Source organism: Pleurodeles waltl, chromosome 7, assembly GCF_031143425.1.
Source record: "Pleurodeles waltl isolate 20211129_DDA chromosome 7, aPleWal1.hap1.20221129, whole genome shotgun sequence".
In the NCBI taxonomy this organism is placed as follows: Eukaryota; Metazoa; Chordata; class Amphibia; order Caudata; family Salamandridae; genus Pleurodeles; species Pleurodeles waltl.
Genome location: NC_090446.1, coordinates 1118688095 through 1118832273, shown reverse-complemented (window position 1 = coordinate 1118832273; position 144179 = coordinate 1118688095). Strand labels below are relative to the sequence as shown.

General features: G+C 46.8%; 1 long non-coding RNA gene across 1 annotated transcript; it reads left to right on the top strand.

The window, feature by feature from the left end:
• The first annotated feature begins 40118 nt into the window (after nt 1-40118).
• On the top strand, nt 40119-110907 carry LOC138247364 (uncharacterized). Its single transcript, XR_011194470.1, has 4 exons — nt 40119-40265; nt 107355-107455; nt 108218-108316; nt 110416-110907. It is a non-coding gene; the product is annotated as an uncharacterized lncRNA (long non-coding RNA).
• Nucleotides 110908-144179: the final 33272 nt, after the last annotated feature.

Here is a 144179-nt window from a genome sequence, read left to right as displayed (position 1 = left end):
CATTAAGACTCGGGTGGACGAACATGACTTCCGTCTTGATCAGCTGGAGGCGCGTACTTCCGGGCTGGAGGATACGCAGCGAGGGGAGAGTGAGCAGCTGCTGCGCATGGAGAGGGTGCTGGAGGTCATCGGGGCTAAAAATGAAGATTTGGAGGCCCGGTCGCGCCGGAATAACCTCAGGCTGATAGGACTTCCCGAATCCACAGACATGGGCAGAATGGAGGATTTTGTTGAGGGAATGCTGTCCGACATCTTCCCCGGTCAGTTGTCCCGCTTGCTGGTAGTGGAGAGGGCACACAGATCGCTGGGCCCCGGGCCCCCACCTGGGACCCCCCCACGCCCTATCATCATCCGACTCCTAAATTATCGGGACCGAGACACGATTCTGAGACTGGCCAGGAAGTGCTGCCCGGTGGTTTATAAAGACACTGAACTGAACTTCTTTCCGGACTACACCCCTAGCGTGCAGGCGGCACGAAGGGCGCTTTTGCCGGTAAAGCGCTCTCTGGCCCAAACGGCTGCTAGGTTTTCGCTCATATACCCGGCGAAGCTAAAGGTGCAACATGGCGGGTCCCTCCAATTCTTTACGGACCCGAAGCAGGCAGCGAGATATGCGAAGTCTCTCCCTAGGACGTCTGAGGCGGCGCCTGTGGAGGACCGTGCTGCTGAGCGGGAGTCGCTGAGTGACAATGACGCGGATGCCTTCTAGCTGAGAATGAGCCGCTGTATTGCTATGGAATAATTTTGTGCTGCTCGTCCTGAGGACACTCCTATTGAGTTGGGCCCCCTGCCGGCCCTCCCTGCCGTTAGTAGGTGGGTTGGGCGGTTAGCTTCCGCCCTCTGGATGAGTCCCCACTATTGACATGTTTGGGTAACTGTGGTTTCTGGGGGGAGGGATATGCATTTGACCCGTTTAGGGGGTCGGTGTGGGTGGGGGGTGGGGGGGTTCTTGGGTCTGTTGAACTACGTGATTCTCGGTTTCTCTTTTTGCTTTCTGTGGATGAGGGAGTCTGGCCGGGATGGAGGAGCGATAGAATTCTGCTGTATGTCTGCTGGAGAGTGGGGATGACACCGATGAGAGCGTCTTTGATTCGTTGTTTAACATGGAATGTGCGTGGCTTGAATGACAGACGAAAGGTGCGCCTTATGTCGGCCTCTGTTAAGAGGCAGAATATAGATATATGCATGTTACAGGAGACGCACCTGGTGGAGAATACCTTGCATTACTTAAAGACGGGATGGATTGGGGAGTGCCATGGCTCTGTGTACTCGCGTTATGCTAGAGGTATAGCGATTTTGATATGGAAAGGGTTACAGTGGCGCACTCGTAAGGTGATTGTTGACCCAATGGGACGGTATGTACTGCTTAGTGGGGTGCTGATGGATAGGCCGTGCCGCCTTGCGTCGGTGTATGGACCCAATACAGATGACCCTGAGTTCTTCAGTGAGGTCTGGCGATTGATTGAGTCTCTGGGGGGAGGAGCTGTGATATGGGGAGGAGACTTCAATGTGACCCTTGATCCTATCCTTGATAGAGAAAGTGCGGCTCGGGTGCAGCGTTCTGCTGCTGCTCTCGTCTTGTCCGCAGTTATGGAGGATTCGTCGTTAGTGGATTTGTGGCGGATGCGACACCCTGCGGTCCGGGAGGGCACTTGTGTAAATTATGTGCATAATAGTTGGTCGCGCCTTGATCGCTGGATAGGCTCACGCGATGTGGCTTTATGGACCCGCTCAGTTGACCATTTGGTTCGTACACTGTCGGACCACTCCCCGGTTCGGGTGGAGCTGGAGATACCTGGTGGGCCCGCTCAGACTTATGTTTGGAGACTGTCACTAGAGGCGCTTAGAGATGAGGTGTTCCGTGAGGAGCTGCGCCGAGATATTAACCTTTATTTCTAACTGAATGCGGGTTCGGTGAAATCTGCTGGCACATTGTGGGAAGCCTTTAAGGTGGTCGTGCGCGGGACATGTATTTCAAAGCAACACGGTGTATTACGCACGCTGCGGCAGGAGCTGGCTGACTTGGAGGGCCAGATTGCGGATCTGGAGGACCGGCTGGTGTCGGACTGTTCGTGAGTTACATTGGCGGCCTTGCGGACTGCGGTCTCGGCATACGAGGAGGCGAATTACACTTCTTAGGGAAATTTGCACGTGCCAGGCGCTATGGAGAGGGCGACAGAGCTGGGTGCACCTTGGCGAGTTTACTCCGCAGGCCATGGGCTAGCAGCTACGTGGCTGAGATGGATGATCCGAGTGGAGAACGAGTGATGGGTACGTCTGAGGTTTTGAAGGTCTTCACTGCATTTTTTCAGGATCTGTATTCTGCCCCCTCTGCGATTGCCATGGAGGTGATTCAGAGATACTTCTCGGACATTAGTCTTCTCTGGTTTGACAGGGCGCATAGGGAATATTTGGATGTCCCCTTCACTATAGAAGAGGTAAAGGCTGTGATTCGGAGCCTTCCCGGAGACAAGGCCCCTGGGTTGGATGGGTTGACACCGGCGTTTTACAAAGAATATGCTGACATCTTGGCGCCCTATCTGCTTGAGATGTATGATGAGGCCCTACAAGAGGGAGCCCTCCCTGCCTCTCTGCGCGAGGCGCTTATTGTCACGATCCTTAAGCCTGGTAAGACTGCAGCTAGCTGTGATTCATATCGACCTCTATCGATGATTAATAATGATAACAAGATATTGGCTAAAATGATAGCGGCTCGGCTGCAGTCTCTTATGACGAGACTGGTGCTGCCGGATCAGTCAGGGTTCATTCCAGGGTGGTCCACCGCGCACAACCTACGAACATTCTTTGCCATTGCTGGTTCAATTTCTGCTTATGATGTGGCTGCGGCGATGTTTCTAGATGCTACTAAAGCGTTCGACTCATTGCTGTAGCAATATCTGTTTGCGCTTCTGGAAAGGGTGGGAATGAGCAGACGTTTTGTGAACTGGATACGTTTGCTATATTCGCAGCCAGTGGCCCGCTTGCGGGTGAACGGCTGTGTGTCGGAGCCTTTTGTGGTGGCGCTTGGAACTAGGCAGGGATGCCCCCTGTCGCCATTGCTTTTTGCAATTGCAATGGAGCCTCTGGCGGCCTTTTTGAGACAACACCACAGTGAGAGGGGGCTGCCGTTCCGACAGAGAGTGATTCTGATTTCCATGTATGCTGACGATGTGGCACTGTATGTGCGCGACCCTGCACGCAACTCAGATGTGCTGTTAGATGAGATTGTCAGGTTTGGAGGTATTTCCGGAGTGGCGATAAACTGGACCAAGTCGGTTGTGTTACCTCTGTTGTCTGGAACGGCGGAGTGTTGATCCCGTTATCCTATTGTGTGGGCGGACGAGCCTGTAAAATACTTAGGCCTTTGGCTGAGCTGTGATGTTGAGACGCTCTGGCTGGCCAATTATGGTAAAGCCATGGCTTGGCTAGAAGACAGAATTACAGCATGGCATTCATTACCATTATCTCTGACCAGGCGAATTGCGATGGCAAAGATGATTGTATTGCCAAAAATTTTGCATCTGTTCATTAACCTCCCGCTGGTGCTTACGGTTGGTTTCTTGCAGCGCCTTCGCTCTGTGTTGATTCGACTGGTATGGGCGTGGGGTCAACCTCGCATAGCCTGGAAAACACTAGTGCTGCCATTCGAGATGGGAGGACTCGCGGCCCCGGATATGGAGCTATATTATTATTGCGCGCAGGCCCTGTTTGCGTACTATTGGATCAAGCCGATCTGTTATTTTCCGCACCTAGCTCCTGAAAGCGACGCGGTGTGGCCTGATGGACTTGAACGAGTGTTGGGTTGTCTGGACAGAGCTCGGCCTCGAGGCATAGATACAGTGGCTTCTACGGTCCGGGCCTGGTCGAACATACTGAAACGTTCTGGAATGAATGTACCGTTTGCGCCGTCTATGCATGTGGCTGCTGCAGGGGATGAGGTGATGTTCCGAGACTCGCAGCTCCGGAGTTTCCTACAGGCTTTTGATTTGACAACTTTGGGTGATTGGTTTATTGAAGATAGACTGATGTCCCCCGAGGAGGTCCTGGGCGATAGACCTGCCACTGCGCTTTATCGCTTCTACGTTTTATGGATATGTGCCATGCTGCGCGCCCGCTTCCCCGGCTCTCCTGCGACCGCCGCGCCCTGCCGCGCCCTGGAGGCTCTGTGGAGTGCGCGGTCTCCTAGGAGGCTCATCACAAAGTTGTATGGCTGTGTACAGGAGCGGGGGGCGGGTCTGTCGGCGAGGGTGAGGTGGGCAGAGGATGTAGGGGAGATCATTACAGAGGATGCCTGGAGAGCGTGTTGTGCGCATATGAAGGAGCTGTCACCCAACTACAGGCTACGCCTTATACATTTTAAGTTTTTGCACCGTCTATATTACACCCCTCGAAGCCTATGTGCTATGGGGCTGGGGGCGGATGACATCTGTATGGGATGCCGGGCCCCTGATGCTGATTTTCTACACTTGGCGTGGGCTTGTCCGGAAGTGTATGCTTACTGGAGGACGGTTTTCTGTGCGCTCTCTGGGATAATTGGTCAGGAGATTTCTCCGTCTCCCTTGATGGCGCTGCTGGGTGAAATGAGTGGAGTGCAGACTGCGATGAGACGCCTGGCTGGCATGATGTTGCTGCTGGCTAAGCGCAGGGTGGCAATTTGTTGGGGCCGGGCTCGCTCTCCTCGGGCCTCGGATTGGCTGCGAGATGCTGCGTTCTGCCAGGAGCAATTAACGAACTACTGGGAGCTGATGCCGGCTGGCTCTAGGCCGCTGGATATCTGGGCACCTCTGCGATTATACCGTGAATCTGAATCTGTCTGAGGGGTCTGCTGTGGACGGGAATCTTGAGGTGTTGAGGGCTGTCCCCGTTTCTACAGGCTGCAGTCAGATGGAACGGCTGTTGAGAAAACTACTTGCCCCTCCTGGCTCTTTCTCCCTGTCCTTCTCTTTACTTTGTTGAGATTTTTGTTTCTCTCTCTCTGCCTATATGTTTAGAGCCCGGCCCTTGGGCTTGACGACCTGCTGAATTCTCTTGGCAGGGGACTGCTTCATACATATATTGGACACTTCTATTGGAGCTAACTCAGCTTGAACATTAAGAACTCTTGAGATTCGAGCCATGAAGAATACTTGAAGTGCTGAGAATCCACTATTGTTTAACTGTTTTTGAGATACAATTGTAAGGGCAGAGGGAAGAACTTTATATTTTTGTTGTATGTTGTTTATATAAAATGATAAATAAATATTTAAAAAAAACAAAAAAAAACATTGCGTTTGGTGTATACTTTATAGTTATGGCTTGCATGGCATACGCACCATGACAGTGAATATAGTTCTGCCCCTATAAAACATTATTCAGCACAACAGTACTAAAAAACACTCATTCATACATTTACTACTATAGTGTGAAGGTCAAATTATAGTTTATTACCATATGCAACAAAAATTACAAGAAAAAACACATTTTACTGCCCCACAGACTGTATATTATAATTACTTACACACGAAAACAACTCTCCTAATATTCGGGATATCTCTTGAGTCTGATTTTACCTTGCTGCACTAATTTAACCTTATGCATCCTTATTTTGGTTAAATATGTTTTTCAAAGAGAAGCACATGACAAAATATCATGGCATAAACCATACATGCAGATGTGCAACATATAATATGTTGTTTATTACCAGGAGAGGCTCACCTGACTGGGGCTGGGCGAGGGCGCAGAGGGGGGCGTGGAGAAAATTAATTAATAAATAAATAAATCACTTACCAGCTTTGCTCCCGTGCCGCTCCTCCCCCCATCGCTGCTGCAGCCACAGGCTCCCAGCTTTCCCTACACCAATCCTGACGCTGCTCAGAGCAGCGTCAGGATTGGCTGGGAGCGCCCAGCCAGGGCGCTGGCGCTCCCAGGCAGACTTGGAGCCTATGCAGGCTCTCTCCAGCCCAGCAACTGTGTTGCTGGGCTGGAGAGAGCCCTGTGCGCATGTGTGTTTGTCCCGCCTGAGACGGCTGGACAAACACACATGCGCTCTGAGGGGAGTGCACAGTGCACTCCCCTCAGCTCGTCACCCCCAATGCCCCACCCCTTTCACATGGAAAGGATAATAAACATGGTTTATTATCCTTTCCATGTAAAAGGATTTGCAGCGGTTGCTGCTGGCGGGGGGGTTAACGCTCCTCCCCCCCCATACAGAGGAGCTGCACCTGTTTATTACCATTGTTAATGGAGGTGAGGGGCTCATGTATCACCCAAGTCTTTGGCTCACGTGAGCCAAGGCCCCTACCCACACAACAATGGTTCTGGCTTAAACACGAAACCACTAGAATTCACCAGCCATGATGTGCAGTGCGCACAACTCATGCCATCACTCTCCTTGACTCCCATGTTTTACTTTTGGTGAAAAGTATTTTTCCAAAAAATATGTTCTGTTTGTGGGTCTTTTACAGGATTCGCAGTACCTTGACACCTAAAATGGTGCCTGGGGTTCACAGACCACACAGCTTTTGTGGACTGTAGGTTGCACTATAGGAGTAATGGTTTTGGGCATCCCAAAAAGGATCCGTGAACACTAAGACACCTTTCTTTCTTTTTTTTTTTATTCAGCCATGGAGGACTCTTGGAGGAGTGCCACCACTAATGCTTAGGGTCAGGTTGTGCGCATTCTGCCACCTCATGCAGCATTTTAAAAAATCAATGGCTGTGAGAGAGATGTTTCTCTTGCAGCCAGCCAATCAGAACACTCCAAGGAGAAAAGACACCCTCATTCAATTGGATTCCTTTATTTTCTTTTATTTTGGATTTGCAGGTACCTTCATATCTGCAAATCTATCACAATTAAAACGGCCAAGAATCGAAAGGTTTTGACCCTTTAAAGCCCAGTGTCTAACTTTATTAAGTGCTTATATCTAAACAATTACTGGATAAATTTATACCAATCCAATGAAAGCACGCTTTCTGAGTAAAGTATTACTTTCTTGCCAGTTTTGGTATAAATCCCTTTACTTGCTTTGGCAGCGGGTGAGGGTGAAATTTACTAAGGTGCTAAAACAGGAAAACACATCTTTATTCACTCCCACCGTATCTTTTTGTGCCCTTGCATGGAGCTGGATGATCCTTTGGTGTAGATCAGTCAATGAGGTTAAATGTTATAAACCAGTCAAAAAATGCCTTTTCAAATGAAAGTGAGGCTGAGCCATACTACACAGTTGTAGTGGCCTGCAGCAGAGAGTCACCGGGTGGAGTTTGTCCACCAACAGTCGGGACCTTGGGCCTCTAGGAGGGGACCGGGCACAGAGGATAGCCACAGTCAAGGCCCTGTGGCCAAACCCAACTGCCCACAGCCAAAGGAGGTTGGAAATCAAGTACACATTAAGAGCAATGAAATTCGCTAAAACAAAAATCAGAGTTAAAAGCAGAGTAGCTTGCACCGTCCACCATGCTGAAAATGTCAAATAACAATGGTACAGAAAGAAACAGCTATGAAGAGAACTACATGGCGGGTGGTGTGAGTCAGGTGTGTGTTGTGAAAGTTAGAAGCCGTTAATGGCAAATTCCCTTGGTTTTGCACATTTGAGCCAGCACCATAACTTGGTTTACCCTTCCCATTAAATGCAGGTCAAATATTTTAAAAAGAAAGACATAGGTGTGTTTGTGGAGTTCAGCTGAAAGGAATAAGTAGTGATATGGCCATGTGGAAGGACCATACTTTAAAAAAAAATCAATTCCTTTACATACAGAGCATAAGTGAAACAAGGACAGATCTCTTGTAACTGAAAGTAGCCATTAAACTGCAGCCTTTGCTCTTCGGAAACAAAAAAGTTTGGTCTCCGTTATTGGGATTTGGGGTGGGCGACCGGGCAGAGGCGACGGATTTTCAAACATTCTTGTAGATGAGACATGGAAATAGATGCATGGAATTAGATAGATAAAAAGAGGCGCTGAATGTCAAAGGCTCGAGGAGGCACAGAAAAGGGAGAAGCTGCAAACCTGCGACTCTAGGAGATGCACATACCATATCACATGTGAGTGGACACACAGTGGTAGGCATAGACCAGCGAGAGGTGTACAAAGGAGGCACGACCCACGCCATGAAACTGGAGGTAGGAAACAAAGGAAAGCACTGACTCACTGGCAGAGACACCGATAAATAAGGACACTGTAAACCCCTCCAAAGCTCAGAATGGTGAGCGATGCCAGCAGTTGACACACGTATAGTAGGCAAGGTTACTCAGGGAGAGCACAGACCAGTGCTTCATTTGTACATAAAAACATGCAGGTGCCAAAAGCTGTCATTTGAAACACGCGATTGTTGCAAATAAATGTGCACTCACAGAATACTGAGGCAGCGTAATCCTGAAGGCATCTCCGGCCTCTGTAATCCATTTACAGCCACTCCCTGCCCCTTCAGCTCACAACTGCAGCCTTCACCCTTTATGACGCTTGTTCGATTTTCTCTTCCCCTGTCTTTCCCATATGTCTTTTGCTCACAGTAAATGCTTGAGGCAGAAAAATAAATGCCCCGCACCGGAAACCACCGGCTCAAATTGAGCACTGGTACAGACACAGTGAGGCATTCACCAACCAAGAGACACATGGGCACGCGGAGCACAGGAGACAGAAGAAACAGGGGTGACTGAGACTCCGTCCTGCTGGAAACCTCATGGCTACGTGGGCACGCACTCTCCCGATAGCATACATTTCTACCACATCACAACTACGCCCTACAAGTACAAAGTAACTTAAAACAGCACACTTGCCTGGTATGGCGCGGAGTAGGCAATTCAATGCCTGTGCATTCAGTCACGGAACGGAAATTCCCGCGGTCTTGACATTAACTGTAAATCTTTTTCTCTGCTTCTGGTGTCAGCGCCTATACAATTTCCCTTAAAACAATGCAAAATATAAGCATTTTCGCTTATGAAACCTTTCAGAAACGTAGCAGAAGCATATCTCAAAAAAGCAACGAAAATACCCCAGTATTCAAACACGCATGCTATTTCACAACAATGCTGTGTATTTAGTAATATGAACAGTCAACACAGTGTAGAAGAGACGCAGCAAACAGCCAGAGGAACATCCTTTTTGGGCCAGGTCCTCTCTGCCTCGTGAACATTGTGTGACGCGGGCTGGTCAGCTGAGGCGTGCAGGGGCAAAAAGCGGAGGCCTGGTCTTTTAAGATATTGCCCCACCAGGGTTGTGCTAGTCTGGTATTTGCTGTGCTCTGACTCCTAAGGAACTTAAACTTCACCTGCAGAAGTACATTGTTGGATATAACACCAAAAATAACAATATAGTGCTGCTTTTGTTTAATGAGTCGGTAATTATTTACGAATACATGTTACATTGTTTAGATACTCTGGGCCAAGTTTACTAAAATGTGGGCAGCGCAGCACTGAATGAAATGGTAAAAAAAAAGTGCAGTGCCATGATTGTTGAGTCATGGGCCCTGGGCCCACATGATAAGTAAATAATGTACACTGACACATGATTGGGGTACTGATAACTGGCCTCGGGCACGTGGCCGTCTTCTTTTATTTAAAGGGTCACCTGACTGGTGATGCCTGTGATGGATGGGTGTGTGGGTAAGTGTAGAAGACAGCCCTCACAGAGTGGCTGGTGGAAACACTAGAATGTGTCCAGCAGGACACTACGGGCCAGATGTAGCAACTTTGCAAATTGCGACTTGCAATTTGCGAGTCCGAGCGACTCGCAAATTGCAACTCGCAATTTGCAATGCAGAACGGTGTCTCAGACACCGTCTGCGAGTCGCTATGGGGTTGCAAAGACCCATCTCATTAATATTAATGAGGTGGGTCGCAAATTGCGGCCCCATAGCGACTATGGGCACTCACGGATATGGAGGCCTGCTGTAGTCAGCAGACCTCCATGTTCGTGACTGCTTTTAAATAAAGCAGTTTTTTTTTTTTCAAGTGTAGCCCGTTTTCCTTAAAGGAAAACGAGCTGCACTTAAAAAAAAAAACCGAAACCTTTTGTTTCGGAATATTTTCAGGGCAGGGAGTGGTCCCTTGGACCACTACTTGCCCTAAAAAAATAATTTGGGGTCCAGTCACAAAGGGGAAGGGGTCCCATAGGGACCCCTTCCCGTTTGCGAGTGGGTTACCATCCACTTCAAGTGGATGGTAACTGCGACTCCATTTGCGACCGCGTTGCATACCACTCCGAGTCGCAAATAGGAAGGGAACACCCCTTCCTATTTGCGACTCTGAAATGCATTTTGCGAGTCGGTCCCGACTCGCAAAATGCATTTCTGCATAGCAAACCCAGATTTGCGACTCACAAACGGCGATTTTCGCCGTTTGCGACTCGCTAACCGTTTGCTACATCTGGCCCTACGTTCCTCCCAAACTTTATTAAAAAGAAAACAAATCCAACTTGTGTGAAATATCACAAAAATTCTGTAGACACTACTTAGTCTCTCAGCCTCGAGAGACAGTCTGCAGGACGGCAGTGGACAGGTGCAGCTGGGAACACCAGCAGGACACTACAGTATTCATATGTTGATAATATCACTGGTGGGACGTGTGCAAAAAATGCATTATAGTGCAACCTTAAAGGTTAGGCCATGGTGTAAAGACGAGCAGGCTGGGCACTGCCTGACATTTGTACTCTGTAGTGTATTTAATTTGATGTACTCTGGGACCTTCGCAGTCCTAGGTGGACTCTAGACAGGAATTACATAACGGGATTGGAGGTGTTAAGGTGCAGTTATAAAACTGATGATGCAATGCAAGCAGATCGTGATTGTATGTTGGAGAATAAGGATGTCCATGTGTGGATTATTCAAATCAAAGCTGCTCTCCCTGAGAGTTTGCAAAAGTGCAGCAAACTGCTCGCACATGCAAGATGGAAATCGATCTGAGATTGGTGTATGTGGAGTCAACCCTACTCCAGCTTATACACAGCCATCAAAATAGCTGAAGGCTCTGCAGAGGAGCACATTCAAAAAGCCCACCAAAACCCGTTGGCAAGGCCAAAAGAAGAGACAGTGCTCTGCGCCATAACACAGAGCTATCATCAATACAAAGCAAACACTAAAGGTGGTGACAACCAAGTACGAAAACAGAAACTTACTTAACGGCAAAGGCTAGTGATGTGATCTCGAAATCAGGCGTGATGACCAAGCTCAAGCAACAGGGTTTTGTGTGGTGAGGTTGCCAGGCCCGCTTTGCAAGAAGAATGCTGCCTGAACAGCACGTGCTCTCAATGGCAACAGAACGGAGTGCAAAGTATGACATGGCTACATTCCTGAAGCCACCATCTTTGTTTGAGACCGTGAAAAAACAGGACATTGGTGCCAGGTGGACTGCATGAATCAAGACATTCATTGACTTCATAGATTCGCTAGGAGAAGATGAAAATAAGAAAATCATTAAATATTTAAAAAACCTTGCTGGTGATGGAGTGAAAGAATTCTCACAAGCTGATGCAACACCATACCAAAAGATAAAAGGAGTGTTGGATGCCAAGTTCAATCCAAAGCCGAGAGGTAAGTCTTCAACCAAGCATGACAACAAGCTGGTGAAATGATGGATGAATTTGTTGAGAGTCTTGATGCACTTCTCAAACACTGTAAGTTCTGTGACTTCAATGATGAGGAAGCCATGCACCTCAGAGTAACTGATGGCTGCCTTTCAAGTTCCTTCAGAAGGCGCATTGTGAGAGAGCCAATCAGTTTAGAGAAAATGCTAATGGATGCAAGGGCAAATGAGTGAGCAGATTGACAAGCTGCTCGTATGGAAGCAGGAACAGCGAGTAATGAATCAGTGTTGAAATTGAAAAGAAAGCAAAGGCACAAAATAGATGCACACAAGTCAACATCTCTGAATAAGAAAAAGTTATGCTTCCAGTTTGGGTTTTCATTTCCCCCTGAAGGTAAGTGTTGAGCCTCTGGACAGTCTTACAGTAGGCTGCGGCAAAAAAAACTGAAACTTTGTCTGCATGTGATGGAGAAGCCAAATGCGTCACAGAAAGATTATTGTTGCTACCAAACCAGATAAAAACATGCTCATCCTTAAAGACCTCATTACAATGCAATCTTGAAAGACAAGTGTTCAGCCCTTTACTAATTAGACTGAATTACAAAATCTCAAAAATTTACAGGATGAGCTATCCATCACCCAAGAGGGAATCGTATTGAGAGGCTTGAGAATGTTCATACCTGTTCATACCAGAGAGCCTGAGACAACAAGTTATTGAGCTAGCACATGAAGGACATTCTGGCATTGTAGCCACAAAAAGAGTCCTAAGACAAGGAATTTGGTTCCCTCGCTTAGATGAATGAGTTGAGAGAGAGCTAAAAGCATGTCATCTTTGTAACTGTTTATCCTGGAAGGTGGCGCAGCACCCATTAACGATTTCTGATTTTGCAGTACATGCCTGGGAGAGAGTTGCAGTTGATTTCTTTGAGCCTCTAGAAAATGGACATCATCTCAAGTTTTCCTTTGGTGGAAGACTTATCATCGACAACCCATGATAAGTTAATCAAGCAGCTTGATGACATCTTTGCAGCATGGGGCAGCCCGCTATTCTCAATTCTAATAGTAGCCTGCATTTCAATAGCAAATAATTCAAGGAGTTTCTTGGTCGACCCAATGTTACACACCAAAAAAGTTCTGTCAGGGGTATTGTCGCAGTCTCTTACCTTAAGAGATGATATAGAACAAATCCCTTCTCCTGACCGTACTCACCATTTAGGCTAGAGAGGTACAATTAGTAGTTTGAACAAAAGAGAGGAGATGAACCCTTGAGGGTTGATACGATTGCCCACTGCCAAGTTGTCGACCTGCGAGTGAGCCCATAAGGTATGTTCTTCCCCTGGTTGCTATGCTTGCTTTTCACTGTCATTCAACCCAACCCTACCCCCATTATTCCCTAAATACTGCCACAAAAAGAGTCCTAAGACAAGGAATTTGGTCCCCTCGCTTAAATGAATGAGTTGAGAGAGAGCAAAAAGCATATCATCTTTGTAACTGTTTATCCTGGAAGATGGCGCACAGATCGGAATCGGGTAAGTAACTTTATGATGAGGAGTGCTGCTTTTGCTATCTTTAGCAGGCACAGTAGGACATTGAACTGAAGTGTGGAGGGTAGGTATGTTTTTGGACGGCATGCATGATGTGCCGATTCTCTCTTAAAGGACTGCTGTAGCATGGCTGCAAGGCTGCACTCAGGAGCTACTTCTAGTGGCAGCAGTAGACAAACAACTGCAGAGGTTTTGGTCACAGACTATTGCGGCCATGTCCGAGAGTTCTGTATGACGTGTCTGCCTGCTCTCAGCACGCAGCTTCACAGCAGGAGTTCCTTTATGTCTTCCTCACACAGCTCTTACAGCTGCTTGAGAACTCGGTACACCTGGCATGACTCAGTATTGATGGCACATGTGCAGTATTTGATAGATGTGAGATAATAAACTACATGTGCAGTATTTGATACATGTGAGACTACGGATTGTAATGATCTGTGGTGAATATATAACAATAAACCTTAACACATCATGAAACATAACACGTCATAAAAAAACAAGTGTGCAAGAGGTCTTGATTGCGCGCCTATTTTTACAGAAACCCATCCGCCTTCTGTTGTTACAGACACCAGGGGCCAGTTTGTGTGATGGCGTGAACTACAGTGGGGCGATTGGGGCATTTGGGGCAGAGTCTTAACAGTACACTTTTCTAGCCCCAAGCTAATGGTGTTGATGAATGATTTATGGTTACCCTCGAGAGGGTAATTCAGCAAGCATCGATGGAGGAAATCAATCATAATCAAGCCCTGTGTCCAGCCCCTCCTACCTATCCATCAACTCCTCACTCTGCAGCTGATGAGAGCCCTGCCACCTTGCTATTTGGGAGAGCCATCAGAACCAAGCTACCACAATAGATATCAGACTGATCGATGAATGCCAATGATGTTCGTGTCACAGATACTTCTCCAAAGCAAAACATGAAAACATATGCTGATCAGCACTGATGTGCCCAGGAAACAGACTTTGCAAAAGAGACTTGGCTCTGGTCAAACAAAAATGATGGCAGAAAACAAGCATTTCATTTGCTGTTGACCCTTTGAGAGTTGTATCGTGCAAGGGACACATGGTGACACTGCATCGTCCTGGAAAATCCATCACACGGGACTTGTCGCACTTTAAACACTTACCTCAATGTCAGCCAGCTCCGAAGATCACAAGCGAGGTAACCCCACCTGAACTTCCAGACCACACATCTGAACCTATGGCACTGATGTACAATGACGATATAGCTCAGCTACCTCATACCACCCTATTTGGCAGACCAGTGAGAGCTCCTCGGCAGCTCATTGAGGAAATATGATGCTAAGGTTGCTTGTACTTTTGATTTAGCAGAGGGGGAGAGGGAGTGTAGTTAATATCATGCGAGCTAGGGCAATCACAGTCCTGGGTGGACTCTAGACAGAAATTACGTAATGGAATGAGAGGTATTAAGGTGTGGTTATAAAGGTTATGATGCAATGCGAGCAAAGCGCAATAGTGTCTCAGAGAATAAAGACATCTGTTACAAAGCTCCGTGTGTGGGGTATTCATTTACATGCTGCCGGGCTGGGGAGAACGCTACATACTCCACGTGCAAAACCCAGTATGCATTGCTCGTTGACACAGCGCCCCCTGCTTGCCCCCCCATATCATCAGGATTCTGAACATCTGTGATCACGATGTTACCTTCCTGGAGGCCTGCACCTGTGGCAGGCTCTATTTTAATTACTCTCACATCTGATTTTCTCAGATTACACCAAAGCCATCCAGCTGTAATGCAAATCCTTCAATGATGTGAAACAAGCTCAGAACGATGTCCTTACAAAATATGTTGCTTTTCCCTGTACGTCTGCAGGTCATTCATGACTCCCACTCTTATTTGTTTGATACACCGGAAGCAGCTTAGGAGTGGGCCACTGAACAAAGAGCTCTGCGAAGATATGAACCCTCAGGAGACACATCCCGGTTGGACTCATATCTCTCAGGCTTGGTCTCCACCCAATCACAGCCACAAAATGGACCCAAATCCAAGGGCAAGCGATGATGGCGCAGAAGAACCCCAACATTCTCTGAACTTGAACCAGCCATGTCCCAGCTGGAAGATGACAATCCGGTTTCTCCTATGTTGCCCTCCAGGGAGCTCGGGACAGTAGATATTGCGGTCTCTGTGTTGAACAGACCCTCTGCTGAACACAACCTAACCCCTTGGACATGTTGCTTTTGACTGCTCATCTACCATTGATCCAGGGTGCTCTAGTCACAATATGGCTTTTATTTTCAGATGCTGCTTGAGAGAAGGTTTTCCTTGATTACCCGCTATGTTTCTTGTTTATGTTTGTGGGAAATGTTAGACAACAGATGCTTTGGGGATAGAAGTGTTGGGTAGGGGTGGTTACTGATTTGCCTTTTCTGCTTTGTTTGCTCCCATTGATGCCCAATCTTTCCCACTGCCTCTCAGATGTTCAACTCGCCCAGTCCCTTACACACCTAGGCCACACACATACCGCCATGATCCCGGGGGTACCTCGGATCACTTTCCAGTACTCCTTTGGGTCGGAACCCCACAGTGTCATAAACAACACATATGGAGACTAAGCGCGGAGTTTTAGTACAATGAGAAATTACTAGTGTAACATTTCCCTGAGCTGAAGACATTGTGATCATGTTTGCAGACTACTATAGACATCTTTATGCCCATCGGCCAAGGCCTCCCCCAAATTTGCCCATCCATTGTTATCCGAAGTCCCTCTTCCATGTCTGACACGAGTCCAACAACAAATCCTTGAAGAACCAATAACCAAGAATGAGGTCTTAGCAGCCATCGGGGACCTAAAAACAAAGAGAATTCCAGGCCCATGCGGCCTTTAAATATTACTCTAAATTGTGAGATGTTGTGACCCTCATCATCTTAGGTTTTATTTAGAAGCCATAACATGGGTCTCCTTCCTTCCGGAGATTGATTTGGCCACTATTGTAGTCATCACCTAGACAGGACATTCAATCCGACAACGGCTGTTCTATTGGCCCATCTCTTTAGTTAATGTGGATTTTAAAATATATGTTAAGATTCTAATGACCAGGCTCCTGTTGGTGCTTGGGTCTCTGATCCACCCGGATAAATATGACGCCATGCCAGGCTGTAGTACCAGAGATTTTATCTGGCAGTTGCAGGAGGGGGAGCTACAGGAGGCAACAGCCCTGTTGCTTGTTGAAAAAGCATCTGATACTGTCAACTGGGACTATCTTGGATCTGTGCTGTGTCTGATGTGTTTTGGCTCCTGATTCCATATAATGGTGGCCTTTTTCCATTCTCATCCAAGGGCCCAGGTCATTGTCAGTGGAATACTGTCCCCTGAATTCCCTGTTGGACGTGGTGCCTGTCAGGGATGTCCCCTATCACGCTCCTCTTCATCCTTCTCAGCGAGCCCTTGGCTTGCTTGATCCACTGTGACACCCAGATGCAGGGTTGGAGCTGTTGTGGTGCCACGAGGACAAGATTGCATTGTATGCAGGTGATGTCCCCCTGTTGCTAGCGGATCTGGCAAACTCTGGCCTCAAGATTCTTTCCCTCTTCAAGGGGGCTTCGGGTCTTTGAGTCAACAGGAAGAAGTCACTACTTGTCCCTTTGCAAGCGGATAATGTGTTAGTCGACTGGTGATCTGACATTCCCATCTGTCATCTCAGTTTCAAGTACATAGGGGTATATAGCTCTGCTTTGCCAGACTTACATTACCAGACCTTACACATGTGCTTTACCTCACCCCCCTCCTAAAGGGGACCAGAATTAGACTTTTTGCTAGGCAAAACATTCCACTTAATGTGCTAGACAGGGTAGCGCTGATAAAAATGATGACTTTACCCCATTTTCTTTTTTTTTTGCAGTCCTTTCCACTCCAGATTCCTAAAGCATGGTTTACAAAAGTTGCTGCATTATTTTGGTCCTTTCTTTGGAGGGGCCATTCCCACTCACACCAGTCAGGCCAAATGTCACCGCTTGGTATATGATTGAGGCATCAGCGTGGTAGATATTCGTCTATATTATTGGGCCTCACAACTATAACTTATAAATGACTAGATGACAGGTAGCTGTCCAGGCTTATCAGCTGGAACACTCTAATCTTAGTTTTTGACAGGGCCATGCACCATTTGTCCGTCCGCCCAATTCCTCTTGCCCTTCTGGAGGCTACCAGGGTGGTCTTTCTGAGGTGTAGATGTGCACTTATGGTCCATGGGTTGGGAGGGACGTTTGACCTTGCAGACCCCCCATTTGGAGGGCACTTTGACTGGAGCAGGTGACATGTCTAGAGGGGTTTCGCTTCTGAGATTTTGTCAGAATCACTGTCCTGGATGATGTGTGGCGGGGATCTAATATGTACTCCTTCACTGACCTCCAAGAATAGCTCACTCTTTCCCACACTCAATTTCACAAATACTTACAGATGCATCATGCACTGAGCCACTACAGCGCTCGCCTACATGAAGTGCCAGAGTTTAGCCCTCGAGGTTTCTTTGTTGATGGGTAAGTTAGGCAGAGAGGGGTATCTCCCAGCTCAGTGGCATAGCAAAACGCGAGGGTCCCCACTGCAAAGTACCTGGAAGGCCCCTTCCCCCTGTAGCCAATCAAGGGTACTCTGCTGAGGGGGCCCCCTGGAGCTCAGGCTCCCCCCCACACATGGGCTGCGGCGGCCTTTGTTACACCACTGACCCAGCTATACCGAGCCCACGTACGCAACTTCCTGGAGACATTAGCCTCACTAAAATGGAAATGAAAGGGTTGGGTGGGAGAGCTGAAGGAAGTTGAGGGGCAGGAGGCCTGCATGACTCCCTAGGGTGCTGGTGATCTCTTCATGGCTCCGTCTTGTCCATTTACACTACCTCCAACAAACCTACATGACTCTCCATCAACTAGGGCACACCGGAATCCTGTCTGACCCTAGATGTGCTTGTTGTCAATCCTGTACCACTGACTTCTACCACATGGTCTGAGAGTGCCCTGTGACCAAACAGTGTTGTTGGACACATGTAGGTACAGTCCTTTTGGTAGTTCTCGATATTCCTGTTGCATTTACCCCCAAGCTCGCCCTGTTAGGGATACTGGATGACTTTGGGGATACTAGAAGGGAGAGGGCTCTTGTGGGATTGGCGACTCTGGTGGCCAGGAGAGACATTGCACAAACCCTGGAATTAGCCACACCCGCTGACCCTGAAAGTGTGGCGTGAGGGGATGGATTGGCGTGCTAAACAAGAGGAACCGGTCTATGTGGCTCAGGGTTGCCCACAGAAATTTACAAAGTTCTGGGGGAAATGGTGTGATTATTATGGACTGTCAAATTCCGCATTTGGATCGATGCCCTGACTTGTTGCCTGAACACTGTCCTTGGGAGCGATTGGGGAAGGGATGAGGGGCATGGAAGCATGAAAGTGGAGCAATTTTTAATGCATTTATTAGTAAATACAACCAAACAGAACACTCACCAACATGGCAATCACAAGACATAATTGACACATTATATTGACAAACTTAGTAGCAATATAATGTCATTAGTCTGTCCAGCAACCCCTCCACCCATCAGGTAACCCCCACGAGGAGAGGACCAATGGGCAACTCCACAAGCAATGGGGTGACAGGTCTCAGTCTCGAGCGTTGTAGTTCATGGCGGTAAGCATCTAAAGAGTAAGAACAAAACACAAAACAGGGGGCGAGGGAACTATAGGTAAAAGAGGGAAAAAGAGTGGGGGGTCTAAGCAGCAGCTACATCTCCCCCACACAAGGGGAGCAGTATCTCCCACCCTGTGGGGGGGGCATCGACTATTCCAGGACAAGAGCTATGCGCTAGCGGCCTTGTACCTCCTTACGGCCTAGACTCAAGAAACAATCGCTGGGGGGCCCAGATGTCTTGATGACTGGAATTTATCAGCACTCCTAATAGACCATTAATTGTTCCTGGCAGTGCGCAGCGTCATTCAGCCATTCTCTGCAACGGGGTGTCTGTTTTCTCCCCCAGTACATCTCCACCCTACGCTTAGCCAGCAGCAACAGCAGCCCCACCAGCTTCCCATGATCTGGAGGTACCTCCTTAACATATCCCAGTAGACCAACCTTGGGGGAACGCGGCACCACACATCTGACCATATCCCCTATCGCCCCCAGCACCTCCGTCCAGTAAGCATTCAGCACCTGCAGCTCCACGGCAGGTGTAGAAAATCTGCTTCAGGAGCATCTTTTACATCTAGCATCCATTCGAACGCCCATTCCCCTCAGTCTACTCAGTGTATAGTAAAAGCGATGCAAGAAATTAAAGTGGATAAGGTGCAGCCTGTAATCTGGGGAAAGTTCATGCATTTCCACACAGCAGTACCGCCACACCTCGTCTGAAAGGGCCTCACTGATGTCTGCCTCCCAATGAGTTCTGGACCTAGACTTAACAGGGGCGGCAGTCGTCTGCATGCAGACATGGAGGCCTGTAATGAGTCGACGCAGAGACGGCGCTCTGTACATAAGCTTAAGTGCGCGGCACACCAGGGGCATCGCAGGGAAGCAGGGGTACCCCACTCGCAAAATAGCTTTGATTCTAAGGAAGAATAAACAATATAGCCCTGTATCATGCGTATCGTCAAGCGCTGCCTCTGCCGAGATAAATGACCGCCTCTGAAACCAAGACCCCAAGTTAGTCATATTCAAGACACGCAAGCATTCACAAAACTGCCTTTCCTCAGAAATCCGCAGGGCCACGATGTCCCGTACAGGCATCAAAGGCGCAAAAGGCTCCCCAACCTCCTCCCGTCTCTGGAGCACCTTCCGAGCCCGCACCGTGCACGCCACAGTACCGAACCTTCCCGACCTAGGCCCATGTGGTCCCCCAATCACCCCAGCCAGCCCCCTAGGGCAGAGTGAATCATATTCCGGCGCCAGATGCAGTAAGTATCTTATAGGGTGTAACTAGAAATGTGCACAATGCGCCTGTGTGCAATTATAGTAAAGTTCCAGATCCCGGTCCACCAGGCCGCCCGTTTCAAATAGCAACGTCAACTGTTCCCATGAGAGCCTGGGCTGTCTACCTGCCCAGACAAGAGCTATGAGTAACGATCTGAGTCTTTTCAAGAAGATAGATGTGAGTATGAGGGGTATGTTAACGAATAGATAAAGAAACTTAGGCAAAATCACCATCTTGGCTATGACCATGCGACCCGTCAGTGAAAACGTCAAGGAGCGCCAGACCAAAACCTTATCTCCCAGCCACGTAATGGCCTTACCATAATTATCAGACAACAGCTCATCCGTCTCCCTACTAAGCCATATGCCTAAATAACGCACAGGTCCATCAGCCCAACAAACGGGGTATATCGAATGGCATCTTAGCATTGCAGCTGACAGAGAGAACACTACTGACTTCGACCAGTTAATCGTAATCCCAGAAATCCAGCCAAACTGGACTATCTCGGCTATCAACGTATCAAGGTTTAACTGCGGGTCACGAACATAGAACGCAACATCATCTGTGTGAGAAAACAGGGCTGATTGCAGAGGCCCCATAACTTTTTGCCCCCATTTTCCTCTTTTTGCTGGTGTTTTCCTGACTTTGTTGGTGCCCTGGGTACTGCTAACCAGTCCCAGGGCCTGTGCTCTGTGTAAAATGGATATGCAAATTAGGCTAATTATAATTGGCTAAGTTAACCTACCTATAAGTCCCTAGTATATGGTAGGGCATGTAGGTTTAGGGACCACAGCATAGGTGGTGCACACCTAGGTGCACTGCTGAGGTGCCCAGTGTCATTTTAAAAGCAAGCCTGCCTTGCTGGCTGCTTTTAAATTAAAGTTATATGCAAATTCGACTTTGGAATTAAAGGTACTTCCAAAGTCTTAAACTACCTTATTTTTACATATAAGTCACCCCTAAGGTGTGCCCTATGTGCCCCTAGGGCTGGGTGCCATGTAACTAGAAGCAGGGACTTTATAAAAATAGATTTATAAGCCCTGGTGAGGTAAAAACAGCCAAATTCGTTTTTCCCTCATTTAAGTAAATGGCCTTCATAGGCTAGAATGGGCAGACTTTATTTTAAATTTTAAAGTCTCCTTAAATGTTACATACCAAGAATTTGGTATCAAATTAATTGTTGTAATAAATCCCACAACTTCCAGTTGTGGGATTTAATATAACTTGTTCAGGTAAAAAGTTTAGACTTTATCTAAAAAGTTGCCAATTTCAGCTCTGCATTGCTTTTGCTGCTGTGCTCTGATTGGCCAGCCTGCAGCAGCTTCTGCCAGGCTACCTTGATGAGGTGTGAAGTGGCCTGACTTCACACAAAGGAATGTGCTTGGGGGAGAGAAATCTCCCCTCAGCAGATGGTGAGGCAGGAAGGGGGAGGGCTGCCAAACTGGTCTTCAAAGGCAGAGAAGGACATTTGCAGCACCCAGCAACACCCCCACATCCTGCAACCCCAGACAATTAGGTGCCCCCTTGATTAGATTAGGAGAGGGCAGGAGAGGGGTGTGTTTATGATTTTTAGCCACACCAGTGGGGGAGCTCAGCCAGATGTAACCTCCAAAAATCAGATTCATCCATGTTGGATTTTTAGAGACTGTTGCCTTCTGGGATGGATTTTTGCCACACTTCCCAGGAAGTGGTCATCACAGGGGGACGACCCTGTCCCTGATTGGAGAACCAGGGCCCCCCTGCTTTTCACCCAGGAGCAAGGATAAAACTGGCAGACCTGCACCCACGCCTCAGATCCCCACCAAATTTCAAGAAGAAAGAACTTAAGGAGAAGAAGGACTGCCCTGCTGGACCCCCTGGCCTGTACATGGAACCTGCACTCAGAAGGACTGCATCAGCTGCACACTTGGGCTTCACCACAAGAAGGACTTTGCCTGGCTTCAACTGGTTCAAGGAGGGACTCCCTGTTTGCTACAGGTGAAAAATTGCTAACCAGAGTCCCCTGCACCAACTCCTGAAGAAAGCGACCAGCTGACCACTGTCCAGTGGCCAAAAAGGAGTTTGCGCCAGGTGCATTCTGGGAGTTGAAGTCCGCAGCCCCCAAGGACCATCACAGAACTTCTGGACCCTTGGGGTGAGCTGTGGACCCCAAAAGAACCTTAAAAGAACATCTGGGTGAAGCCCCAGAAGTTTGGAAAAGATTTGCGAATTTTTGGAAAAAAGCTCCAGAGAGGGACCGACCCGCCGCGGAAATTCTAGCCGGCTTGCCTCAACCGCGACCCGGCCTGACTTCGTGGTTCGTCCCGGTAAAGAAAAACATCCAAAAAAGAGACTAAGTCCGAACGTAAAAAGTTGACCGGGACCTCCCAGCCATCGTATCCGAGAAGGGCTCCATGGACGTCGGATCAAGATCCAGGTTTACCCCGGTCGAAGGATTTTCATCTCGAAAAAACGACTAAGTCCGAAGGTAAAAGTCTCCACCGAGGAAACCCACATCGCGTATCCGGACAAGGGCTCCAGGAGGTCGGATTCAACTGGCAGGTTCGTCCCGGTGAAGAAAAACTTCAAAATAAAGACTAAGTCAGAAGGTAACTTTTTAACCGAGGCCTCCCGCGACCTGTAGCCGAGCAGGGCTCCATCGCGGTCAGCCTGAAAGTTTGACTTTGCCCCGGTCGAGGTGCAACCAGATGACCCGATTGGCGCTTTTTGTTTCTAAGCGCTAGAAAAGTAATAATTCTTTAAAAATTCATATCTCCGGTTCCCCTGAACCGATTTTAATCGTTTTTGTGTCATTTTAAAGCTAAAAATATAAACTATTTTTATAAATTGGTTTTGGATTTTTAAACTGTTTCCTGTGTTTTATTTAATTACTGTTTTGTGATATTTGAATGCTTTACACTTTGTCTCCTAAGTTAAGCCTTGACGCTCGTTGCCAAGCTACCAAGGGTTGAGCTGGGATTAATTTACTGAGACCTAACTGTACCTAGGTGGTGGTTAGTGGCTTGTTGCTAGGTGTAGGTACCTATCTGCCCTACCAATAACCCATTTTCCAACATAATTGGAAGCATTGACGGGATCCTGTACTTGTGTTCAATATCACGTTACAGTTTTAGGTAAAACAAATTAAAAATCCTTTAAATTGTCCTAGTGCAAAAATTGTTTTTAATTTTTAATTTGGATTAATTTCAATTATTGAATTTTTGTAATTTTTCTATATTCTTGTTTCCAATTTTTGCAAAAAGTTTTTGTTGACACAAAACTAGGGAACCATGGAGCTTGATCTGGCTAGCCTACCCACACTGACAGTAGTCCAGCTTAGGGGGTTGTGTATTGAAAGAGGGTTGCCTGCAACCACTGATCTCAGGAAGCAAATCCTGATCACATCCCTGACAGCATGGGCTGAGGCCCAAGAGGTAGTGTCAGAAGAAGCTCCAGAGGAGGGAGAAAGAAGGGAGGATGCAAGCTCTAACCACTCAGGGGAGGGAAGGCATCTGAGCCTAAGTGAGGATGAGGAAGAACGGTCCTCAGTAAACACAGTCACTAGGGGCAGATCCAAAGCTAGTGGTGGGAAGGGGGTCCTTTCAGGAGGAGAGAACCCATCCATCAGAGAAAGAGAGCTGGAGGCCCAGCTAGCATACATAGCTTTGGAAGCAGAGAAGCTGGCCCTAGAAAAGAAAAAGTGGGCATACAAAGAAAAAAGAGATGGAAGCAGCGATAAAGAAGCTGAGGTGTCCATGGGTGGGGGAGTTTGCCCCAGGTTACCCAAGGGGGTAGTTCCTGCTTATGTAGAGGGGGATGACATAGATAAGTGGCTGGGGGCCTTTGAGAGGGCACTCCAAATGAGAAGGGTTAGGCCTCAATACTGGGGTTCCCTTTTGTGGGAGTTGGTCCCCAACTCAGGGAGGGATAGGCTTCTGACCTTAAGGGGGGAGGAGGCAGATTCATACCCTAGTATGAAGAGGTGCTTAGCCAAGAAGTTTGGTCTGACCCCAGAGCAATATAGAATGAAGTTCAGGGACACCCAGAAGGTCAGTACCCAGTCTTGGGTTGACTTTGTGGACATTTCACTAAAGGCACTAGAGGGCTGGATTATTGGCAACAAAGTAAATACTTATGAGGGGTTATACAATCTGATCATGAGAGAGCACATCTTGACCAATTGTATCCAAGAAAGGTTACGCCAGCATCTAGTGGACTCTAAGCAGACCAACCCTAGAGAGCTAGGGGAGGCAGCTGATGAGTGGTTGAGAACCAGGGTGGTTGTCAAGTCCCAGGGGGGAGACTCCAAGAAGGGGGGGACAGGTCCCCAAAAACCTAAGGAGGGAGGTGGTAAGCCCACCACAGAGACTCCCTCTGTACCCCAGAACCCTAAGAAGGAGGAGAGTAAATCCCACTCTGACCAGCAGAGACAGTTAGACCCAGGGTTAAAAAAGCTCTTGGACAGTAGGGCTTGCTTTGACTGTCAGCAGACAGGTCACTTCAGAGGAGATGCAGCCTGTCCAAAGAAGGTGGTTAGCACTGGGCTGTCCAGTGTAGCCATAGAGGAGGATTCCTCAGATGATGAAGTCCTCCTAGCATTGAGCTGGGAGACAGGACCAGATGGTAAGCTGGTGATCCCTGAGGGTGGGAGTAGGCACTTCCACCACATTCAAGTGAATGGGATCCCTACCACTGGCCTGAGAGACACCTGTGCCAGTCACACTATAGTGAGTGACCGGTTAGTGACCCCAGACATGTATGTCCCAGGAAAGACAAAGAAAGTCAGGATAGCCACAGGGGAGGTCACCTCCAAACCTATAGCCATAGTGCCCCTAGAGAGGGAGGGTATCCTTGACTGGATTAGGGTGGTAGTCAGTGCTGACCTTCCCCTAGATTGTATCCTGGGCAATGACCTCCCAGAGGTGAGTCTGGTCACAGATGGGGTGGTCGCCCAGGGCGCCCCCCCAACCCAAAGTCCTGGGGAGTCAGTCCCTACAGTTAGGAGACAGGGGTCCCCAAGAAAAGGAAAGAAGAAAAGGAAGGGTAGGCCACTCTTAAAGAGAGTTCCAGGGAGCCAAGGGCCTTCTGCCCCAGTAAGGGGGGAGCCCAGAGTTGGCACTGGTGAGGCCTCACCTGACCCCAAGGAAGTCCTGAGTAGTCAGGCAGCTGTCCAGATGCAAGGTGTTGCCCCTGCACTGACAGAAGGGAGAGTGGAAGGAGGGTGTCTGCCACAGGAGGTGGTAGCCCCCCACTCTAGACAGCAAGAGGGGTGCCAGGATCCCAAAGTTGCCCCTAAAGCAGCTCAACCACCTGTCAGTGGAGAGCTTAGGGTGTGGTTCTGGGTACTGAGAGCTGTCAGTAGCCTCTGCTGGGTGCTAGCCTTCCTGGCAGCAATGTACTTGGCCTGGGAGGCAGACCCCAGGGCCAATAGCAAAGTAGGCCCCCTGACCCTATTGGTCATGGTGGGGTTGCTCAAGTATTGGGTGACCTCTTTGGGTAAGCTAGGTGTTGCCCTAGCAAAGTTTGGAGTAGGGGAGGTGGGCACCTCACTACCCAAGTTGGCAGAGAGAAAGGAGGAAGACCCCCCTAGAGGAAAGTTTCAGTTTGAGTTGGGTCCTTTTACTGTTGGGATGGCTTCACTACCCATAGGGAGTGACCCTGACAGGAGGATATAAGGCAGAGTAGGCCCTGCAAAGGGACAGCCAGTTTTCTTCACTGTCTTCCTCGCCTAACAAGCCAGGAAGACTCTCCCAGGGTTGGGCTGAGTCTCCTGGGCGTGTGGGCTGGGGGGGGGTTGTGTGAGAAAACAGGGCTGATTGCAGAGGCCCCTTAACTTTTTGCCCCCATTTTCCTCTTTTTGCTGGTATTTTCCTGACTTTGTTGGTGCCCTGGGTACTGCTAACCAGTCCCAGGGCCTGTGCTCTGTGTAAAATGGATATGCAAATTAGGCTAATTATAATTGGCTAAGTTAACCTACCTATAAGTCCCTAGTATATGGTAGGGCATGTAGGTTTAGGGACCACAGCATAGGTGGTGCACACCTAGGTGCACTGCTGAGGTGCCCAGTGTCATTTTAAAAGCAAGCCTGCCTTGCTGGCTGCTTTTAAATTAAAGTTATATGCAAATTCGACTTTGGAATTAAAGGTACTTCCAAAGTCTTAAACTACCTTATTTTTACATATAAGTCACCCCTAAGGTGTGCCCTATGTGCCCCTAGGGCTGGGTGCCAAGTAACTATAAGCAGGGACTTTATAAAAATAGATTTATAAGCCCTGGTGAGGTAAAAACAGCCAAATTCGTTTTTCCCTCATTGAAGTAAATGGCCTTCATTGGCTAGAATGGGCAGACTTTATTTTAAATTTTAAAGTCTCCTTAAATGTTACATACCAAGAATTTGGTATCAAATTAATTGTTGTAATAAATCCCACAACTTCCAGTTGTTGGATTTAATATAACTTGTTCAGGTAAAAAGTTTAGACTTTACCTAATAAGTTGCCAATTTCAGCTCTGCATTGTTTTTGCTGCTGTGCTCTGATTGGCCAGCCTGCAGCAGCTTCTGCCAGGCTACCTTGAGGAGGTGTGAAGTGGCCTGACTTCACACAAAGCAATGTGCTTGGGGGAGAGAAATCTCCCCTCAGCAGATGGTGAGGCAGGAAGGGGGAGGGCTGCCAAACTGGTCTTCAAAGGCAGAGAAGGACATTTGCAGCACCCAGCAACACCCCCACATCCTGCAACCCCAGACAATTAGGTGCCCCCTTGATTAGATTAGGAGAGGGCAGGAGAGGGGTGTGTTTATGATTTTTAGCCACACCAGTGGGTGGGCTCAGCCAGATGTAACCTCCAAAAATCAGATTCATCCATGTTGGATTTTTAGAGACTGTTGCCTTCTGGGATGGATTTTTGCCACACTTCCCAGGAAGTGGTCATCACAGGGGGACGACCCTGTCCCTGATTGGAGAACCAGGGCCCCCCTGCTTTTCACCCAGGAGCAAGGATAAAACTGGCAGACCTGCACCCACGCCTCAGATCCCCACCAAATTTCAAGAAGAAAGAACTTAAGGAGAAGAAGGACTGCCCTGCTGGACCCCTGGCCTGCACCTGGAACCTGCACTCAGAAGGACTGCACCAGCTGCACACTTGGGCTTCACCACAAGAAGGACTTTGCCTGGCTTCAACTGGTTCAAGGAGGGACTCCCTGTTTGCTACAGGTGAAAAATTGCTAACCAGAGTCCCCTGCACCAACTCCTGAAGAAAGCGACCAGCTGACCACTGTCCAGTGGCCAAAAAGGAGTTTGCGCCAGGTGCATTCTGGGAGTTGAAGTCCGCAGCCCCCAAGGACCATCACAGAACTTCTGGACCCTTGGGGTGAGCTGTGGACCCCAAAAGAACCTTAAAAGAACATCTGGGTGAAGCCCCAGAAGTTTGGAAAAGATTTGAGAATTTTTGGAAAAAAGCTCCAGAGAGGGACCGACCTGCCGCGGAAATTCTAGCCGGCTTGCCTCAACCGCAACCCGGTCTGACTTTGTGGTTCGTCCCGGTAAAGAAAAACATCCAAAAAAGAGACTAAGTCCGAACGTAAAAAGTTGACCGGGACCTCCCAGCCATCGTATCCGAGAAGGGCTCCATGGACGTCGGATCAAGATCCAGGTTTACCCCGGTCGAAGGATTTTCATCTCGAAAAAACGACTAAGTCCGAAGGTAAAAGTCTCCACAGAGGAAACCCACATCGCGTATCCGGACAAGGGCTCCAGGAGGTCGGATTCAACTGGCAGGTTCGTCCCGGTGAAGAAAAACTTCAAAATAAAGACTAAGTCAGAAGGTAACTTTTTAACCGAGGCCTCCCGCGACCTGTAGCCGAGCAGGGCTCCATCGCGGTCGGCCTGAAAGTTTGACTTTGCCCCGGTCGAGGTGCAACCAGATGACCCGATTAGCGCTTTTTGTTTCTAAGCGCTAGAAAAGTAATAATTCTTTAAAAATTCATATCTCCGGTTCCCCTGAACCGATTTTAATCGTTTTTGTGTCATTTTAAAGATAAAAATATAAACTATTTTTATAAATTGGTTTTGGATTTTTAAACTGTTTCCTGTGTTTTATTTAATTACTGTTTTGTGATATTTGAATGCTTTACACTTTGTCTCCTAAGTTAAGCCTTGACGCTCGTTGCCAAGCTACCAAGGGTTGAGCTGGGATTAATTTACTGAGACCTAACTGTACCTAGGTGGTGGTTAGTGGTCTTGTTGCTAGGTGTAGGTACCTACCTGCCCTACCAATAACCCATTTTCCAACAATCTGAATACATATAAACCAGTAATGGGCGCTGTCTGAAGGCAGGCCCCTGTGATTATGGTGTTGCTGTAGACGTAACGCTAGCGGCTCCATCGCCACTGCAAATAGCAGCGGCAAGAGAGGGCACCCTTGTTGAGTACCTCTAGCAATCGGAAAGGGATCCAAGACTATTCCATTAATTCACAATCTGGCTATTGGAGCCGAATACAACAAGCAAACCAATTTAATTAATGAACCTAGGACTGAGCCACACTCTAGCCAGCAGTCCGAATATGTAAGACCATGAAAGGGAGTCAAACGCCTTAATGGTGTCCAAGAACACCGCGGCTGCGCACTCATAGGGCTCTACCATGCGGGATACCGCAAAAAACGTGCGGAGGTTATACAAGGTCGAGTGGCCTGGCATAGATCCAGACTGATCCGGCAGCGCCAAAGAAGGGAGCAGAGGCTGCAGCCCTGAACGCAATGAGTTTCGCCAGGACCTTATTATCTATATTGATTAACAATAATGGCCTGTAGGAGTCACAGCTATATGGATTTTTCCCTGGTTTCAAGATTGTCACGATGAAGGCTTCATGCAACTAGGCCGGGAGCATACCGCCCTCAAGCGCCTCCGCATAATTCTCTAGCAAATGCAGTGCTAAAAGATCTGCGTATTCCTTATAGAAAGCCGACGGCAGGCCATTCAATCCCAGGGCCTTATCACCCGGCAGACTGCAAATAGCCTGAATAACATCTTTGACCGAAAAGGGAGCGTCCAGATATTGCCTGTGTGAGTTCTCAAGCCAAAGAAGGTTAATATCCTCAAAATATTCAGCATACACCGCATTGTGCCTTTCCAACCGTTCAGCATACAAATCGTAGTAAAAATCAGACAAGACCCACCTGTTACCCTCCATGCCAGTATGGTGTACTCAAGCCGCATCTACCAAATCAACAATAAAATTCCCTGTCCACGGCCAATGAAGCATTGCAGCCAGCGTTTTACCCAGCCTCTCGCCCTCACCGTATCTCCTTGCCTTAGCTTCTTTTCCCAGAGAGCAAACCTCGCGGGTTGCCGCCTCCTCATATTGCGACAACTTCTCTCTGAGGTCAGCCAGGACGGTGCTGGATCCCTCCATACAAATTTGTTTCTCCAGATCAGCCTGCTTAGCCTCTAAATCCACTAATTCACGTAGAAGAGCTCTCAACACGCCATGCTGCTTGGCGAGGCAAATCCCACAAATAACTACCTTGAATGCCTCCCACAGAGTGCCCGCTGAAGACACCAACCCCTGATTGACCGTGAAATATTCCACTATAGTGGTACAAATCTCCTCCCTAAAGACTTGATCTCTTAATGTGCCATGGGGTACCCTCCACAAAAATCCATGGCAAGGGCCCCCAGGGATGTGCAATTCCAATATAACCAGAGAATGGTCTGACAAGGTGCGGGGCATGTGTTTGATAGACTCCAGAGTTCTACATCTCTGGTACCGAGCCACCAATCAATACAGGACCAGCTATTATGCACAGTGTTTAGGCATGTACCTTCCCTGTCCACACCATGTTTCATCCTCCATAGATCCACCAAGGCACCCTCATCCATAATAAGGGACAGGGCCCTCGGTGCCGCCACATGCTGCGGCCCAGCCCGGCTCTCTTGATCTGCCTCAAAGTCCAGCACAACGTTAAAATCTCCAGCACATTACAGGGACCCAGAGCCCAAGGAGCTGATCAGTCGCCACACCTCCCCGAAGAACACTGGATCATCAACATTGGGACCGTAAACTGATACCAGATGAAACTGCCTATCCTGTAATATACCTTGCCGCAAACAGCATCTCCTCCATAACCATGTATTTGCCTTCAAAATCTATCTCTGTGCTACTGGCTGTCAGCTGTGGGCAGTTATGTGCATTTCTTGTAAGACAGTGATATGTGTTCACCTATGTCACTGGTAGGAATAAATCATATGGTTTCACCTGATGGTGGCCATTTTCAGAATATCCCAGGAAAATTATAGTGTATGTATGTAGTTATTTTAGTGGGTGTGCTGTAATGGTACGTCTGTGTTCCAACCCACATCTTCCCCTCAAGCTGAACCCCCATAGCCTCCGGCAATGGTCACCTCCCATGTGTTATTAGTGTCATGATGGTATAGCTCCTCAGTATGTCATCTCAAAACTGATACCCCAACTCCCTTTCTTTGGTTGGGACAGATTGTATTCCACAACCATATATAAACTATAACATTAACTAAATAGTTCATTCTATCTGAAATCTGGATTCCTTGTGAGAAGAAGCAGTGTATTAATTGCGAGTTTGAACCAAGTCCGCATGTAATTATGACATGTGCCCTCTCCCCTTTGCGACAAGGAGGGCCTTAGCTCCCTGACCTAGTTCCCTGGTGGAGAATTTGCAAGAGTCATGGTGCTGTGCCAGGATACCACATTACCTATTCAGATGTCACTGGAGTGAGATCAGGGCCAATTCATAGTTCTGATGGGATGTTCTCCAAGACAAATGCTAACTCCTGTTCAGGCGAAATGGTCTTGGTCTGGAAGACGCCATGGACGGGCTGTGGCAAAATTCTAGCTCAGCCGCAGCCATGGCCCATTCTTGTACTGTCTGTTCACTAGAGGGCTTGCTCTTGGGTGGTTTGCGAGACCATCTACTTGGGCACAGTCGACTCCAGCCCCTTTATTGCCATGCTGAACGGGATGGCGGGGACACTCTCTTTGACTCTAGTCAGTCAGGACTGCTCCACAAGTACAGGGTCGGCTGGCAGTACAAGAGGTCGCAGTGTCAGTACTATGTAGGTCGCGATCGCTGCCCAGCTGCCACCTCATGAGAAACTCTCTTCCCGATGGCATGCAGAACTATCACCCAAGGTGCAGAGCAAGAGCTGTCAAGGTGGTGCCAGTAGGGCTTGCAAGGCGGAGCTCCTTTACTCTGCGTCTGATCCGGTTGCCTTTTTGGCCACGCCCCTAAATGCAGAAGTACTGTTGCCCTGCTTTTTTCTTGTTTTCAATTCTTCTTCTCCAGTCTGATTGTGTCCTGGATGTGCATGTGCTGATAGCCATCGGAGGTGGTGACCAGCTTGCCATATAGGCAGGGGTGCTGGTTGTGATGGCTGTTTAGAAAATGCTGCTGCTTTTGAAGAATGGCTTGAATGTTGGGGCAAGCCTTGGATCGCCTGCCGTTTGGCAGTGTATTTCTCTTCTTCTCCGAATTCTAGTCAGTACAGTTGCCTTTGTGGAGGCCTCTGTCAAGGATGTTGTCTGTTTATTGGTTCTCTTTCCATTCTTCTTGCTGGCTGCCTTTAAGCCAAGGGACTGGCTGGTTTGTTCATGTTTGTTCCTTAACGTCACTTTTATGCATTTTTTTCTGGTCCTTTTGGGTTGAGTCTGCTAAGCTAGTCCTTCCTCCTCATATTTGGGATATTGTGCTCCTGTTCTGCTTGACTTTCAAGCTGGGATGAATTGAATTTCCAAGTGATGAGTCACCGGAAGTGAGGAGCTTGTCAGCCAGCTAAGCAGGGGTACCTTTGCGAAGGCTGTGGAGATCATGCAGCTATTTTGGACCTCCTCGGCCACTCTTCAGTACACACCTGGACCTGCAAACATTAGAAGAGTGAAGGCTACCTTGTTCCCCAGAGGACTGCCTTGTTGCTTGAGCCCTGCCTTGTTCCCCAGAGGAGTGCCCTGCTACTTGAGGTCTGCCATGTTCCCCAGAGGACTATCCTTCTGCTTGAGGCCTCCTTTGCCCATCCCACCTCCACTAGAGGACTGCGTGAGGCCTGTCCTGTTCTCTGAGAAGGAAGACTGGACCTTCTGCCTTCATCCTAGGGTACTAGAGTGACTACAGGGGATAGGCAGCAGACCTCCTGTTCTGAGCTACAGAGGCCTTAATGCAACTGCCCACCTGACCTTCTGCACTTGACACGTCTCGAGCTGCAACTGGACCTGCGTGAGCCCTGCTGGTCCCTGCTTGATTGAGTCCTTGATCCCCAAGTGGTGCCTCCCCAGGTCCTGGACCCTTGGCTGGCATCCAATGGGGCTCCACTTCAAGAAAAGGAGAAATCCTGAAGTTTTGGGCTCTTCATGACCGTGGGCCTGTTCATGTCAAACTCCGCTGCCTGTGAAGACCACAAGCATGAAGCTCTGGTTAGCCGACTCTTCTCGCTATAGTGATTGCCAGCGATGATAGGCAATGTAAGATCTGCTCTTTACATTACAGCAACGACAGCTGCAATGACTGCCAATGCAAAGCTCGATCAACAACCATCCGTGATGCCTGACTGGACCGTGGCTCTATCGCGATGACCATTCGTCACACTCTTGATGTTCCTTGCTGCCTCATCGGCTGAGAATAGAACTCTACATGCTGGACCTTGAAAATATAACTTTTTCAGTGGGACTAAACTGGTCCCTGTATCCATCTCGTACTCCATCGCAGTCGGCCTGAACTTTTGACTTTTTCCCGGTCTAGCCCGAGCAAATGACCATGAGTGGTGTTTTGTGCTTTTAGGTGCTATGTCTAGCTAAATCTTTGGAATTGCATATCTCTGGTTCTACTGAATGGATTTTTGTTGTTTTGGAATTGTTTTATTTATTAACAGTTACTCAACTTTTCTAAATTTGTTTGGGTTTTTTCTTGTGTTGTGTTTTCACATTACTGCTTGTGTGCTGAATAAATATTTTACACTTTGCCTTTAAGTTAAGCCTGAATAGTTTGAGCCAAGCTACCAGAGGGTTAGTCACTGGTTAATTTAGGGACTTTTGTGGTTCACTCTGATAATGATTATGGTTGTTGTTTGAGTTTGGTTTCCACCCTTCCTTAAAGCAACAACCTGATTTCGTACAATAATCTAATGAGATTAAATTAGATATCTCTTATATCTGAATATTTCCATCTGGAAATGTGGCCACCGTTATGAAGAGTGTCTTATTATAGTTCTATTTCCATATATTTCTCAACTCTTTTTCTTATTTCCCCTCCCTTATTCTTCATTATCACCCCACCCCCTCTATTCCTCCTTTTCTTCTTTGCTATCATTAATTTTCAGTGTTTCTCATTTTGCTACCAAAAATAATTAATAGTGAAACAGATTTTGGCTGAATTTCTTCTTTACCTTATTTGAGCCAGGGAGTAAAAACGTGAATACCGGAAGGGCATTATTATTTGTTTTAAACGATTAAATAAGGGAAGGTTTTAGATATGCACTAAACCACCAAAAAGTTTAATAAAGAATTTCAACATGATTACCATGATGTATTGTATTGTGTTTTGTTAGTTTGTTATATGTATCTTCTGTATTATTCACAGCCTTGAGAAAGGGAGTTTCTCTCGAAACTCATGACGGTCGTGTGTTTTTGGATCATGAATTGAAATGCGATTGATGAGAAGCTGTACCTCCTTCCAGGAAGCTTTAATTATTATAATACCAGTGGGGATTAGCTTGGAGGGACAGGTGCTGGGCTATTGATCCCTCTACCCCTATTGTTGTTTCAGCGCACTAGAATGATATAGGCAAGCGACCTTGGGCGTGTTGTATCGGAATTCCCACAGTCTATCTTCCAGATTTCTCTTTATTGTAATGTAAGATCCTGACTTAAGGTGGGGATAGTGGCCACCCATTTAAAAAAATCTCTTACATTAGATAAATCCAACATGAATCATTTCTCAACAAGAAGGACAGAGCTCTTCTTGATCTGCAAATTCCCACACTAGACTTTAGTTCAACCTTGTTACCATCAAAAACATTTCTCCCCGATTTGGGTCTCCTCGGTTAATAGTCTGCACTCCAGGGGAGTCCTGAGTTCTAGTAACACAACATCTCCTGGAAAAGAAAAGGCATTTACGATTTTCAGTCCTCAAGTGCTCATAATATCTGAGCGTTGTTTTATAGGCTGCCATCAAACTCTTGCTGGTGAGTTATACATCTACGCCCATATTTATGGACTTTTGACACAGGGCAGTGCAGCAAGTCATCTTGCTGCGCTGTCTGACATCAAAGGGAAAGGGCAGGAATGTGCCATATTTAGACAATAGGGTGCATTCCTGTTCTTTCCCACTGTGCTGGTGCCGTTTTGGCATCCGAGTGTTAATACAGACACCCTTGCACCATGGTGCTTTGTATGCAGGATTGTTTTTTTGCAGGATGTGGTATCTTCCTGAACAAAACAATCCTGGGAGTCATTTTCTTCTTTCTATGTGTGTTGCTCAATGCGACACACTGAAAGAGGATAAACAAAGGGAGGTGTAAGGATTTGGTGTAACCCCAGGTTTACAAGCTCTTGTATATCTGGAGATGCGTCAAAATCCATTGTTGCATGGGAACACCCAGAGCAATGCCCATGGGACGCCTATCTTGCGCAGAGTGAGGGGATGCAGCGATTTGCACTGCCTTGCCTTACTCCATATCTATGAGGCTGTTCAGTGCCACACAAAGGTACTTTGCGTGGTCTCATAGATATGAGTTTAAGGTTTGTGTCATTGTTCATTCACAAAAAGTGAGACAAAAGTGGCTCAAGGGGCTCATAAATATGCCCCCAGTGAGCATTTCTTACATGGAACAGGCCAAGCGTTGAGAGTGTGACGGTTGACACTTTCCTATGAAACTGCAAAACTTGGTTCAATGCCTGTTGAAATAGGGATGGGTCTGAGGTCTGGACAACCAAAGGAAGAAAAGGGAAATGGATTGGCTGTTGATGGAAAGTACTTTTTTGAGGGTGCTAAAAGAAAACGTTCGTTCAGCAATGTAAATTCTGTATGCATAACACTATTTTTAATTACATGTAACACTTGAGCTAACAGGTTTCAAAATTATTCTGTTTGTGAACGTCTAAATACATTTTTTGTATTATTTACCCCATGTTCTTCTTTTGTCCATACTTGGTTATTAACTTGAAACATACAACAATAATACTGATTCTTTCATTATACAGGATGTCGATCTTGCAGCTGTATTTGCTGCAGTGTTAAGACTTCCTTTTGATATATACGCATTGGAAACAATCCTTTATTGTTTATAACAGTGGGTTTGTTCAATATATACAACAAACTCAAAGCTTGTTTGCTCAGCATAGCTTGAGAAAGCACTGCTTGGCCCTGTCCGACTGCATTATGTGTGCCTTGCCCCCCCCCCCCAGCCACATCTGGCCTTTTTAGGGTTTACCTACATAGAGCCTGCCCTGTGCTTGTGAAATCTATTGTATTCAATCTTAAAAAGAGCTAACATCTTGCTGTTGCTTTTCATTGGTTCCTGTCTTGCCACTTACTTTTCCTCCATTTCTATTAGCTGTAGCATATTTCCTGCATTTACCCATGTTTGTTCCTCTTATCAGTTTCGCAAGGCCTAAGTTCCGTTTCATCCACTTTGGTGGAACTTCTTTTAAGCATGGCAGCATCCCTGCTGTCCCTACAAGATCTACATTGTTGCTTTGAAGCAACAGCGCTGCCCAAGTGCTGTGGGGTCAGTGCGATGTGCTGGTCTCAGTGGAGACCTTGTGATCGCAGTTCTGCCTGCTTTCTGGGAAGCCAACACTCCCATCGCAATGGAACTCACCAGTTCCCTCCGGGGCAGTGCGCCCTTACCAGAGTCCCCGGGGCCGATGCAGGGACCCACTCTAATGCTAAAGCCACATCAGATGTCGGTGCTTGTTGTTTGCATTATCGCCTCCACTTTTGTTGTTGCCCACATACAAATATAAATAAAAAATAACATCCTTAAAAGGGCTGCTGTGGATTTCAGCTAAGAGAAGAAGCTACTTGCTGACCTGTGAATACAAACAATTCAGTTAGCATCTGTTTTTGAGATTAATTGTCATTGAAGTTTTGGGGAGACACTGCTCTAGCAATCATGCAGTAAGAACCTTAGCCTCATGGATTGCAAACTCGGCTGAGCAGAGATTTCTACTTCCAATTAATGCTTCTGTTTAAAATTTAGGAAAAAAAAAAATCTAGCTATGGGTCTATCAAAACAGTGCAGTTGGTACCTATAAAGAAAAGGCATAAAATGCATAACAGTTGCGTTTCATCATATCTACCTATCCACGGTATGGGTCAGCAAGCAGAATCAGTCTTCGTTCTCAGGTCATCAGTCAATCAGCAAAGCATCAGGTTCTCAGTCAGAGAGTATAAGCCCAATGAGAGAATGAATCTTGAATCTCTCCAAAGTCTCTCCTTCTCCCAAAATCTGAATAAGTCTCTCTCCCTCTGGTCTTGAATTCTCAAATTTGCCGTCTTTTCCCTCTGTGGCGTTGTTAGATCAAAGTCACCGAAACTATCCCCTAATTCCCTATTGGTCAGTTAATCGTACGTTTATAATCTACCCAATAATATTTCTGTACCAAATCTACGAATTCTAATATTTCGCTCTTCACATGAAGTTGATTGGTTCACTTTACGATGTCCTCATCATCCGGCTCGTCAGGTAACAATATTGTTGCATCTTCAGCTCCAGTCAGTGTCTTCATTGTTTGCGTCCTGGGAAAGTACATCTCACACACATTACACACTATTTGTTACATTACCGGGAACATCATCTCCTGTTAGTTGGTTCTACGAAAAGCTTCTGTTAAGCACTGTTACCAAGACAATGGACATTTGACAGTTTAGTTCACTCTGTCAGCATTTTTATTAAAAGCTAAGAAATACAGCTTCTGCATGAGGCCTGGCAAACCTAGTCCAAGACACTATCTAAGTTAAGGCCTACAATTAATAAAGCTAACACCTGCGTCATAACCCTTAATATGACATATTACTACATTAGTTTAGTAAATTTTTAATATTTCAAAAGTATTAATCATCAATTAGTACATTTCGTGAACAATGGTGGCCATTCTCCGAGGTCACATTTCCAAACGCGTGCATTATTGTTCTACGCTCTTCATTTTCTACGAAATTCATTTATTCAAAATACATAAACATTCATTAGTAATTTCTAGTTAAGACACCTGCTTCAGCATCAGCCCTCCACAATCAGAAGAATGAAATGATTTGCATGTAATCGATCCGCGTCTTTCATCAATCTTTATTGGTGTAGTACCTTACATAGCAGAGTTGCTGGTGATCCTGCCAGATAGGTTAAGCCCAGTATTCATAGCTGGCAAAGAGCGCATGCGCCTGTGAGCCAAACGTCCCAGTTAACACATACCATCCTGCTCAGCCAACATATATCACAGCGGAAATTTTTAATGGAAAATGTGAGTATTAATAAACTGCTTGGTGTATACTGGTAATGCAGAACAGACCGACCTAATGTTGAACACTAGCATCATAGCCATTTATAATGGCTACCTCATTTTTCTGCCTCATTTTTCTCCATACAGCTCTTAAAGCACTGTCTAAGGTGCTTTTCCACCTTAAAATGAATAAAAGAGCAAAGACATTCAGCAGGTAAATCTGTCCCAACACCTTGTTTCCCTTCTTGTTTTGATACTCGGAAAGGGCAAAGCATGCAATCATTACAGAATTTCATCAGCAATCGTTTTAGAATTTCACTGGGCTCCCTTTATTCGATGTGTGTTACATAAGTTTTGTACTTTCTTATGTATGTCATAAAAGTTTGTTTCTCATTTGAATTTTCACACAGGAGAAGTAAACCAGATTGTCATCATCATTGGAGCTTTTTAAATAGATTTTGTTGTACTCTGCATATTACTGTTCCTAAAGACTTCAAATGTTGGCCAAAGCACAACCGTAAAGGGACTATGATTTGACCACGATCAGTCAACTGAGTCGCAACGGGGACCCGGGTTACAATCCAAGGGCCGCATTTAAGAAATGTGGTGCTGCATCCGGTGCAGCACCACTTTTCATGCGCCGCACTACCGCCACCATTTGGGCACCATAATTAACATATGGTGCCCCAAGGTGGTAGTTAAAGAACTAGCATCAAACTCTTTGATGCTAGTTTGGCGCTTTGCAGGATTAGCGCCAACAATTTTGATGCTATTTCTGCCAAGCATATTGAGGCCCATCGAAAACAATTGTGTGCCTCCTTTTATCGCCTGCTCTGTATGTTAAAAATGCTTCTAGAAATGGCTCTAATAAATATTATAGAGTTCACTGCACCATTTTTACAGGCTCCCTAACGGGGGATTGCCCACTGCATTCATTATGCTTGGCGAAGGCATAATGTGGCGCAAGGGGTTGCAAAGTGGTGCAATCCTTGCATTGCGCCACTTTGTAATTATGGCGCTATGTTTTTGCCATAATATTGCCACATTAGCATACAAAAAGACTCTAATGTGGCAATATATGGCTAGGCCCTTCTTAAATTCGGACCCAAGTGTCATGTTTTACGAGTTGAGAATTTAGCCGGTAGGCCATATCTTCTTTATTGACTTGAAAAGGTTTAAGCACAGATACTGAAGATCTGAAATTCTAAAGCTTTGCTGTTTACCTTTAGTTATCTTGCTTTGACTGCACACATTTACAGTGTCTGGCTGCACGCATTTGCAGCATAGTTTCCAGAGTTTTATCATCACTAAAACGTGCATAGAGCTGTAAAATGTTCACAGAAGAGGTCGATGGCAGCGATAAAACCCTCTTTCCTCTCCTGAAAAAGGCTGACCGGAGCCATTTGCAAAGCCCCGAATGTTCATCGGGGGAGACGGCAATATCTGTTGGCACCAGGAATTTTCGGAGATCATCTCGAAAATGAGTGCTTTCTAATTAAATTAGCACTCGATTGAAATGGTCTGCATTGGTGCACTCGGCTACAGTGAGCGCGTGGCGAATACTTTGCTCAGTCTATTTAACTGGAGCTTGAGGTATGGGGAAGCATATACCTGAGCGCTTAGGGAAGAAAGGTGGTTTGTTCCCTTTTTTATTTACCTGCATTTCTCCCGCATTTCAGTTTTTAGGCAATTGTGGGTGTGAAGTAAAATACCTTTAGAAAACCCTAAAAGCGATTCACCAAAATAGCAGGTTTAGCGTAAGTGATCCTCAAAGATATTAAGGGTTGACCCCTTGTCCCACCAATATTCGTTCACTGGCAACCTTCTATTTTTTACTGGAGCCCTGTACAAAGCGCAAAAAGTGGAACATATCGACAGTAATCTGAAACCAGTTTACCTCTTGATGCTGCTGCTCAGCGAGCCGTAACAGCAAGCAGCACCAGAGGTACCTACCATGTCTACCTGAATTATATTACCACCGGTTACTGCACAGTAAATTGGCTTCCTCAATAAACGAGTCAGAACGTTTTTATGGAGTTTCAGTAACTTATATTGCACAACTGCTGCGCAACACTTACATACCTTTCAACTACTCTCAGACAACGCTCACCCTGCACACTCACCTATCATTTACTCTGCACACTCACCCTGACATTGCACTGGCAGTCACATACTGCTCACCCACACCTCACACAGTGCCGACTCTCCACTCACACACCATTGACATACCTCTCACCCAGCACTCACATTCCTCTCACCCTCCCCCCACACCTCTCACCCTGAACTCTAACCTCTCATCCAGCACTATTGACAATCCGTTCACCCTATACTTGCACACCTCTTGCCTTGTAACATCTCTCACCCTGTGCACTCGCACAGTTCTCAAGCTGCACTGAACACACATCAGCCACCATGCATTAAGGCACTTTCACCTGCACTCGGGCACTTATCAATCTTCAGCCATAAACCACTCACCCCGCACAGAGAGCACTCACGCCATTCTGGCGGCAGCTCCTCAGCTTTGGCGGAGGAGCATCCCCCCCGCCATCATCAGCAGCTGCAAAACTTAAAAAATAAAACAATAATAAACTATTTTTATTGGCATTGGCATGATGAGCACAATAGGGAGTACACAGCACTCCCCTCAGTGCACAGGTGTGTTTGGCTGGCTGTCTCGGGCCGACCAAACACACATGTGCACTGAGCTCTCTCTAACCCGGCACTGCCGGGTTGGAGACAGCAGGCAGAGGCTCCCAATCTGCCTCGGAGTGGCAAACCAGGGCGCTCCTCATCACAGCAGGTGCCGGCCAATCCTCATGCTGCCTCTGCTTGCTGTGATGAGGACTGAGGAGCAGCGCGGCGGAGACGAAGAGTAAGGTACGTTTTAAAAAAAAAGTGATTTTTTGTGTTTGTTGTTTCCTCCTCCCCCGCCACGCGCTGCCCTGCCCCTTTTCCAGGCTGCGAGCCACGACTGCGCTATTCTCCCTGCACTAGTACACTGCTCCCAAACCTCAGAACTTATTATTAATCTCGTAAGGAAAACCTAAAGCATTTACCAATGCTTGTTGGTCCCAGGTTCCACCGTTATGCCTCTTTTGCCACATTAGGCCACTGTTTTTCTCTTTTTGCCTCGCTTTCCGCTCCTTTTTGCCCTACTTTTCCTCTCCCTTTCCACTCTTCACTCTCTCTTTGGCTTTCTTCTGTCTCTTTTTCGGACAGTATTACCATATATAAAAACTACAAAATAATGAATTAATACTGTTAAAAAGTGCCTAATTGTGCCGCATAATTTGGCTTTTCATACTACACAATTCAGTAAACCTTGCCGCATAATTTGTTTCTCCCCCGCTGCTGAATAGTGGCACTGAACATTATACCACATCATATCAACTTGCAATTGGGTCTGATTAAAAGGCTCGTTCTAGCTAGAAAATGCTCTGAACTCATCAGTTCTAGTGTTGCGAGTGGCTGGCATGGAAGCAATTTAGAAATGTAAAGCACCGTTTTCCCAAATTTGCCGTGAAGGTTTTCTCTTCTGCCGTATTCTTCAATTCAACTTGAAAAACGTTCTCCTGGCACGGATTCTTAAGACAGCAGCATTTCTTTGGTATTAGACCGCCACCTCGCGAACTCTGTTTGTATTGCCGGGTTTCTTTACCAGACTGTTAGACCTAAATCAGGATGGGTAAAGGAGAGGAGATCGACCTCAGGGGTTAATAAATAATATAAAAAATGAGCACCCACCTACCATACCTAATAGATTACTGTAGAGACCCATTGGTCAGTGAATCTCACATATAGCACTACACAGGGATACGAAACTAATTACGGTATTCTTCTCCCTTGAAAACGAGTCTTAAATTAACAAATACAAGATGAAAATAGACACATTTCTCCCTGATAAAGTAACCAAATCCAGCAATGAAACAGAAGCAGATGTATTTTCAGTAAGCATTGGCAAAGCGTCAGGTCTAGACTTGAGGCAAATTTATTATTGTTTTGTGTCACCCTTGCACCACGCAAGGGGACGCAAGGGTAACGCAAAACTAAGTCATATTTATCAAGCCATACAAGACCACCATTCGCGGCCTTGAGTGACTTGATAAATCTGGAGTAATGTAAGGCAGCGCAAATCGCTGCCTTGCGTTACTCGACCTCATGGAGGCGTACCATGGATGAAGTGTGAGTGTTCCCCCGCATCCATCCATGGACTTTAGTGCATTCCCAGATTTACCAACATTGGTAAACCTGGGAATGTTTCAAAATGCTGCACTTTCCTAAGGGATGCTCGAGGAAGAGAAATATCTTTATTTCTCCTCATTGTTTCCTCTTTCTAATTACACTTAGGGCCAGATTTATAAGGCCTTAGCGCCTCCTTGAGCCACACTAGCATCATTTTTTTCTGATAATAGGGCTCAAGGAGGCAATCTTCGCCGGGCCATATTTAAAAAGTGGAGCACTTTGCAACCCCTTGCGCCACATTATGCCTGCTTCAGGTTTCAAGAGGGGCGTTCTGGCGTAAGAAGGCCTGCAAAAATGGCAGAGTAAAATCTGCAAGATTTTGATACACCATTTTTGGTGTGATTTTTAACACCTGCTCAGAGCAGGCGTTAAAATGACACACCCATATTAACCAATGGACCTCCTTGCACTATGCTCCACTAGCGTCAACATTTTTGATGCTCGTGGAGCAAAGCGCCACAGTAGCATAAACAATTCTCATGCTATTGGCCTTACTACTGCCATGGTGCCCTGTATTATAGATATGGCACACACATGGTGTCGTTAGGTGGGGCGGGGGCGATGCAGGCAAACCGGCACATCAGTACTGATGCACAAGGTGTCTTGAAAATCTGGCCCTCAGAGAGAGGAAAATGCCTCTGAGTGATGTTTTTGAGCAGGAAGGTGCCCTTCCTGCACAAAAACAATCCTGCCTGTACCATGGTGCAAGGTTGCCTGCTTTGGCGCAAGGCATCACATTGTGAGCCAGTGCAAGGAAAGGACAAAAATACACCATATCATGTTAAGTATGGCACATTCCTGCCCTTTCCCTTATACACAGTGCAGCAAGGTGGTTTGCTGTGCTGCGCTGCATGAAATAATGATAAATCTGCCCCTTAGCGTGCTAACACATGCAAATGATGGTTTGTAAGACTGCAGCATCTCTGTGTAACCTACCTCTTTCTGTGCCTCCATGTCTATACCTTGTTGTCTACCCCAAACTTGTGATGCTCTTGTTGGTTATGCATCAAGTCTGCTGTGCTACTGCTGCATACTGAAGCAAGAATAATGAATAAACAACAGCACACAAGCCAAGAATGATCAAAAACGGCAAATTGCACAGAGACACAGTCCATATATTATGTATTTGCATTTGTAATAACATGAAAGCCTGGCCTAATCACTCTGTTAATGCTTGTTATTATTCTTGTTTACATGTCACGTGAAGAGCAATAAACTCATTGCAAAGATTCACACAAGCATTGCTTGCTCTGGATATTGCAATTAAAGAAATTGCAAGGTTACCCTTTCTGCACCGAGAGCCTCCAGTGGGAGTCACATGCTCCCTCAGTTCAACAAGCCAGTCTCACAGCATTTTCATAGGTATGGCCAATAAGCACATGAGCTGCTGTAGGGTTTTCCCTTCACTTGTCCAACTTGAACATTATAGAGAAGTTGGAATCAGCTGCATTGCATCAAAAGCCCCTAGTGATACATTTATTCAGAGCTGAATCACAGCACGAAGCAAGTTTGCCAGAAAAAGCATAATCAGTGGCAATGCAGTGTGTCTCACAAAGCGGGGCAATGCCCATTGAGCTGATAGGGCATCAGCGCCAACACCCTTTGCATCTCTCTCATGAACTTCAGTGAGCTAGGCTGGCTGTGCTGAGGCCGAGGGCCTATAGGGCGCTTGCATCCAAAGTATTTAGCTCTCCCTCACAAAGCAATTTACTACAGGAGGTGCTTTGTTTTTTAGGTTAAGCCTAGACAGCACTAGTGCTGCCTCTTCAAGTCATGTTGATATATGTTGTGGGCTTACAGCCCACCCATTGCTTTTCATTTGTTTATTTCAGTGCCCTTTAAACATCCTTACTTCCAAGTGGTTAATCTTTCCTATCTGTCCCTCCTTTTCATCAGTTGTTCACTCCCACAGAGCAGCACTCCAGCAATTGTAACCTTCCTATTGTGTGCATTTAAGCTTGTTCCTGCGCACTCTTTTTTTCTTTTGTTTCTGCACAGCATGGTATCGAAACCCTTTACTTTTTCACAGTTTCTCCCCTGACTTTCAATTTCAAGCGTGATTGAAAACCGGCCTGGAAATTTTGATGCCTTTCTTTTATTAGCACAGCACCCACTTTCATGTTTCACCGTTGTGCACCTTTTATTTTATCAGCACGCACAGCTGGCCATCGGCACTTCAAGGATTCTGGTGTGTAAAGCCTGGGGACCCGGGGCGTACATGCACTTGACTCTTTTTTTTCCCTCTCCTGTCATCAGCGCCATTGATGTTTCCTGTCCTTCGCTTACTTCATCCCGGCAACCCTGCTCAGCACTGCTCTGTCAGGCTAAGAGGTCAGATAACATCATGGCTATTGTGTTATTAGAAATGACATTGCTATATAAAGGATAAAGATCCAGAAAATGCACACCAAAGACAAAGCAGCTAGCAGGCTGTATTTCAGATTTTAAAACAGAAAAGTAATATAGATGTGCCAACACACATGCTAGCCCTGTGAAGTTTTGTTTTTATAATTCAGTGTGAAAAGCAGACACCCTCATAACCCCTGTTTTACAATGTGCAGCAGGAGTGAAACACCAACTCTGGCTGCTTAGTTCAGAAGACACTCCCACCCGCACAACCTCCATCCTCCCCCACTTTCCAGGTCTCCAGTGGTCAGCAGCTCAGGCCTCTCTGGAGCCTGAAAGCTGCATCAGCCGTGTAGTCACCCAGAGCAAAATTTAGAATTAAACAAATAAACGAGGAGGATCAAATGTTGCCGATATCTGCCAGAGATTTCTGGGATTCAAACAAAACACCAACACACACAGTAAGAGGACATTTAAGCAGCATTCATATACAGCCAGGCATGGAGTAAATTAGTGCATTACATTAAACCCCACAAATCCATTCCATTTTTCACTTACCGTCTGGCTGTACCCTGCCTGCCCTTCCACCTCCCACCTATGTTATGTGACTATCACTTACTCAGTATCTGGGCGCCCCTATCGGTCCTGGCAAGTGGTTGATGGAGCCAAAGTGGTCTGCTGATATTGTATTTGGGTTTTGAGTTTGTTTAGTGCTCCCAATAAATTGCATTCGTTTTGTGTGAATCTGAGTTTGGGAGGATAAGCCTCAAGACTTTGTCAGCTGCAGTAAGTGTGAGTGGTACGTCACTGGAGCTGCGCTGGAATAGGTTGGTTTTTAAGAAGGATCCCAGGCAGATTGGCAGCCGCCTGTGAAGTGCAGTTGGTTGAGAAGGTGGGTGAAGAGAATTCTGGGATTAAAAGTCACTTCCTGACTTGATTTTGAATAACATAAAGGTTGCAAAAAATGGATTTTTCAAAGCTTTAAAGAGTGCTTTAAAGGGAGATACTTACATTGCAATGAGTATAGGTGATATTGCACCCCCAGAAAGTACACCAGCTTACATTGTAATTGAAGAAAAGGGTGCTACGCCATGTCTTTGGCTAAAGCAGTGGTGCAAAGTGACAGAGAAAGATGGGAGTTTAGCTTTTCCTGCCCACAGAACATTTAATTTGAGGAGTTTAGAGCATCTGAGGAGGGTGCTGTATGATCTGAAACCCCCTCTGAGACCAGCACGGTTCAAGGCATTAGCAGTCTGGGGGTTAGTAGCCAGACAGCAAAGGCAACAGAAATTTGAGAGGAGAATGAAAAAGGTAGAAAAACACTAGCAGAGGCTAGATAGGACAGTGCTCAGAGATTTTGGAGAACCAAGACCTTACAGGGGATTAAGTTGTTTCCAGCGATTACACAGGGCAATGAGAGAGAAGGATGGAAAGCTGCCAGAAAAACAAACAGAAGCTCTTCTGAGAGTAGGGAGTGGAGATCAAAAGAGTCTGGAGGATCTTTTACACATGAGGAAGAGTCAGACAATGATGAGTTCATTTTGCAGTTGTTGAAAAATCTTCCCCCACCATATGAAGCACAAGAGAGTGGTCCGAGCACTACTGTAAATCCTTCATCTCCGACCCAGGTTAACGTGACTAAGAAACCAGTGCAGATCAATTCAAGCATGACACAGAGACCAATGCAGAGAAGTCTTAATGTACCTACTACTCCACTAGCATGAAATCAGGTGCCACAGTCGAATGTCCAGAGAATTTAACCAGATGTACCCATTGTGGAAACTTCCACAAACCTCATTGTAACAAAAGGACAGGTTTTCCCGAAACCGATATTGGTTCAGGCAGAACCAACTTTACATTTACTGCCTCAAGTGCAGTCACAAGCAGTACCAAAGTACGCTCCGGTAACAGGGACCCAGACAGAGACGTCTGCATTGATGAGCCAGAATATGGGAATTGTGCACCCACAGAACTTGAGTGTCAGACCAAGCCTAGATGCTGTATCTGTACCTGTAACTATTGGTCCAATTGTACCTTTGTTTGCACAAAAGAGTAACAGTGCAAGTGGACAGGGAGTCCTGAATCAGAATGCAATGAGGGAAGGACCTAATGAGAATATCCGAGTGGTCTCTCCTGTGGGACAGACCGTTGACGGATCGGGATCATTGCTGGACCTCAGTCCATTTAGAGTTCCTCCGGATACTGTCATAGGGTCGAACGTTAGCCAGAGTCTGAAATTACTGACACCACAGACTCCGAATACAGTTGTGCAACAGACACCACGTTCTCAGGCCAGCAATAATTAGTTGTATGGTTTGACTGCCCAGCAATTGACTAAATGGTTAGACAAGCTGAATACCCAGCAGAGTGTTCCTAAGGGAGAGAAGTACTTGAACTACATGAGATTAGGAATGGAAGCGGTGAGCTCATTGAAGGAACTGTGGGTGTAAACAGATTAGAGTCCTGCACAGAAGCAGAGTTGAGGTATCTGTGCCTGAAGATTATGAGGAAAATGAGCAATGTACATCAAATGTTAGCAGAGCTGGCAGACAAGTACGGCATAGAAATTGCGAAAACCAAGCATTTGAAAAAGAGTTACATGTTAGATTTTGATACAAAGGACTTTGAGCATATGAGATCTGCAGGAATGAAGGCACACCTTAGGGAGTTACTCTAAAGTGTCCGGACATGGGGAGCATTAGACAATGGGAAGGCAGATGGGCAAAGAAAAGAGATAAAAGAAAAAATGATTCTGCATATCTTACTGCAAATATGCAGCAGGGTAAGGATTCAGTGAAAATTTTACCCATGAGTGAGATTCCAGGAGAGAATTTTGTTCATGTCCCTTGGAGCAGAAGTGACATTTTGTCCTTCGCAAATGACTATCCCAGTTTGAGAGATAAGCCAGTAGAATGGTATCAGCAGACAGACAGGTTCGTGAAACTTGCAAAGTGCCTGTGGGAGGACTTGAACACTCTATCAGAGATAGTAGTCCCAGCTGATCTGTGAATGGAGTGTAAGAGGAGTTAAGATTGGCTGACAAAAGAGCCAGAGAGAGATCCCACTGCAGGTGCTCTGTCTCCTTATGTAATTAAATATTACTAAAAAGTGATTGAATTTTTGAAAACGAGAATTTTGCCCAACAACATTGGCTGGCAGAGAAATGACAGGGCAGCTCAGGTACCAAAAGAGTCGATACATGCATATTATGAAAGATTGTTACAGGCATTAAAGCATTACAGTGGTACAGAGACAATTGAGCCGAAAGACATGATTCATTTTGTGTTCAGATTTGTAGAAGGATTGAGACCTGAAATTCACCAGATGATTAAGAGTCATTTGATTTGCTGGCAAGCAAAGCCAATTGATGAGGTGTTGCAGTATGCAAAGTGCTGTAGTGACAAGATTGAGTTGAAGCAGAGAAAGCCGAAAGAAAAGACGATGGTGATGCAGATTAAAGCGGCACAAACCAGCATGCAGGGACATTTTCCACAGCAGCAGCAACAGAAGCAGCAGCGAAATGTGGTATTTCAGAATCAGATGGGAGGTAGAGGTCGCAGAGGAATTGGTAATGGAAATCGTAGTCCTGATTTGAATACTGTAGTGACTCAGAATGATGTGCAGGGAATGAAGAGACTGTTGCCTTGTCACGCTTACAGAGCAGTCGGACATTGGAGCAGGAGTGTCCGATGATGGTGCAGGAAGGTGTTGTTCAGCAAACAAGTGACACCAATTCATTTGATTGGGTGAGTGAGAGTTCAGATGAAAAGGAATGTGTGCTTGCAGCTTCCATAGAAGTAGATCAGAAAGGTACCTGTGTGAAGGGAAAAGTAATGGGTCACAAAGTTGCATTTTTGGTTGACACAGGAGCTAAATGCTCTATAGTAAGAACTGCAGAAAGTCCGAATTTGCCCCTTTCAGGAATAATGGCCCAGATTATCAGAGTAGCGAATCAGTATTTGACCAACCAATTACAGAGCCAGTTCAGGTTAAAATTGGCAACTTTAAAGGATTGCACAAATTCATGGTCTGTGATTCAAGTCCGGTATCCCTAATGGGAAGAGACTTGCTGTGTAAAACCAGGTGCTCAATTACTTGTTCAAACGGCGGAATCCAGATACAGACAAATAGTGATGATGAGGATGACCTAGCTCCAGAGACCAATTGCAAAGACAATAAATGAGGAGTACTCCCTGATCAATGTCTTTCCAGTGTTCACAGTGAAGGAGCTTCCTCCTGATTTACAGGAAACGGTTAAAGAGAATGTGTGGGGTCTGGCAGGGAAAGAGATAGGTTTGATAAAGGGAGTTGCACCAGTTAAAGTTTCTGTAAAGCTGAACACAATTTTACCTCAGATTTCCCAGTACCACACGCTGCAGGATATCCTTATGAAGGTTGCTCACATAATTGCAGAATTTGTAAGCCAAGGGGTCTTGGAGGAAGTGTTGAGCAGCCCAAGTAATTCACTGATAATGGGATTGAAAAAGTCTTGTGGGAAAGTTTGAATTGTCCAGGATTTGAGAAAAATAAATGACATTGGGATCAAATGTTGCCCCATGGTGCCAAATCCAGCTGTGATAATGTTTCAGATTCCATGTGATGCTGAATGGTTCACCATCATCGACTTGTCACAAGCTTTCTTTTTTGTGCCTCTTTATGAGGATAGCCAGTTTCTCTTTTGATTCAAATTTTTAGATCAAGTTTACTGTTAGTGTTGAATTCCTCAAGGGTTTTCAGTCACCTTCCATATTCAATCAGATCTTGAAAAATAATTTGGAGTCATTGGAATCGCCTTTGCAATCGACATTGGTGCACTACATTGATGACTTATTGATTACATCCAAAACAAAGAAAGAGTGCAAGTATGACATGATTGCCTCGTTGAACCATTTGGGAAAGAATGGTCATAAAGTGCCACCACTTAAATTACAATACTTTCAGAAAGAGGTGAAATACTTGGGTCACCAGATTGAGAACGGATGAAGGAAAATATCCAGAGAAAGGGTCACAGCCATATTACAGATGAGTCCTCCTACCACACAGAGAGATGTCAGGATGTTTTTAGAGATGGTAGGCTACTGTCGCCAATGGATTCCCAATTTTTCAGTCATTTCCAAGCCGTTGCAGAAGCTGACCCACAAGGAGGTCACCGATCCCATAGTGTTAGACGAGGTTTGCATGAAAGCGTTTTCTGATTTGAGAGAGAGTCTGTGCAAAGCTCCAGCACTGGGAATGCCTTACTATAAAAGTCTTTCACATTGTTTTGACATTAGCGTGATGCATGTTTTTTATTTGTCTTGACGCAAGTACATGGAAGTGTAAACTGCCCCGTAGCATATTTTTCAGCTACTTTGGACCCAGTTGCAGCAGCTTTACCAGGCTGTGTGCGTGCATTTGCAGTGGTTGGGCACAGCCTCACTCAGTGTGAAGGCATTGTGATGGGACACCATTTGGTTATTATGATTTGTGTATAAAAACGAGACCTGACATTAGAGACACCCGATTGAAAGAAAATGACCAAATTATCTTTGTTGATAGATCCTGTTTAAGAGAAAATACAGCAGGCAGGATATGCAGTGTGCACAATTTCTGGTCTACTGGAAGTGTCCTGGCTTCAAGAAGTATATTCTGCACAAGTAACAGAACTGGTCGCCCTTACTAGAGCATGCCATATTTCTGCTCAGTTAAAGTTACCATCCATATTGATAGCCAGTATGGATTTGGAATATTCCATTACTTTGGCCACTTGTGTTCACAGAGAGGTTTCATGACCTCTTCTGGTTCACCAGTGAGAAATGGTGGCAGAATTAAAGGATTGTTGCGAGCTATCCAAATGCCTGAAAAAGTTGCCATGGTAAAATGGAGTGCACATCTGAAATCACAAGATTTTGTGTCAATGGGAAATGGATAGGCGGATCAAGTCACAAGATTTTGCGCATTGAACTGTATATCGTTCAAAGATAACTGGGATTTGTTACCTGAAGAAGATGAAACATGTCCATGTTTTCCATTGCATGTAATAGATTGAGAACACTGCAGAATAATGTTGACAGGGAAGAAAAACAGTCATGGAGCAAAATAAAATGTGTACAGAGACAGGATGAATTGTAGGTTTCAGAAGAGGGTCAATTTGTTTTGCCAAACAGTTTGTTGTCTCAAATAGCTAGGTATTATCATGGTCAAGCACATATTGGAAGGGATGCCATGATTTGCCTTTTTAAGCATAATTGGTTCAACCCAAAGTTTAGACAAGTTGCTGAAGCAGTTTGCTATCGTTGCGTCATTTGTCAACAAATGAACGGGGAAAAAGGGACTGTGGTTAATCTGAGCCACACTGGAAGAGCCGGAGGTCTATTCAGCAGAATACAAATGGATTTTATTGAGATGCCTGTGTGTGGAGGTTTGAGATATGTGTTGGTGATTGTCTGCATCTTTAGTCACTGGATTAAAGCGTACCCTACACAGAGAAATGACAGCCTCACAGTAGCAAAATTACTGCTTAGGGAACTGATACCACGTTTTGGGTTTTCGATCTCTTTAGCATCGGATAGGGGAAGTCACTTCAACAATGAAGTAATTTAATTACTATGTGCAGCATTAAACATTGAGCAGAAGTTGCATTGTAGTTACCGCCCCGAAGTGTCAGAACTAGTGGAACAGATGAATGGTACCTTGAAATCAAGAATGGAGAAAATGTGTGCATCCACGAATCTGAAATGGCCTGTCGCAATGCCGTTAGTTCTGATGTCAATGAGAAACACACCCAACAGGAAAACAGGATTGTCACCGCACAAGATCCTCATGAGCAAGGCAATGAGGCTGCCAGAGGTTCCTGCAAATTCTCTTGTGGACATAACACATGACATGGTGTTGGACTACTGCAAAGGTGTGGCTGATGTGGTTCGCTCTCTCTTAGCAGGTGGAAGCCACCAAACTGCCACCGATCCAAGATTAAGGACACACCCCGAAAGCGGGTGACTGGGTAGTGCTCCGGTAATACGTGAGAAAGACATGTTTGGAGCCTCGGTGGAAAGGCCCTTTCCAGGTAGTTCTGACCACTACCCCAACTGTGAAGTGTGATGGAGTTCCAAACTGGATCCACACCAGCCACACGAAAAAAGTGTCATGTCCTTTGGACAATGAAGAGGAGTTGTTGAGGGTACCAACAATGACCAGACAAGCCTCAGAGGCAGAAAGAGAAGAAAGAGGAACTGAGACCGGATCCGAGCAAATCGAGGAGGGTTCAGTCATCCGGTGAGAGACGAAGGAGAAGACCACCAAGAGAGTGACAGTGAGCCAATCTCAATTGAGGCATCAGGAGAGTCTAGTCAGAGGAGGGCTCGCTCAGAAGTAGACAATTTTGAGAGACAAATAGAGCAAGGGCCAGACCCTGAGGGGGAAGGAGTTGAGGCGGATCAAAGCCAATGGAATCTGACTCCTCCTGAACCAGTCGCAGGGCTATCAAGAGAAAGTCCTGCAGAGCAAGAAAGTTTTGGGTTCAACCCTGAAAAGAGACTTGACCAAAGGTCCACTGAAAGGAGATAAGTGGCCAGAGTCACAAGCAAAGAAAATAGGAAGCAGTTGTTGTGACACCAATTGAGGAGGAAGTAGATGCGAAAAGGAGAGGAGACCTGAGTGTAGGAGAATTCAATAGAGAATGAAAGTTAAAAAGAAAGAGAATAGCAAATCGAAGGTAGGCAGGCCCTGAATGGGCGTATGCAACAACAAGTGAATGGCAGGGAGAGTTTTTGTATTTTTGTTTTGATCAGGACATTCCAGGTCAATATTTTGGCACATGAAAGAAAGTAATGAACTGAGCTGTTGAGACAAATTTGAGAAAAATACAAAGAAAAGGAGACTGTTGGAAGTAACCAGAAAAGACTTTGATATTCTGATTTGACTTTTGAAAACCTGATTTGAGAAGCTGCTAAACCGATTTTTGACAAAGGATCCTGGAAGTGAGACTGAAAGCTGTAAATAAGTGCTGAAAGAAGCTTTTTGTTTTGACTTTTGCAGCATAGTTCTAAAGTTTCTTCTCTTCTGCTTTCTGATTCTTTACAGCTCATGGGTAACATTAGCCAGCAGGATAGGAAGATCAGGTGCTGTAAATACATGAGTGTTGGTTTGGCAATTGCGTGTGTGATGTTGTGTGTGATATTGATTGTGGGTATGACTGTTCTTGACAAGAGTAAATCAAGCCATATTTCAGCTTTAGAGACGACTACTGCATTAACAGTGATAGAGAAGTTTAGGTTAGATGAGAAGTATCTGCACATAGGTAATACTCAAGGAGAACTTTCTTCTACTGTCTTTTATTGCTTATTGAGTGAATATGTTGAGACAATGGATGCGAAGAATTGTTATTTCTGTACGCAGATTCCTTCATCATTCAAAGAAGGAGTTACCTATCATAGTTTGCCCCTTACTTATGGGATAAGTTGTACTCTGTTACTAACAAGATTCTATAACCAGAAGTATGTTCAATATTTCTATTCAAACTATGATGTAGTGTTTTCGTTTGTCCCTATAATTAGATACCTGAGTAGAGTAGCTAAGGAAAATGACATAGTATTAGTAAGAGGTTTCTTTGAGCTTACATTAACTTTTGGCACAGCTTATGCGCATAGAAACAACTTGACATGCTTGCTTACACCATTAGAAAAGAGCTTTTAAGGTCACACAGTTGACAGAAGAAAGGCATTGAAGGAGAAATTAGAAAAGGGTTCAGAGAAAAGGACTTTTAGAAATGATGATGTGTTTAGTACAATAAAGACACAAGGGAAATTAGCTTTAGATGTGTAACACGTAGGGAAGCTTTGACCTAGATCTAGCACTGACACTTTTGTTTCAGAGTAAATGGACATTTATGTTGAATGGACAGGATCCAGTGATTCCTGGTAAATATTACATTTCTGGGCCTAATGCTTATTACAGTCTTCCAAGAGGATGGTATGGCCCATGTTATTTGGGGATAGTTTTCTCAAAGATTTTGCAATTGGATGACTTAAAAGGATTTCTGGAAATGACTTAATTACATCACATTATAGAAAGGAGAGAGTCTCCTTCTGGTAGAGTGGGAGATATAGTTGGAGCAATGATTCCTTCAGTAGGAGTTGTTCTGAATTCGATAAAGATTCAAAAGTTGTCTACTATTGTGGATAACATGTTGACAAATTTTCCAGGAACCATGATCCTGATAGATACAGAATTGGCTGCGGAAAGAGCCATGGCTCTTCAGAACAGAACAGGGACAATGAGCAAGGCTGTCTGGGTTGTGGTCTCTGGGCGGAGGGGTAGCGTGTTTAGTGGTTTTGCACTGATTTGCGAACTTAAGTACAATCATGATGGATGCCTTCATTAAGCTACAGCCCTTTTCTATGTTTCTTACACACACTCACCCTGTACTATTTTCATGCACAAAAACTATTCACTCTTTCTTTCACACCCAGTGTGTAGTAATTGTATTGCTCTTCAATCCCTGGTGACACAGCACCCAGGATAATGGTGGGCAGCATGGCTGAACACTTATAAGTTCTAAAAGGTGAAACCTATTGGCTATGCTAATGCTTGTTTTTTCATTGCCACCGGCAGCCCCTCACTCTCATCCTAGGTCACTGGGCAGACAACAAACAATAGCATTGAGCTTTATAAAGAGTCCATGGGGGCGAGGTGTGAAGACAGCAAGGTAATCACATTCTTCCCGTGCTTGAAGGCAAAAAGCAAGGGTTAGCCTCCAGCATCGCCCGCTACAGCACAAGTCACAGGATAATTCTCAATTACAACATGGTTAAAATCGAGGCAGTGATCCAACAGAAGGGGTTTGCCTTCCAGATTTAAGTATATTAATTGAAAGAAATAGGAACATAAATGCCAGTTGTGGTTTGCATTACCTTCGTAGCCCATTGAGGCCATTCACAGGTGCAGCTCTCTTTAAACTTAATCTTAAGAGACATATTGCATTCAGAATAAAAAATAGAGTATTCTACTAATTATTCTACGTGTTTTTGATCATTAAACAAGTCTTTTAGACATTACAGTCCCTATAAACCAAAACTGTAGCACAAACAAATTCAGATAAAATACCAATACCAAGGTCTTTAAAATAATGGTGTACTGCCTGTGCAATTGCTGTTGTACTTAATGGAAAAGTAAAATTAATGACTGCATCTGTAGTCTGCTCCGATGTAGCTTTAACCAACTGCCAAATTATGGGGCATATTAACAAGCCCCTTGTGCCTTCTTGCGCCACATTAGCATTATTTCTTTACGCTAATGTGGTGTTAGGTAGGCTTTTCCGATGTGCCATATTTACAAAGTGGTGCAATGCTTGCATTGTGCCACTTTGTAACCCCTTGCACCACATTATGCCTGCGTCACGCATAATGTTTGCAAGGGGGGTGTTCTTGCACTGGGACGCCTGAAACAATGGCACAGTGAAATTTACAAGATTTCACTGCACCGTTTTTTGCATCATTTTTAACACCTGCTTACAGCAGGCATTAAAATGACGCACCCATAATGTTTAATGGGCCTCCCTGCACTTTGCTGCACTAGGGGCAACATTTTTGATGCTAGTGTAGTAAAGCGCCACAATAGCTTCAAAACGTTTGACACTATTGTCCTAACAACCTCCATGGTGCACAGTATTGTAAATTTGGTGCAGCCATGGTGCCATGAGGTGCCGGTAGGGGGAGGGGTGCAAGAAAAATGGGGCATCATCTATGATGCGCAACTTTCTTGAAAATAGGCCCCTATGTTCCAGGAGAGTGAAAGCACTTGCAGCATGAGGCGTTTTACTTACTATTGAGCCCAAAACTGAGCCAGAGAACAGCCCTTCAGCATCTGACTCTTAGGATAGCAAAGCTGAGCAGTCCATGGCTTACTCTGGAGGTGGTGTGATACACAAGGTCAGAGCCTCATACTACATATAATATAGTATTCAGTAAATCAATGCTCAGTTAGTGATTTTACGTGAAAGAAAACATAATTTAATTTTAGCACACAACACATTGCTGGACACACAAAATAAAGTGAGCAGAAAGGGTACACAGAGTATGAATCACTGTGCAGAACTGCCAACTGGTCTGTTTCTGCTGCTACCTTTGTATAGTATTGTGTCACAAATAAGTGCACCTTTCCATCTGGGGAGATTGGAGGCCTCTCTTGATCCCCAGCTTGCTCCACACTCAGAGATCATTAGTCATAGTTTCAGGTAGTGCTTACATATGGTTCCTAAAGTCCATTTTCTCCTCAGAATTACCTCACTGTCCAGGCATTAGCAAATATTGGAATGGCATGTTTGAGGAGGTGGCCAAGGTAACAGAAATATCCATATCCCCAGGTCCTCTTATTGCTCTATTGTGATACACAGAAGGCATACTCCTTGCAACCAGAGTAGTCATCATGCTGGTGCTCCTGCTGGCCTCACCGAAACCCAACCTGTAAAGGTGATTTGAGGCAGCCTTGCATGGACTCTAAAAAACCTCTCAGGTAAATCGTGGTGGAAACAGGTCTTACCCATTTCTCTCTACATACATGTCTCTTCCACACACACAGGCAAGAAAAGAGATGTAGGACAGTTTTCAATACAGTTATTGAAAAGACTGCAGTCTCTGATAAAATGCATGAGCTGCAATGATTAGTCTAATGATGAGTACCAAAATAAGGATTGTGAAAATCAGAGACGAGAATATAAACAACCCCAAAGTATTTATAATAACATGAATGCACAATTCATACCTGAAAGCCTAATCTCTAGCCGCTAAGAGAGAGCATGGTGATGTAAGCCAAATCTGTCTGTACAGTGGCCATGAGAAGCACACCCCACCCCATTTACCTTGGTACTAGGTCAGGCCGCCAGCCTCCAGCTCAGGATCCGTGGAGACACAAAGGCTGAGGTCTACAGAAAACTGGCATGCAGCATGGATGGAAATTCTGGCTGGAACCCCCTCTAATGCCATTTGCCCTACAAGATGTTTTTATGGGGGACATGTTCGCGTACTGAAACCTGTACTTAAGCACTGGACCATTTATGGAGTCTTGGGGCCAGCAATACAAAATATTATTCTGTGTGTCTCATGTTCTGTTCTTGCAATTCCAGGGAAAGAACATGATGCAAAGTATGTAATCCATAGCACTGATAATGCCGCTTTCTCAGAATAGCAGTTGATAATGAGATTAAAACAATACCACTAAAGAAGCAATAATAAAATTGAATACAGAAATACAAAGCATGAATACTGGGTAAATGGGCACAGGCCACAAGCCTGCGCTAAGCTATCACTGTGTCCAAGCGACTACCTAAAATGGACCCATGACACCCACTCCTATTGCCGGAACAAGGATGCCAAGCACAAGCCCTAACGTTAAAAATGCTCTAATAAAAGCATAAAAACTCAAAAAGCATGGCTAAAACAATGCATGATAGATAAATTCCTATGTTGAAAAGCCAAACAGACCAACAGACAGGCTGAATTAAAAGGCAATTTGATTTAATGTTTTACTTTTGAGAAAAAACTCAATGGTTGAATTGTTTAACAATAATCATGTTCCTGCAAAACGTCTCTGATGCCATTAAGGGAGAGTGACAACAGAATGGATTCCACTTTAGCAGGTGGCATTTTGATCAAGGTATTGGGAGAAAGATTTATGGAACAGAAGTGTGCAGAATGCCCAGGTGCAGATTGAACTGCATACATTGTGCCAGATTTCGTTGGAGCCAGCAAATCCACAAATCCACAAGTCCTTTGAGTGTGGCTTCCTAGGACCCAACAGGAAATCTTGTAGATTGACTTCCTCAGACAGGTGACTAAGGCCCTCATTATTACAGTGGTGGTGAGTGATAAAGTGGCAGAAATACCGCCAACAGGCCGGCGGTAATTACTGCCAAATTATGACAATGGCGTTGAGAACTCCCATAGACAGCCAATGCATCACACCATCCTCCAGGGCGTTCACACCTTGCACCACGGCAGTCGCCATCAACAGCCAGGCGGAAGACAAAGTACCGCCCACCATATTATGACACAGCACATCGCCACGATTTCTGGGGCGGTGCCAACGCCATCAAAAGCCTGGCAAAAACGGAACACACAAAACGAAAGACTCACCAACAAGTACACAAAGGACTCTGCTGCCGCCATGGAACCGGAACTGCAAGTCTTCTTGAAGCTCTTCTACGCCATGCTCCACCTGGAACACCAACGCTGATGAAGACGACGACAGTGAGTACAGCCACCTAGCACACAAAGGAGGGAGGGAGGGGGGAAAAGGAGAGTGACACACACGCACAACACACACCATACACACAACCAGCTGCACACGTAAACCAATCGCACATGACACACGGCACAATAAAACACGGAGCAGAAGTACTGAAAATGTATGAGCAAGGGAAAAGCCACCACATGAACATGATATGTACAATTGTCTACAAAGGGCCAATGCCCAGTCCAAAGTACAAATTGCCCACATAGTCACAGGGCACAGTCCAAGGCCCAACTTGTCTCCTGACTTCAAATGCACATAACTCTGCAGGGGCATCATGTTGTAAATGGGCAGGCAACTCAGGGGGAATGGGGTGGGGGGCACCTCAGCTGAGTTGGGGCACTTGCCCACTGGTTCTGGAGGGGGCTCCATGCCCATCTCTATGTGCTGGGGAGTGCAAGGCCACAGTCTCTCAGGTGGGTGACTTTCCCACTGGTTCTGGAGGGGGCTCCATGCCCATTTCTCTGTGCTGGGGAGTGCAAGGCAGCAGTCTCTCAGGTGGGTGACTTTCCCACTGGTCTGGAGGGGGTTCCATGCCCATTTCTCTGTGCTGGGGAGTGCAATGCCACAGTCTCTCAGGTGGGTGACTTTCCTACTGGTTCTGGAGGGGGCTTATTGTACAGTAGTCACAGGAGGCCTCCATGACCCTCTGCTGGAGGTGAGGGCTGCAATGTCTCAACTGGAGGTGAGGGCTGCACTATCTCAGCAGGTGAAGGTGCCTCCTGGGCAGCCTCTGCTGGGGATGAGGGCTGCACTGTCCCATCTGGAGGTGAGGGCTGCACTGTCTCAGTGGGGCAAGGTGCAGCCTCTTCAGGAGGAGTGGGCTGCACTACCTTAGCTGGAGGTGAGGGCTTTGTGACCACTAGTGGTGGTAGTGGTGTTGTCATCCTGCCAACCTCTGCTGGAGGTGAGGGCTGCACTGTGTCAGCAGGTGAAGGTGCTTCCTGGGCAGCCTCTGCAGGAGGAGTGGGCTGGACTGCCTCAGCTGGAGGTGAGGGCTCCGTGACCACTGGTGGTGGTGGCACCCCGCCAGCCTTTGCTGGAGTTGAGGGCTTCTTTCCCTTCATGGCAGATGTCAAAGGCTTCTTCCCCTTCATGGCAAGAGGTGGGGGCTCCTTCCCCTTCATGGCAGGACTAGAGGGCTTATTCCCCTTCATAGCAGGAGTCGAGGGCTTCTTTCCCTTCATGGCAGGAGGTGCGGCCTCCTTCCCATTTATGGCAGGAGTCAAGGGCTTTTTCCCTTTCATTGCAGTGGCTGTGCGATCCTTACCCTTCCTGGCTGGTGAAGTGGGAACCATCACTGTCTTGCCTCCATGACTAGGAGGTGCCTCCACTGTCCGCGTGGACTGTTTGGCTGAGGTTCTGGGCTGGGTCGTTGGGACCCTGCTCTTACGGGCAAGACGGGGGAATGGTGAGGGAAGAGGTCAAGTTGGGCAAGGAAAAGCTTCTTAGAGACGGTGGGGCGGGAAGAGGGAGGAGGGATGGGAGTGGAGGTTGAGGGAGTGGTTGTTGGAGGATTATGTCTGTTGGACTTGACTGCAGGTGAATGGGGAGTGTGCTAATGTGAGGTGGATGGCTTTTGGGTGTCTGAGTGCTTGGGTTGTGCTTTAGGAGGAGGGGCAGACAGGGTTGGAGAGTACGCAGGGGACGCGTGCATGGATGTTGTGGAGGTGTCTGCTAGTGAGGTGTGTGTGCTTCATGGTGTGGTGATGCGTGTGGTAGTTGTTGAAGCAGTGCATGCAGGTGTGAGTGTGGATGTGACTGCGAGGGAGGTGGAGTAGGAGGGGGAGACAGTGGAGGCAGCAGATGTGGTTGTGTCTGCAAATGTCCGGTGTTTGCGTGAGTGCTTGTGTGTTGAAGAGTGGTGCCTGTGTTTGTGCTACTCTTGTCTGTTGTCTTGTGTGCATGCTCATCTGTATGTGTGCATGGGATGGGTTGGTGTTGAGGAGACTGGGTCTTTAAAGTGGTAGTTGGAAGGGGAACGGTAGGGACAGGGAAAATGGGTGCCATCAGAGAGGAGGTCAGAGCCTGAATCGATCTCTGATGGGCCACCAATCCACCATGGATGCCGTCCAGGAGTGCATTGCATTGCTGCATCTAGGATGCCAGCCCCTGGATGGCATTCACAATGATTGACTGCCCTATAGAGATGGATCTCAGGAGGTCAATAGCCTCCTCACACAGGGCAGCAGGGCTTACTGGGGCAGGGCCTGAGGTGCCTAGGGTGAAGGAGATGCCCACCCTCCTGGTTGAGCAGGCACGGGCAACTCGCCGTGGGGCTGCTCGGAGGGCAGTGCTGTTACGGGGGTGTCGGCTGTACCTGCAGCTGCAGTGGTCACAGAGGTGTCCACCACCACCATCAGAGGTGGTATCTGAGTCTGTGCTGTCACCTCCTTTCTCCGCTGAGGTGCTCCCCTCGCCCTCCGTCACACTGGTTCCTCGGCATCAGTGGACTCTGCCTCCTGGGTCCCGTGGGATGCAGCTCCCTCTGTCACTGGTGCCCCTGCTCCTCCGCCAGATGATGGTAATGCACACATGGACAGGATGACAGAAGATAAATGGGGAGAGAGAGAAAGAGACCACAGGGTCAATTACTATACTCACACCACTGTTGGCATACAAAACACCATCACACACAGGGATCAGTATTGAGCACTATGCATTGTACTGCCATTGATTTGGCTAGATGCCACAGCAAGATGAAGGCCAAACACCGCCAACTGCACGCCTCCTGGGACCCACTAAGCCCTGTCTGACATGGAATGCAACCTAGCTTTGTTACCTTTTTTGCCTTTCAACCATTACCCTGGAGCTAGATCACGCTGCTATGTCTGGCCTGGCATTAACGGGCACCCACCAATTGAAACCCACCACCCAGAGTCCATGCCGCCTTCCAATTATTGTAGTAATGCCCGCTGTACTCACCCGCTTGTGGCTGCTGTGATGTCCTCAAATGCCCATCCAGCTCTAGGTGGGCCACTGCCATTTTGCGGGCCATCAGGGGGGTCAGGTTCCGATGGGCACCCCTTCCTCGTTGGGAGGCCATCCCCAGCTGGGCCTCCTCAGTCTTCTGTGCCCAGCGTCTCAGGTCCTCCAACCGTTTCCAACAGTGGGTGCTCCACCTGCCATAGACCCCCAGGGTCCGCACGTCCTTGGCGATGGCACGCCATAGTCCCTTCTTTTGGTGGGTGCTGACCTGCAGAAGGGAAATAGACCGGAGGACACCATTACACATACAATCCAGCCTGTCACATATATGGCCCACCAATCCCGTTTCCGTCACCATTGGCACTCACATTGTCTGGCGGCGCACACCATATACACCACCACATTACATTCCCCCTATTACACAATGCTTGCACCCACATCTCCATGCATCCTTCCCACATTCATCGTACCCAAAGTGTACTCACCTGTTGGTCTGGAGGTCCATACAGCAGGCTGTACTGGGGTAGGACCCTATCCCCCAATCGCTCCAACTCCCCTGAAGTGAAGGCAGTGGCCCTTTCCCCAGTCACACTGGACATGGTAGGTTCCAGACACAGGTCACAGCAGCACACACAGTGTAGGTGTTCTCCTGTTGAAGGTCAGGAAACAAGTGAGGAATCAGATAGAAAAAGGCGGTCACGTCCGCGGCGGTGTACACCATTGGCCACTGTACACCATAGAGCCCCATATTATCCAACGAGGAATTGCACTGCGGTGCAAGACCGCCTTCCGCCATGACGCCCAATGTCAGCGGAGTTACCTCACTTCCACCTGTCCCTGCATACAGGACAAGCAGACGCCATGTCATGGAGATGGACAACCATCAGATTAACCTTTACTGCATCACTGCCTAGATTTGCACATACCTGTCATTCCCACTGTCCCATCAAAAGAATGCAGCATGTACACTGAGGTTGTGGTTCCATTGTTCAAATTGAGACAGCCTACTCTCTCTTGTGACCCTTAGATACCTACTGCTGCGGATGAATGGGAGGAGAAGATGAACCCCTGTGTACAGACCCCTTGTGGTCTTGGCTACACTGGAGGACAGGCACATTATACTCACCTATAGACTGGACAGGGCCACAATCACAGAGCTGTGTGCTCATTGGAGCCTGACCTGATATCAGCTATCGGTCATCTCACTGGGATCCCCCCTCTTGTGCAAGTTCTGTCAGTGCTCCATTTCCTGGCAACTTGTTCTTTCCAAGTGACAGTGGGCTTGGCCTCTGGAATGTCACAGCCAATGTTTTCTATTATGCTGGCAAGGGTCTTGTCTGCCCTGGTGAAACACATGTGCAGCTACATTGCTTAACCCCAGGTGGAAGATTTGTCCACTGTAAAGGCAGGATTCTATGCAATGGGTCATATCCCCAATATAATTGGCACGACTGATTGTACACATATTGCGTTACTCCCCTCCTGCCATAACGAACTGGTGTTCATGAATCGGAATAGTTTCCACTCATTGAATGTGCAAATGGTTTGCCTGGCGGACCAGTCCATCTCCCACGTCACTGCCAAGTATCCTGGGTCGGTGCATGACGCCTTCATCCTGAGGAATAGCAGAATCCCAAATGTGACAGCCAAACTACAGAGGCAGAGGGTGTGGCTAATAGGTGAGCCAGATCCCCCACCCACTGTATGTCAGTGTATGCCTTCAGGTGTTCTCCCCATAGGATTGTGTAAGGGGAAATGTTGTCCCTCAGTACTTGCAGGTGACTCTGGCTACCCAAACCTATCGTGGTTGCTGACTCCTGTAAGGAATGCCAGGACAGGGGCTGAGGAACGTTATAATGAGGCACATGAAGCCAGGTTCGGGTGCCTCAATCTGACGGGTGGATCCCTGTGCTACTCACCCGTAAAGCTCTGCCAGATAGTAGTGGCATGCTGCATGTTGCACAACCTGGGCCTCAGATGACATGTGCCTTCTCTGCAGGAGGAGGGGACTGGAGATGACCCTGTGGCAGCAGTGGACCCTGAGGACAGTGAGGATGAGGAGGCAGAAGATGAGGATGAGGACAACAGAACATCAGGTATACGACAATACTTCCAATGACAAACAGGTGAGACAGTGGTACTGACCATCACTGTGACTATTGATTTATCTGTTTGCCTGTGGCATGATGGCATTCACTTACTTTGCATCTCAACTTACTGTCACCTATGGCTTCTGATTTTCCAGATGTAGGTGATATGACAACATTGTCCTGATCACTAAAGGCTTTTCTAGGTCATTATTTGTTAGCTATCACAGTGTTTAGATCATTTGCACTCAATGTGACTATTCCCACAAATGCACATTAAAGACACATAAAACAGTGTTACTCAAATTGTGTTCAAGAGTGTTTATTGTAGTGCTATATAATTGAGGGTAAAGTGCAATGGAATGGGGTGATGGTGGAGGAAAGTCCAGCGTATTGTTCCAGTCAGTTTGTAGCAAAGGTCCAGTGTCCAAGGGGCCATAGGAAGGGGAGCAATGGCAGTTCAAAGTGGACAAGGTGACAGGGTGGGACATAAGGGAGACAATCGGGAGAGTCTCATTTCCTGGCTGTGGTCTTGGTCTTGTCACATGTCTCTGGCTTCTGTCTGGTTTGCAGGGAACATTTGCGGGGTGGTTCACCTTCTGCAGTGGGAGGGGTGCTGGTGGCCTGTTGGTCCTGTGGCGGGGCCTCCTGTCCACTAGCTGCAGTGGAAGTGGAGGGCTGGTCAATAGACTGGCTAGTGGTAGGGGCCCGCTGGTGTGCTGTCCATTCCCTCATAATGTTGGCCATGTCTGCTAGCACCCCTGCTATGGAGATCATGGAGGTGTTGAGTGCCTGAAAGTCCTCCCTGATCTCCTGATGGTGTTCCTCCTGCAGCCGCCTTTTCTCCTGCATGTTGTTCAGGATCTGGCCCACTGAGTCCCGGGATTGTAGGTGGGCACCCAGGACATTGGTGAGTGCCTCGTGGAGAGTCTGTTCCCTGGGCCTGTCCTCCTCCTGGTGCATGGCAGTCCTCCCAGTGTCTCTGTTGCCCTGTGCCTGTGTCCCCTGAATGGTGTGCCCACTGCCACTGACCCCAGGTCCCTGATTGTCTTGGGTATGAGGTGTGGACTGGGGTCCCTGTACAGGTGGGAACACTGCTGATCTTCTGTTGGGGGATTAGATAGTCATGGCACCTCCTCTGTACTGAGATTGGCTGGGGCACCTGTGGGTTTGTAAGAGATGTATTATGCTTCATTCCTGTGACATGTTGTACATCCCTATCCTCCCCTCTATGGTTGCTTTTGCCCTGCCAACGTTGATTGTGTATGGTGATGTATTGTGGGATTGTTAGTTCCCGTATGCTGTGTATGCTTTGGTGATGGGCGTCCATGCAGGGCTGGGAGGGCTGTCCATGCATTGGTCTGGCATGCAGGGCTTAGCATTGGGGTTAGTCATCTACGTTGGCGCAGTGTGTGGGATGGAGAGGAGTGATGGGAGTGAGGGTGAGGGTGTGAGATGGCATGCAGGTATGGGGGGTGAAAAGTGGTAAATGTTGACTTACCAGTGTCCAGTCCTCCGGATATTCCAGCGAGTCCCTGAGGATGCAGTGATTCAGGATTTCTCCTCCCATGCTGTGAACTGTGGGGGAGGAGGTGGGGGTCCACCGCCAGTCCTCTGTAAGGTGAGCTGGTGCCTTGCTGCCACGGAACATACCTGCCCCCATAGGTTGTTCCATCTCTTCCTGATGTCGTCCCTTGTCCTTGTATGCTGTCCCATGGCATTCACCCTGTCCACAATTCTCTACCATAGCTCCATCGTCCTTGCAATGGATATCTGGTGGTCCTTTGTTCCAAACAGCTGTGGCTCTACCCTGACTATTTCCTCCACCATGACCCACAACTCCTCATCTGTGAAACACTGGTTCCTTTGTAGGGCCATTGGTGTTGTGCGATGTGTGTGAATGTGTGGATGTTGGGTGGTGTGATTGAGTGTGCGTAGTGGAATGTGTGAGGGATGTATGAGTGTGTGTATTTGTCACAGTGGTGTTGATATCTGTCTCGTGGCAAGGATTTGTATATGTAGAGGGTTGTGGGTAATGTGGGAGTGTGTTTTATAGTGGTGTGAGTGGGTGTGTGTGGTGTGTGTATGGGGGTCAGGTGTGTGATGTTTGAATTGGCAATGTTGTGTAGTTTAGGTTTTGGGTGTCCATTCTGAGCGCAGCGGTGTGCACCTCCAATGGTTTACTGCCATTGAGTGCCCACCGTGGTGATTCGTGGGTCATGATGTCGTGGGTATTGTTCTGTTGGCATAACGGTATGGCTGTTGGGATCGCCACTTTATCACTGACTTTTGGACTGGAGGATTTGTGTATGTGGCTGTATTCTGTCAGTTTGGTGTGTGTGTGTCGTAATATGCAGAACGGTTATCAGCCACTGCAGCGGTATGTTGGCGGCTGTCAGCGTGGCAGTAAGCAGGATTTACCGCCAATGTCATGATGAGGGCCAAAGTGTTCTTTTACAAATTTTAAGGTAGAAGAACATAACCATTGTTGGCATAGTGTGCCCAGATTTACAAGAAAATGATGGAGTGGGACGCTGCGCCAAATTTGGTAGGGCCATGCTTCGTCATTTCAAAATGCAGGGATGAGCTGTATTAACAACAATATGGCACACCCATGTGTTTCCCCCTCCACCGGCACTAAATTTGTTGCTGAGCTCCAACACAGCCACCCTTGTGCCATGGTGCAAGGATGGTTGCATTGTGGGGAGATTGTTTTTGTGCAGGAAAGGACACCTTCCTGCACAAAAACAATCTTTAATGACAATTTGCTCTTTTTACATGTGCTGCTCATCTGTATCTAATGGCCACAATAACCACCTGCCAGGACTCAAAAGTGAAGAATTAAACTTACCATTTTGAACCCAGTCTGTGAGTTTTTCTTTGATGATATTTAAAAATGTTTGCCAATTGTGAAATTTAGCAGGTGAGGGGATACTGGGCAACATCACAAAATAAAATGATGGACGGAGTGTGAAACTTTTCAAACACTCACCCCCAATCATAGATCTGGGTTTAATCCATCGTTATTTTGCTTGCCACTTCACTCCAGTTCGGATCCAGCCATATGCAAATCAGTATTGACCCTGTTCTGGCTGGGTCCAAATTGGGGTGGCATGGTGAGCAAAAGAACAATGGATTAAACCCAGATCTGTGACTGGGGGGGAGTGTTTGCATTGTTCAACACTCTGTCCATCATCCTTTTGTGTTGCTAAAGTTGCCCTAAGTGAGAGGGGTATGCCCAGATGTGGGTCCCTTGCTCACTGTACCACTGGGCTCAAGCTGGCCTGGCTGGTGAGGGGTGGTGACCTGGGGCCAGTCCCAGGATGCTTGTTTCTGGTCTAGGGAGGACCTGGCTTGGTAGTTCAGGGAGGAACAGGGACAAGACTGATTTGCATATGGCTGGGTCCAAACTGGGGTGGTATGGTTAGCAAAAGAATGATGGATTAAACCCAGATTTGTGACTGGGGGTGAGTGTTTGCATTGCTCAACACTCCGTCTATCATCTTTTTGTGTTGATAAAGGTGCCATAAGTGGGAGGGGTGTGCCCAGACGTGGGTCCCTTGCTCACTGTGCCACTGCGCTCGAACTGGCCTGGCTGCTGAGGGGTGGTGCCCTGGAGCTGCTTGTTTCCAGTCCAGGGAGGACCTGGCTTGGCAGTTCGGGCTTGACTGTTCCCATGAGGAACAGGGTCACGACTGATTTGAATATAGCTGGGTCCAAACTGGGGTGGCATGGTGAGCAAAAGAACAATGGATTAAACCCAGATCTGTGACTGGGGTTGAGTGTTTGCACTGTTCAACACTCCGTCCATCATCCTTTTGTGTTGCTAGAGGGGATACTGGGCACATTGTATGTTTGCTAACCCCAAACAGGATGTTTGTAGGACGGTGTCATTTAAAAATATTATTTTGTAAAGTAATAAGGCATGCTCGAAACAAAGCTTCCCTACCCTATGTTTGCTAGTCCTTCGATCCCCAGAAATGTTTTAATTCAATAGTGTTTTTCCAATATTCATAGCCTTCCACAGCAACACGGAAAACAAAGGAATCTGAGTAGATTAATTTGTGTCAGTTAGCAAAATTTTCATCATTCTGGAAGGCGACAGTTTAAAATAATATGACGCAGCATTGATGGTGTCATGCCCAGTAAAATATGCAAACTTATCTACATATATTTTGGGACTCCCCAAAGGTGGTGTTGAACAATGTTCCCACTGTGTGTAATTGTAAACTAATCTTGGAGCACTGGTTCGGTGCAGAAAGGAATGTCCATAACTGTGATAACAAAACATTTCCCCATAATTCGCTGTGTTCATATACACATCTTCACTTTCAAATACAGTGTAATATTCCAGCTCGGACAGCATAGAATCAACGGTTTTAACATCCCAATCTTAGGAAACAATACCAGGTGTAATAACATCAATCATTGAAATTTTTAACACATATGGAATTTGAATGGCCTCAGTAGGATCGTATATGTCAAATGGTACTTTGTACCACACAAACCCATTTGGAATCGGAACAGCTAAAATGTTCACAAGGGACAAGTCTCTTCGGACCTTATGGAAAGAAAAAGCTCATCGACCGTCTCCACAGCAGAGCATTCAGGAAGATAATGCCCATTTATCAGAGGGTAAAAGACAGTAACTAAATCAATCCAAAGCAGAAAGGCAAGCAATGTCCACAGTATCCACAGATAGTACCATGGATATATTAAGTAACTGCTCTTAAGCGAAATCTACAGCTTACATGTCTTTGATACAGTCTAATTTGCAGAAGCAGATGAGTCAGAAGAAAAGTCATCAAGGTCGATTAAATAACCTGATGAAGTCTGTGCAAACACAGAAGCAGGTGCAGAGTTGGTGGATGGAACCATTTGTGGTGGTTCATAGTAGACAATGTCATCTGTCTGGGTTGAGTTGGAATAATAGCATTCCACATCTCGGACGTTGTTGACAGGAATAAGCAGAAGCTCATTCTCCGCCCTCCCCATGCTCGAGGAGGCAATTGTAGCATTGGTGCTGGTACAAAATGTTGTTTACTGCTTGTAGAGGTATATCTTCTCAGGTAGTGAAAGGGGAGTGGGTACTACCCAAAGGATCTCTGTGACTACTGTGCAGGATTAGCCACATGGTGCAATTTGACCCTGTCAATGGAAACAAGTCTATTCTCTCCGGAATTAGGCAGCCATGGTATGATGACAGTTCTGGTACCGTGTATTCCCAGGACTGGAACCGGTGCTCTGTAGAATGAGCCAAATTCCTTTTTCACAGCAATCTTTTCATGCAGTTGATCCCCTACTTTAGGAATTCAGCCTTTAGATGTTGTTGCCAGATCCCTTATTCCCAAGGTGGTAGCACAGGTGGATGAATTCTCATCACAAAATTAGTGAAGCTCCTGTAAAACAGTGACACGTTCATATATGTCATACGGTGCATCTTCCACCACTGCTCCAGAACCATCAAGATCAGGTACAAAAATAAGTATCCTGAAGAGCACCTCATAAGGGGTGCAACCTCCCAAGGACCTTCTGGGAAGAATATTTAGTGCTATCTGGACCCCATATAGATAATGAAGCCAACTGCATCCTGAGCCCATAACTCTTGCTGTTAAAGACTGCTTTAAGTCTTGATTCTTCCTCTCCGCCATGCTGTTTCCCTCGAAATGATAGGGGGAGGAATACTGGAGTTGAACACCCATCATTCCCATGGAGTCCCTGAATGCCCTAGAGGCAAAGGCAGGGCCCTGGTCGGAGTGGAATGATGCAACCACATATGTACCAATAAAGATCAGCAAGTCTTTAATAACAGTCCAAGCGTCAGCCGACCTTTGTGGCCATTCCCACAGGACTCTAGAACAGGTATCAACAGTGACTAAAATGTATTTGTATGCACCATCAGGTTGTAAGGACCACAATGGTCTAGGTACACACATTGTAGTGGTTTGTTGGAAATTAGGAGGGACGTCTGCGGTGAGTGTTTCATGGTGGAACCTTTAATTTGCTGGTAAATGTCACAACAAATGACATATTACTTGGTCTGCTTGTAAAGACTTGGCCACCAAAAGCGTTCTTTTAATTGTGATATTGTAGCCGTCACACCTGCTTGAGCAGAAGCAACACCCAAAATGTGCTGCTTTGATGAGATCTATTCTCTAGTCTTGGTTGAGGATCACACAATCTCTTTCCCCTGGAATGGTTGCAAATGCAGTGTTCTGGCATTGAGATGGTAGGAATATTTAGCAGGAAATGCTTTTGGTAAAGGCTTGCCATCTTCCGAAGCTTTCACAGCAGCCATCATTTCATTATTCAATGTCATCTGAGAACAAGTTACTGCAGCAACAGAAGCCATAGCAAATGCAGATTTGGCAGCTTCATCAGCCAAGGTGTTTCCTACAATGTGTACTCCTACACATTGATGGCCCAATCTATCTACTACATGAGCTTTTGGTAGTCTGTCCCGTAGGTCATCTACCTTCCCCAACAGATTTCTTGGTGTTCCCTTTAGAATCTCTGAAGACATTCAGGGGCCAGTGATTTAAGTATTCATTATATGCAAAAAAGAGAAGAGGGCTGGTGTGCTGGTGAACCTAACCCCATGTGTCCCCTTTGCTCCTGTTTCTTGCTAACCAACTCCCTTAAACCTTCCGAGTGACCTAGACTCAGTCTCCTGATAATGCACTCATCCTAAGCACAGCGCTCCACCTGTCTCCCTGCCATCAACATCAAGCCCTGCTGATTCAAAAGTGCCCCTGTCATCGTCGCCCTCTTCTTCTCTCCATTCGAGCATGGCCGTAACAATGCCTGACGCAGTCTTCCATGGTGTGTCCCATTCCCTGCCTTGTATCTCCACCCCGCCCTGCTCTTCCCCAGATTCTGGTTGGGCTTTTGTTTGTCATGGTCCCCCATCTGCCCACCTATCTTGTATGCCTTGATGGGCCCTCCTCATCCAGTCTTAGCTCCCAAACCACTGGTCCTCCCTCATCCAGGAGGTATCATCATGACCCTCCCCCTCCTTGACTGGAGGTGGAGTAATCCAATTAGTGAAGGCACCGTGCTCCAACTCATGAGATGTTGACCCCTCCCTCCCTTTGGCTGCCTGTTCATCTTTCAATATGCCTGTAGGGCTATATGCCACCCACTTCCCCTCTGCCTCATTCTCTCCTCCATGCCCTGACCTTATCTTAGGCTTCAGAGCCCCATATACGCAATGCTCCCAGTCAAGTCTTGCAAACTTGTTCCAGGAAGCACCATCGCGGCCAATACGGCCTCATCTGGGATGCCCATCAAATTTCCATATTTAAGAGGCTCCGCTGTGTACAACTTGGGAGCCTCCCAAAACGCAGATGGCCTAATTTGAGCACCCTACCCCTTCAGTAGCTCTGAAGTATGCCTTAAGGGTGCATACTGCGCTGGCAGGTCCTGAACACTCTTGAGAGGCTGCCTGTATGGGAGCAGAGATGCCTCTCCTTATCTGCAGGCTTTCAGCATGCAGTTTGTGGGGCGGGAAGCAAGCCACGATTACCGTCACCACCTGCTGTGAGGCCCGATTCATGGGCATTGCTTCCCTCTCCTTGGTTGTAACCTCCTTCACGAGGTCCATACGTCCAGCATCGCTCAACAAGAGCATTGGCTTCTGCGATTTTCTCAGCATTGGATGCCATGTATAAATGTGCCACCACAGACTATACTAACGCAAAAGCTGACCCCACTGGACATTAATCTGGTGTGGGCCCCACTAGGAAGGATGGGATGATCTGGAGAGAGGCTTTGGGCAGGTACTGCACAGCAGTATGGCTTCCAGGAAAATAAGCATAAATAAAACAATAAAAGAGGACCCAGTGTCCCATAGAGAGTAATGAGATCCGGATTGGCTGCTGTGTCAACAGTGGGGATGCAAAGAATGTACCATGAGTGAGACCACCTGTGACTTCTGTTTGACTCCTTTGAGTCTACAGACGACAATGAACAGCCACGGCCCGTTTGTCATTGCAAGCTATCATCATAGTTCATGGTGCGCAACACACATGGGCTTATGATGAATTTGCCATTTATTCATACTGACACACAGTCAATGTTGATTGAATGCACGACATCTCAGGCCTGCGTACGACATTTCTCCTTCGCACTTAGGCATCTACAGAATCAGCCTACAAATCAGATGTCCTTCTTCCCGTCTCTTGTGGGGGCTAACTGGTATCTCATAGAGGTTCCCACACCACCTCGTGCTGTCCATGAAGACCTCGTCACAGCTGTCTTTCTCTGGGGCCTTCACAGGTGTCAAAGCAGGGACTGCTCTGAAACAGGGCACTGTGGCTGAAATGGCACTGGACACTGTCCTCAAAGAAATATCTGCACTGAGCTCAAAGCTGATAGGCTTTGATCCTACATTGACCAGCCTTTCCACAGAAATAAAATCAATGCACTCTGATTTTATGTAAGTTCACAAATGCCTACATCATGGGTAGTAGAAAGCTGGAAGAACTAGACGAGTAAAACAACACCCAGACTGGGCACCTGAAATCTGGTGCCTTAAGCAAAAGGTTGTGGGTCTGGAAGACCATTTCTCGGAGGAACAATTATCATATTTGTGGAGTCCAGGAAAATGCAGAGGAGGAGAATGTGACTGTTTTTCTACAAACTGTTGCCAAACCTTTTAGCTATCCAGTTCAACACTCCTTTGGAGATTCTACACCAGACCCAGGTGCACCCAACCAACCTCTCACCCTAGGGAAATCATGTTGTGTTTGCTGAGGCATGCACAAGTCCTGAATATGCAGACAACCAGGAAACACAAGTGATCTTTCTTGCTCAAAGAACAGCAAACCCACATTGTGGCCGACTTCTCCTATGGCACAGCAGTGAAATGGAAAAGTTCTTGGCCTTGAGACCTTGTCTCCAGCAGCACAGCATCAAATACGGCCTAATTGAACCAGTGATAATGATCATCACTCTCAATGGTAAGAATTCAGAATTCCAGGAGCCAGATAAAATCTCAGCCTTCTTAGACAAAAAGGGTCTAAGCTTGATGGGGACAGAACATCAGGATACATGAACCAATGCGAACCTGAAAACGGATGGTGGCAATGAGCACCGCACCAGAAAACCTGAACCGAGCAGCAGACCACATGCATCCTGCAGTGCAGTAGGAGATTTGACAGAGAAGGCCTTAACAAAGTTGTGGATGTCCTGAAACAGAATAGAGACAAATCACAACCCCCTTAAAGGACAGACAGTCCAAGACCATTGGAACTTTAAAGGACTGCTTTGGAACACACCATATCACACCTGGCTAAAACATGGAACCAGAGCTGCAACAAACTGTTTCTTCTTGTAGTTAATTGATTTCTGTTGCATGCACCTCACATTGTTCTACAAGGTTTACACCCCATGGGGAGATCCACCTCAATGTGTCACTTGCATGTAATCACTCTAACCAAGTGTTACGGGGTCAGGTCTCATGCCCCACTGCCTTCCCTTAGAACCACAGTCACGTATTGCACTTTTTCCCTTTAGATGAACTCTCATACTCCACGCTGTACCCTGGTTGACTCACTCCCCATTGGTAGGAAGAGAAACACATCTCCCAGCTTAAATAAAAGTCCTTTGATGAGCAGGTTATTGTAGGTCACTTTGATGACATCTACTTCTACTAGACCCATCTGATCCAAGAAGGTCCATAAGACCCATTTTCCAGTCTGCCCCCTATACCCACTAGGACAGTCCCACAGTCAATTTCCTTCACCCTGCTATCCACCACAACAATGCGGCCTCCCTCAAATGCCCGAGCTCTACACTCCAAGCCACCTTTGAAGTGACCTTGTGTACACTATCCCCACCCTCAGGCCCACAGGATTTGAATTGCATCACCAACCCCACCTTCCGCTCTCACAATGCTATCACTAAGTGTTAATGACCTGAACAGTTATGTCCGACGACAAAAAATTATGCCTTATTTGAAACAGAATCACACAGACATTGCCATCACACAGTAAACCCATTTATCCGCAGGCAAGGAGGGCAAGATTACAAGGGAATGGTTGGAGGCATTTATAGTGGCAGTACTGCCTCACACCATCCATTTTCATACCCAAGAAATGCAGAGTTGCCGCACTCATTAACAAATCCCTCCCTCATAACCAGCTGCACACATGGCTGGACAAGGAGGGTGGGTACATATTTGCAAAAATAAAAACGATGGAGCAGACTCTAATTCCGGATGCAATATATGCCCCCAACAACAATTTATCCCTCTTCTATACACTATTATCCAGGTTCCTGACCAAATTTGGCCACATGAGGGTGATTATCAGAGGTAAGTGGTGTTATATTTGGTGCATGACCCCATCCTAGACTCACTGGCCCATTTGACAAATGTAATTCCATTGGTAGAGCTTTCTTGAACTATGTGGATTGTTGACCATTGCCAATTGGATGTCTGAAGCTTGGCACACCCAGGGACAAGGATTATGCATTCTATTCCCCAGTCCATGGCACAATCTCTAGTATAGACTTCTTACGTATCCAGCGTTTTATACTTCACTCACCATTCTGCTCAGATATACTCCCGGCACAGCGTCCATTCATTTCCCAGTTCTCTGATTTCTCCATTTTGGTCATCCTAAGTCAATGGAGGGACCCTGGAGGATGCTCACCTGTAACTATAAAAGTCTGGACGAGAAACACTCTTTGAATGCACATGTTTGAGCCTATCAGTCCGAATATTTGTATTCTGTTGCGTTCCCTCAAGCACTATCACAGCGGGCAAAGCGACATGAAGGGGGGCTCCTAATGAGGGACAGCACTCAAAAGTGGGGCACACCGGCCGAGAGGAAACTCCTATATGACTTGATTGCACAATTATTTGAGCAATATAACATTACCCTCACACAACATTTGAGGCATCAATTGGAGGTAGAGAAATTTGCCCTTAACACTCACTATACATACATAGTGAAAAAGACACTGACAAATCTAAAATGGTGCCTTTATGAGAGGAGGGAAAAAGCTGGCAGAGTACTTGCACTTCATCTTCATAAAAGAATGGTTTATGTAACTCCCAGGGTCTTCTCCTCACACACCAGGAAGAAGATACAGAGGCATTAGCATTCTTTTATGAATCCCCATACCAGGTGGGGCAGCACTGATTGTGATGAGGAAGGTGCATGCCTCACCCTACGCCCCCAACTCCTGATGAGGTACCAAACTACTGGAGGGTGAAATTACAGCAGAGAAGATCAGCAAGGCCAATCTACCAACCTGCAACTTTCCCAGGGAAGAAGGATTCCCTGGGGAATTCAGTGAAATCTGAAAAACCCCAATGCCTCAATACTCTACAAATGCTTTAAGGAGGTGGAGGAGTCACACACAGTTGGGGCTATCTCTAACAAATTGATCATTACACTCTTATTAAAAAGAAAACAAAGACAGACCCATACTCCTCATTAGTGTGAATATTTAAATATTGGTCAATATCTTGGTAATTAGACTGGGCAGAGTCATCTCATCTCTGATATATCGCTGCTTAGGTAGCTTTTGTCCTACAATGGTAATTTCTGAGCCACATGAGGATGCTAGCACACCTATTGTGGATGTCCAGGAATTCAGTCAGAGGAAACATTAGTGATTTGAAAAGACGCAAAGAAGGCTTTTAATTTGGTCGAGTTATCTTATCTGCTTAAGGTGCTTGGCCGGTTTGGGGAACCATTCTATAACTATGGGTAAATGGCTGTATCAGAACCAAAGGAACAGCTTAACTGTGGTGGTTTTCTCTTGCGCAGTTTCCACATCAGACAAGGAACAAGACAAGGGTGCTCTCTTTCCCTGTTATTATTCCGGTTAGTCCTAAAGCAGTAGTTCCCAACCGGTGGTCTGGGGACCCCTATGGGTCCTGTGAAGTCCGTGACTGCTTAGAAAAAGTAATATTATTAAAGATTAGGTCCCCAGATTTCAGTAATGACTCATTGGAGGGTCCCCAGATTCCAATAATGATTCAGTGAGGGTCTCAGGGTTCAAGTACTGATAAAGTGGGGGGGCACAAAAGTCAAAAGGTCGGAAACCACTGCCCTAGAGCCTTCAGCGAGGGCACTGAGATTACCTGGGTGAATCAATGGCGTATCTGTAAAATCAATCACTGTGAAGGCACTCCTATATGGTGATAACATTCTCAAGACCATCACTAAGCCAGATGACTCAATACCCATTCTCATGAAACTTTAGAACATCTTTTCCAAATTTTGCAGATGCAAAGTGAACTGGGCCATACGTGAAGTAATTCCAGTGTCCAGGATCACCATCAGTGCCTGCACTGAGGGTTTCCAATTCAGGTGGGTGCAGAAAGGGATGAAATACCATGGACCTTTCCTCAATATAGGCCTTTCCAAAATTATAGAAGTCATCTGCTACCCCTCTTAACCAAAACTTTAATCAACTTTGACAAATGGTCTGATATCCAGTTGTCATTATGGGGCAGCGTACAGGCCCTAAAATTGGTTATCACACCTTGGTACAATTATGTCTTTGGGATCCCAATCCTCCCAATTCTGATTCCCAAAAAGCTACTGAAACAAATTGACTCAGCCATTAAATACTTCATAGGGGGATCCAATTGCCCTAGGTTGAAGATGGATAAACTATATGTTCATACTGAGTCATGAGGAAAATGAGTCCCCCTTAAAAACTCATAATATGTGACACACCACTTTTCTCACCTCGTATCCTGGATACCCACCCTCCCATTTAAGTTAGTATTGAACAAAACACACTTTTGTGTGACAAAACCTTGGGGTCCCTCTACAAACACTGCCCATTCCTCTTGCAGTCAGATAACCTGTAATCAGAGCCACACAAACCATGTGGAAATGTGCACATCATTTCTGGGAATAATCTTTGGCCTCATATTGCCACCCACCCACTTTGGTACAACTGTGGATTCCAGATAGCATACTTTACTGTGTCCTCACCAATTTGCAAATCCCATGGTCTTAAGTACATAGATCAGTTATTTGTAGGTGACACCCTCAAATCATTTATAGGAAGATGGCTCTCTATATAGTGTGCAAAAATGATGTGCAGTGTGCAGAAAGTCCAAGTAACCCCACCTTGGTATCCAGAGGTAAAGAGCAGACCACCTAATGCTCTATTTTTGTGGTAGTGTGAGCAACAGTTAGGCTTATCTTGGAGATGTGCTAAGCATTTGTTGCACTCACATTGCCAATAAATGTGGACACACACTCAGAAGAATAACTCTAGACCTATTTTAAAAAATGCTTCAGGTTTGTATATATTTTTTAACACCAAGATCCTCAAAATTGGGTAAGTACTTTTTAAGTTACGATTTTTCAAAGTTTAGAAAATGTTCTGTTTCTGTGCAAAATTACGCACCATAGAAGTCAATGGGAATTTTTTTTAAATTGCATATAAAATCAGGCAATGCTCTCACAAGAGTCACCTTTTGTTTGTAGGTCATCGAGATGTCCTGTGGAATAGCCAGGGAAGTTCAGGTGGTTCCTGGTTTTGAAAGGAACAGCAGCTGAAAGTTTTGGAGCTGGTGCACAACAAAGAAGGGGACCACTGGGAAACACACTGCACAGATGGACTTAAAAGTACGTCGGGTAGGTCCCCTTGGAGGGTAAAGATTACAAGGGGTTAGGGACCCCTAGGGCCCCAGATGCAGGAGCCATGGAGGCTGGGCGTAGATAGGTCAGCCAGGAGTCTTGTGTCTTAGGGTCCTTGCAGGCCAGCCTGGGCTCTCTGGGTGGTGGTTCTTGGGTGTCCTGAGGTTCCGCAACTGGGACTTGCTTCTGGGCTTTTGAGAGTCCGGAGTGAACTTTACTTCTGGGTGTCAGACACTTGGGGTCCAGGACCCTGGGAACTGGCATGTCTCAGGCCCTGAAAGTTGCAGTACCACCAAACTTGGCACATTGGTAGATTTTGTCCTTTGGGTTCATTGGGTGGATTTTGGTTGTGCTGTTTTGTCCAGTTCGTTGGTCAGCGGCCAGTCAGTGAACTGGACTTCACAAGTTTCTTGCCTGAGGTGTGCAGGGAGTGATTCCTTCAATCAGAGGGAGGTTCATGGTGATTTTCAGAAGGCTGTAGGTCCTCCATGGTTTCTTAGAGTCCTTCATGTATCCAGTCAAATACACACAGTGGCGATTGTCGAGTCCTGGGTGCAGCAGGCAGGGTTTGGCACCTCTTTCTTCTTGCAGCAGGGCTTCTGTTCTCGTGCCTCGGGTCTTCTTTGTCGATGATCTTCTTGTGTCTGTCCCTACACCTACAGTTAAGATTTGACTGACACAAGAAGATCATCGACAAAGAAGACCATGGAGGACCTACAGCCTTCTGAAAATCACCATGAACCTCCCTCTGATTGAAGGAATCACAAACAAAATCAGATTTGAAATAAAGTAGCTCAGAATGTGTAGAAACATTTAGAGATTAAGGGCCAGATTTAGAGTTTGATGGATGAGTTTGCTAGCGCGCCCACTCCTTAGTAAGTAAATTTACAAGGGGACGCTTGCGTGCAGGTCGATGAACCTTTTGAATCGCATGGAGTATCCTAATCATGAAGTGATTACTGAACCAATCATCAACATCAATAGATCAATATCAAACACTTAAGAAATCAAAAGAAAACCATATTATTAAGAAATAACCATCACTCATGGAAAAAGTTAATCATTTGTATTCCCTATTGATTACAATTCTAATCAAATGGTAATTATTCCTTTATTAATCAAACCTTTGTTAATTCATCCAGAAAACATTATTCTCCATAGAATTCATAAACAAGAATGCAAAACATGAGTCAGAGATTATCAACATTAATGGAGTAATTCAGCAATTCAATTTGTCAGTCAATTTGTCACCGTCAACGTCTCCCCTGTCAGCCTACCCAACCAAGATTAGCATTAGCATGTGGGTCTTGATTGGTCCCTCTTGTGATGAGAACATCATCCGGCTCTTCAGGTAACAAAATTGTTGCATATGTAGTCTTTAGTCAGTGCCTCTATTGTTCAAGTCCTGGGAAAGTACATTTAGCCTACTCTACACATAATTGTATCAATTTGACTTCATCATCTCCTGTCTGCCGGTACGTTGCAGAATGTTCTAGCAGAGACGTCTGACCTCTGCACAGTTCAAGTTTCTTTACTCCGGTTACCAGTCCTCGCAAGCCTTGTCGAGTCTTCACGTTGTAAGCAGGCAAGGCCCAGTGAAAACAGGCCCTTAATCCAGCTAAATTAAGAATACGAATTAACACAAACAAAGGTTATACATCCAGTTATGATATATTAATACATTTTATATATTCTTCTCATTATTTGGCATCTGTTAATACATATGGTGACCACTCCCGTGGGCACATTTTTATTACACACGGTATTTTCTAATATCAATTTCTCATTAATAAACACACATTAATCATTAGAAATTTCTTAAATTAGCATATCTTCTCCATCAGGTTACTCTGTCAAAAACATAATGGATATCCCATCTATTGTATTACAATTTCATTATGACCTACGAATATCGTAATACAGCTGACAGGACATCCATCACCTTTGTGATGGAGTAACTCATCCGCCACACTCTAAATCAGGGCCTATGTTCTTCATGAATAATCTATAGCTTGGAAGAAATCAACATGCTGCCATAAATACATCCTTTCTATTGACGATTGCTCATTTTAGAAAAACAGACTAGAAGAATGAACAAGCATTGGAAAAGTCAATATGTCTCACCTATAAAAGAGCTATTGACTTTGGCAATGTGTTTTAACCATGTTGTACAGCAGTGTGCCTACTGGTCAGCTGGGCTATAGGTTGATGGCATGGAGTGTCAGAGTGGAGTGGGGGAGTGGTTTTGTACAGTGGATTTGTTGGAGTGTCATAGAATGGATCAGGGGAGTAGAGTGTCATAGAGGTGAATAGAGTTCAGTGGTTCATTGGCAGAGACTGTCGTAGAGCGCAGTGTCAGAGTTGAGTGGTGTAGAGCGGGGTGCAATAGGGTGAAATGGGTTGGAGTGGATTGAGGTAGTAGGGGAACTGGATTGCGGTAGAGTGGGGTGGATTGAGTGGAGTGCTGTGGATTTGAGTGGGTGGACTGGATGGGGTGGATTGGATTGGAGTGAGGTGAGGTGGATTGGATTGGGAAGGAGTGGATTGGATTGAGGTGAGGTGGAGTAGAGTGGGGTGAACTGGAGTGGAGTGAATTAGATTGGATTGGGGTAGGTAAATTGGATTGAAGTGGGTGGATTGGATTGGAGTGATAGGACTGGCTGGGGTGGAATACATTGGGGTGCATGGCTTGGATTGGGGTTGGTTTTGGAGGGGATGAATTGGAGTGGGGTAGATTAGATTGTATTGGAGTGGATTGTATTGGAGTGGGGTGGATTGTGTTGAATTGGAGTGGAGAGGATTGGACTTGAGTAGCCTGGACTGGAGTGGGGTAGACTGGATTGGAGTGGGGTGGATTGGATTTGAGTGAGATGGATTGGATTGGAGTGGGATGGATTGGATTAGAGTGGGGTGGAATTGAGTAGGTTGGATCGATCTTGGGTGATTGGTGGAGTAGAGTGGGATGGTTTGAGTAGAGTGGTGTGGATAAGAGTTGAGTAGGGTGGAATGGAATTGAGTGGGGTGGATTGCATTGAAGGGAGTAAGTGGATTGAAATGGAGTTGTGTAGAGTGGATTGGAGTGAGGTAGATTGGAGTGGGGTGGATTGGAGTGGGTGGATTGATTGGAGTATGAGGGACTGAAATGGGGTGGGATGGATTAGATGGGGTGGAGTGGACTGAAATGGAGTGGGGCGGGTTGGATTGGAATGGGGTCTGTTGGATTGGAGTGGGTTTATGGAGTGGGGTAGATTAGATTGGTATGGGGTGTACTTTATTAGAGTGGGATGGATTGTGATGCATTGGATTTCAGTGGGGTCAATTGTGGTGGATTGTAGTGGGGTGGATTGGAGTGGTGCGGGGTGGATTCAATTGGTGTGGGATGGATTGGATTGTAGTGGGTGGATTGAGGTGAAATACTTAGAACAAGACAATCATTATCTTTTTAGAACAGCTAGCACTCACAAGCAAAAGCAAAACACAAGTGCCAAGTGAGAAAAGAAGACATGGCAAAATAAATAAAAAGAGTTCAGAATGGAAAATAAATCTTTACAATTTTGTTTGTCCTGAAGGGCATGTTTTTCCCTGTCTCAAGCCATCTCTTTGTAGGGCTTTAGAAGTTAAAAAGAAGTACCACAATCATGTAGGGAGCAGCGGATGGGTACTGATTAAGTTGAATCAATCGGTTCTTGGTCCCTTCTCCACAGAAAAAGTGCAGAAATTGTACTAGGCCTGCAGTGATCAATTATGATGCTGTATATAAGAAAGTGCCACAAAAGCTAACAAATGGTAAGCAATGGAAGGGCTTCAAGCCCTTTTTGTTAACAACAGTGTCTTGCAAGAAAGACACATGCACTTGCACAAGCACTTGCAGGCTCTACCGTAAAATGTGGTTTTTATTTTCTTTGTTTAAGCTGCAACTGTAGTCGTACTCTAGGACCTGCCTTTCACATTAGCTGCTGTCTCTGGCAGCAGATATTACAGCATCACAACTCGGCTGTAATAGCTTATTACAGTTGAGCAGCTATATCATTTCATTCTAAAAGGTAACTGAAGATGTCACAACTTGAAGGTAATAAGGACGGGCTTTTATAGAGGGACTGCAAGCTCATATCCATCTATCCATCTATCTATATCAGTATTATTGTTACTGTTATTGGTATTATTATTATTAGCAGTGAGAGTAGGAATATTGATAGCAGTATTAGTGGCAGTAGTAGTAGTAAACGTAGTAAGAAAAAACACCTACATCTAATTGCATTAATGAACCATCCTTATTTTTCTCCATGGGACTTGATTTTTTTATGTCACACTAGGAATTGTAAGCAACAACAATTTAATGCATCAAGTATGGCGCATACTTTTAAATATCAGACACAAATGTTATGTTCTACCTTACTTAACCTACCACACCTACCCTACCACATCTAATTTACCACACCAACGTGCCATACTTACCGACCAAACCAAACCATACCATACCATACCTACCGACCATACCTATCACATATACCTACCTACCCAACCTACATAGAAAATGTATTTGCTGTACCTAACTACCGTACCTATCATATATAACCTTTTATGTCTACCTACCCACAGCACTTACCTACCAAACATACATAGAATATTCATCTGCTGTACCTAACCACCATACCATACCTACCTACCTACCATACCTATCCTGCATAACCTTTTATGTCTACCTACCCACAACACTTACATACCAAACCTACATAGAATACTTTCTTTAAGCACCTACCTGCCATACAAAACGACTTTACTTTATCTACTTTGCCTAAAATACATTAGCTATCACACAAACCTATCATACTTTCCATAACTACCATTCCATAACATATTTAGCCATATCCACCTAGCCCTTAAGTCTTTATTTCTTTCTTTCTTTCTCTCTTGCAATTTTATATAGCGTGGCACAAGACTAACATTACTCGAAGATGTTGGGATATTTAAATAAGTAAAGAGCAGTAGAGGATGGTAAAAATTGTAACATTCATAAACATTGTGTAACAGGATGAGGACTGATTGTCCAATGAAATCAAGATAAAGAGGTAAGCCTCAAGGCACCAGCAATCAGTCCAGAGACTAAACCAATGAGGTAAACACTGGAGAGGAGAGGTTAACTAAAAGGTCATTGAGAAAGAGGGGCTTTAAGCTGAACTTTAAAAATAGCCTCCGAGATAGAACTGTGTAGTTTCAGAGGGAAGGTGTTTCATACTCTGGGCACGCTTCCTGAAAAGGAATGGGCCATAAATCATTCCTTTTTAAAGGTCGTGGGTTCTAGCAGCAGTGCGTCGCCATCTGCAATAATCTAGTGTCATTGGATAAATTAAGCTTGTCAGGCAAGTGACGAGGAGAGGGGGTGTGTAGGGCCTTTTTGAGTGATGCAAACTATCTTGAATTGCAGCCCTGGCTTCAGTGGGCAGCTAATGAAATGTAACCAGTATCTGTGAAATATGGTCATTCCTTTTGCCCCATAGGTGCACAGTGCTGCCAACTGTAGGGTTGATTTAAGAGGAGTGAGCTGAATCCTGGGAAGTCCAGTCAAGAGAGAGTTACAGTAATCGATTCTGGATAGCACCCATGATAGCATAAGAGTGCTGAGATCTTGCTCTGCATTTCTGGCATATATTTCTGACCATAGTGTTGGTCTGTGATTACAACCTGAGGCTTTTGTCTGGAATGGCTCCAAGCGGTTTGGCAGAGTAGAGGGTTTCCAGTTAAGGATGGTGAGTGTGTCCATCCTGCAGTGTACCTGCATCTGTGATTTTAAAGGACTGATGAGGAGAAATTTAGTTTTGGATGGGTTCAGTTTTAAATGATGGAACCGTATCCAGTCTTTAACTATCTTTAGTGTGTGGCATGGTCTGAGATGTCATTTGGAGTGAAGGTCTTTAATCATAGTTTGGTATGATCAGCATACTTATGATAAAAGATCCCAGATTTTGTTAGTAAGACTCCAAGGGGTTTGATATACAAGTTGAATAAGGTTGGAGTTATGATCCCTGTGGAACTTGGACCTCAGGCTATCAGTGTTGTGAATCAAGTATACATTTATTTTCTCTGCGATCTGCCCATGAGGTATGATTCAAACCACTTCAAGACCACATCATCTATTCCCATCCAAATCTTAAGCTTGTCAGGAGGCGTACAGTGATCTACTGTACCAAGGCTGCAAATATGATGAGAAGAATCAGGACTCAGAAGTTGTCTGAATCGATGATCGGAAGTGCATCATCAACCACATGAAGTAGTGTTGTTTCTGTGCAGCAGCCTTAAATGAAAATTGATTGGTATTTGTGTAGAAGATTGTTGCCTTGGATATATTGAGTATTTTGGTCCACTACACAACTTTTTAAGATTTTTGCAAAAAAATGGAGTTTGGAGACAGGAAAAAAACTGTTGAGGTTGTTTCCACCTGTAGACGGTATTTTCAGGAGTGGTGCAGCTTGTCCAATGTTGAAGCAGTTAGGAAACATTCCTTTGCTAAGTGAGAATTTCTCACATTTATTCCAGCAAGGAAGCATGTGTGTGCAAAGTTCTTTGGCAATATTACCAGAATAGTGTTCACAATGAGGTTTTATGGGTTGGTCTTCATGATGGTTTTTAGTAATTCTTCCTCCCCAGTTATGGCAAAGAGTTGACAAATGTTCATGGATTTTCCCATAGTGATCTGGTTAGGATGTTCATCCTGACACATAGGAGATTTTACTCTAGAGTTAGAGAACTGTTCGAATTCTTCTAGTTTTGCAGCTGGGTCATCAAATCTGATGGATGAGGGGGGCTGCTAACAGCTTTGATAAGTTTGAAAACTTGTTTAAGTTGTTTCTTGGATGAAATGATGAGAGATCTAAACGGATTTGATTTCAAACCAAAAATGTTTCTTTTGTATAGTTAGTTTGCATTTCGGAGACATATGAGGTAAATGATGAAAAGCGATTGTCTCAATTTCTTTCCAGAATTTTTACGGCTTTTGTTTACTCCTACAAAGTCTTAAAGAACCAGAAATAATACCTACAAATCATAAACTCCTTCTTGCCTACCACACCTGCTCAGCTATCAGAGGTACGAACATAACTAAATTGCCACATTTAGCATAATTACCTCCCCTAATTACTATAACTTACTTACCTTTCATACCGAACCTACCATACTTTATCTAATACACCTATCTACAGTACCTCTCCTACCTACCTATCTATCTACCAACCTACCATAGATAACTTACCATACCAAACTTTTCTATCATACCTATTCTACCATATCTACCACTTCTAGCCTATCATACCTACATTTCCTCCTAACCTGCCACATTTAGATTTTTCCCAGCTATGCAATGCATATATCTTGCACTTACCTTAAGGCGTAGTTTTGGGAAAAAGGGGCAAGTTGTGCATAAAAGATCCTCTAACAATGGCTTAATTGAATACAGCTTGCTAAGGAAGGTGATTTTTTTCTACTGCTAGTAACAACCTATGGCACTGTAGCCTGCATTTCGAAAGGGCCAATTGCACCGGTTGAAGGGCATGAAAATGTGAATGATATTTATTCTTTAAACAATGGTAAGACCTATTGGATTTGCCAGTGGTTGTTCAAATATAGGGTAAATAGTTGACCCAATTCAAGTGTTAACTATAAGATTTGTATGGGAAATTAAACACAACACTACAAGAATAACCTAGATCACTAAACTAAGGACTTCTTACCCATAGCACATGGTACTTCATCAGGATCTGAGGCCCAGTTAGATGTAAGAGCCTCTATAATCTGAATTCTGAAATTAGAGATGGTTCCTGCCTTCAACACAAAATAGTCAATAGGGACTTATTGCAGAATTTCCCATCCGGGAAATATTCATTAAGTATATGTAAACAAGATTCAAGTATTTTCTTTTTGACAAAACAGACGAGGAACACAGGATTTTCTCAATAAAGACCAGATATCAATCTCTGAAATCAATTTCTTTCGCAGTAAGCAGTTGTTCTTTTAGTATCTATGCATTCTAGCACCCATTTGGTATAATTGGGATTACTGGAAAAGTGGTACTTTATTTCAAATTTATTTAAGAGGTCTCATATTTTCTCTCGAGCTTGTCGGTTTCAAGTGCACACATGAAAATATAATTTCCGAAGACAAGCCTTGTGTCATTAAAGTTAGATGTACACCAATAACATTAGGTTTTTCAAATTAGTGATCTTCTTGATTGGGGCCAAGAGTTTTTAAACATCTTTATTTATTAATTTTCAATACAGAGTAGCAGATGCCCCAAAATAACCCAACAAGCACATTCTGCAAAGAAGGAGGATGCAGATCATTATGAGAGATGACAAGCTACCCTGTCAAAGGACACCCCTAATCAAGCTCCAAAGCATTGGATTAAGCAGACACAAAACCCGTTAAATGTTTGTGGTTGGGAGCGCTTTCACAAAATTTCTGTTAAAAATGGAATATCAGAGTCTGATAGGAGCTTGCTGACATCATATAACGCTCTCCACTACACAAAATTATGAATGGTCCAACATATTAGCTGCCCACTTGAAGTCCCCACACCCAATCCCACACCCAACCTAGGAATAACCTGCAAATACTGATTGAGTTGGAAGATTTTGTCTGAAGTTAGGATGCACAACAAAATGCCTTTCAGGTAGTGGAAAATAATTTAAACAAGACAGTTTGAAAACCAGTTTCCATAAACCTCCTCCGGATTTACCACCTAAGTAATTTTCTGATTGGTGCACCTATCTTTTAGGAGATCTAGAGCCAGATGTACTAACTAATTTTCTTGTTGCAAACCATGTGATTCGTTAAATCACAGGGGTTGCAATAAGAAAATGTGGGTTTCATATGTTCTAGAGCCATTTAACAACTCAGTAACATGTTATCGAATTGTTCAATTGGTTAGGAAATCATACGGAATCGCTATTTGCAAGGAATGTGTTTAGGGTGTCCCTTCTTTAAAGCAATTCCTTATAGTATGTAATAATATTTTGCAACTGAAATGCAGTGACAAAATGTTATTATTTTACCAACACCTCAGAGGAGGCGATAACCAGATTGCAAATGGGAAGCGGTCCCCAGAGGACCCTTTTAAGAATGGTCCAAAAATAATTTTTAGGAGTAGGCAGTGATCAATGGGACCACAGCCTACTCATGAAAAATAGGGTAAGATTTAAGAGCCCCTAGCGCCTCCTTGCACCACTTTAGCGTAATTATTTTAATGCTAATGTGGCCCAATGAGGCCGAAATCGCCAAATTTACAAAGTGATGCAAAGCATGCATTGTACCACTTTGTAACCCTTTGCACTATATCATGCCTGTGCCAGGGATAATGTATACAAAGAGAGTGTTCCCACGTCAGGGGGACTGAAAAAATGGCGCAAATATATCTAAGAAATTCCTTTGCGTCATTTTTTTGACTCTTAACACTTGCTCAGAGAAGGCGTTAAAAGGAGACACATCATTGTTTTCAATAGGCCTCATTGGGCTGTGCAAGATTAGTGTAAAAATTATTAACACTAGTTTCCCTAACTACCGCCATGGTGCACCATATCTTGATATGGCACACAGATGGTAGCCATTCGCGGGGGCGCTAAGGGGTGCAGGAAAATTGGTACTGCACTGGGTGCAGCGCCACTTTTCTTAATCCCTTCGCTGCCAGGCCTTTTCCCCCTCCTGTGCCAGGCCTTTTTTTGCCTATTTGGGGCAGTTCGCGTTTAGGCCCTCATAACTTTTTGTCCACATAAGCTAACCAAGCCAAATTGGCGTCCTTTTTTTCCAACATCCTAGGGATTCCAGAGGTACCCAGACTTTGTGGGTTCCCCTGAAGGAGGCCAAGAAATTAGCCAAAATACAGTGAAAATTTCGTTTTTTCAAAAAAATTGGAAAAAGTGGCTGCAGAAGAAGGCTTGTGGTTTTTCCCCTGAAAATGGCATCAACAAAGGGTTTGCGGTGCTAAACTCAGCAGCTTCCCAGCTTTCAGGAACAGGCAGACTTGAATCAGAAAACCCAATTTTTCATCACAATTTTGGCATTTTACTGGGACATACCCCATTTTTGGAATTTTTTGTGCTTTCAGCCTCCTTTCAGTCAGTGACAGAAATGGGCACGAAACCAATGCTCGATCCCAGAAACCTAAACATTTCTGAAAAGTAGACAAAATTCTGCATTCAGCAAGGGTTTCCTACAGAAAATAACAACTAAAAAAGAAAAATATTGAAATTGAGGTGAAAAAAACATAAATTTTTCTCTATGTTTTACTCTGTAACTTTTCCCTGCAATGCCAGATTACCGAAAGCAATATACTGTTACATCTGCTGGACTCCTCTGGTTGTGGGGATATATAGGGCTTGTAGGTTCATCAAGAACCCGAGGAACCCAGAGCCAATAAATGAGCTGCACCCTGCAGTGCGTTTTCATTCTATACCGGGTATACAGCAATTCATTTGCTGAAATATAAAGAGTAAAAAATTGCTAGCAAGAAAACCTTTGTATTTCCAAAAAGGGCACAAGATAAGGTGTTGAAGAGCAGTGGTTATTTGCACATCTCTGAATTCAGGGGTGACCATACTAGCATGTGAATTACAGGGCATTTCTCAAATAGATGTCTTTTTTACACACTCTCCTATATTTGGAAGAACAAAATGTAGAGAAAGACAAGGGGCAATAACACTTGTTTTGCTAATCTATGTTCCCCCAAGTCTCCTGATAAAAATGATACCTCACTTGTGTGGGTAGGCCTAGCGCCCGCGACAGGAAACGCCCCAAAACGCAACGTGGACACATCCCATTTTTTTTAAAGAAAACAGAGGTGTTTTTTGCAAAGTGCCTACCTGTAGATTTTGGCCTCTAGCTCAGCCGGCACCTAGGGAAACCTACCAAACCTGTGCATTTCTGAAAACTAGAGACCTAGGGGAATCCAAGATGGGGTGACTTGTGGGGCTCGGACCAGGTTCTGTTACCCAGAATCCTTTGCAAACCTCAAAATTTGGCTAAAAAAAACACATGTTCCTCACATTTCTGTGGCAGAAAGTTCTGGAATCTGAGAGGATCCTCATATTTCCTTCCACCCAGCGTTCCCCCAAGTCTCCCGATAAAAATGATACCTCACTTGTGTGGGTAGGACCAGCGCCCACGAAAGGCAATGGCCCAAAACACAACGTGGACACATCAAATTTTTTCACAGAAAACAGTGCCTACCTGTGGATTTTGGCCTGTAGCTCAGCCGGCACCTGGGGAAACCTAGCAAACCAGCGCATTTTTGAAAACTAGAAACTCAGGGGAATCCAAGATGGGGTGACTTGCGGGGCTCTAAGCAGGTTATGTTACCCAGAATCCTTTGCAAACATCAAAATTTGGCCAAAAAAACACTTTTTCCTCTCATTTCGGAGACAGAAAGTTTTGGAATCTGAGAGGAGCCACAAATTTCCTTCCACCCAGCGTTCCCCTAAGTCTCTCGATAAAAATGGTACCTCACTTCTGTGGGTAGGCCTAGCGCCCACGAAAGGAAATGGCCCAAAACACAACGTGGACACAACATATTTTTTCACAGAAAACAGAGGTATTTTTTGCAAAGTGCCTACCTGTGGAGTTTGGCCTCTAGCTCAGCCGGCCCCGGAGGGGGGGGGGGGCAGAAATGCCCTAAAATAAATTTGACTCCCCCCACCCCCCCTAAACCCCCCTTGCCCGGGAGCGACCCTTGCCTACGGGGTCGTCCCCCTGCGTGATATTGGCGCCAAAAAACAAATCCCCAGTGCCTAGTGGTTTCTGCCCCCTTGAGGGCAGATTGACCTAAAATCGACCAATCTGCCCCCAAGGGGGGCAGAAATGGTCTAAATACAATTTGCCCCCCAGGGGAGCGACCCTTGCCTGATGGGTCGCTCCCCATCTCTAAAAAAAAAAAAAAAAAAAAAAAAAAAAATTTGCCCTGACGCCTAGAGGTTTCTGCCCCCCCCCCCCCCGGGGGCAGAAAAGGCCTAAAATAAATGTGCCCCCCCCAACCCTCCCTCCCCTCCGGGAGCGACCCTTGCCTACGGGGTCGCTCCCCCTGCGTGACATTGGCACCAAAAAATAAATCCCCGGTGCCTAGTGGTTTCTGCCCCCTTGGGTGTGTGCCTGTGTTTGGGTACTTTGGGAGGAGGGCTCACTGACACACTGGGAGAGGACACTGGGGATGTGTGAATGGTAGTGGGGGTGGTGAGTGCATGTGAGCCGTGTGTGGTGATGGGCATGCTGGTGATGGAGGTAGTGGCTGAGGATGTAGTGCATGCAGGTGTGAGTGGAGACGAGACTGGGAGGGAGGAGGGAGACGTGGAGGAGGGGGACACAGTGGAGGCAGTGGATGTTGGTATGTGTGCATGGGTATGATGCTTGTGTGAGTGCCTGTGGGATGTGTGGTGCTTATGTTTGCCTGAGCCACCCTTGTGTGTTGATGTGTGTGCATGCTGCTCTGATGGTGTGCTTGGGATAGGCTGAGGTACAGGGGATTGGGTCTGGGTGGAGGAAGTTGGAGGGGGGAGGCTGGAAACAGGGACAATGGCTGCCATCAGTGCTGAGGCCAGAGCCTGAAATGCTCTCTGTTGGGCTGCCTGGCCAGATGGAATGCCCTCCAGGTATGCATTTGTTTGTTGCAAATGCCTCTCAACACCCTGGATGGCATTCAGAATGGTAGACTGCCCAACAGTGAGGGATCTCAGGAGGTCAATAGCCTCCTCACTGAGGGCAGCAGGGCTGACTGGGGCAGGGCCTGAGGTGCCTGGGGCGAAGGAGATGCCCACCCTCCTGGGTGAGCCGGGACGGGACACACCCTGAGGGGCTGCTGGGAGGGCGGTGCTGGTAGATGGGGTGGCGGCTGTACCTGTGTGGTGGGGGCACAGAGGGGCCCACCACGCACGGGAGCTCCCATCAGAGGAGCAGTCACTGTCACTGCTTTCTGCTCCTGTCCCCGCCGTGGAGCTCCCCTCGCCCTCCATCCCACTAGTGGCTTCAGACTCCATTGTTTCGCCCTCCAGGGCCAAGTAGGATGCAGCTCCCTCCTACTCTGGTGCCAATGCTCCTCCGCCTGATGATGCTATTGCACACAAGAACAGGGAGACCACAAAAAGGGGGGGAAAGACAGAAGAAAGACATGTTCAGTGCATGCAACACCACTACCGTTGGCGGACACAACAGACACAGCAGCCCTCTGCACTACGCCATTCACTTATATTTCCTAGATTTCACACATGCCCATGGGGTACGAGGCCTAAGCCCGATTGCTGCACACCTGGAAGTCACAGGAGCCTGACTAGGTGTAGATGGCACTAACCACTAGTGGGGTTGGGGTGCCACAGAGCCTGCCTCACAAGGGATCTTGCCTACAAAGCTCGCCCTGGCCTAGGGGAACCCACTGCCCACCTCCTCCGCCCAGACACCTTGTAATGCGCGCAAAGTCAGCTGAATGAGAATATACTCACCCCCTTGTGGCTGCTGTGATGCCCTCAAGCGCTCATCCATCTCCGGATACGCCACCGCCAGGATCCGGAACATCAGGGGGGGTCATGGTGTGACGGGCACCCCTCCCACGTTGGGAGGCCATCCCCAGCTGGGCCTTCGCCGTCTTCTTGCTCCAGCGGCGCAGGTCCTCCCATCTTTTCCGGAAGTGGGTGCTCCGTCTGTGGTGGACCCCCAGGGTCCGGATCTCCTTGGCGATGGCACGCCAAATATCCTTCTTCTGGTGGGCGCTGACCGAGAGCAATATTACAGGGGAAAAGGAAAATCTTTACCCGTCTGGACCATCATCCTCATTGGGCCACTTCCCACCCTTGCCCTGATGCACATACACTCACCGTCCGCACATGCAGGCCTCAGTCCACCCCCCATTTATCTTCTGTCCACACCACTCAAAACAGGCATTGCCCATGCAGCATTCTTACAGTGTACTCACCTGTTTGTCTGGAGGACCGTTCAGTTGTGTGTACTGGGGGAGGACACCATCCACTAGTTTCTCCAACTCCTCCGAAGTGAAGGAAGGGGCCCTTTCCCCAGACACATGAGCCATTGTCGCTTCCAGACTGAGGTCACAGCACCACTTGCAGTATAGGTCCTATCCTGTTGAAGGTCAGATATCAAGTGAGTGAACAGAGAGAAAATGGCGGTCACGTTTGCGGCGGTGCGTACCGTCACCACCGGCGTACATTGTCATTGGCTCCTCGGACCCATAGGGTCCAATGTTAACCAATGCAGGATTGCGCCGCGGTACAACGCCAGCGCAGTTACCTCATATCCCCTTGTCCCACCGTACTGGTCAGGCAGCCACCATTTCAGGGGGCCACATGCCATTAATTTTAACTGCGTCCCACCAATGTAGGCCTTGCATACACACAGTAAGAGGCACATTGCGGATTAATAAATGTGTGCAAATGACATTTTGTGATACCTCAGTGTTGGCTGACTCTCTGCTCGCTGTTCTCGTCCATAGGGCACGTCCGCTGGGGCAGGTGATGAGATGGCGGCATCCTCCGGTGTACAGACCACTGGTGGACCTGTCGACAATGGAAGAGAGACAAGTAATAATCACCTACAGACTTGATCGTGCAACAATCCATGAACTGTGTGCCCAGTTGGAGCCAGACTTGATGTCAGCTATACGCCATCCCACAGGGATTCCCCCCTCTAGTGCAGGTCCTATCAGTACTCCATTTCCTGGCAAGTGGTTCCTTTCAAACAACAGTGGCCACTGCATCAGGGATGTCCCAGCCAATGTTCTCTAACTTGTTGTCCAGAGTGTTGTCTGCCCTGCTGAAACACATGCGCAGCTACATCGTGTTCACTCAGGTGGAGGATTTGCCCACAGTGAAAGGTGACTTCCATGCCCTGGGACATATGCCCAACATCATTGGTGCCATTGATGGGACACATGTGGCTTTGGTACCCCCCGCAGGAGTGAACAGGTGTATAGAAACCGGAAGAGCTACCATTCGATGAATGTGCAGATGGTGTGTTTGGCCGACCAGTAAATCTCCCATGTGAATGCCAAATTTCCTGGCTCAGTGCATGAAGCTTACATTCTGAGGAATAGCAGCATCCCTTATGTGATGGGGCAACTCCAGAGGCACCGTGTGTGGCTAATAGATGAGGACAAGGACCCTATATAGTGTGAATAGTTGTCTGGGTATGGGGTTGTCCCTACCGGTTAGTGTGTGTCTAACAGTTGTCCCTCGACATTTGCAGGTGACTCTGGGTACCCCAACCTGTCATGGCTACTGACCCCAGTGAGAAATCCCTGGACAAGGGCACAGGAACGCTACAATGAGGCACATGGGCGAACAAGGAGGGTGATTGAACGGACCTTCGTCCTCCTGAAGGCCAGGTTCCGGTGCCTCCATATGACAGGCGGTTCTCTCCACTACTCACCAAAGAAGGTGTGCCAGATCATCGTGGCCTGCAGTATGCTGCACAACCTGGCTTTGCGATGACAGGTGCCTTTTCTGCAGGAGGATGGTCCAGCTGGAGGTCTTGTGGCAGCTGTGGAGCCTGTGGACAGTGAAGAAGAGGAGGCAGAAGAAGAGGATATCGACAACAGAAACAACGTTATCCAGCAATACTTCCAGTGAGACACAGGTAAGAAGATGTCACTGCCTCACACATCTCATGCTATTGTTTGAGCAATCATAAGTCTGTCATTTTCACTAATTGTATGGACCCTGACTTGTCACTTTGCCTTTCCATTTAACAGATGTGGGTCCCACTTTTTGACCTCTGCTATATTTCCTCCAGCCCTACAGCTGTGTTTCATCGGTATGTGAACAATTAAATTGACATTGCTATATTCCATAGTCATTGCAATTACACATTTGTGAAAGCACAGACTGACTCCAGATTGTTTTGTGATTGATGTGCGTTTATTTCTGGGCAAATAAGTGGAGGGGGTTGTAAAATGGGAAGGGGTGATGGTGGAGGAATGTCGATAGCAGAGTCCAGTCTTTTTGTTTCACAGGTGCATTGTCCAAAGGGGCATAGGAAGTGGAGCAAGGGCAGTTGAAGGATGGACAGGGTGACCAAGTGGGACAGAAGGGTGACATTCAGGGGGTCTCATTTCCTGGTGGGGGTCTTGGCAATGCTCTCTGTCTTGTTCCTGGATCTCAGGGACCGTTTGCGGGGTGGCTCTCCATCTGCAGGGTGTGGGGTGCTGGTGTTGTGTTCCTGTTGCGGTGCCTCCTGTCCACTAGCGCCAGCGGAGGTGGAGGGCTGTTCATCATCCAGGCTAGTGTCAGGGGCCCCTTGTTGTGCCACAGTGTCCCACCTGGTGTTGACAAGGTCTTCCAGCACCCCTGCAATGGTGACCAGGGTGTTTTTAATGGACTTCAGTTCCTCCCTGATCCCCAGATAGTGTTCCTCCTGCAGCCACTGGGTCTCCTGAAACTTGGCCAATACCGTTGCCATCGTCTCCTGGGAATGATGGTACGCTCCTATGATGTTGGAGAGGGCCTTGTGGAGAGTGGGTTCCCTGGGCCTGTCCTCCCCCTGTCGCACAGCAGTCCTCCCAGTTCCCCTGTTTTCCTGTTCCTCTGTCCCCTGAACCGTGTGTCCACTGCCACTGCCCCCAGGTCCCTGATTTTCTTGGGGTGGTGGGTTTTCCTGGGTTTCCTGTAGTGGTGGACACACTGCTGATTGACGTGTCCTGGGGACAGGGGGATGGGCCTGCTGTGTGGATGCTGTGCCGGTGTTTCCTGAGGGGGAGGCTCTGTGGTGGCTTGTGACATTGTCAGGGGAACCGACTGTCCCGAGGTCCCTGATGGGCCGGGCTAGTCATCTTGATCCAGTTGTGCAGAGCTGCTGTCATCACTGTGGGCCTCTTCTGTGGGGGGACTGGATATATCTGGTACCTCCTGTCCGGTGAAGTTGGGTAGGGGTCCTGCAGGGGTGTAAAGGCATGATTATTGCATCTGTGTGTGTCATTGTGTGCAATGGGTGAGTGACCCTGTACTCCAGTGCTTGCATTCTTGTCTAGGTCCTTGTGTGATATTTGGTTTGGGGTCTGTGTGGGCATCTGGAATGGACATGCTTTGGTGATGGGGGTCCATGCTTTGGTGTTGCATGCAGGGCTTGGTGTTGGGATGGGTGGGTTGTGATAGTGGGACATATGTGAGGTGTTGGAGTGATGGGGGTGAGGGTGAGGGTGGGAGTATGTGATAGCATGCAGGGAGGGTGGGGGATATAATAGTTAAGAGTTGACTTACCAGAGTCCATTCCTCCTGCTACTCCTGCGAGGCCCTCTGGATGCAGTATTGCCAAGATTTGCTCCTCCCATGTTGTTGGTTGTGGGGGAGGAGGCGGGGGCCCACCGCCAGTCCTCTGTACAGCAATCTGGTGTCTGGAGACCACGGAACGCACCTTCCCCCGTAGGTCGTTCCACCTCTTCCGGATGTCATCCCTAGTTCTTGGATGCTGTCCCACTGCGTTGACCCTGTCGACGATTCTGTGCCATAGCTCCATCTTCCTAGCAATGGAGGTGTGCTGCACCTGTGATCCGAATAGCTGTGGCTCTACCCGGATGATTTCCTCCACCATGACCCTGAGCTCCTCCTCAGAGAACCTGGGGTGTCATTGAGGTGCCATGATGTGGTGTGGGTGATGTGTGAGGTGGTGTGTGTTGTGATGTGTGAGGGGATGTGTTGTGTGTTGTTTGAGGTGCGTAGATGTTGTGTGAGTGATGATGTTGTGTATCTGTGGATGCTGGTGCTGTTTCTTGTGGTGTCTCTCTCTGGCCTTCTTTCGAAATTTTGGTAGTAAGGGTTTGTGTGATGTGGGTGTGTGCTTTATATTGGATTGGGTGTGTTGGTGTGGTGTGTGTATGTGTATCAGGTGTGTGTATTTTGAATTGTCCAATGTGGTTGTGTTTTGTAAATGTGTGTGTATTTTGAGCGCGGCGGTGTGTACCGCCAATGGAATACCGCGGTTGAAAGACCACCATGTAGATTCATGGGTCGTGATAGTGTGGGCGTATTCCTGGTTTTGTTATCGCCAGTTTATCACTGACCTTTTGGTGTGGCGGACTTGTGTGGGTGTCTGGATTATGGCAGATTCTGAGCTGTGGGTCGTAATAGCTGTAGCAGAATTCCGCTGCCGCAGCGGTGTGTTGGAGGTCTTCTGCACGGCGGTAAGCAGGATTTACCACCAGGGTTGTAATGAGGGCCATAGAGACACTCCACTTGCATTCTGTAGTCCTAAAATAAAAGAAAAAGCGAGAAGAGTGTGAAAAAGTGAACCCTAATGACAAGAAAAGGAAAACAAGAAAGAGACAAAGCAACTGAACTGAAATACTAAAAACTCTTATATACTCTTACTTACAAGCCAAATTATCTTGTACTCAGTATCATAAGGAGAGAAAATCTTGCAGTGTACTCAAATCCTAGATAAGGAACTCCCTCCTCATCCCAGATAGTTATGTATCTTCTTATCTGTGTTCAACCCGTTCAGCAACTAGTATTTAATTCCAATATGTACCTACACTTCATTTATCTTAGTCTACGTTCTCTGTCACCTTCCCTCTTCTGCATGCCCACCTGAACAATCATATGGAAACTCAACTTCACAATGTCACTATTAAGTAGTTCATCAAAGTAACGTGCAATAGGGAACTGTTGGTCCACCTGTCTGATAGCCCTCATTTGTTCCAGTACATGTTTCTTGGTGGGATGGATAGTGATAATGACAGAGAGGTGGGAGTCTTAAAAATGGCACTGTCTTTTTGTCCAACTAATGACTAATGATGTTTCAATTTGTGAGGAAGCTTAAACTACATAAGTGGTTCTACCTGAAACAAGACTCCAAAGATCATTGCCTTCGACCATGCACAATGGGGTTTGCAGCAGGGCCTGGCCTGCAGCCAACACCTGCGGCCAACCCTCCTAACCACTCAGCCCTGAGAGAGAGAAAGTGAGAGATAGAGAGAGTGATTTAGATTTTGATGAATGATATACTTAGAATGAGATATTTCCAAACAAATTGAAAATAAAAATGTTTTTGTCAGTTAAAAACAGTGAGATCATGTTTCACTGTGCAACTTAAATATTTAGAGCTGTAAAGAAACTAAAGCAGGAAATTACCACAGGCCCATTTAGACTAGAACCATTGACCTTTAGTGTGCACATATGAGACCTTAACCACTAGACCAGAGGTGAATCCTTACTATGGAGTGTCCGAACTTAGTTATGAAACTCAACCCACGGATTTTGAGGATAAAAAGACTTCAAAGTGCAATCACTAGGAATGTTTAACAGTGAAAACACTAGAAAATAAACAGACACACTGCCAAGCGATACTAGGATATGAACCTTCAGCCTACTGAGTGACAGCACAAGACCATGACTATTGGGCCAGAAGTGACTCTGTTCTGCTCTGCTTTCAAAGGCAACTATAACATCTGTACCAAACATCTTGCTAGTCTATCTCTTTCAAGTCATTGTATAGAGAGACCATTGCAATGAAACAATCTAATCTCTCTCTCTCTTGCTCTCTCTCTCTCTTTCTCTCTCTCTTTCTCTCTCTCTTCCATCCCATTATGGGAAGAAAAAGAGAGAGTGACAGGACCACAGGGGTAGCCCAAAGGCCACCACAGCCCTGGCTGGCTCCCTGTCCTGCAGAAGCGACATTTCTCCCACAAGCAGGGAGCTTCTTTAAATACCAGCTGCCTGTATGTGGGATCATATTTGTGTGCAGCGAAACAGATGAAAACATAATTTCTGCAAGTGAGACGTGTTGGACAGCTTTCACTTGCAGAAAGTGAAGTGTTTGCTCTGACATGGCGGGAACTGTCAAAGCTCCTGCCAGGTGAGAGCAAGCAACTATGTCTCAGGGTGGACACCCTGGGACATAGCAGGAGCGGTCCCGGGGTGTGTGGAAGGTGCCCAATTGGCCCCCTGCTTTGTATGTGTTTAAAGCCTTGTGAGGGTGTGCAGCCCCCACATCCATTTTCTTTGAAGCCTCGGGGAGGAAGGGGACCCCAAGACCCTGGAGGGGGATTGGCAAACACCCCGCATTCATTTACTTAGATGCTTTGGGGAGGCGGTGGTCCCTATGAATGCAAGGGAGGGACACATGGCCCCCTGCATTATATTTGTTTAATGCCCCCGGGAGATGGTAGTCCCCAGAACCTTGGGGGTGGGGTGGGGTGGTGGCTCCCCCTCATTCAAAATCAATGCACCTGGGACCTGGCCCACCTGAGGGCTTCTTAAAATCAAGCGCGGCAGCTGACACTTTTTTTTTCAAATCCCTGAAAATTTGTAGCATCATTGCGAAATCGTGGCACATTTAAAAAAAAAAAAAGATTTTTTGCCCTTTGGGTGATGGGGGTCCACCCCAGCACCAGAGATAAGTGGTCACGGTGTCCCTATCTTAGCCCCTTTTCTTTTTTAAATATTTTTTTCTGGGACTCTGCTAAAGGCGAGGCTAAAAATGGCTGTCAAAACTTCCTTGTTGAAGTGTTGGCAGCAAATCAGAGCTCTGCACAAGCTCGTTATTATTTGCAAAGTTCTCGTGATCACAGATATACAAATTTGGATTCCGGTTAATTTCTCAAAAACTACTGAATGGATTTACAACTAATAACCCAAAGCACAATCTAAATACTGACAGCTAGCTTTTTGCCACATTAAATTTAATTCTGTCCAGTGGTTCAGGCTGTAGTCGTGTTCAAAATTAAAAACTAAGTGCCAGATTTAACAGAAAGTGACTGAGTGTCGTTGTGCCAATTTTAGCAGCATCGCGCACCGTCATTTTCAAAATGCAGGGATGCATGTTTCCTTGAATACAGCGCACCCTTGTGTGCTGAATGCAGCACACATAGTAAGAGCAAAAAACAAGAAGAAATGAAATAATTTCTCCTCATTGCACCATGCTAACGCCACCCTGGGTTGGCGTTAGATTTTGGCACTGCCTTAGGTTTACAAAAACTCGTAAATCTAGGGAAGCGTTAAAATGCAATTGGTGTTGCTGTGGCACGCCCACAGCAACACCCATTGCACGCCCCTTCCACGCAAAGTGCTGCACGTGAAGGGGCCACATTTACAAGGTGGCTTAAAACCACCTTGTAAATTCGGTACAGGGCATTGCGTCACTGGAGCGTCATGAAAAATGACACTCTGGTGATGCTACGGGCTCTTAAATATGCCCCTAAGCGTTACGGGAATGTTATAGTTAGGCTCACATTTTGAATGTTCAAAACAAGAGAAATTCACCGGTTATAGATTTATCTAAAATAATTTTAACACCTGACCTGAGGTAATTATATCTTGTGCCCCCACCATGCAGTTTTTTCGTCACAAAAATTTACTACAAATATTACATTGATATTATGAATGATGTTATCAAAGATGTCATCAGTGCCATAATTTGTGGGGTAATTAGCAGTGCATGGTGAGGGAGCAAGTTATAGTTACTGACCCCCTATCATTTTTAAATTTAGCCCCTGAGATGTGGCGGTACCCAAGGCTGTGGGTGGGCGGGTGGCCCCCATGCATTCCCTTTAGTTGTAGTCCCATGGAAGGGAAGTGGAGGTTCCTGGGGCTGCGGAGGGGTGTTAGACAGCCCTAGGGAGGTTGTGGTCCCCAGGGTTGCAGGGGGGCCTGGCGACCTCCCCGTATTGAATTACGAATTGGTGCCCTGGGGAGGTGGTAGTCCCCAGTGCTGCGGGGTGGCCCCCTGCAAAGGATTTGAATGGGTCCCCCGGGTAGGTGGTAGTCCCCGAGGCTGCCGGGGGGCCAAGTGCCCCTCCCGCATTTCATTAACTATAGAGCTCGAGGGAGATGGTGGTCCTTGGGGCTGCCGGGGGGGTGCAGGTGGCCCCTCTGCATTTAATTTGTTTAAAGCCCTGGGGAGGTGGTGGTCCCCTGCGGGGTGGCTAGGAGGCCCACCACATTCAAAATGTGAACACCACCGGGACCTGGCCCACCCAGGGGCTCCATTTAAACAAGCGCAGGAGCCCGATCTTGTTTTTTTTTTTTAGTTTTTAGCGAGATTCGTGGGTCCGCCGGTACTCTCAGGGAAAGCTAAAAAAAAATGCTTTTTGCCTCTGGCCTCCACACCAGAGCTAAGGGGTCAGGGTGTATCTACACTTGCCCCTTTTTTTTCACATTTCTTTCTGGGACCCCCCTTTTCTTGGCCCCAGCTTGACTGATTGCACCGAAACTTTCCAGATTGCAGCTATTTGACTGTTTAATTTTTGGGAAGATTCATCAACTGGTGTCAATGATATAGGCAAGTTAAAAGAAGCTTAGTCTATGGAAAGTAGGCCCTAACTGGAACTACCAAGTACCTATTTGCGACTGATATATAGATATTTATTTTTTTCCTTGCCGGTAATTTGATGAATAGAGATAAAAAAAACTCCACTCCGCTTCGTCTTATATGCACTGAAGTAACAAATAATGAGAAAAAGATCGTACCTGAAGTTGTGAATGGCAAGCAAGCATTGATGGTGTATGGAGGATTTGTCTTGTGAAGGTTTGGAGCAAGCGTGGGAGACGAGATCAGTTTGATGGTGACTGACCCGATGTCGGTTATGCATTGTGGGAATTGGAGGATCAAAACACCATGAACAATAAAGACTTGTTTCTTTTTTGGGGTAGTAATTTCCCCGAATGGTCATCTAATATGAAAATATGAGTAAATGACATTGGATGCTCTTAAAGTGGAGGTGAATAAATACAAAAAGAAAAGAACATTTTCTGAAGGCGGGCAATGTGGTTTTTCCTCTAGAACCACTGAAGATAAGCGTTTACCTGAAATCGCTCTGGGAAACATTGCCGATAGAAAGTGAAAACAATTACTTTGTTGCCCTCTTGTGGGGTGGCGTGATGTTTGATACTTATGATTGTGCTTGTTTGAATTAACAAAAGAACATTCACAAAATGGAACTCGATAAAGTAACACGTCAGAGCCTGCAGGTTTAAAAACAGATGAATGAAGAGTGCTATTAAACTAATAAAAATCCGGAATGATTTGGTTTAAAATTATTGGAAGTGTCCCTTGAATCTTCTTCTCTTCTTTAGATGTTATATTACAAGATGCAATAAACTGTTAACAATTGAGAGAGCCAATACCAAACCTGGGAAAATAAACTAAATAAGTATATGCTAAATACAAGTGCAGATTGTATCCAGTCTTGAGTTACTTATATATAGAATTACGATTAGATCGCTAATGATGGCTGAAAGAATTTCAAAACTGGAACAAATTATGAAAACTTTATTTGTGGAAGGAGGAGAGATAAATGTACAAGAACTAACTATTTCAAGAAATTGTGAATTACCTCTTAATATACTGATGAAAGAATTGGAGCAAGCAATAGTAATGGAGATCAACAAATGGTGGGAGAAGGCCACACTACAAAAATATATTGAAAATGGAAGAGTTCCAAGAGGACTAAGAATTTTTGTATTACCAACTCTAAATAATATGGATTTGGATCTACTTAGACAGTGGCAAACAGATACAACAGAATGTTCTATGAAACTGATGCAGACTCTTATAATGCAAGCAGAGTGTAAATTGGAGAACACTCTATTGAAAATTAAGGATATTGAAGATCAAGTACAGTCCATACAAGCCACGGAAGATGTAAGCACAATGATAGAAGAAATGGAGAAAAGATTGGAGAAACATGAAAAGGAGATGCAATTGAAAAAAACAAAGAAATTCAATAGTGACAAGATAGATTACCCGAAAAGAAGAATATTTACATTTGCAAAACGTTTTGACTCTTTCTATTGTAAACAAAATGTGGATAGAACAATTGTAAAAGATAAAGCCCCTTCAAGTATTGAAAGCTCAGATGTGAGCTCGGGGGACGAATTGCCAACAGTGGGTGGACCAAAATTGGATTTCTCAGGAGAAATGTGGCTGTATCATATGGAAACAAGAAGACGTGGAAGAGGAACACAAAACAAGATGGGGCAAAAAGGACAAGGAGATCCCAGAGGAAGAGGAAGGGTCAAAAAATGAGTAATAGCTGAGGAGTGGAAGAAGTGATAGTATTTGAGAATGTGGTGATTAATCTTTCCTCCAAGTGTCTTGAAGATAAACATCTGAAACTACTGACTAAGGGATTGAGTTTCTGTCCCATTACATCTATGGACCTAGGAACTGCTAGGACTGATTCATACAAATTCACCAGGAAATTAAAATTGAGAAAATTATATGCATCCAAAACTAAGAGACAGGGGATAACCAAATCCCAATGGATATCTCTGTTGGAAACATCTGATTTGGGACCAGTAAGAACTTTGTCGGCCTTAGAACAAGAATAAGAAGCAAATCCAAGGGAAATAAATTATAAAGACTTATCTGACCATAAATGACGTCTTTCTTTGGGTTTACCAACGAATGCAACCATTTCCAGTCAATGTAAACCTAAGTCACAATTTTGCCCCCAACTTCCAGCCGGGAGTAAGATAGACATTTTTCAAGAAATAATGACAGATGGATTAACAAAGATGGCTGTAGGATTGTCGAAGACATCTAGAAAATGTGGATATATGAACATGACACAGGAAGATTGGTGTGCATTGAAAGACTTATGAGAAGACAATACAATTGTCATTAAGCCATCGGATAAAGAAGGGAATATTATACTGATGAATAGTATTGACTATATCAAGGAAGCCAAAAGACAATTGGGAAATAAAGAAAACTATAGTGAATGGAAGAGTAACCCTATGGAAACATACATTGTGGAGCATCATCAGAAATTACAGAAATGGTTATACAAAGGATTATTGGAGGAAGAATGTAGATATCTTAAAACAGATCATCAGATCATTCCCATGATATACTTTTTGCCATAAAATCACAAAATTAGATCTAATCCACCTGGACATTTAATTGTAAGCTCAATTGGATCATTACTTGAGAACACTTCCAGATTTATAGATATTTTCTTGTTTCCATATGTTTCGATACTTTCATCAAATTTAAGGGACTCAATGAATTTCTTGAATAGGATTAATAACATATCTTGGAAAGACAACTATATAATGGGTACAATTGATGTTGTTTCTCTTTATACTTCAATTAAACATTAAGATGGCTTGGAAGCCTGTCCATATTTTCTAAGATCCAGATTCATCAGCCTTTTGGAACATTCAGAAATGTTAATAGAAATGTTACAGTACTGTTTGACCCACAATGTCTTCATATTTGATGGTAAATATTACTTACAAGAACAAGGAACAGCTATGGGGACTTCATTTGCACCAACATATGTAAATCTCTTGATGGGCATGCAGGAGTCAGAAATAGTGTGGCAAGAGAACAACCAAGAAACACTAGACCATATTATTTTGTGGGTACGTTATATTGATGATCTCTTCCTTATATGGGAAGGAGGACAAGAGACTCTAGTGCAGTTCATAACTTCTCTTAATGATAACCCTCAACAGCTGAAGTTTACTTATGAAATGAGTAATTTGGAGCTCAACGATTTAGGCATTGGGGTGTATACCAAAAATGAAAAAGTTTGCACAACAATGCATGGAAAAACCAACAAGTACAAATAGCTTGTTACATGCTAATAGTGGACCTCAGAAGGCTTTAAAATGGAGTGTACCATATGGTGACTTTTTGAGAGTGAAGCGTAACTGTACAGAGGAAGTTGAATTGAAAGTCCAAATGGATGATATGTAGGAGAGATTCCACAAAAGAGGATATCCAAGATCAGTCCTGAATGATGCCTGAAGAGGAGCAATGCAACACAAGAGAGATGAATTATTGATACCTAAAATAAAAAACAATTATGATGACTTAAAAATTAATGATATGAGCTACATCATGCGTTTTGATGCAGGCAGTCAAATGACAAAGAAATTGTAAGCAGACAACTGGAAATTGTTACTATTGGATGAGACACAACATAGATCCTTGCCTAATTATCCATCAATCACGTATAGGAGAGCACTGAGATTGGGTGACCACTTAACAAGCAGTTATATGACTTCACAGAAGATAAATGGATCAAGTTGGCTTATATGTAACTGACAAGGCTTTTGGAAATGTACAAACTGTAAAGCATGCACCTTTGGGAAGAATATGACGCAGTTTAAAACAATTGACGGTAGAATAATGAAAATTATGGAAAGAATAAATTGTGAAACTCCCTATGTGATCTATGTACTGAAGTGCATCTGTGGTAAGAAATACATGGGCAGTACAGTAAATAAACGAAAATTGCGCATTTTACAACACCTTAGGGCAATAAACAATCAGGATCCAACATAGTCAATGGCAAAACATATTTGGGAACAACATCAAGGTGAACAAAAGGGATTCAAATATTATGGCATTCAACATATTAAACAGAATGCCAGAGGAGCAGATTGTGAACAAACATTAAGGAGAATGCAATCTAAATGGATCATCCTGATTGGAAGTGAGATGCCCTGGGGTCTAAACACGGACGCAGCATTACAGAGACATTTATGAAAGACATGCAATTGGGATAATTTAGACGACATTTATGAATACTAGCCGCTGCCAAATGAAAAAAGTAAAAAGGGAATGAAGATTGATCCATGTATATATTACATAAGAATAGGATGTGACTTTGAAAACATATGATTCAGATGTACCTTATTGAGGAAAAATGACCTAGATAGATATTTTGAAAAAAACATATTTATATATTTTGGAATTATTGTGTATACATGAAGAGTATATGAGAACACAAAAATATACATCTAGTAGATATCATATATGGGTTGTGAGTATTCAGATATATATATATATATATATAGAGTCCCAAGAATAATGGCACTCACCCAACTTCAGAGAGACCTTAAGAGAAAATCATCTTCCCAGTTAATACTTGTGATCTTCCCCAAAAAGTATTTTGTATCTCTCACCTGGGAAGGTTGGGTATCCTCATGGCAGGAAAGTAGAAGAGGGTTTACATCCCCTGGGAAAGGGGTCATCATAGGTCAATCCTAGAGTAGTAAGTAGAGCTCGGGGCTCATTTGATTCTGTTTCAAAACCTTGTAATTCATGTAGAATTGTTAAAGTTTCCATGTCTTTGATCTGAATCTCATTTGATAAATTGTTTAGTTTGACGCCACTGGCACTCATACTTACAGGGCTATTTATTAAACAGTGCCACTTCATCAGTTTAGGTTTTCTACTGAATTTGAACAGATCAACCTGTGTCCCCACATAGTCAAAGTTCTTTTGTGGACTGAATGATAGTCCAAAGCATAGCAGTTCTTTCTCAGTCTCAGTTAGTATCCTGTCAGATAAGTTTATAATCGTTTATTATCGTCTTATCAATCATCTCTTGATCCTTTATATTGCCATGTCCAGACTTGCTCCCATATGTCCTGTTAACTCTACTCCATTTCTTGTTGTTTCTGTGGCAAAACCTTTGTTTCCTCTGCGTGCTCCGTCTTTTCCTATCTCTATGCCGTGGGGCCTTTGGCCCTTGCTCTGATTAGTCATGTATGCTGTTTCCTGAGTGTTTTGTCTGCTCTTTCTGTGGAGCTGATATTGCTCTAAAAATGTTGTTGACCTAGGATTACGTTCATTTTTTGAGCAACTGCTATCTGTCAAGAAAGAGTTATATGTATCACTGTTCGACATCCCACTTTTTTCAGATTGATCCAGACTTTTCGGTGTCGCAATGGTGGATTTCACTAAACTCTTGTCAAATTCATTATCATACTTTTGACTAAATGTCAGTGTTCTACCACTCTCATAATCCTCAAAATCTCTTACCCACTTAGGTTGTTTTTGCATTTTTATCTCATCTTCATGTTTTGTAATCTGACATCCATCTCTGATTTAAATTTCATCACACAATTTTTGTCTGAATTTACTCTAAGATCTGTCTCTATTGTATCAGTTTATTTGGGGAGGGTTGCTCTATGTAGCCAGGCATATTAAATGAATATTTTTAGCATTCTTGGCAAACTCCCATCTGTGTTTTCCACCCACTCCTCTACCATTTGTGGATTCGGGGATTCAAATGCCGTCAGTTATATATATTCTGAGTCCCCTAGGTTCCATCCCTTGTGCCACATAGTTTTGTAATGATGAGCTTCCCACCACTTTGAAATTTCTGACCTTTGTAGTTTCTCAAGATTCCTAAGTTTATATTTAATTGGCTCATTTCCAACCCATCCTTTAGGTGATTTGCCTTCCTTTGTGGAGTCATTAGCAAACAAAACAAGTGCAACAGCCCTCTGTTGTTCCATGGTCCGATCCATCATACTGTTGTACATACTACAGTCACTGCATCAAATGATCAGATGATCATATCTTGCCTCTGTCTACAACTGTGACAGTACCCCTTGCTGTTGTTCCTCAGGATCAGTTGTTACTCAATGAAAAGCAGCCTGTGCCACACACCTTGGCATGATAGTCTATAGCGTGTGCTCCAACCCGCCTCGACCAATACCAAAGTAAATAGCAAAGGGCGCTTACCTTGCTGGCATTTCTTCGCTGTGACAGTTAATAATTTTTCTACAACTTTGAGGAGCGTTCCGGCTTCATAATTTCATCTCTAGCCATTATGTATTGATTCTGCTCCCGTAGAAGGGTGGAGTGCACGATCAGCCAAGTACACTGGTGAAACATGTAAACAGTCCCAAGAAAGAAGTGGGGACACTCCTTGTCCCTTTATTTTACTCTTGCAGGTTCCTTTTCATCCCTGCTTTCTCCCTTTGTCTCCAAATTTCAATCTGACTCTTTCTCCTTCTTTCCCCTCTGCATGTTTTTCTCTCTGTTGCTCCGGGTCAATGTCTAATAAGGAAAAATAGGTGACCCAAAATGAGTGCCCCAGAAATGAGTGCCAATGGGCACCACCTGCAAACACCAGCTCAAATTAAGCACTGAACATAATGTTCACTACCATAGAAAATGCAGTGGGACTTCAACCCTTGATTCTTTAAAATGTCTAAGAACACACAAAGAACTTCAGCTGCCCTGTATGCAAGCCACAATGATCAGTGCACGAATTGGAAATGCTACAATAAGAATACAAAACAAACAACAAAAGAAAGAAACCCCTCCTTAGAAAGGGCTTACCTGATTTTGACCTTAGATGGAAAAAAAGGCTGAGTGGTCCCACCTGAATTTGAGCGTGAGGCCACGAGCTCAACACTCTTCTGGAGTGAACACATCTTCTCACTGAGACACCTGTAAGATGTAATATCCAGAAATGATCCAGTGGTGGGTTCAAGCACCACCTGAATTCAGCCTCAGAAGGATGAAAGGCTAAGTGAGCTTTCTCTAACCCAGAGTTCTTAGTTAATTGCCCCAGGGAGGTGCCAGTCCCCGGGGCACAGTGGTGCTCTCATGGTACTGCCACATTCTTCATTCATTGTCCCAGAGAGGTGGAGGTTCCCAGGGCTGTAGGGAGCATGGGGCCCCACCACACCTTATTGGTTAACTGGAAGGTGGTAGTTCCTAGGGCTAAGGGAGGGAGGGAGGGCCCGCGCAACCCCCACACCCAATTTCTGTAATGCCCCTGAGGGTGGTGGTCTCCAGGGCATCTGTTAATATATCACCCCAGGAAGGTGGTCCCAGGGCTGTGAGTGAGGGAGGCCATGGGCCTCCCCCACATTGAAAAAGAATTTTGCCCCGGGAAGCTGGTGATCCCTGGGGTATGGGGGGGCTGCGCAGCCCATGCACATATTTTATTATTCAAGGTGGTGGTCCCTGGGGCAGTGGGGTGGCCAGGAGCCCCCCCCCCTTATTAGAAACAAAACAGTGTCCACGAGACTTGGCCACCCTGGGGCGTATTTAAAAACAAGTGTGGGAGCCTGCACTTGTTTTTAAAAAAATGGTTACCACGGATTTGCAAACCCGTCACGATTTTGCTGTAAACATTTTTTTTAATTCTTTCTAGATCTGGGGGTGGGGAGGGTTCCCTCTGGGCACCCAGCACCAGAGCTAAGGGGTCAGGGTGTTTATACCCTGGCCTCTTTTGTATTTTTCATTCTTTTTTTCTGGGACTCTGCTGAAGCCAAGTCCCAACATAACTGCTAGCACTTTGTTGTTGAAGTCTTCACATCACAAGATCCTGAGTGGTCACGAATCCTTCACATCCCTAGATTTATAAATTTGGATTTCCTTACATTTCACAACAACTACTGAATGGATTTACACCAAATGACAAAAAGGGCTCTTTCTGGACCAAAAGATACTTTTCTGCCAAATGTGGTGTAATTCCGTCCAGTGGCGATATTGCTGTTCAAAATCCCTATGGAAAAATGAATGGGGAAAACGCATTTTGGGATCCCCTTTCTCTCGGTTCCTATTTGATGGATCACACCAAAACTTCCCAGACAGCAGCAGACGTGAGTATTGTATTTTCTTGGCAAGTTTCATGAAGATTTGTCAAGCAGCACCAAAATCCCTATGGAAAAATGAATGGGGAAAACGCATTTTGGGATCCCCCTTTCTCTCGTCTCCTGCTTGATGGATCACACCAAAACTTCCCAGACACCAGCAGACGTGAGTATTGTATTTTCATGGAAAGTTTCATGAAGATTTGTCAAGCAGTACCAAAGTTATGAGCAAAATCTGGTCCTAACTATAACTACCTAGTAGTGACTGCCACTAGGTATATACATCTTTGCAGCATATGATTGTGGCCAGTGGCCACATATGCCCTCTGGTGCAAAGTCAAAAATAACTTTTTATTTTATTGTTCATGCAAAAGGTTTTTAAATGTTAGTGTGGTCCACTCACATATATAAATGCACTTTTAGCATCAGAGAGTGCTTGCATCAAAGGTAGAGGGCAGGAACATGACATTTATTTATTAAGATGTCTCAATCCTGCTCTCTGCCTACACTGCCATACTGAGTGCTGCCTAGTGTGTCAATGCAGGCACCCTTGCACCATGAGGGTGCAAGGGTGCTACTTTACATGGCACAGCACCCTGGATTGTTTTGCGCAGGAAGGGAAACTTCCTGGCACAAAAACAATCCTTAGAGGCAAGGGCAACAAAAACCTTTGAAAGAGTAGTCGTGCATGGTGCCAGCCTGATGGGGAGGATGTAGGAAGTTAGTAACATAGGACGGCAATGGAATTCAAGAGAATGATACTACCAGGATTCTGTTCCAGTGTGAGCTAGGCAGGTGCTTGCTTGGGCTGATTTAAGGAATGACTTTCAAGTCATCATGTAATTCACTCTTTCAATGGTAGTATATCAGGAGTGTTGCATAACTTGTGTTCTCTGTGGCTTTAAGCAGATCATAGTTCCAATCTTCCAGAAGAGCGGTATGTAAAGAGGGGCCGACTTGACTCATCAAAAGGGAGTGGAGAAGCAAAGATTATCCTGTGGCATGCATGAATAGTTCAAAAATGTTATTGTTTGAGGTGTAGGATTATGAAACAAGTCATAGGCTATGTGATTTAAGAAGTACTGTGCTGTGCCTGTCAAAATGATTTTAGTACAAATTACAATCAATCATTGTTTTTTTATTTTTCTCAAGCACACAAAGGCATGAGGGCAACTGTGAGGGCTGCCACCAGCACTGCTGCAGGTGTGACTGGTACCACCACCAGCGCCATGGCTGATGGTTCTACTGCCCCCGTAAGTCATTTTTATCACCCACTACTAGAATTGTGCCCTTGTCTGTATCGATACTAGCTTATTTTAATTTTGAATGTTATTTGTCATCCCTGCATTTTTCTGTGTTTCACTACATTTCCTGTTTCTGCAACTGACTTTCTGGTGTCTGTACCTTTCCTCCTCTGCTCCCTTTTTTTGTAAGCTTCCCCTTGTCCCTCTTTTTCATGTCTTGTTGTGTAGTACCAAGAGGGTATACAACTTTTTGGTAACGTAAATAGGATTCTACAGCCAGGCTCAAGAAGTACTCTAGTCACCAAACATGTTATACATTTTCTTGATCAAACAGTCAAAAGTACAAAGGCAGAGACAGAGCGGTCATCATGTTCATGGACCCTCTATGATGTATTATACTAGCTGTTTCTATGACAACGCAGCATGGCAAGAATGAGATTCCACAACCAATACTGTATGTATTTTGCATTCCCCTCTGCCCCTTATCCATTCATAGCCTTAACTTATTTTCTTCCCTTATTCCTGATTTTTAATCTTTATTCCTATCCCTCCATTAGGAGAAAAAGGTTTTGGCTGAGTCAAAGGCTACCTTGTTTGTAAAATGTTGTCAAGCAATAACACAAACTTCTCAAAGTGATTACTTTCGATTTAAGAAGATACTGATAGATAGCTAACCGAACAGTAGTGAGGTGTTGCTGTTGTACCTTGTGCGATATAAATACTTAGGTGGCTATCTGGTATCTAAAATGGGTGCATTATGTTTTTCACCAGGCACACAGACCACCAGCAGTGCTGTTGCAGCAGGGATATCCGTGGGGTTGCAGGTATTCCAGGGAAAGAGAGAAGTCCCAGCAGTGACAAGGACAAGTGGTAAGTCACCTTGCTTACTTGTTGAGTCTACTATATTGGTTCAGTGAGGCAGATATCCCTTTCATCACCTCGACAGTCCAGTCACTTCCTTCGGCATCCTGCCACCTAAAACCACAGTGCAGTGTAATCTGTTGCTGCTGCTGCAGTGAGTGCAGGTGGTGAAATGATGTGCATTTGCTGTGGCACAGTGTCACAACAGAACTAAGGCCCTCATTATGACCCTGGTGGTCGGCGATAATATGGTGGTAAGTACTGCCAACAGGCTGGTGGTACTTACAGCTATATTATGACATTGGCAGGTTGTCTGAAGCCAACCTGCCAATGTACCACTCAGACCACCACAGCGGTAACAGACGCCGTGCTGGAGATATCCATCTCCAGCCCGGTGGCCATCACTGTTCCGCCTGGAGGATTATGACCCCGCCTACCGCCATGGTTTTCGTGGCTTCCTTAATGCCACGAAAACCATGGCAGTAGGCACTATCAGTAACAGGGAATTACTTCCCTGTCATGGATAGGGGTCTTACCCCTCCCCTTCCCCCTCCAGTTAGACACCCCCACCCCGCTACCTCTCCACAGACCCCCAACATTCACAACCCCCTTCACAGACACACACACGCATACACACATCAATTCCCACATGGATCCACGCATGTATTCATCCATTAACACACACATCCGCACACACTTACAAACAAACACCCAGACACGTATTCACATCATACAACATACATGCACTCACACCTCCATAAATGCACACATACATTCCACACGCAAAACACACCCGCATTCATGCACACCGACATTCACACACACCCCACACACATATACAACACCCCCTAGTCCCCTCCCCTGTCGGAGACCCAACGTACCTGGATCCAGGGGGTCCTCCGGCAGGAGATGGGACGGGGCGCTGCTGCCAGCAGTAGCGGCCCCCAGCAGAACACCGTCAGGCCGTATTATTTGTCATAATACAGCTGGCAGCGGTCTACTGGCATGGGGCTGCTGCTGGCAGTAGAGCCACCTTACTGCCATCCGCCGGCATGGCCACAGCTGGATTTCTGCCATTCTTCTGCCGGAAATCCAGCTGTGGTCATAATACCGCAGACGGCTGGTAGCTGCAGCGATGGTCTTTTGGCAGCCGTCGCCACGGAGGTAGACGGTGTTTTACCGTCAATGTCATAATGAGGGCCTAAGTTTGCATTGCACAAACCACAAACTGAAGACAAGGTGTGTTTCCCAGTGCCCACTCAGTTGCCTACTAGTGCATCGCTTCATAATTCTGTCTTTCTGTCCCAGCCTACCTACAAAAGTAAATTCTATCTTGGCATGTGATGTCTGTGCCACATTTCTCTTCCAAAGTGAAGTTATATTTCATGTATTCCATTACGCATTGATGGCTTCAAAAATGTTCCTTCCATATTCTTCTATGCATCACTGCCTACTGTAATACAGCGGATGGGGTATCCGTTATCCACCAAGTGTGTCCCATCTGTCAGACTATCTGCCTAAGCCTATAATAACCTAAGTTTGGACTTAGGGAAGTAGAATTGAGGAGGGATTAAGGTCATTGGAATTAGAAGTTCATAGCATGCTACAGCTGGCAGCCCCACAAACATGCTGGAGAGTAAGAAGACCCACAGCATGGCTTTGTTATTGTTGCACAATCAAGTATTAATTTCGAAGCAAATGACATATATACATACCTATATACACTTTGCTCATTAATGGCAGGTATTTCATTTTTAACACACACAAAGTGTGTGTTCAGTTTCAACATTAACTCCTTCATAAAAATCACATTTTCATTATAATAGCGTTTTGGCTTCTGACTTAATTATTCCTTGCAGTCAGTGCTATCTATGATTGATAACTAGCTATGATGTGAAGCATGGGTGGGAATAACTTGACCCAGGCTTTGTGACTAGTACTAGTCAATGTCATCAATCATAACATCCAAATTCAATTTCAAAGACCCTGCAGGAACAGCAATGTTCTGCTACTGTACTGTGCCGCTGTAGACAGTATAACCAAGTGTTTGAGCTGAGCATCACAAAATCATGTTTTTGTGTTTTGTTCTTCTTACTTTCTTGATATAGCTACTCTTGCGGCTGGCAACAGGGCTGTGGTCCTGGAGGAAAAAGAGGAGTAAGAACAAGCCTCAAGTTTCTTGGGCCACCCCCAGACCTGCCTCCAACTTGGCCATGTTACCACTGCCACCAACTGCAGCTGGGGCCACTGCTGCCCACACCACTGCCAGCCCCATGACTCAACATCACGCCTCTTCCACCACATCCTACGAGAGCTGGCGCACCTCAGGTGTGAGACGGCAAGCTGAGATGCGGAACAACACTGCTCCCGCGTGGGTACCAAAACTTGGCCATGGAATAGATGCCCTCAAGGCCCTTTTTTCTTGATTTTTTGTTTTTGTGGGAGGGCATGTTGTGAGAGGAGAGGGTAGGGCCTCCTTAAAATAAATGAGATTTACTTTTTTTTTCTTTGAAATCATTATCTGTCTTTCCATTGCTAGTTGACATAATAGAGCATTGTTGAGTGTACTGTTGACACAAGAGTGCAACACGGAGCTGCCCTCTGAAATTGTCAAACATTATACACCGACTTCCCCCTAAACTATCCCTATCTGAAGTCCCTTGCCATGTATGTATTCTTCAGTAGGTTACTTACCTCTTCCTGAGGTCCAGTAATTATATGTACCCTGACACTAGAGTGCCACTGTCAGGGAACAGAATAGTGGTTAATTTCATTATGTTTCACTTGATGAGGTTTTACAGCACCCAGCCACCAATCAATTACACAGTATTGTAGTTAGTGTAGTAACTGCCCTTGTCCTCCTGTCTGTAACAATCTGCACAGTAAGGGGTCTCGCAACATACATAAAAATGATATTATCTCACATTCCAAAGAGCAACTTCACTATTAAGTTATTAACTAGTTCTTCAAGTTCTTACCTGAATTGATTAAGCAATGGTACGTCTTACAATCTTCCCAAACCTTATTGTTTCCCAAAAGGTCCTTCTTATTAATGGTGGTGGTATTAGTGTTGATCTGCTAAAAGGGAATCCATCACAAAGCGAGGTCCCACTCCCTCCCATTCCAGAAGATTTGAGGTGAACTCCAACTGTTGGATTGTTCAGAAGGATTGTTCATCACAGGGAACTAGACTGAAAGAAAACACAGAGTTCGTGAGTTATCAAAGACTGAGATCACACCACCATGACAAAAAACTCTTATTACAAAAACTAGCAGTGGTAATTCCTAAGCAATCTATGGTCTAATTTTTAAGAAATAATAAAACCAAACATACAAACTCCTCAAATCAGGACTCAGGAGGACATGGTTTGATTACTCCATGTTGCATAGATTTTGTAATTACCACAGGTTAGTTTACGACTAGTAACTTTTCCTTCAGTAACTTTGGGAGTAGTAAGTAATCCCTATCACTTTAAAAGGATTTACTACTACTCGTTACTTTCTTCTCATTAGTTTGTTACTTGTAATAGGCTTCTGGCAGTTCAGTTAAGTTGCAAAAGTGAACTAACAGCAAACGTGCAACTTTACCTTTGTGAATCAGGCCAGATAGCGCACACAAGTACTACTACCTATCACAGAGCACTGGATCAGACATTAGGCCTCATTAAGAGACTGGAGGTCCTAAGACTGCCAGCCTCGCAATGGCAGTCGGACCACCACAGATAGGGCGGTCTGACTGCCCCATTATGACCGTGGCAGAGCCGCCACGGTCAAACCTCCGACACCGTCAGGCTGCAGCGAGCCTGCAGCCTGGCCGTCCCGGCAGTTGTAATCCGCCAGGGCAGCGCCTGGGGATTACGAGTCCCCATCTGCCAGCCTTTCCATGGCTGTGTGGCTTGCAGAATAGGGGCACTGGGGTGCCCCTGGGGGCCCATGCACTTGGTATGGGAAGTACAGGGGCCCCATGCATAGCCCCATAGTGCATTTCACTGCCCGAATTATGGGCAGTGAAATGCACGATGGGTGCTGTCGCACCCGATGCACCACAACATTGCTGCCGGCTCAGTTACGAGCCAGAGTCAATGTTGTGTTGAGTGTTGCTCTGGGCCAGCGGCCGAAAATGCTGTTTTCACCCGCTGGCCCAGTAGAACACGCCTAATGTAGCAGGCAAAAGACCTCCATTACTGGCGGTCTTTTACCTGCAGCGGCTTCAGCGGTCCTGCGAAAGGACCGCTGAAGTCATAATGAGGGCCATTGTTCTGACTCCACTCTATGATGATGTGCTATGTTATCCCTTTCATTCCTGGGTGAGTAAGTGCGGCTGGCATGGGCTATTGTTCAGTGAAGAACTTGATTCCACAGTGAGTTGGTTTGGCTTTCACCACATTCGCCCCGCCAAGTGTTTGATCCACTTATGGTGTAAAATTCCTAAGTCATACCTTAATATTTCACACACCCTGGGGGAAGAAGGTTAGAGGTTTGATAAAAAGGATAGGAACAGACAGTTGGCGAAAGGTGTGACAAAAATGAGCACTACACAACAACAATATTCATCAGGGCAATGAGCAGCAAGTCCTCTTCATCAAATCTGTTGTGGAAAGAAATGAAGGAATGACCCAGTTCAATTAAATGCACTGCATACAGTCCTTCAGCCCCAGAGACCCAAGTTAGTATCTAATTGTTCTGTCATCTAGGTTTGAAGAATACAAATTAGGGACGAGTGAACCCATATAGTTCTAAAAATTATGATTGTTAAAAGAAGAATAACACAGTATATAAATGCCAAATTTGGCAGTGCATCTGCATTCTTCTCGAAATGTCTGACTGGGGTGCATGGATGAACCAGTCCGGTAAGGTAAGCAGGAGTGTTATGGTGCTTTTGTGCAGGAGAGAAGGCCTGTGGAATGTAAAACAATAAATGTTGATATTGTAGAGCTTGATGAGAAGTGGACCAAGAGGCAGAGCAAGAGCAGAGGCTGCTGCAATGCAATCTCATGATGAATCATGTGAGGTTAACTGAGAAGTGAGAACAATTTTACAACCAATGCCTAACAAGAACCAGCATGTGCTTTGCTGATCAATCTTACAATTGGCATTACATTTAGGGGGTCATTCTGACCCCGGCGGTCAGAGACCGCCGGGGCCAGGGTCGGCGGGAGCACCGCCGACAGGCCGGCGGTGCCCCGCAGGGCATTCTGACCGCGGCGGTTCGGCCGCGGTCAGATGCGGAAAACCGGCGGTCTCCCGCCGGTTTTCCGCTGCCCTTGTGAATCCTCCATGGCGGCGGAGCGCGCTCCGCCGCCATGGGGATTCTGACACCCCCTACCGCCATCCTGTTCCTGGCGGTTCTCCCGCCAGGAACAGGATGGCGGTAGGGGGTGCCGCGGGGCCCCTGGGGGCCCCTGCAGTGCCCATGCCAATGGCATGGGCACTGCAGGGGCCACCGTAAGAGGGCCCCACTTTGTATTTCAGTGTCTGCTATGCAGACACTGAAATACGCGACGGGTGCCACTGCACCCGTCGCACATACCCACTCCGCCGGCTCCATTCGGAGCCGGCTTCCTCGTGGGGAGGGCTTTCCCGCTGGGCTGGCGGGCGGCCTTCTGGCGGTCGCCCGCCAGCCCAGCGGGAAAGCCTGAATGGCCTCCGCGGTCTTTCGACCGCGGAGCGGCCATATGGCGGTTCCCGCGAGGCGGGCGGCGGTATCACCCCCTTAGTGTGTCGATCATGTGACATGCCTGCCTCCAGTTACAGCCCCCTCGACAACAACCACATCATTTGCGGAGTTTCACATTTGAGTCAGCACACTACTCAGCATTTCTCAAATCAATGCACCTCTCTACAATTCAGGGTTGAATAGGCCTCTTTAAGTCATGTTGGTTTTCCTTTGACCTTAAAGTAGATAACTTCTTTCTTCTGGCTGTTGAGGTAGTCCCACCCTGAGTCCAGTGGCAGCCAGTAATATTGGCAATAAGGGGGGGGAAGGCCACACATGCAGACATATACAGTCACACCCATCACATTCGTCCACACAACCATTCACAACACTCACTCACAACAAATTCATACATTTATACATACATGCACGTGCCAAACGTTCAAAACCAGAAAACATGCCTTACCTGCAGCTCCGGGAGGCGCAAGCCTCTGAGGTACCCTCTGTAAGCCAATGAGGGAAGGCAGCAGTCCCTACCTTGTCACAGAGCGGGATGGGCTCAGTGAGAGTTGCTGACCCTACCTCACTCCACTCAGCGATGAGGTGTCACTGATTGAAACTCGACCCTGGGCACTTCAGAGCTTAAAACTGAAGCACCCAGATCTGACTAAAACCTTGACACTCTTTCTAGTCACAAGAAGGAGGGCTTTGAGGTACTTTTGCCAGGCTGAGGAGGTCATGCCCACAGGACTGTGAATTCCTCAGCCTGCAAAGTTCAGCTCTGCCAGCCAGCAGCATGCACCTTTAGTGCTTGTCTAGGTCCTAGCTGCCTGGCCTGAGCAAGAAGACTGTCTGTCAGGCTGATCTTTGCTAAGCCTGACAGACACTTTTCTTCTCCAGAAAAAGGTGAGAAGTGCATGGCCCCTTCACCCATATGGATGGGCCGTAGCTGCCTGACTCTGACTCAGAGTCCTGACTCTGTCTAACTCCAAAGTCCTACTGACCCAAATGAGATTGAAAAAGATGGACCTGTAGTACACTGCTGTAGATGAACAAGAACAAAAACTTGTGAGCATTTGGTATAGATTTGTATTTATTAACTAAACTAACTGGTCTGGTCTCTGAAGAACCCCCCCAAAAAATTACGCCAACGAGTAGAGCATACAAGTAAATCAAGCTAAGTGTGAAAGGGCCAATCACCTTCAGACAGAATCACCCATCAGTCCCCAAACATTGCAAATCGTCAAAATCAGGTTTACAAATGTTAGTTGAACAACACTCTCACTATCTGCAACCACATGAATCATCATCACTCACAATAACTCAACATATTTCACTCATTGATGCAATAGTTACCTGTTCCAGTCCAAGCATGGTGGTACACAATTGTCTGCTGTAATCTACTCTTTTCCCATGGAAGCAACACAATGGCAGTCTTGTAAATTTAAGAGCTTTACTGGGGCAGCCCATCTAGGGATTGAAAAAAGAAGGATTGGGATGCAACAGAGGCAGACATTGTCTTCATGTCCTTTGAGCACATGAGGAGGCTTCTTCTGTGCAACCTGGTCTAACTCAAATGGCCTTACATGTGAATAAATGGTGGCGCTGCATAAGTGAGACACCAAATATAGACATGTTCTTCCAGCTATATCAATTTTTCTTTTTTACAAAGCAGTTCGACAATACTGTGAAAGTTCTATTGTAGTCCACTCACTCAGGGAAGTAAAGTTCATCCTCAAACTCAGGGGTTTTGCCCAGGAGTTGGTCAACTAATGCACTTGAATCTGACTAGTCACCCTCATCCCACACGGGTACTGTTTCAGGAACAGTGTAATCTCATGGTACAAACTGTTGGTTCATTTTAATCAGGGTCAACTTTTCCACATTTTGAGGTGGGAGGCTGGTCCTTCTCACTGTGACAACTGTGCCAGTTGCACTGATCACATGCTCAGCAGACACACTAGCTACCGGACAAGCCAGATACTTTATTGCCAGCTTGCTGAGCTCTGGCCATTGGTACATCTTCACATACCAAAAGACCAATGGGCTGTAATCAAGGTAGACATCCATTGGGTCATTCAGATTATCTTGGACTATCCTCTGAATGGTCATTGGTGCTGCCATTTGCTCGACCTCTGTTGCCTCCAGCTCTGCAAAATAAGCTCTGCCACTTGAAAGTAAGCCATGCAGAGGTTGGGTCTGATTCTTCTGTTTCTGGTGTTGTTGCCGATGTTGTTGCTGGTGTTGGCTGCTGTGAGACAACAGCACTACAGTTTCTGAAAAAGCAATGAAAGTGGGCAGTATTTTTTTGTACTGTGGAGCAAGTATTGTGCACAGATGTACTATTTGGAGGACGCAATCTCTCTTTGCAGCCTTGTATTAACAGCTAGCTAAGTATTAAGCTCTGAACAAACTCATATGCGTCTTTTTTACTGTTAATGTAGCAGATACAACAACTGGATTGCCTTGCTCATTGTACTGTTCTCGTTGCTCACTTCCTGTATGAAAACCTCACAAGCAAATAACGTTTGCGTAAGGCATTATACTAGGCCCCATTTGTCCATCTCTGGTCAGGGTACAGTCAGTGATTGGTTTGCAGTGCCCAAACAGACATTGCAAGATGTAATAAATCAAGTTCCAACATGTTGGTACCTATTGTATGAGGGCTTTAACTTCCACTCTAGTGCAGCGGTTCCCAGCCTGTGATCCGCAGACCCCCAGGGGTCCGTGACACATTTCTGGGAGGTCCACAAGGCTGGGCCAGCAGGAAGGCACTTCTCAAGCTGGGGCCTGTCAGAAACATATGCTTGTTTTTATATTTATTACTTCATTTGTGAAGCTCTTTTACAAGCACTGCAAATTTCCTCGTACATCCAGCAGCTTTTGGACAAAAATAAAAGCATCAAGGTAACTCTGATGATTGCTCCTGCTGGAGAGAAATGGGAGGTTTGTCTAGTGGCAACTTTGACTTAGCTAAGGTCGTGCAAATGGTTAATATGCCTGCAAAGAGCATGTGTCATACAAAGAACAGAATTTTAATTGCATAGCACAATGGGTTACTGCTTTTGTCACAGAGATTCTTTTGTCACTGTGCAGTTGATAAGTTACAATCGTAATGTAGCACAGTGAGCTATGAACTGCCATCAAAGAGCTGCATGCAAACTACATGGCACAAATTAGAAAGTTATGCTTTTCCCCCATTTTTCATTATCCTTATGCTGCTTAAAAAGGCTTGCTCTCATAGATATTCAATCTTATTATTAAAGTCAATGCTAGTCACTATGGCCCTCATTCTGACCTTGGCGGTCGGCGGAGAAGCGGCGGTCGGACCGCGAACAGACCGGCGGTCAGAAAAATGGCATTCTGACCGTGGCGGTCACCGCCGCGATCGCCCGCCACTTCCCCACTCCGACCGCCACGGCGGTGATGACCGCCGGGCTGGATTTTGCGCACTCCGGCCCGGCGGTCGTCCCAAGACCGCCAACGGTATCATGACCCTGCCTACCGCCGCGGTTTCTTGCGGTCGGGAACCGCCATGCGAACCATGGCGGTAAGCACTATCGGGGCCAGGGAATTCCTTCCCTGGCACTGATAGGGGTCTCCCCCACCCCCCACTACCCACCCGAGTCCTCCCCCCACACCCTCCACCCCCCTGCCACCCCCCAGAGGTGGTACGAACCCCCTCCCCACCCCCACCCCGACATGCACATACATGCACCCCGACATGCACACACCCCCAACATGCACATATACACACCCCCTACACACACATACACAACGGGCACACATACCCGCACACATACATGCAGACATGCGCACCTGCCGAACAGCACACATTACCCATAGACACAGCAGCACCCCCCGCCCGCATACACGCACTCACACACCCCCTCTACACACTCACACGCACACCCCCACACACGCCCACATCACACAACACCCCCCCTCCCCCTCCCCTCACGGACGGTCAACTTACCTTGTGCGTTGGTCCTCCGGGAGGCGACGGGAGCCATGGGGAGGTGACCGCCAACAGAACACCGCCAACAGAAGACCGCCACACAGATATGTGGGTCGTAATTCTGTGGGCGGTGTTCTGCTGGCGTGGCGGTGGAGGTTGACCAGTCTCCACTTTTCCGCCGACCGCCAGTGTGGCTGCTTGCGGTTTCCCGGCGGAACGCTCCCAGCGGTCGGAATGCGCACAGCGGCATACCGCCGCGGTCGGCGGTCTTCACCGCGGCGGTAACTCGGCGGTCTCGCGAAAAGACCGCCAAGGTCAGAATGAGGGCCTATGTTATGTTCTGAATCTGTGCATCTCAAGACCAAACATTCATAGAAAATGCCTACCAGAATGGATGACATGTGAATCCTACACCTTGTAGTCCCTGATAAAGTTCTCCGACAACCTACAGTAATATGTAAGGTGCTATAAAAAAAATTAATTACATGTGACAGAGAGGCTATGGAGAGAAGAGAGGCCATTATGGTTTTACTTCCTTTCCCCACCACATATTTATGTCAAAAAGCTTTCTCAGATCTTATGTACCTAAAAATTATAAACAGAAATCACTTGGGAAATGTAGACTTTGACCTGAGGATTCAGCTTTCCTAAATAAAACCAAACATTGGAAAGGTAGTCGTCGAGATGCAGCACCAACTTTCATTTTGAACATTTTTGCATATTTTTTCAACATAAAATAACTATGGCCGTCATTACAATCCTGGCGGTCGGTGATAAAGCGGTGGTAACAGCGCCAACAGGCCGGCGGTAAAAACAATGGAATCATGACCACGGAGGAAACCGCCAACACAGACAGCCACTTTAACACTCCAACCACCACGGCGTTAGCAACAAGCACCGTGGCAGTAACCAGCAACAGCCAGGCGGAAGACAATGTACCGCCCACAGAATTACAACCCGTCCATCCGCCACCTTTTCCGGGGCGGTACCAACGCCATCAAAAGCACGGCGGAAACAAAACACAGAAGGGAAACCACTCACCTCCCGACACTCGAGGAAGAGCCAGGACGCCATGGAGCCCGAGCTGTAGGTTTTCCCCATGCTGGTGTATCTTTTCATATACCAGGAACATGAACGCCGGCGACGACAACCACGGTGAGTACTGCACCTAGCACACAAGGGAGGGGGGAGAAAAAAGAGAGTGACACACACACGCAACACGCAACATGCAACACCCCTACCCCCACCGCCACCCCCCAACACCATACACACAAACACATGCAACAGCATTACATATACATCCCGTAACCCTCTGGAATAACGCAAGGACAAAAAGAATGGAGTAAAAGGAGTGTAATATTAGTAATTTTTAGAACTACGTTCATAAAGATAAAACAGTATGTACAATATATACAATATATACAAAAGGCGGGACAATGCCCACTCAAAAATTGGCCGTGGCCCACTGGGCCAAACCACACAGTCCAAGGCCACATTTGACTCCTGCCTCAATACGGAGAGAACACTGCAGGGGCATCCGGTCGAAAACACACAGGCACCTCAGGGGGACAGGGAATGGGGGGTCACCTAAGCCGGAAGATGGGACAACACCACTGCTCCTGGAGGGGGCTACATGCCCACTGCTTGGTCCTGGGGAGTGTAAAGCCACAGTCTCACAAGTGGGTGGTTTGCCCACTGCTTGCTCCTGGGGAGTGCAAGGCCACAGTCTCTCAAGTGGGTGGTTTGCCCACTGCTTGGTCCTGGGGAGTGCAAAGCCACAGTCTCTCAAGTCTCTCAAGTGGGTGGTTTGCCCACTGCTTGGTCCTGTGGAGTGCAAGGCAACAGTCTCTCAAGTGGATGGCTTCTCCACTGGTTCTGGAGGGGGCCTTGTGCCCAGTGTGCTTCATCCAGGCAAGGAGGGGCTGAGTGGATGCCTTCTTCCACTGGGTCTGGAGGGGGCCTTGTGCCCAGTGTGTGTCATCCTGGCAAGGAGGGGCTGAGTGGATGTCTTCTTCCACTGGGTCTGGAGGGGGCCTTGTGCCCAGTCTGCTTCATCCTGGCAAGGAGGGGCTGAGTGGATGCCTTCTTCCACTGGGTATGGGGGGGCATTGCGCCCTGTGCTGCAGATGTTTTGGAGTGCAAGGTCACAGTCTCTCACCTGGGTGTCACAACAACAGCTTCTGCAGGGGCCAGGACGCACTGCAGCCCATGTAGTCACCACTACACACAGCTCTCTGGCGGTGACGGCTGCTAAGTGGATGCCAGTTGTGCTGCAGATGGCGGTGCTGGCAGTTGTGGTGGTAGCCTCCAGGCCTTCACCTGCAGCCTCTGACTGCTGCCCACTGTGGCTGCTGCAGCTGGCAGTGGTGCTGCTGGCAGCAGTGCAGGTGGCGGTGCTGGGCGCTGTGCAGGTGGCAGTGTTGCCGCGGTGCAGGTGGTGGTGCTGGCTACGTTCCAGAAGGCAGTGCTGGCAGTTGTGGTGGTAGCCTCCAGGCCTTCACCTGCAGCCTCGGACGGCGGCCCACTGGGGCTGCTGGCATTGGTGCTGCTTGCGGCGGGGCAGGTGGCAGTGGTGGCCGCGTTGCAGGTGGCAGTGCTGGTAGTTGTGGTGGTAGCCTCCAGGCCTTCACCTGCAGCCTCGGACGGCTGCCCACTGGGGCTGCTGCTGCTGGCAGTGGTGCTGCTGGTGGCGGTGCAGGTGGCGATGCTGCTCACGGTGCAGGTGGCAGTGCTGCCCGCGTTGCAGATGTCAGTGCTGGCAGTTGTGGTGGTAGCCTCCCGGCCTTCACCTGCAGCCTCGGACGGCTGAAGTGCCATGGTTGGTGTTCTGTGCCCCTTCCTGGCCTTGGCAGATGGTGGTGCCTCCTTGCTTCTGCCAGCTGGAGTCTTTGACTTGGGCTTGCTGGCTGGTTGTGCCTCCTTCCCCTTGCTGGCTCCCGTCCCCTTCTTGCCCTTGCCAGGTGGGGGACCCTTCTTGGCCTTAGCAGGTGTTGCACTGGCTGGGCTGACGGGTGCTTCCTTGGAGCCTCTCACAGCTGCAGAAACCACAGTGGCCATGGACTGGGTGGCTGAGGTGCTGGGCTGGGTTCTGGCCAGAGGTGAAGGACGGGGAGGGGCTAAGGAAAAGCTTCTTAGGGACACTGGGGTGGGAAGAGGGTGAAGGTCTGGGAGTGGAGGAAGAGGGAGTGGTTGTAGGAGGTGTCAGTCTGCTGTGTATGGGTGCAGGTGCATGGGCTGGATGCTGTTGTGAGGTGGATGCCTGTTGGGTGGTGTGTGCTTGCGTTTGTGTACTTTGGGAGGAGGGGTCACAGACACAGTGGGAGAGGACACAGGGGACGTGTGCATGGATGTGGGGTTGGTGACTGCCACTGAGGTGCGTGCAGTGACAGACGTGCTGGTGATGGAGGTAGTGGATGAGGATGTAGTGCATGCAGGTATGAGTGGAGACGCACTCGAGGGAGGTGGACGAGGAGGAGGAGAGGGACACAGTGGAGGCAGTGGATGTTGGTGTGTCTGCATGGGGATGGTGCTTGTGTGAGTGCCTGTGAGATGAAGTGTGGTGCTTGTGTTTGCCTGAGCCACTTCTGTGTTTTGATTTGGGTGATTGCTGGTCTGAAGGTGTGCTTGGGATAGGCTGGAGTTGAGGGGATTGGGACTGGGTAGAGGATGTTGGAGGGGGATGCTGGAGACAGGGACAATGGCTGCCATCAGTGTGGAGGCCAGAGCCTGGAATGCTCTTTGTTGGGCCGCCACACCAGAGTGAATGCACTCCAGGTATGCATTTGTTTGTTGCAAATGTCCTGCTACACTCTGGATGACATTCAGTATGGTTGACTGCCCAACAGTGAGTGATCTCAGGATGTCAATAGCCTTCTCACTGAGGGCAACAGGGTTGACTGGAGCAGGGCCTGAGGTGCCTGGGGTGAAGGAGATGGCCACCCTCCTGGGTGAGCGGGCGCGGGAAACATGTTGAGGGGCTGCTGGGGGGGGTGGTGCTGCTACAGGGGGTGGCGGCTGTGCCTGTTGTTGGGGTGGGCACAGAGGTGTCCACCACCGCCAGGGAGCTTCCATCGGAGGAGGAGTGCTATCGGTTGTGTCCCCTCCTGTGTCCGTTGTGGTGCTCCCCTCGCCCTCCGTCCCACTGGAGCCCTCACCGTTGGTGGATTCGACAGCCAGGCCCATGTGGGATGCAGCTCCCTCCATCGCCGGTGCCTCTGCTCCTCCGCCAGATGATGCTAATGCACACAAGGACAGGGTGACAAAACAAAAAGGGGGGGGAGAGACAGAGGATACACTTGGTCAATGCCGGCAACAAAACTACTGTTGGCGTACACAATACACAGGGAACAGCCCTATACACTAGGCCATGCACTACCAGTTACAACGTAATTACCAGCCCATGGGGTACCAGGCCTAACTCCATTAGCTACACACCTGAAACCCACAGGATCCTACCTAGTAGAAGATGCCCACTAACACTATTGGGGTTGGAGTGCTTCAGAGCCTGCCCAACATGGGACCTACCCTGCCATGTTCGCCTTGGCCTAGGGGCACCCACAGACCCACATCCCCCACCCAGGTAACACCTTAACTTGCGCAAAGTGTTGATTCAGAATCTGTACTCACCCCCTTGTGGCTGCTGTGATGACTTCAAGCACCCATCCAACTTCGAACAGGCCACCTCCAGGATGCGTAACATCAGGGGGGTCAGGGTACGACGGGCACCCCTTCCTCCTTGCCCAGCAGAGCAGTTCTCCCACCGTTTGCGGCAGTGGGTGCTCTGCCTATCAAGGACCCCTAAGGTCCGTACCTCCTTGGCGATGGTACGCCAAATACTCTTTTTCTGATGGGCGCTGACCTGCAGGAAATCATGCATAGAAAAAGGTATGAGTCATACTGTCTGGCCTGTTACACTCATGGCCTGCCATATACCTCCCATCCCCTTACGCATAGACATTGACCACCAGACATTCATCACTCTGCCCAGGACCCCTCAGGCACCCCCCCTACACGAGGCTCACATACACAGCAATCCATACATTCATGGCCCATGAATCATGCTCACAGTATACTCATCTGTTTGTCTGAAGGGCCAATAGAGTAAAGTGTACTGGGGTAGGACCCCATCCAACAGTCTCTCCAACTCCTCTGAAGTGAAGGCAGACAGCACCCTGGTCAGCACTATTGAGAACATTGGCTGAGACATTCCTGCTGCCAAGCCCACTGTCACTTGGAAGGAGCCAGTTGCCAGGAAATGGAGCACAGATAGGACTTGCACACGAGAGGGTATCCCAGTGGGCTGACGGATAGCAGATATCAGGTCAGGTTCCAATTGGGCACACAGCTCTGTGATTGTGGCCCTGTTCAGTCTATAGGTGAGGAAGATGTGCCTAGCCTCCATTGCTGCCAAGTCCACCAGGGGCCTGTACACAGGGGATGTCTCCGTCTCCTATTCATCCGCAGCGGTTGCAATCTATGGGGCAAACGGTGAGCAGCTGGTCAGTATTCAATGTTTCCAACCACTGCACTGCCTTGCATGTTGTGACTGTAACAGTATATTGTTGGATAGGCCGAAATGGTGCCTATGTGTACTGTGATGCAGTTAAGTGCCATGGCCAGCCCCCCCCCCGAAATGACGTCCGCCTGTCCTGTATGGAGGGACATGTGGAAAGGAGGTAATTCCGCTGACGTTATGCGCCGTTGCAGGAGGCGGTCGAGATCCACCGTTCAATTCCTCATTAGATACCACTGAGCCCTATGGGTTATAGTGGCCAATGGTGATGTATGCCGGCAGTGACGGTATGCACCGCCGCAGATGTGACCGCCATTTTCTATCTGTTCACTAACTTGCTATCTGACCTTCAACAGGAGAGGACCTACACTGCAAGTGCTGCTGTGACTAATGTCTGGAACCGACCATGGCTCGTGTCACTGGGGAAAGGGCCCCCGCCTTCACCGCTGTGGAGTTGGAGAGACTGGTGGATGGGGTCCTACCCCAGTACCGAACGCTGTATGGGCCTCCAGACCAACAGGTGAGTACACTGTGAGCACGATGCATGGGGCATAAATGCATGGAGTGCTGTGTGTTAGGGCCTCGTGTGGGGGGGGGTTGGTGGAAGGGCCCTGGGCAGCGTGCTGCATGTATGGTGGGTAATGTCTGTGCGTAAGGGGATGTGAGGGCTATGGTGGGCAATGAGCGTAAAAGGCAGGACCGTCTGACTGATACCTTTTCTTATGTGTATTTCTCTGCAGGTCAGCGCCCATCAAAAAAAGGGCATATGGCGTGCCATTGCCAAGGATGTGCGGACCCTGGGGGTCTACGACAGGCGGAGCACCCACTTCGCAAACAGTGGGCGGACCTGAGACGCTAGGCAGGGAAGACGGCGGAGGCCCAGCTGGGGACGGCCTCCCAACGAGGAAGGGATGCCCATTGAACCCTGACCCCCCCTAATGGCCTGCATACTGGCAGTGGCCTTTCCGGATTTGAATGGGCACTTGGGGGCATCACAGCAGCCACAAGGGGGTTAGTACAGTGCCCCAATATACTACTTGGGTGTGGTGGGTGGGCCTGTGGATGCCCCTAGGCCAGGCATTGCAGGGTAGGGCCCATGTTGGGCAGAGTCTGATGTAAACCTCCTCCAACCAAGGTAGTAGGCATCCACTACTGGGCAGGGGTCTGTGGGTCTCAGGTATGCTGCAATTGGTGTTAGGTATCCCTGTCCATGGGCTGGTGACTAGCATTGTGACTGGTAGTGTATTGCCTAGTGCGTAGAGCTGTACCCTGTGTGTGTGTGTCGTGTATGCCAACGGTGGTGTTGTTGCCGCCATTGACAAAGGGTATCCTTTGTTTCTCCCCTCCCCTTTTTAGTTTGTCACCCTGTCCTTATGTGCATTAGCATCATCAGGCTGAGGAGCAGAGGCGCCGGCGACGGGGAGAGCTGCATTCCAGGAGGCTGAATCCACAGATGGTGAGGGCACCAGTGGGACAGAGGGTGAGGGGAGCACCACGGTGGAGACTGGAGGGGTCAGTTCTTACAGTGATACTTACCTCCCGATTGAAGCTCCCTGGTGGTGGCGGACACTTTTGTGCCCACCCCAACTACAGGTACACCCGCCACCCCCATACCAGCACCTCCTTCCCAGCAGCCCCTCAGCGTGTTTCCTGTGCCCACTCACCCAGGAGGGTCGGCATCTCCTTCGCCCCAGGCACCTCAGGCCCTGCCCCAGTTAGCCCTGATGCCCTGATGCCCTGAGTGAGGAGGCTATTGACCTCCTGCGATCCATCTCTGTTGGGTAGTCAACCATTGTGAATGCCATCCAGGGGCTGGCATCCCATTTGCAGCTAACAAATGCATTCCTGGAGGGCATTCACTCTGGCATGGCGGCCCAACAGAGATAAATCCAGGCTCTGGCCTCCTCTCCGATGACAGCCATTGACCCTGTTTCTAGCCTCCCCCCTCTAACTTCTTCTACCCAATCCCATTCCCCTCAACCCTAATCTATCCCAAGCACACAGGCAGACCAGCATGCACCCAGGACAACACACAGGAGTGGTTCATGCAAACACAAGCACCACACATGATCCCACAGGCATTCACACAAACACCATTCAGATGCAGACATACCAACATCCATTGCCTCCACTGTGTCCCCCTCCTCCTCCTCGTCCACCTCCCTTGAGTAGCGTCTACACTCACACCTGCATGCACAACATCCTCATCCACTACCACCATCACGCCTATCACTACACGCCACTCACTGGCAGTCACCACCCCCACATCCATGCACACTCCCCCTGTGTCCTCTCCCACTGTCTGTGCCCCCTCCTCCCAAAGTACACAAACGCAAGCACTCAGACACCCAACAGCCATCCACCTCACAACAGCATACAGCCCATGCACCTGCACCTAAACACAGCAGACAGACACCTCTTACAACCACTTCCTCTTCCTCCACTCCCAAACCTTCACCCTCTTCCTGCCCCAATGTCCCTAAGAAGCTTTTCTCCACCGTTGACCTCTTCCCTACCACTCCCCTCCGTCCTTCACGTTGGGCTAGGGTGGTCAGAGCCAGGCAAGCACCTCAGCCACCCAGTCCACGGTCACAGTATTTTTGACAGCTACTACAGGTTGGAGAGGATCCCGGTCACCAGGCAGCAACACTGAAAGGGTGCCTGCACCAGGTGCATCAAGGAGCAAGAAGACACCACCAGCTGCGACAGGGAAGGGCAAGGAGGCACCACCAGCAGAGTCTAGGAAGGGCAAGGAGGCACCACCAGCTGCAGAAGGGAAGGACAAGGGGCAATCCCTGGCTGCTGACAGGAAGGGCAAGGGGCCTGCACCAGCAGGCAGGAAGGACAGGAGGCTTCGTGCTGGGACTCATTCGGAGCCCCCACCACCAACCATGGTGGTTCAGCTGTCCAAGGCTGCAGGGGATGGGCTGGAGCCTCCCCCCACCACTGCCAGCACTGCCACCAGCACTGCCGCCAGCACCGCCACCACTACCGCCACTGGCACCGCCAGCAGCACCACTGCCAGCAGCAGCAGCCCCAGTGGGCAGCTGTCCGAGGCTGCAGGGGATGGGCTGGAGCCTGCCCCCACCACTGCCAGCACTGCCACCAGCACCACTGCCAGCAGCAGCAGCCCCAGTGGGCAGCCGTCCGAGGCTGCAGGTGATGGGCTGGAGCCTCCCCCCACCACTGCCAGCACTGACACCAGCACTGCCGCCAGCACCGCCACCAGCACCACTGCCAGCAGCAGCAGCCTCAGTGGGCAGCCGTCCGAGGCTGCAGGAGATGGGCTGGAGCCTCCCCCCACCACTGCCAGCATCAACACCAGCCCCGCCACTGCCACCACTGAGCAGCCGTCACCGCTGGCAGACAGTGTGTAGTCCTGCCTCCATGGGATGTTGTGCGTCCTGGACCCTGCAAATCCTGTGGGTCTGACACCCAGGTGGGAGACTGTGACCTTGCACTCCCCAAGATCTGCATCACAGGGCACAATGCCCCCTTCAGAACCAGTGGAGGACCATCCAATCACCCCATCCTTCCCAGGATGAAGCACACTGGGCACAAGGCCCCCTCCAGAACCAGTGGAAGAAGCCATCCACTCACCCCACCCTTCCCAGGATGAAGCACACTGGGCACATGGCCCCCTCCAGAACCAGTGGAATGCCACTGATGCAGATGCCTTCCACAGAGAGCCAGGAGGCAGTAGACTCAATTTGTGTCTTGAGGGAACCGTCGCTGTAGGCTGTGGTGTCTCCATATGAGTCTCATGCTATTTGGAGGTTGCTGATGCGGGTGATGCTGACGCACTGCTGAGGACAAGGCTGCTTTGTGTAATCCTCTTCTTCCTCATCAGCGGTCACCATGATCAGAGCTGAATTCCCCACTCCCATTACCACCACTAGCCATCTTTTGAAGGTGCTCCTCCCACCGTATTGTGTAATGTTTTTTCATATGGTTCGTTTGGCCTCCAGTACCAAGTGTAAACCAGGCTTACCTCGGTGAACCCTGGCATGGCAAATGGAGTATATTGAAGCATATTGCAATGTTATCCTCCTGCTTGCTAATTGTAAAGAAGTGCCAAACTGGGGAGGAGAATGTTTTAAGTATGTCTCTGCCAATGACCGAAGAACTGGAAGTAGGTGGGTGTGTTGATTGCCTCTCTGCAGTGGGTACTTCCACTGGGGTAATGGTGGGTGCAGGTCTCTGTGGGGTCCCTAACAAATATGGAAGCTGGCGGTGGTGGAATCAGCGCCACTTCCCTCTGATTAGGTTGAATGGGAGAGTAATCCCGATACCTTCTGAGCCAGCTTCCATACTGACAATCACTGGCTCATCCTCATCACTATCCCTTTCCATAATTTTAAGGCTTTCAGGAATGTTCTTTTTCCCTGGTCTCTTGTGGTGGGTCTCAGACTTGGCCGGGGTGCAGCCCATGTCCACACCATCAAAAGTGGGGCTTAGAGAAGATGGTGAAGTACACTTTATTTTTCTTGCTGGAGATCATGAAGCCGATAGTTGGAGATACATCTTGCTCAGCAGTAAGCTCATCCTCCTGTTCTGCTTTTACTTCAGCAATAACTATTGCTGGCTGTGGCTCCTGTTGTCTACTTTGATTTGTTTCCTATGACAATTGGGTACTTTGCAGCTGAGAAAAATCCAATTCAGACTCACTGCTCACCGCCATGATTGCAGTGGCTGCTTCACAGAGAGACATGGGCTTGGGCTTAGGTTGGATTGGTGCTGTTGATGCAGGAGTGCTGCTCCTAGCTTGCTGCACAGAGTATGGTGCAACAGGAACATCACAGTTCCTGAAAGAGTTGGAGAACAGCAAGCCAGTGGTGGCAATCTGCTTCCTCTTCTCCTCCTCACTAGACACTTTCTTGTCAGGAACACCTTTCTTTGGGGCCATCTTCAAGCTCTGCCAGTTGGCGTTTAGCTGTGGAAGCAGGCAGAGGAGGACTCAGGTGGGTTGAAAGAAAAATTGAATAATTCTTAAAAAGATAAATGCTGCTGTACACCTATGGCCTAAGAGAACTATGGCAGGCAGGGGGTGCAAGGAAAAAATGGGATAATCCTTAAAAAAGTGAATGTTGGTGTGCATCTATGGCCTAAAAGACCTACAGTAGGTATGGGGTGCAGGGAAAAATCAAATAACATAAGAAAATTAATTGCTGGTGCCTCACTAGGGGGTGGAGGGGAAAATGGAAAAATGCATATAATCAGAACCACTGGAATTAGGTGGCAGGAGAGAGCCAAATTATGTGACAGGGTTCAGTAAATTATGCAGCAAGAAAAGGCAAATTATGCGACATAATGTGGCACAATTTGTAATAGCACTACTTCATTATTCATCATTTTTAAGCTCACTAACACTGGGCATTGCTTGCACCTCATTAGTAGTGGTTTAACACCACAATATAATAATAAGTAACAGGAAGGTGACCAGTCCAGATATGCAAAGGGCCTTACATGGCGTGGCAAGACGTTTCGCGCATTTTTAGTAGCCTCTATACCATATGAACTAGATACAATGTTTTTTAGTAAAGTCTGCAGATTATGTGCCAGATGATGGTTTATGTGGCAACTGAGGCGAATATAAAATTATTCCAAAATCACCATGGCCGCATAATTGCATAATACCAGTCGCCATGCAAATAATATTATATAAACACTGTACTTACATACTACAATTATTCCCAACCACATGAATTGATATCATGGAAAAAAGTAAAAAAATTACCAAAAACAAAACAGCATGTCCCTCTTCTGTCAACGTCCCTGGAAATGGGGCTTTGAAACCTGGAAAAAAGTGTTAACTCAGTGGATGGCTACACAAAATGGCCACTGGGCACATGTTCAAGCACCAATAATCAAGGAGGAGTGGACAACAAAGAACACATGCAGGCCTATGGCAAAAGCACACTGGCTGACTACCCAAAATAGCAGCCGGCCGCATGGACACACAACAACAAGCAAGGAAGCATGAACGACAAAGAACACATGCAGGCCTATGGCAAAAGCAAACTTGGTACACAAAATGACACGGATAACAAAGAATACATGCATACCTATGGACACTGCCTACACAAAATAGATGTTGGCCACATGGCATGAAGAACAAAGACGAAATGGTGGCCTAATTTAAACACACACACACTGGCCAGACTAAAGAGGCATGGCAAACAATGAAGAAAAGACTACCATTAATTCAGCAATGCTAAAAACAAAGCTTAAGTCAATTATAAAAAGTTTACAACACACATCACCCCAAGGCATCAACATGTATTACCCTACCAAAATAATATACTTTTTGTGGAAAAACATAGATGTTTTAAAACAATATATACCACAGAAACAGTTGTTTCATATACCCAATTACTAGTACTGGCTGGATGGCCAGTGGGCAGACAAGACCACATAATAAAATAAATGAACAGCGCAATTTTAATCAACATGGAGAAAATGTACTTAACTGTGCAATCCTTTTCCCTTATAAATGCTAAGAAAATCAAATGCAAAAAAATACTAATCCCTTACTGCAACACCAGGCCACCCACCACAATCACATTTAAAAATTAAATAAAAGTACAAAGATATACTGGTTCATGCCCTCTATCAAACATCTCCTTTATCCAAAAGTGCTTTAACTTACTTGTGATGTCAACAAATTCCATTTAATCCAATAGTATGTATACAGCAGGACTAGGAGACAAAGCGAGTAATCCTTTCACTTCAAAATCCAAGTGAAAAGTGACCAGGAGATGGAAAAATACTGGATGGAGTTGAAGTCTCTGTGGAACTTCCTTTCTTTTGAAATAAAAAGCAAAGCAAAAAAAATGTTTTTAGCACTAAAAACAACTTGGACTATCCCTATGAGTAAAATATTCACTCCAAAAGATGTTTTCAGAAATCATGATAGCAGCTGTCAAATCTCGATTTCAACGCACGCGTTACGGAGTCTCTGGTTGGACAGGTTATTGTTTTTGCAGTTGTCGCCCCAAGTGGGAAGGGTATGCCCAGACCTGGGTCCCGTGCTCCCCATGCCACTGGAATCAAGCTAGCCTGGCTGATGAAGGGTGATACCCTGAAACCGGTACTAGGATGCTTGTTTCCAGTCCAGGGAGGACCTGGCTTGGCATTTTGGGCTGGACTGTTCCCATTGGGAACAGGGTCAAGGCTGATTTGCATATAGCTGGGTCCAAACTGGAACGGCATGGGTGGCAAAAAAACGATGGATTTAGGCCCAGATCTCTGTACTGGGGGTGAATGTTTGACATTGTTCAGCATTCTGTCCATCACTTACTGTTTTTGCATTTGCGAACATCATGAGACGCCAACGGGAGAATAATTCTGCCGCACATAGATTGGTGGAATTTAGCAGAAACTCTGCTCTACACACGTAACGCAGATTTACCAAATACTGCCAACTCCACAAGCAGAATTATAATTCCGTCCAAGCCTAAGCATAACATAACAGAATTCACTGCTCATGCACGTAAATGCCCACTACACAATACTCCAACATATGGTAATTGCTGAACATGGCTGTGATGGTTTTGATGATCACTGCATGGTTGTTTAACATAATCTGTAAAGCCACCTCAGATTCACAACTATAGATTTGCAACCTTCTGTGCTCGGTAGCTCAGGGGTAACTGCATGTGCTGCACATTTTGAAGGCATTACGCATGTTGTAGAGGCTATACATGTCCTATGCTGTGAGTGTAACAAACCTCTGCATAGCTCAGGAAATGATGGAGAGTAAAAGAAATGTGACAGGGAGACAAAAAAAGGAGGAGAAAGAAAAACAGGAGAAAGAAATAAGGATAGCTGGAGAAAGGTGTAAAGGAAAGAAAAAAGAGTGAAAACAATACATAGAAAAGAGAGAAAGAGAAAGATGGTTTGTCTCCTTTCAAAACAGCATCCTGATGTTCCGGATCCTGGCGGTGGCCTACCCTGAGTTGGATGGGCGCTTGAGGGCATCACAGCAGACACAAGGGGGTGAGTACACTCACATTCTGATGACTTTGCGCGCAGTGGAGGGGTCTGGGTGGGGGAGGAGGGCTGTGGGTTTCCCTAGGCCAGGGCGAGTTCCGTAGGCTAGGCCCCTCCAGAATGCAGGCCATGTGCCACTCCACCCCACCTCTGTAGAGTGCCAAGTACAGGTATACATGCCCCTGTGTCATCTATGTGGACAGATGCCACTCATAGCCATGTAGGCCATATCCCAGGAACTGCATCTGTAGAGGCCAAGAGCATGGCGTAGTGCAGGGGGCTGCTGTGTCTGTATTGTCCGCCAACTGTAGCGGTAAGCTATGCACTCAACCTGTCTTTCTTCTGTTTCCCCACCCCTTTTTGTGCTCTCCCTGTTCTTTTGTGCATCAGCATCATCAGGCGGAGGTACAGTGGCACCGGAGCACGAGGGAGCTGCATCCCACATGGCCATGGAGGGCCACACCACAGACTCCGAATACACCAGTGGGACGGAGGGCGAGGGGAGCTTCACGTCGTTCACCGGATCAGCAGACAGCGACACGGACTCGTCCTCCGATGGGAGCTCCCTTGTGGTGGAGGCACCATCTGTGCCCCCCACTTCTACAGGTACAGCCGCCTCCCCCCCCTACCAGCACCGCCCTCCGAGCAGCCCCTCAGCCTTCGCTCCGTGCCCGCTCACCCAGGAGGGTGGGCATCACCTTCGCCCCAGGCACCTCATCCCCTGCCCCTGTCACCCCTGCTCCCCTCAGTGAGGAGGCCATTGACCTCCTCAGGTCACTCACTGTTGGGCAGTCTACCATTGTGAATGCCATCCAGGGTGTAGAAAGGGAGTTGCAACACAGTAATGCATTCCTGGAGGGCATTCATTCTGGTCAGGCTGCCCTTCATCGAACCCTGCAATCTCTGGCCTCAGCACTGATGGCAGCCATTGTCCCTGTCTCTAGCCTCCCCCTCTAACTTCCTCCACCCAGACCCAATCCCCTGTACCCCAGCCTATCCGAAGCACACCATCAGACCAGCCTGCACACACGTAAACACACAAGGGAAGCTCAGGCAAACATAAGCACCACACATCCCACAGGCACTCACACAAGCATCACCCACATACAGACACAGCAACATCCACTGCCTCCACTGTGTCCCCCTCCTCGTCCTTTCCCTCCTCCCTCCCAGTGTTGTCTACACTCTCACCTGCATGCACTACATCTACAGCCACTAGGACTCGCACCAGAACACCCAGCATCACACCCCGCTCACCTGCACTCACCACCCCCACTACCATTTACATGTCCCCTGTGTCCTCTCCCAGTGTGTCTGTGACGACCCCTCCCAAAGTACACAAACGCGGAAACCCACACACCCAACATCCATCCACCTCACAACAGCCTCCAGAACATGCACCTGCACCCAAATCATCTAAAGTTACACCTCCTACAACCACCTCCTCTTCCTCCACTCCCAGACCCCCTCCAGCTACCCATCCCAGTGTTCGTCAGAAACTTTTCCTGAGCAACTTTGACCTCTTTCCCACCACCCCCCCTCCAATTCATAGGTCCCGTACTAGCACCTCAGCCAAAAAAAGTCTGGTTCCAGTGGTGCCTGTTAGAGGTATATGGAGTGCACCGGGCACCAGGGCAGCCAGTGTGACACGGAGCCAAAGCACTGCCAGTCCACCCCCTGTAAAGCACCAGAAGTTGGACAGTGCCCGACAGGAGAGGGTGAAGACTCCTGCCGTCAAAGCCGCTCACAAGGGTCCCGGGGGGAGTGCCGAGTCAGCTGTGACTCCTCACAAGGTGGTGAAGGGGCAGAAGAAGTCCCCAAAGTCTGGGAAGAGCAGCACAGCGGAGAAGACCGCCATCCTCTCCGCTGGCCAGGATGCCACCGCCAGCACTATCGTCACTGGTCCGGAGACCACCGCCAGAGTCCGTGCCCAGGAGGGCAGCACAATTGTCACTGGTCAGGAGACCACCGCCAGAGTCAGTGCCCAGGAGGGCAGCACAATCGTCACTGGTCCGGAGACCACCGCCAGAGTCAGTGCCCAGGAGGGCAGCACAATCGTCAGTGGTCCGGAGACCACCGCCAGACTCAGTGCCCAGGAGGGCAGCACAATCGTCACTGGTCAGGAGACCACCGCCAGAGTAAGTGCCCAGGAGGGCATCACAATCGTCACTGGTCAGGAGACCACTGCCAGAGTCAGTGCCCAGGAGGGCCCCGGCAGCCACAGCCCTGCTGGGCACTGAGGGACCGTCATGCCACACACCGCTGCACAGGTCAGAGACAGCAAAGTCAAGCACCGCTGAACAGGGCAAAGACCGCCATGGCTAGCACCGCTGAACAGGTCAGAAACAGCAAAGTCAAGCACCGCTGAACAGGGCAAAGACCGCCATGGCAAGCACCGCTGAACAGGGCAAAGACCGCCATGGCAAGCACCACTGAACAGGGCAACCACCGCTGAACAAGGCAAAGACCGCCATGGCAAGCACCGCTGAACAGGTCAGAAACTGCAAAGTCAAGCACTGCTGAACAGGGCAAAGAGCGCCATGGCAAAGCACCGCTGAACAGGGCAAAGACCGCCAACTCAACCATCGTTAGCCCATGTGCAGCTGGGACAGTGACGGAACTGGGACCGCCACGGGGAGCGTGATGCACTCTGGGCACCAGTCCCCCTCCAGAACCAGTGGAGAACTGCATCCACTACCTGAATCCTTCACAGGATGAAGCACTCTGGGCACCAGTCCCCCTCCAGAACCAGTGGATAACTGCATCCACTACCTGAATCCTTCACAGGATGAAACACTCTGGGCACCAGTCCCCCTCCAGAACCAGTGGAGAACTGCACCCACTACCTGAATCCTTCACAGGATGAAGCACTCTGGGCACCAGTTCCCCTCCAGAACCAGTGGAGACATGCATCAACTTGAGAGACTGTGGCTTTGCACTCCCCAGGATGGTACAGTGGGCAAACCACCCACTGGAGAGACTTGAGAGACTGTGGCTTTGCACTCCCCAGGATGCTACAGTGGGCAAACCAACCACTGTAGAGACTTGAGAGACTGTGGCTTTGCACTCCCCAGGATAAAGCAGTGGGCCAACCACCGACTGTGGAGACTTGAGAGACTGTGTCTTTGCACTCCCCAGGATACATTAATGGGCATGTAGCCCCGTCGTGGATCTGGCGTGGTGCACTCATCCGGCTGAGGTGCCCCCCTTCCCTTTCCCCTGAGGTGCCTGTTGTATTTCTATCTGATGTCCCTGCAGTGTTCTCTCCGTTTGTGGACAGGTATCTAGTGTGGGCCTCGCCCATGCATTGTGGGCCCAGTGGTCCACGGACATTGAAATGTGCATACCTGCACTACTAATCATGATGTATATATTTGGAATGTGTATATATTTCTGTAAATATAAGCTTACTGTATTTGGATACATTACAATGGTTCAAGTAATTTGGTTTTGTCTTTGCATTCCTCCGGGGGTGTTGTGGGTTGTTCCTGTGATGTTTGGAAATGCATTGGTGTGTGTGTTGTAGTGTGCGAGGGTCGGGTTGAGGGTGGGGGTGTTGTGTGTGTGTGTCCCTGACTTTTGCCTCCCCCCTCCCCTATGTCGTAGGTGCAGTACTCACCATTGTCTTCGGCGCCGCCGTTGCTGGTGTTCGTAGAGGAGCAGGAAGACAAGCGCAGGGAGTATTTGGAGTTCGGGCTCCATGGTTGCCTCCTTCCTCGTGGAGTGTGTTCAGGTGAGCGTTTTTCCATTGCAAAAGCTGTTTCCGCCATGTTTTTATCCACGGTGAATCCGCCCCGGAAAAGGTGGCGGATTGGTGTGTTGTAATACTGTGGGCGTTACTTTGTCTTCCGCCTGTCTGTTGGCGGTGACCGCTGCGCTGCTTGTCTGTACCGCTGTGGCGGTCGGTGTGTTAAAGTGGCTCTCTATGTTGGCGGTTTCCGCCACGGTCATAATTCCCTTTTTTTTACCGCCTGCCTGTTTGCGGTATTACCGCAGCTTTAACACCGTCCACCAGGGTTGTAATGACCCCCAATGTTCTTTCACACAAGAATTCCTCTCAGGTATAGACATCGTGCCACCTATAACAATAATTATAAAAGCTCAACAGATTTAAATTGAACCTGAGTTTTTACATGCAGTGTTGCCAAATGCTTTCATAGATCCCATTAGTATTTAATATTCTACTGTTACTAGTGCCATTGAGTATGTGCAACTTAAAGTGCAAGTCATGTGCTGCCACGGCTGAAAGACACTAAGGGCTACATGCACGAAGCATTTTCCACATCGCAAACGGCGAATCGGGCTGTTTGCGACATGGAAAATGCTACTTGAGATGTACAGACCCATTTTTGCGATTCAGTAATCTATTTTCCGAATCGCAAAGAGGGTTTGCGAGTCGCAATTAGGAAGGGGTCTCCCCTTCCTAATTGCGAGTCGCAGTCCCATGTATGATTGTTTTGTGACCGTGAATGCAGTCGCAAAACAATCGCAGTTAGCACCAGTTTCAAACTGGTGCTAACCGATTCGCAAATAGGAAGGGGTCCCCATGGGACCCCTTCCCTTTCGTGAATGGCAGCGAAAAAAAAATTCCGCTCTGAAATGCATCTCGTTTTCCTTTAAGGAAAACGGGCTGCATTAAAAAAAAAAAAACTGCTTTATTTAAAAACAGTCACAGACATGGTTTTTTGCTGTCTCCAGCAGGCCGCCACCCCTGTGAGTGCAGCCATTCCCAATGGGATCGCAAATTGCGACCTACCTCATGAACATTCATGAGGTAGGTCATTTGCGACCCCATTAGGAATTGCAAACAGTGTCATTGACACTGTTGTGCATCAGGTTTTGCGACTTGCATAGTGCGAGTCACTGTGACTTGCAATTTGTGAGTCGCCACACCTGAAATTCGTACATGTGGCCCTAAAGTACTAAGGGCTACATGTATCAACCTTTGGTTTTGCGACCCCTTCCCGTTTGCGAATAGGTTAGCACCAGTGTGACACTGGTGCTAACTGCAATTGTTTTGCGACCGCATTCGCGGTCACAAAACAATCATACATGGGATTGCAAGTCGCAATTAGGAAGGGAACACCGCTTCATAATTGCGAGTCGCAGCCCCTTTTTGCGATTCAGTAAATAGTTTACTGAATCGCAAAAATGGTTTGGTACATGGGAAAGTGCGTTTTGTACGTTGCAAACGGCCTGATTCGCAATTTGCGATGTGCAAAAGGCTACGTACATGTGGCCCTCTGAACTTATTTTTCACTAGTGGCAATGCATGGTTGATCTCTTCCCCGAACCTTAGGCCCTCATGTGCCTCCCAATTTCTGTTTAGAGATTACGTACAGGGAAAGTAGTGTCAAATAAAAAAGAAGGAATTCGAGCGTTTAGAGTTCAGCTACTAAATTTCATCCCTTTGCGGCAGCTGGCAGCACTGGCCTCTGTTGGAGTGTGTCTTTTAAAATTAACATTAACATGGAAAGCTTGCATTATATTGCGTGATGAAGCTGCATAGAAAATGTGTTAACATAGAAAATAATGCACACGTTTGAAATGGGCCCACGGAGTGGCTACCAATGTATACGAAGCCTAGTGAAAGTTATTAATGATGAATTAATTATGTACTAATGTTTTGAATTTGTACTAACACATCGTAATTAGAGTCATGCATTAGGAGTTTGCTTATGAAATCATTAGGCCTTAGCTTAGCTAGGGTCTGGGCCTAGCTGCCTGGTCTCATATTAAACTGTATTTTTCTAACGTGCAATGTGCTGTTTTCCTTAAGGACACAAAACTGTATTTTTCTAGAGGCTACGTGTGTGTGTAGCCGTAGTAAATTCTTTCTCATGAGACCCGACTTGCTCAAGGAGACATTCTTGCTGAATGCAACAGTGTAATTCGTAACAGGTGCAAGGCTGCCTGGAGTAGGAGAAAACAATGGAATTACTGACTGGAGCGTAAAGTATAACTTTTCTTACCTGACATTCTGACTGATGAAGACGTCAATACCATGGGGCAATCAGTGACTGTGGTTTGTGGAAAATTCTGGTGAAGTGCGTGAAGAATTATTGGACAGAGATAATGATGCACCAAATATTATCCAATGGGGAATTAAGGGCTAGTTTGACAGTTTTGATTTAACCGCATGACCTGAGGAGAAATCAACCATTCCGAGTCCATTCTTCGCTATTCCTTGCCTTTCTACTGAGCCATTTAGGCTATTCTTTTGAGACTTTGCCGTTTTATACTTCCTGATACTTTAAACCATCCCCGACCTATTCCTTACCTGATACTTACTTCCCCTCCTCATGAGGGAAGATCCTATTCCTTAGCTATGCTATATTGAGACTTTGCCCTGTCCTATCTCTGCTGATGGTGATTCCACTGATGTCCCAAGGACGAAGATTGACGCTGTTTGATGATCTGTTGGAGTGGTATCTATCTGATGCAAAATTGTAATTGTCCGTTTGCCTTTCCTTTCTAGGTACCAACCAGTGGCAGCCCGTCCTTTAGGGCAGAGGGGCCACGCCCCCCACCTTTTGCCCCTCATGAAGAGTGTCTGTCAGGCTGAACAAAGGTCAGCCTGACGGACACTCTCCATGTTCAGCTCAGGCAGCCAGGAGCAGACATTCGCGATTTGCGCACACTCCTGGCTGCCTGAACTGAACTTTGCTGGGCTGAGGAGGTGACAGCTCCTATGGGCGTGACCTTCTCGGCTCAGCAAAGGTGCCTCGAGGCCCTCCCCTGGGTGACGAGGATAGCGTCACCAATTGACACTCTCCCTGGGCGCTTCAGGTTTAAGCCCTGAAGTGCCCAGGGTAAGTGTCAATCGGTGACACTTCGTCACAGAGTGGGGTGGGGTTAGCAGTCTCACTGACCCCATCCCACTCTGTGACGAGGCTGGGACTGCTGCCTTCCCTCATTGGCTGGACTAAGGTCAGCCAATGAGGAAAGGCAGCAGACCCAACCCTCCTGGGACCTGGAGGCTGAAGGTAAGTGTGTGTGTATGTGTGTGATGTTTTAAATTGTATGTTTGGTGCGCGTGTGCATGTTTGAGTGTTATGAGTGTTGTTAATGGATGTGCGTGCCTGCGTGAGTGTGTGCGTGAAAGAATGAGTGTGTGCGATCTTTTAAAATGAATGTTTGGTGATTGCATGTTTAAATGGTATGAATGTTGTTAATGGATGTGTGTGCATGTGTGAAAGAATGAATGTGTGTGATGTTTTAAAATCAATGTTTGGTACATGCGTGCATGTTTGAATGGTATGAGTGTTGTTAATGGATGTGTGTGCGTGCGTGTCTGTGTGTGAAAGAATGAGTGTGGTTGTGTGTATGTGCGTCCCGCCCGCCCCCTCCCTCCTAAAGCTGCCAGCCGCCACTGGTACCAACTGCTCTTTTGATAGAGGCCATAGTTTAGATGTTTTCTAAATTCATGTTTACTAAATTGTTTTGCATGAAGCCCAACATGCTGATGCTAATTTGAGGTTAGTTAAGGTGTTCACAAATATCCGACGCAAATAGACAAGTGACTGGGTTCTTGCTTAGTTGAATCATGTATTAACAAATCATTGCTGAGTTGCTTTATAATAATGATGTGCCTAAATATTGCCTACATATTGATTGAATATTCTCTATGCATTGATTGACTGTGTTCTCAGTACTAATTAGATGAGTTCTTAACCCCTTCGCTGCCAGGCCTTTTCCCCCTCCTGTGCCAGGCTTTTTATTGGCTATTTGGGGCAGTTCGTGCTTAGGCCCTCATAACTTTTTGTCCACATAAGCTAGCCAAGCCAAATTTGCGTCCTTTTTTTCCAACATCCTAGGGATTCTAGAGGTACCCAGACTTTGAGGGTTCCCCTGAAGGCGGCTAAGAAATTAGCCAAAATACAGTGAAAATTTTGTTTTTTTTCAAAAGAATGGGAATAAGTGGCTGCAGAAGAAGGCTTGTGGTTTTTCCCCTGAAAATGGCATCAACAAAGGGTTTGCAGTGCTAAAATCACCAGCTTCCCAGCTTTCAGGAACAGGCAGACTTGAATCAGAAAACCCAATTTTTCAACACAAATTTGGCATTTTACTGGAACACACCCCATTTTTACAATTTTTTGTGCTTTCAGCCTCCTTCCAGTCAGTGACAGAAATGGGCATGAAACCAATGCTGGATCCCAGAAACCTAAACATTTCTGAAATGTCGACAAAATTCTGAAATCAGCAAGGGGTCATTTGTGTAGATCCTACAAGGGTTTCCTACAGAAAATAACAACTGAAAAAGAAAAATATTGAAATTGCGGTTAAAAAAACAGCAATTTTTCTCTATGTTTTACTCTGGAACTTTTTCCTGCAATGTCAGATTTTCGAAAGCAATATACCGTTACGTCAGCTGGACTCCTCTGGTTGCGGGTATATATAGGGCTTGTAGGTTCATCAAGAACCCTAGGTATGCAGAGCCAATAAATGAGCTGCACCCTGCAGTGCGTTTTCATTCTATACCGGGTATACAGCAATTCATTTGCTGAAATATAAAGAGTGAAAAATAGCTATCAAGAAAACCTTTGTATTTCAAAAATGGGCATAAGATAAGGTGTTGAGGAGCAGTGGTTATTTGCACATCTCTGAAATACGGGGTGACCATACTAGCAAGTGAATTACAGGGCATTTCTCAAAAAGATGTCTTTTTTACACACACTCTTATATTTGGAAGGAAAAAATGTAGAGAAAGACAAGAGGCAATAACACTTGTTTTGCTAATCTATGTTCCCCCAAGTCTCCCGATAAAAATGATACCTCACTTGTGTGGGTAGGCCTAGCGCCCGCGACAGGAAACGCCCCAAAAGGCAACGTGGACACATCACATTTTTTAATTTTTTTTTGCAAAGTGCCTACCTGTAGATTTAGGCCTCTAGCTCAGCCGGGACCTAGGGAAATCTACCAAACCTGTGCATTTTTTAAAACTAGAGACCTAGGGGAACCCAAGATGGGGTGACTTGTGGGGCTCTGACCAGGTTCTGTTACCCAGAATCTTTTGCAAACCTCAAAATTTGGCTAAAAAAAAACACATTTTCCTCACATTTTGGTGACAGAAAGTTCTGGAATCAGAGAGGAGCCACAAATCTCCTTCCACCCAGCGTTCCCCCAAGTCTCCCGATAAAAATGATACCTCACTTGTGTGGGTAGGACTAGCGCCCGCGACGGGAAATGCCCCAAAACGCAACATGGACACATCACATTTTTTGAAAGAAAACAGAGGTGTTTTTTGCAAAGTGCCTAGCTGTAGATTTTGGCCTCTAGCTCAGCCGGCACCTAGGGAAACCTACCAAACCTGTGCATTTTTTAAAACTAGAGACTTAGGGGAATCCAAGATGGGGTGACTTGTGGGGCTCTGACCAGGTTCTGTTACCCAGAATCCTTTGCAAACCTCATAATTTGGCTAAAAAACAAGTTTTTCACTCATTTTGGTGACAGAAAGTTGTGGAATCTGAGAGGAGACACAAATTTCCTTCCACCCAGCGTTCCCCAAAGTCTCCCGATAAAAATGGCACCTCACTTGTGTGGGTAGGCCTAGCGCCCACGAAAGGAAATGGCCCAAAACACAACGTGGACAAATCACATTTTTTCATAGAAAACAGTGCCTACCTGTGGATTTTGGCCTCTAGCTCAGCCGGCACCTCAGGAAACCTAGCAAACCAGCACATTTTTGAAAACTAGAAACGCAGGGGAATCCAAGATGGGGTGACTTGTGGGGCTCTGACCAGGTTCTGTTACCCAGAATCCTTTGCAAACATCAAAATTTGGCCAAAAAAACACTTTTTCCACGCATTTCGGTGACAGAAAGTTCTGGAATCTGAGAGGAGCCACAAATTTCCTTCCACCCAGCGTTCCCCTAAGTCTCTCGATAAAAATGGTACTTCACTTGTGTGGGTAGGCCTAGCGCCCACGAAAGGAAATGGCCCAAAACACAACGTGGACACATCACATTTTTTCACAGAAAACAGAGGTGTTTTTTGCAAAGTGCCTACCTGTGGATTTTGGCCTCTAGCTCAGCCGTCCCCAGGGGGGCAGAAATGGCCTAAAATAAATTTGCCCCCCCCAACCCCACCCCCCGGGAGCGACCCTTGCCTACGGGATCGCTCCCCCTGCGTGACATTGGCGCCAAAAAAAAAATCCCTGGTGCCTAGTGGTTTCTGCCCCCTTGGTGGCAGATTGACCTAAAATCGGCCAATCTGCCCCCAAGGGGGGCAGAAATGGTCTAAATACAATTTGCCCCCCAGGGGAGCGACCCTTGCCCAATGGGTCGCTCCCCATCTCTAAAAAAAACTAAGAAACAAAAAAAAAAATTGCCCTGGCGCCTAGAGGTTTCTGCCCCCCTGGGGGCAGATCGGCATAATAACAATAGGCCGATCTGCCCCCAGGGGGGCAGAAATGGCCTAAAATAAATTTGCCCCCCCAACCAACCCCCCCGCCCCCCGGGAGCAACCCTTGCCTACGGGGTCGCTCCCCCTGCGTGACTTTGGCACCCAAAAAAAAATCCCCGGTGCCTAGTGGTTTCTGCCCCCTTGGTGGCAGATTGACCTAAAATCGGCCAATCTGCCCCCAAGGGGGGCAGAAATGGTCTAAATACAATTTGCCCCCAGGGGAGCGACCCTTGCCTACGGGGTCGCTCCCCCCGCGTGACATTGGCGCCCAAAAAAAAATCCCCGGTGCCTAGTGGTTTCGGCCCCCCTTGGGGGCAGATCGGCCTAATCAAAATAGGCTGATCTACCCCCCAGGGGGCCAGAAATGGCCTAAAATAATTTCCCTCCCCCAGGGGAGCGACCCTTGCCTAAGGGGTCGCTCCCCTTGCATGAAATTCACGAAAAAAACAAAACATCCCTGGTGTCTAGAGGGCGTTTCAAAAGCCGGATTGCAAGCAATCTGGCTTTTGAAACGCTTGAAGAGACTTCAAAGGGAAGGAAATACATTTCCTTCCCTTTGAAGCCTCTCCGGGCCTCCCCCATGTGATCGAAAGAGAAATGCAAAACATTTCTCTTTCGATCGCGCTGGAAGCTGAGCTTCCAGCGCGATGGGGGAGGCCCTGTGGCAAAACAGCGTGCGTTTGCACGCTGACGTCACAGAGGGGGGCTGGGGAGTCGGGGGTGGAAGGGGAAGGGCTTCCCCTTCCATCCCTGCCTTGGGGGGGTGGGTGGGGAGCACGGGGAGGAGAGCTAGCGCTCCCCCCAGTTTCCGTGTGCCTTGGACGAAATCCAAGGCACCCTAGTGGTTAATGGGATTGATTGCTAATGAGATTAACAGAAATGACATTAGATTGTAACCAATAGGGAAATAAATATCCTAACACTTAACTTAATTGGTGTGGTTATTCATGACTGAAAGGTCATGGGGTGTTTGACTTACTGATTCTTATTGAATGCTATTGATTAGCTTAATGATTAGTTATTGTGAATGTTAATTGAGTGTTTGATCTGTGATGCCAAAAGTCATCTTGTACTGGTGAGTCCCCGAACGTAGATCAAACGTTCATCGACCTAGGCATGTCTCCTTGTAAGATTACTTATCAAGGCTCTGACGCGCTATCACCTCCTTAGCTGATGTCCATGTGTACTGTGGACCACTATGGCCGGCTGTTGCTTTTCTGTTTGTGCGGCTAAACTCTGGAACTCTTTGCTGCAGGCTACTTTGTAAAGGCTCATTACCTTTGGTAAATCTATGCTAGATAAATTGTGTTAACACAACATAGCATAAATAATAGAAATAAAAAAACATAACAGAACAAAACATAACATAACGGGGGTAATGTCAGTTTCCATTCAGTACAGGTGGTTAAAATGCTATTAGTGCCAGCATCTTTCCAAAAGATAGCATATCACAACCAAGAGCAGATCAGTGTCGAAAGAAATGTGTTGAACCTTCACCACGTTTTACCCTTTATGAATTTCATTCGATGTAAAATGTTCAAATGTATTTTAAAAAATTGTCTACGTCCTGTTAGGTTCACATCAATGCTGCTGGCCAGTGTATTTTTGAGTGCACCATTTCCCAATGATTTCCTCTCAACATAGAACCTGAAATCTCAAATGCTAATAGGCTGATGGGTTCTAAAATGCATTATTTTCCATTCATTATGCTACTATCGCCTTGGGAGAGACTTTTCACCTCTACCAAGAACATTAAGCTGAGAGAAATATTATTGACCCAGTTTTCACAATTCACCACTGGCCACATTTTGCAAGGGAAAATATTCCCCATTTCATGTAGAGTAACAGAAGAATCAGCCCTCGCAAGTCTTTTCGACTAGGGATCCGAAGCTGGCGCCCCCTATTGTTCAAAACATCTCCCCTCGCCAAAATGTGGGCCTAAATGAGCCTCTGGCTGCATTATAATCAGCAGTAGTACAATTACTGTAGCTCAACCTCAGGCATTAGTGGAAGAAAACGTGGCAGTAAATGACCTCTTCGTGGTTACAGTCTGTCTGTCACAGCTGCCAATTTAGAAGGTGATATCAGGGATACTGCTGCAAATAAGCATATAACAGGTCTCGCCTATGTGAAGTATTGCCTTTGCCAATGTTTCAGCCGTGTTGTACAGCAGTGCAGGTGCTGTGCAGTATGGCTGAAAGATATATTTTTTTTTTAAAAGACGCTGTATAATGTGGCTAGCACTTGTCATTAGTGCAGTGAGAAAGAGAGTCGGGAGGCATTAAAGAGAGAGGGAGGGTTTGCAAGTCGGAAGGTGTGAGGGGGAACAAGAGATATGGGGCCATATGTAC